At 44.3% G+C, this 144,179-nt stretch overlaps 1 long non-coding RNA gene across 1 annotated transcript; it reads right to left on the bottom strand.

Annotated features, from left to right (window-relative positions):
• Positions 1 to 50,522: 50,522 nt before the first annotated feature.
• On the bottom strand, positions 50,523 to 95,986 carry LOC128840881 (uncharacterized). Its single transcript, XR_008445723.1, has 6 exons — positions 93,920 to 95,986; positions 55,528 to 55,675; positions 53,108 to 53,261; positions 52,468 to 52,586; positions 51,628 to 51,859; positions 50,523 to 50,609 (listed from the first exon to the last, which is right to left on the bottom strand). It is a non-coding gene; the product is annotated as an uncharacterized LOC128840881 (long non-coding RNA).
• Positions 95,987 to 144,179: the final 48,193 nt, after the last annotated feature.

A 144,179-nucleotide genomic window follows, 5' to 3' on the forward strand; every position in this document is an offset into this window, starting at 1 on the left:
AGTAGTTTTCTACCTTCAGTAGCTTTCAGTGAGTGTTACTGGGTCCTGAACTCCTTTGAAAAATCTAGCCCCATTGCATTTAGGGATCTAAATGGGATGTGAAACCCAGATCTGTGAAGGTATTTAGGTGCCTAAATCTCATTGTTGGAGTTAGGCACCTAAATGCCTTTGAGGAGCTGAGCCTAAATTACTTTGAACATCTTGCCCCCAAGCTGTATTTGCCCCACAGTGCTGCTAGGTAAAGCACAAACTCTTCAATACACAAGTCTCAGAGTGCTGCTAGATATTACTGTGAATAGTCATTATGGCCCAGATCCACATAGGTATTTTGGCTTCTAACTTCCATTGATTTCACTGGAAATTAGGATCCTATACCTTTGTGGATCTGGGCCCATGTGTTTAAATCAAGGTATCATAGTGCAAAAAGTTTGTGATGTCTTCTGGCTCCCCCAGCCTCCCAGTGACAACCCCTTAGGAACTAGAAGTTATTCTTGGGTTTTCAGTATAAAAGCCCTAATGTAACCAGATCTGCTTCTTCATGGCCCCTTCATAGGTATGACCCCATGAAGCCTAGCTTGTCCCCACCCTGCTTGGTTCAAAGCCTTTCTAAAAACTTTTCACTAGGAGATATTTTAATCCCTGATGCCTTTGATGTTCATGCTATGATGCCTTGTTGGTCAGCTACCAGCCACACTAGATTTAAATCCACTGGGTACAGACCTGAGGCACTCACATCACACACTGTTCCAACTAGCTGTCCGTGTCTATATTTCTTTAGAAACTCAGACAGAGAAGCCAAGATTAAGAACAAATGGATGTCTACTCTTCCTCTCACAACAGGATCGCATGCTGACAGCTGCAGGTTTGCAACAACAGCACCAGAGATACTAACTCCACCACTGTTCAAAACACATTTGCTCCTTGTTGGGTTAGTTAAAAAATAGTTATGCCAGTTGAAGGTAAGAAACAACGAGATAGTGACGGCATACACACATTGAAAGCCTTTAATAAAACAATCTGATGTTCTGAGGTTGGTAATGGTAACTACTCATCTATAAATCAGTTAAGAAAAACCAGGACTCTAGATTATACTCATCTGGAAATGTATTATTCAGATCAAGGGTGGCCAACCGGAGCCTGAGAAGGAGCCAGAATTTACCAATTGTACATTGTCAAAGAGAGACAGTAATACGTCAGCAGCCCCTGCATCAGCTCCTCCCCAGTGCAGGCTCAGGGGAGGGGGCTGGAAGGGTTGGAGTGGGGGAAGGGCCTGTGGCAGAGCCAGGGATTGAGCAGGGGCCAAACCTACAGGCACCTATGCAAGGAGCTGCATATTAACTTCTGAAGAGCTGCATGTGGCTCTGGAGCCACAGATTGGCCACCGCTGATCCAGATGCTGGTAATGGAAACAGCTGACTCTTCCCCAACTGGTCTATTCAGAATAAATTACTATGAACCAAATTCTGCCCTTAGGTATACTTGCAAAACTCCCTGAGAAGTGTAAGGGAGTTAACTGGGTTGGAGGATAGTTTCTCTCAAGGAAAAAGAAACTTCTGTCTGAGAACTTCCCTCAAACCATCTTTTGAAAAAAATGGAACAATGAAAGGAAATGGGAGCTGTGCACAAGTCCAAGGGCAGAGTTTAGTGCTGTGTTTGTTTTATTTACAAGCTCAAGAAAGAACATTTCTAGTTAAAACTGATCCGTTTCTTCTTTCCTTCCTCTTTACTACAATTTAGCTGGACAATTAACCAAACACTTCTCATGTCCAATTTGGGCTCAATCCAACTCCCCTTGAAATCCAAAACAGCCTTTCTATGGACTTTAATCAGGCCTTTAATTTTGCTAATTGAGCTGCTTGTCTAGATTTCACTCTCTTACTTGAGTGAGGGAACAAAAATTAATTATTCATGGCAATGTTGATAATTATGTATGTTGCTCTATTTTTGATTCAGGACTAAAAACATCACTGAGTTCCTAAGAAAGACAGGATTTTCTGACCAGCTGCCCTGAAGCATCTATTCTAGCTGTAGCTTAGCACTATGTTTTGGCTTTTGATTTAGTTCTGGGTCCTATTACTCCATTGGAATCCACCAGATGCCTCCAGCAGCCACAATTTCAAAAACAGAATGAAACTTAACAAGGAATACATTTTACACCTGCATGATGCTCTAAAACTGCCTCAGGTGCTGAGTGGGAACATTAGGGGAGCCAAAACAGAATGGAATCCCCCCTGTCCATTTTACAATGAAAATACTTTAAAAGTAATCTTTATATAAGTAGGATTGGATCCTAAAGACAGGCCGATGCTCTGACAGGCCTCTTCTCCTCAATAGTGTAACTATCCCACTCTCAAAACAAACTCTAATATGGTTCAATTTTTTCCCTCTGTAGGATTAAAATGTAAAATGTAAAGTGACAATTCTGTTTTAGGGACCAACCAGGCTGCCACATCTCTTATTAAACTGACTACAGCTTTTTCCCTAAACATTGGCCAAACCTTTCTTCTGGCATCTGGACCCAGTAGATTAATGAGTCCCAGCTGTATCTACTCTCCAAACACTTAACCTGTCCGATCCAGTTACAAATCCCCACCATTATAGCTGGGAGAAGAGGTTTGGAGGCTGGGTTCTGTGGACACCCTCAGCCCATCTACTTAAGGGCCCCTCATGGCCAGATGGGTACAATATCCTCTCAAAAGGCCAGGAGAATATTCCCTCCCACCCCCCAAAAGAGTAGACTATCAGTATTGTTGGTGCACAGTAATGCTATGTGTGAACCTCAGAAGGTTAACAGCTGAAATGCTGAAACAGGGAATATGAGGGTGGGCATGCTTGGTTTAAACAATTAATTGGAATTAAAGGAGTTTTCATGACTGTTTTGCCTCTTCACTAAACAAAAAACCTCACTGTAAAATTGCAGTCAATAGTAACAGTAAGCTACCATTCTTTTCACAGAGGAAATCCCAGCATTTGCTTTTTAGAAACTGGTAACTTGAGGCTAGAATGAGCAACATTTCTTCCCTTTGCTTCCCTCCCTCCCTCCCTCCCCCCACAAAAAAAAAAAAAGATTGTTTTTTATTTGTGAGAATTTTTTCCCCCACATGTCACAACACATTTGTTTTATCCATGTTACAAAACCTTAGATTATTTTCTACAGCAGCTGTTGTAAAAGGATGACTCAAGTGTAACAAAAATAAGTCTGCTCACAGGACTGAAGGCTAGGAACTTGCTTCTTTACTGAACTCCAAAACAACAGAGTGGAGAAGAAAACTCCCACTGATTTATCAGGAAGGAAGGGATGGAATAAGGCTCCATCCCATAATACTCAGACTAACATCTTGATGTCCCCTTTACTACAGCAGTGGTTTTAAAACTGTAATCCATGGATTGCTGGGGGTCTGTGGAGAGCTGATTGGTCACATGGTACTGGGTTTCCAGTGAGAGAATCAGAACAGGCATGACAGAAGAAGAAACAAAAATATAGACAGTGGGATTGATTAACTTTTTTCCCCCGAAACACTTGTTGAATTAAAGACAGATACTGCCCCCATATTACCTCTTAATATGTAAGTAAATACTGTAATTGCTTCAGGAGTATTACACAATTGCACATGATAGGGAGATAGCATTTGCAAACTAAGAGAGATGAGATGGTCATTATTAGACTATGGTTCATATTTTGAATATAGGAGCCCCTGTTTCTAGAACAGAGAGTGGTGAGATGATGATTCTTATCTTTTTAAGTGTATTGAGATCTACTTATGAAATTTGTTTTCATTCCAAACCAAAACAAAAAGTTGAAATTTCAAAATTTCCTGTGGAATAGAAATTTAAAAAAAGTTAATTTGGAAACATCAAAATCTTTCATTTTGATAATGTTGACATATATATACACACACCACAGTATAAGAGTTGAAATAAAATGAAAATGAAATAAAATGAGTCCAAATCATTCATTTCTCCACATCTAAAATTGACACATTCCCCTGAAACATTTAGCTTTTGAATAAACTGCATTTTCCAATGAAAAACTGTTCCATCAAAAAAAAAAAAAAAAAAAAAAAAAAAATTGACCATCTCTATTGAAAGGTTGTGGGGAGGGGGGCGGTACGGAAGTGGAGTGGAAAACTCCACTTTGGAATGGAAAACCTGTCGTATGAAAGGAGACTGGAGGAGCTCGGGTTGTTTAGTCTGACAAAACGAAGGTTGAGGGGGGATATGATTGCTCTCTTTAAATATATCAGAGGGATAAATACAAGGGAGGGAGAGGAATTATTCCAGCTTAGTACTAATGTGGACACAAGAACGAATGGATATAAACTGGCCGTGGGGAAGTTTAGGCTTGAAATTAGACGAAGGTTTCTGACCGTCAGAGGGGTGAAATATTGGAATGGCCTTCCGAGGGAAACAGTGGGGGCGAGGGACCTGTCTGGTTTTAAGATTAAGTTAGACAAGTTTATGGAGGGAATGGTTTAATGGTAAAACATATTAGCTGAGGAATACCAAGCAATGGTAGGCAAACAGTATAATGGTTAACAAGGGTTAGGCTGGAGACTCTTGCCTACATGCTCGGGGTCTTGCTGATCGCCATGTTTGGGGTCGGGAAGGAATTTTCCTCCAGGGTAGATTGGCTGAGGCCCTGGAGGTTTTTCGCCTTCCTCCACAGCATGGGGCAGGGATCTCTAGCAGGAGGGTTCTCTGCCAATTGAAGTCACTAAGACACAGGATTTGGGGACTTCATCAGCAGAGTCAGGGAAAGGGTGGGGACGGTTTTGTGGCCTGCAGCATGCAGGGGGTCAGACCAGATGATCATAATGGTCCCTTCTGACCTTAAAGTCTATGAGTCTATGAGTGCAAGTATATGCAGTAATTAAGTTGTTCTCAACCTAATATGCCCTTTCCCTTTAATACAGCTGGAGTGACAGGTATTCTAAATGCTCTAAATATTGACCTAGAGTAAAGCTATCAGATAATGCAGATAAAGTCGTCCTTTGTCATTAAGGACAAGCTATTGAACATTTAAAATCAGTATTGCAGCTTCTTCTGAGAGAGGAGTATGAAATGAATAAAAAAAAGCCGCATTTCACTTGCAGGAAGGCTGCTAACATGCATTGTGATAAGATTCTGTCAATTAAAGCCATTCGGTTCCTGCATCTCATAATATCTCTCAAGTTAGGATTTTCTCCTAAGGATTCTCCCTATTTCTGTCATGTACTGTAGCCACTGTTACCTCTAAGCTGTGTGCATGTGCGCGCACACACAGATCCTAAACCCCGCGCACACGGTAAAACCCCGCGCACACAAAAATTTGCACAGAAGCACAACAATTTGCACAGAAGAATTTTTTTGCACACAGGCCTGTCAGAAATTAGAGGGAACATTGACTGTAGCTCGACGCTATGATAATACAGTTATGACATGAAAATAGAAAATAAAAGAAATTGAGCTTATGGCTTGAACGAAAAGTGTTATTACCAACTGATATTAAAATTGACAACTTCTGTTTCCATACAGCCCAATTCTGACTTCAGTGAGAGGTTTGCTCAATTAACAATTGCAGAATTTGGCCCTTAGATTGTAAATTTCTTGAGACAGAGACTATATCTTACTTTATGTTCCGTACAACATCATGCATGCCCTTGGTACTCCAAATAATAAACAATGATTTTTAAAATTTGCTAGATCCATGTATTTAAGAGCTGAAGCAAGATATGGTGGTTGTAAAACATCTGATCTGCTTGTTGTCCAGTTTTGCCTTCCTTTGGAAAACAATCTGGCTTTCAGAATTAGAACTAGAGTCATTTCCCATTTTTGCTGTTCTTCTTCCACTTACTTGCACTCTGTTGTTATGTCTTTAGGAGAGGAGTGGATTTTTTTCACACTTTTATATGTCATTCTTTTCTCCCACTTTATGATACTTTAGGTGTGGGTGAGCAGTTTACAATTGGAAACATTCACATTTTTAAAAACAAATACTAGAAACATTCTATTTTTAGAAAGCAGAAATGGTGAAGTATTTATATCAGTCCAACCATTTTCAAAGTGATGGGGTGTGATAATGGAGGTGGAAAAATAGGGTTATACCACAGTAAATCTGTTCCCTTCCCCCCACCCTTAGAATCCCCCCCGAGCAAACCAAGTTCTCTCTGTTGCTCAGATAGGCTTACATCAGCCTATTTTTCATATCATCCACCTAGGATCCGATGTCCTGAAGTTTGTAGACCCTTGGGAGCCACTTGTCTCCTCAATGCCTCCCGAATAGAATCACAGAAGTTTGAGAAAGATAAGATTTCTGATAGAATTTCCTGAGCATGTGTAATATCTTCTTTTAAACAGTGGCAAATCTCTCTTTTCTTATTTCTCCCTACAGGGAGTTTTTTGCACCCTGCTCTGAAGCATCTGTTCCTGGTCACCCTAAAGAGAAGATTGGACTAGATTGACCACTGATCTGATGCACTCTGACAACTGCTATGTTCCTATGTGTAGCATAGGCAAGAAGATTAATGTGCCAACCATGGACATGCCACATCAGTTCTTAGTCACAGGAGTGAAAAACATCCTTCAGAGTAGATACATTTTTTTGTGTAGCTAAATCAAAAGTATCCTAATGGGGTTTGATTACTCTCTTTTCCTTTTAATTTTTTAACATATTAAAAACCTCACCTGCTCTTCCCCCTCCTCCCCAGGAAAAGCAAAAAACAAGAATAAAAACCCCAAACTTGCTCACATTAGACTAAACACTGCGATATCTTCTAGGTACAGCGTGCAGAGAATTTTATGACAGACTCATATGGGGCTCTTAAAAGAGGGATTTACTGCAGACCATTTAGCTGATGAGTAATGCTACAACAGCATGCACTGTACTCACTTGGGATATGGGCCTCTCCTGGATGCAGGGCCGGCTCCAGGCACCAGCTTAACAAGCAGGTGCTTGGGGCGGCCAAGGGAGAGGGGCGGCACGTGCGGCAATTTGGGGGCGGCAGGTCCCTCACTCCCACTAGGAGCGAAGGACCTGCCGCCGAACTGCCGCCGCCGATCGCGGCTTTTTTTTTTTCCCCCAATTGCCGCCGCTGGTCGCGATTGCGGCTTTTTTCTTTTGCTTGGGGTGGCAGAAATGCTGGAGCCAGCCCTGCCTGGATGGAATTAGATCTGCTCATATATATGTATGGGAGGCTCCCTCTTCTGGGTAAGCTAGCAGAGCTGTTGCCTTTAACTCACTGATTGGAAGGAAGCCAAATCCAGCTCCTATATTCAGTGAGGATGTTTAGGACTTCTGTTCCTTTTACAATGGCCTCTTTTGGGCAGGGACTTTATCTCTTTACTGTCTGTAAAACTCCAAGCACCAAAAATACGAAATAATAAATACCATGATCACCAGCTATATTTATTATCTGTAAAAATGTGGTGCCATGACTATTAATTGTTACAACTAAAAAAAAAAAAAGAAAAGAAAGGACTCAGGTTCCTGTTCTGAACAACTTCAGCAATGGCGGGGAGGAGGGTGGGAAAAAGCCAACCAGCACAAAGTATGTGTAGGAGAGAGTAATATTGGGAAGGATACTGCTTTCCTATTTATTTGGGGCCTGATTCTACATATACTGTATATTGCACTTTAAAGCAGGATTGTTCATGCAGTGTAAAATAACTAGAATATGCTGTATGCAGTGCTTAATTTGTGCCAGGGCTTGCCAGAGTTGAGCCCTAGCACCTCTAGGCTTGGCAGTTCATAGCCCCGGCACCTCTGGGCTTACCTGCCTCAGTTATGAATGTAAAGAAAAATAAGCGATTGATTGATTTATTTGAGCCCTGGCACATCTTTCATTACAAATTAAGTACTGGCTATATGCTTCCTTACTTATTTGGGGACTAGATCTTTGCACTGGCAGAGACAGACTATCAGTTCCAGAGCTCCTTTTGTACAGAGCATGGAAAGCCATTCTTAAGAATACTTTACTTTTGAAATGTTCAACATTTTGGAATCATGCCTGAGGGCAGAATGCTTTCCAAAGCTTTATGTCCCACAGTACAGAAGCTGTGAAAGGTACTCTAAACTGAGCTCCAAAGACTTGTAAATGTAGGGTTACCATACGTCCGGATTTTCCTGGACATGTCCGGCTTTTTGGGCCTCAAATCCCCGTCTGGGGGGAAATCCCCAAAAGCTGAACATGTCCGGGAAAATAGGGACATGCGGGGCCGGGGGTGCTGGGCTGGGGGCCGGGCTGGGCCCGGCGGTGCGGGGCCGGAGGCCGGCGGTGCTGGGCCGGGGGCCGGGGCTGGGGGCCGGGCCGGCGGTGCTGGGCCGGGGCCGGGCTGGCGGTGCTGGGCCGGGGCCGGGCTGGCGGTGCTGGGCCGGGGGCTGGCCCGGGGCCTGCACCCCAGGGCCCGAGCCGAGCCAGGCTGGAGACGCCGGGGCCGGAGGGAGCCGCTTGGTTGGGGGGGCCAGACTGGGCCCCCCCATCCTCCCCCAGCTTACCTGCTGCCTGCTTCAGGCTTCCGCGTATCAAATGTTCGCGGGAAGAAGGGGAGGGGGCGGAGTTGGGGCGGGGACTTTGGGGAAGGGGTGGAGTTGGGGCAAGGGGCATGGGCGGGGCTGGGGTGGGGCTGGGGCCCCGTGGAGTGTCCTCTTTTTGGACTCTCAAAATATGGTAACCCTAGTAAATGTTGCTTAGTACGTCTAGTTCACAGAGTAACATTTAGTTATGTTTTAACAACACATTTCTCATTGAAATATTTTCCCTTCCCTGCTTTAATCCTTTCTCCTATTTGAACTGAAGCCTTTTCTAAACAGAATGGCATTTGGCAGTGGAAAATTACAATGGAGGGTTCTTAGTACAGAGGGACACAGTACTGAACAGCAGAGCATAAGGCCTTAAACAACATTTGGTGGAATGTGTTGCAACATCACTAGAAATTAAAAGATTGCTATCATTGTGACTCAACAAAATGTGATCGTCACCGGACACTGACCCTGGCCTCAGTTCCTGTACACAATTTTGTACAGTCAAAGCCTCATATTTACTATGTGACAGTAGTAAAAATGCTATCACCAGTCCATGGGCTTGATGCTCATAATTGTAAAGGCTGAGATCTTTGCAATGGTGCATTTTAAAGCTAGTTCTTAATATACTCCATGCAATATATAGGCATCTAATAATTATCAATCACACTCTCAGATGTTTACTAGCAGCCTGATGGTCTCTTTCTGACTATGCAAGCAGAAGGAACACAGACAGGTGCAAGGAAGAGCCAGACCAGTGGATCCATAACATAGTGCACCATAGAGGACCTCCAGTCCAGATCCATGAACCTGTTATTCTGCAGCAGCACTAGCAACTCAAGTGTGTATGCATCCACACTAAGATGCTAGGAATGTATTCAGGCTAGCTAGTCCCTCCCATCACTTGCATTGCCACATCTACACTTTATTTTTAGCTCGTTAACACAATCAGAGCTAGCACAGGTTTGTCTCCTCTATCTGGGAATCACACCCCTACCTCAAAGCTAGACATACCCTAAGTGGGTAGACATGGTCTGAAAAAGGTTAGTGGTGGCTTCCCCAGGCCCTCCAGATCCACATTCTTCTGCTGCTGCTTGAGCTAGACAGTGAGAGTGAGAGACTGGGAATCTGGCATAGTCTGCAAGGTTGTGGTAGATACGCAGTCGGGCCTGGGTTGGACCCCTGCTGATGAGATGAGCTTGGATGGGTCTCAGTTCCAGCTCTCTATCACAAACCCACCATCACACTTTGCACTAAGTGGCTGACTCAGCACAGAGACTAAGAAATGCCTCGGCCTGAAAAATGAACTGCCCCTGTTGTCCTAGAATAAGTTCCCCTGCCCCAAATCATGGCTTGATGGCAAGGCAGTGTGTGAGGAAAACTTGTCCTACTGCCGCTCTTTAGATAAACATAGAGCCTTCATGCACCTAGGCGTCTAGCCAATGCCTTTCACCAACTGTAAAGCTACACTTTGTTTTTAAGATGAAGTTTAGCGTTATATGCAAATATGAAGATTTATCTAATTGAATGTCACACATGGAGCGGCACAAAGATTGGCATCTATGTGTCTGAGGGTTTACACTGCTGCCCATCATTGTAGTATGAGTATCTTCCATATAAAATCAATAGCCATGTCCCTAGTGGAATGCTTGGAGTTTCTGGTACTTCTCCTTTGGGGTAAAAACTCTGTTTGGGGTAGGGTTTTTGTTTTTCATTGTTTGGGTGGGGGAGTGTTGGTCAAGACTTTTGTTAGGAGTAGGTGTCAGTTATTCTATGTGCTTTTATATATCTTGTACAGCACCAATAACTCCCATAGTGCCAGGTTTGCACATGACCGGATGGGATCTTAGGAGTCTGAAATATATTTTGGAAGTCAAATAAATTGATCAGTACTGGGAAAAAGAAAACCCTTCTGGTGGGTTCCCCCCCCCCTTAAAGGCTGCAAATGACAGATGGTAACGAGATGCCATTCAACTCAGAATTCAGACAGATTGTCGTGACATTATGCACCAGATGTATGTGCACTGACTACTGAAACGGATAGCAGCAGTAAGCAACTGGAAAAATGTGTGCTAACTCCTTCTCAGTTTGTGAGCTTTGAGACAGTCACCTGATGAGGTCTCTCTCTTCATTGTATCATTTATTACTTGATATATGAATGGGCAATAGGTGTAGGGACACATACATAAGGGGAGTTACTTTACAATTTCAAGGCTCTTCCTTGCATGACTTTATTGTTCTCCTGGAGGGTGGTACATCTTTCCTGTTAAATCCTATTTGAAATACATCTAGTCTATCAGTGGGTTGTGCCTGTTTGACTCATGTACTAACTGGTCACCAAACAGATTTAAGCCTAGAGTTATCTGCTTTGTAGATGTCAGGATGGCATCACATTTTAGGCAAGGGGTGGATGTGGAGCTATTTTTTATGATTTGAGATGTTAGTGATTATGGGTCTTGTCTCATAAATGAGCCTGTTTCTGTCAATGAAACACAAAGGACATGATGATTCTTCACAGCTTTGCACTTTATGTAGCACTGCAAAGTGTGTCTAACCCCCTACTCCTGATTGATAGTGTTATTCACTCACTTTGCACTGCTGTAACTAACTGCACAAAATGCAAGACAGTGAAGAATCAGGTCCACAGTGACTATGAAACCAAACGAGATACTATGATCAGGACAACCTTAATCTAACTAGGAGAATGTGTTGAACTTGGACTAGAGTATGTATATGTGACACTGATCTCAACTGAATGGAATACAAAATGCTCACTTGTGTGTCATGGATCCTATACTGCTAACAGCTAAGTGAAACTCTCCTTCAGCTCAAGTGGGGGGGATGAGAAGTTGTGCGTTTGGAATGGGAGGCCTGGGACTGACTCCTGCTGCTGTGAAGTCTGGTGTAGCTATGGGGTGTGGCACAGAGAGAGTTCTATTAGGCCATGCATTGCTTACAATAGATTTCAGTGAGACTTGAAATGTTGCTAGAGGATCCAAGTGCCACAGTATGGTTGCATTATGCCAGGGTACAATATGCTATGGAAAATCAGCCAGTTGAAAATGTTCTTTCCTGGAAAATTAAATATGTACAGGTATATATATATTTGTTTTCACAAAATGTCTGTAGAGTAAGACAATTTCTGTTCTCTTAAGATATTCTGCAACTGTAGTAGGGACAAAGGGATTACATTTTGATTAATTATATTGCTTTTGTGTCACTGGTTGCCACTCTGGTACTGTAACAAAGGAGAGAAGCATTGTAGCTCTAGACCTGCCCCCATATTTAAAACTGGTTTCCTTATTTGAGTTAAAATGTGCATGTCAGTGGAAGAAAATTTTGCACTTATATAATGCCTCTAATAAGGATCTCACAGTGCTTTGCAAACATTCATCAAAACCTCATTTAATGGATGGGTAAACTGAGGCTCACTGAGGTGAAATCACTTATGCAATATCATGCAGTCAGTGACAGAGCCAAATCTAGAACTCAGAAATCCTGACTCAGGTTTCTGTCCTCTAACTTCTAGAAAGCATCTTCCAAGGTGCTAGCCGACAATTCCCACCACAGAGAAGGGATAGTCTTCAATGAGTCTATGGGTAGAAATCGACCTCTCGATCCCCGAATCGGCGCTCTTACTCTACCAGCGGAGGTGGTAGTAAGCGCCGCCGACAGAAAGCCGCAGAAGTCGATTTTGCCGCCGTCCTCACAACGGGGTAAATCGGCTGCGATACGTCGAATTCAGCTACGCTATTCACGTAGCTGAATTTGCGTATCTTAAATCGACTCCCCCCTGTAGTGTAGATGTACCGTATGACTGCAGAAGGCAACAGCAATAAGTGCTAATGCCCATTAAAAGGCTTTGATTTAGAAATCTAATGCAAATCTAAATCTAATCTAAAACTGAAATTTATATTTATTTTTCTGCCAACGTGATTGACCCACCCTCTGAAAACTTGCTACAGATCAGAGGGCACACAGACTCTAAAAGAATGGGACATGTGCTCTTCTGTGCATAAACCTTACAGTAGCGTGGGTAGAAAGTGAAAAAGGGCACCAACTCAATATAGGACATGCAACTATCTGAATTCCAGGCTGCCAAATGCCTACAGGCAGAGCAAGCCTTCTAGAAAAGCAAACAAGCTGCATGTAGAAATATGAAGTTTAAAAGAATCCAATGGCCTTATGAAAGATGGAAAAAATAACAATGCTCATTCCCAAGGAATGACAGTGTTTTACACAAATGCCCCCTCTCTCTGCAGCCTGAGAGATGAGAAGCTTTGTCCAGGCCAACAAGGATGTCACAGGGCAAGTGCTCCCCATCCCCTTTTGGAGCAGGGTAAGGGTTGTTATAGCCCTACAACTAAATCTGTGAGATCACCCTTAGTCTCAGGGGAGTGTGGCCCAATGTCCAGCATCAAATATAGCTGCCCTCTCCTCAGGCTCTGTGGCCCAATGGCCAGAGTCAATGTGTCTGCCCTCCCCAGCAGAGCTGTGTGGCCTAGTGGCCAGAGTCAGGGAAATGCGCTGCCACCTAGGGGTGGGTGGTGTCTCAGATAGGGAGACCCCAGGCCCTCCCTACTCCACCAGACCCCAACCCAGGGCCTGGGCAGTGGCAAGTGAGCTCACCACTGACTCAGCAGGGATCTAACCAAAACACACAGATGCCACCTAGCACAATGATTAGTCCCCCTAGGTTACTTCCTACCCTATCTCTGATGCAGTGGCCCAGGTTTCTCCAGGATCTCTGGGCTCCTCAGCCTGTGCAGCTCCCACCTTCCTCAGGCATGCTTGGGTATCCACCTGGGGTTCGGCAACTCTGTCTTCCATGGTTTGGGGGCTTCAGCGGCTCCCAAGCTGGAGCCTAAAACATGCAGCCTCCCTCCTCAGCAATCAGCCCAGACTGAGCTGATCTGCTCCTTTTTATACCAGGTCTCCAGCTGGAGCATGCCCACCGTAGCCTCCTTGGCCCATAGGGTGGAGTTAACATCCACTGGATCAGTGTGGGGCAAGTACACCCTGTCACAAAGGGGAAAACCCTTTCTTTCCTAGGTCCTTTTGAGAATTGCAATCCCCCCACCCTTTTCTTCCACTACTTGTGACCACTCAGTCACCTTGTGGTTTTGGGAGGAGATCTTTTTGGCTGATTGGTTCGACAGAAGGGTGTAGTGTAAACAAATTGGCTCCCTCAGACCCAAAGGATCCTAAGCTCTTCCCCCGCCTGGAGGCACTATTCTCCACCAGGAAGCAAAACATCCTCTCCTTGAGTTTAGAGTATGACCAGGTTTTTTGACCTTTCAGTGGCATCATGCTAGTCACCTTTTTGGGACTCAGAAGGAATTTTCCCCTCACAGCTAGCTTGGCCTGGGTCAGATGCGGTTTTCTTCACCTTCCTCTCAGAAGCCCAGGGTATGTTAGATTGTAAAATTCATGTTAAACAGGTACTCAGTGCAGGTAATCAATCAACAATGGGGCCCAGTTCCCCGATAAATCAGAATTGGAAGTGGATTAGGAGAAGGCATCACCTAAAGAAGGTGGGAAATGGGCCTGGGGCTCTTAATGACTGGTAGAGCATGGAGACAGCTCCTGCAGTACAGCCTTCTTAACAGTCAGAAGAGGGAGGGCAAAGAAGTCCCAGTGATGGTGCTGCAACTGGATTAAGAGGGGGAGGGAGGCCGGGGGTGTGGCTCACAGTAGCTTTCCATCCAGTGGAACATATTATAGTGGGAAGGATGATCTGCCTGGGTGAGTTATTGGTGGATTGTTCCCAGATATTTCTTAGTTAGGGTGACAAGATGTCCTGATTTTATAGGGACAGTCCCAATTTTTGGGTCTTTTTCTTATATATTCTTTTTCCTATTACCCCCTCCCCCACCCCCATCCCCATCCTGATTTTCCTATTACCCCCCGCCCTCACCCCCATCCCGATTTTTCACATTTGCTGTCTGGTCACCCTATTCTCAATATAGTTGTGGCCTAGTTAAAGCACATTCAAGATGTCTTCTCTTTCTTCCTGCAGTGTTCAGAACAATGTGTGTTTACCTTGTAGGGTCCGAACTTTTTGATGTTACACATGGTGATGGCAAAACAATATACTGAAATCAAGTCTCTCATTATCTGAAGTAGCTGATGATATTTCTGATTCAGCATGTAATCTTTCGGTTCACTAAAGGATATATCTTATTCACCAGGAAAAATATCTACAGTAGCTAAATAGGGGGCTTATGGAATCTGATTTACTGGGCGATGAATTTCACAGCTTCTCTAACCTATACTGTAAACTCTTCTGGGCAGGGAGCTCAGTCTTTATTTATTCTTATATCTGTAAATCACAATGCACACCAGTGGTGCTATGTATAACAGTATATATCATAGCACAGTTAGTAAAATATCTATTGTAGTTCAGTAAGCGGTATATCTGATTCAGCAGTTTATTAATATTCTCCAGAGTCCAGTTTTTTCAGTAAGTGAATTGAAACCATTTCACTAGGCAGCACGTCAAATTCACTGTGCAGTGTAGCAGTGATTGTATATGCTGAATAAATTTGATAAGAAATCTGCATTTATGTGCTGTGTAAAATATGTAAAAAATGTATTTTGAACTATGTGACATTTCATAGAAAGAATCTGAAAAATCCAGAACACTCAGTTACATGTTTTCTCTAACATATGGCAGTATATAAACATCAGAATGCTGTCATCATGTAAATGAGAAAGAGCAAGATAATAGAATGGAAGATTTCACAACTATTTAAGATCAGAGGACATTTCTCTACGACAGCCGTTATCAAACTGAACAGATGTTAAGAGAGATGAAGCAAAAAGGCAATCTGATAGTGTGATTAATTTTTTTCAAAAGTACAAAAGCAACTATTGCATTAAAGACAGCTAAAAATGCACACTATCTTCTCAAAATTGCTTTTTCAAGTGTGTGCAATTGCTGGAGTTGCTACAGGAATGTCATGTGACTATGAGGGAAGAGATCCAGGAGACAATAATTTTATTAAAATATGGTTCACACTGATTTGAACCCTTGATCTAGGAAGAAGCAAGCTTGATATTTAAAGTGTTCAGGCTTCAGCTATTATTTTTATTACCTGTATAGTGGTAGCACCCAGGATTGGGACCTCATTGTGCAAGGCATTGTACTCTCTCTCTCACACGCGTGCACACACATACACACACACTGAAAAGTTTACAATCTAAATAGAAATGCCCCATTTATGTCATTTCACTCAATGAGAGAAAAAGGACATACTACTTCCATTTTACACATGGGAAACTGAGGCACTGCAAGATTAAATGACTTGCCCAAAATTACAGGGAATGTCTGTGACACAGCCAGCAAAGTATGCCCTGAGTCTGAGTCAGGTGCGTTATCTGCAGGACTATCTTCCCCTCACATAAGATTGAGCTATTTCTCTGAAGAATATTTTCAACAAATGTATTGTTTAGAGCACTTTTTAAAATTCATACATTAACTTGAACAATTACTTCATTTCAGTTGACTCTGCAAATAAACAACTTCTCTGGTTTGACACAGAATTTTGAGCCCTCTTGTGGTACATTACTTTAGCTTGTAAGAAAGTGAAGGAAGTGGTTATTTTTAAAAAGTGAGTATGAATGAGAAACAATAATGGGCATACATTGTCAACATAGAAGATTTTCCTATTGTCATAAATGTTCCTGCTTTCTGAAATACAGTTGAACACAGCTATACAAAGTAACATACAAATCATCAGGAAAATACACTCATTGGTAAGTTTTCTTTGAGCTATCCTGGGCAATAGCAACAAAGAGCTTATCTTCCTCTTCCTGTGCCTTGCCATCAACTGCTCTTTTTTGAGGGGAGTGCTTTAGGTATCCTGGTGATTATTTCTACCCTTGAGTGGATGACTCATGATCATTTCCCAGTGAACATAAGGAAATCAGATCAATCTATCATATTTATTTCTGGTGGGTGTTATTATTTTAACAAAAAACATTTTTGTGAAAGTGAATCTTTCTGAAAGGATGCATATGGTTCAGATAACAGAGCCAACTCACTTTATGGCCATTTAGATTTGCTGCATCATTAAATGGTATTACAGTTCTTACACACATTTCATTTGTATGAGCCACTGGGATTTCTCAGAGCTAGAAATCTGTAATGCATTGCCACAGTTGAGATGTGCGTGTCTGGTTTCATAAGCTACAGCTTGCAAAACTGCTCATCCTGTTGCACCATGATACACATTTTATGTTTCCTTATGTAGCTTAAATTGGAACTAGGCCACCAGCTGGGGTTGGCCTTCTAACAAACCTAGATAGCTTAACTATAGTTTCCAGTGAACAAGTTTCAGAGACTTTTCAGATGATGCTGACAGCTATGGAAGCACTGAGATGGCACAGTAGTAGAGATGCCCTTTTCTTTTTCAAAGTGCAAATTAAATGTTCAGTCCACAAAAACTGATGGTCCAGGATCCAATGAAAAAGTGTCACTAAAAGGCCATCACTGTAGCTCAGAATTCTAAAGGTCTGAGGCAGAACTACACAAAGTCAGGGGTGGAATTAACGTCTTACTATCTGATTATGGTCTCACAGATGGTAAGAAAATTCCTTAAGGCCTAATTCTGCTCCCCTTACTCATGTTTAATATTTTACTTCAGAAGTAGTTTGAATAAAGTTACCTTTTGCATTATTTTGGTGTACTTCATTTCTGGTCCACGGGCTGGAGTGGGAGAGTGGAGGGAAATAGGGTAATTGGGAGATGAGTGGTTTGACAGATGAAAGAGGCAGTGCTCTGGGCTGTCAAAGCTGTTACTGAAGGGTAGACAGGACCATTGTAGGATTATGTTGGGAAGACTAAGCAAACCAGTAGCTGCAACACATGCATTTTCTGTTCAGCCTGTCATTGCAAATGTGCAGTGACCTGATACAGGATGCAATGCTAGTGAGATTTGCTTAAGCAAATGTAATCAGAAAGGTGGCGTGAGTGTTGTGTGCACTGCTGACAGAAGTTGTGTGCGTGGACGCGAGAAGTGTACAGGCACATTGAATATCGCAATTGTGGTTGCATTGCCCAAATGCTCGAATATAGCTCATCCATGTGTCTTTGAAGGCTGATAATTAGTAGTTCCACTTCCTAGGTCTTTGAGATCATTCAGTTCTTCATTCAGCAATATATTAAACTCAGGAATAGCAAAGTGGCTGTTACCTTTCGAGTGCATGAAGCCAATCTTTTCATGTGGTAAGAGGACTTTTATTTTAATGAGCACTTAGCACAGGCAGACTTGTCCCAACTTAGTCAAAACCAAAGTCTGTCATTATAAATAAAAAAAGATCTTTACTAACTTCTATATTTTATGAACCTACAGACATTTGTATTTTTAGTTCTTTTTTGAACTTCTCCGTGAAAGTTCATCAGAACTGTTTTCTGTATAATCATGTAGGCCACATGAATGTAAAAATTACTTTCACTCCTTTTTAATCAACGCTATAGTGATCTGAAAATTACAACCATCTGTCATGTTGCTCCCACAGACACATGAAATCACACAACACACGAGTTTGTCCTCTACTAAAAATGATCTATGTAAGGGAAGCAGCTTTAGATTTAAAAGAGCTCATCACTCTTCCTGTTAAATGCTTTAATGTTTGATTATGTATTTCTCGATATTCCAAAAAAAAAAAAAAAAAAGACTTAGGTGACTATAGCTTTAATGGCCAAAAAAAGCTTTTTATAAGATATGGTTTCCTCAAAAAAAGGTAACATTGTTTGATTTTTTGAACATGTAAAGATGGCTGGAGGAGAGTGGTAGGTAAATGGCAGGACTGTAGGACTAGATCCTCAGTGGTTTTTTGGCAACTAACTCCTATTGATTTCAATGGAAATTTGGAACCTAAATATCTTTGAGAATCTGGTACATAGTCCCTTATGATCCCACAGAGTCTTGGGGATTATTCCATCTAATCTGAAGCATTTGTGTCTGCTTGACTCATGCCTGGATGACAAGCAGCTCCCACCACACTCTACTAAACTATTTCATAGACTGGGACACACAATATAATGGTGATGAGCCTGTTGTAATGTACATAGTACCATTCGCCACAGAACCTTGTCTCTAGTCCCAGACACACATACCTCACAGAAATATTTAGGCTTAGTATACATTTAAGCCTATAAGGTGGATAGAAAGCTGGCTAAGTAGTCAGGCTCAACGGGTAGTGATCAATGGCTCCATGTCTAGTTGGCAGCCGGTATCAAACGGAGTGTCCCAAGGGTCGGTCCTGGGGCCGGTTTTGTTCAATATCTTCATTAATGATTTGGAGGATTGCGTGGATTGCACCCTCAGCAAGTTCGCAGATGACACTAAACTGGGAGGAGTGGTAGATACGCTGGAGGGTAGGGATAGGATACAGAGGGATGTAGACAAATTAGCGGATTGGGCCAAAAGAAATCTGATGAGGTTCAACAAGGACAAGTGCCGAGTCCTGCACTTAGGACGGAAGAATCCCATGCACTGCTACAGACTAGGGACCGAATGGCTAGGAAGCAGTTCTGCAGAAAAGGACCTAGGGGTTACAGTGGATGAGAAGCTGGATATGAGTCTACAGTGTGCCCTTATTGCCAAGAAGGCTAATGGCATTTTGGGCTGTATAAGTAGGGGCACTGCCAGCAGATTGAGGAACGTGATCATTCCCCTCTATTCGACATTGGTGAGGCCTCATCTGGAGTACTGTGTCCAGTTTTGGGCCCCACACTACAAGAAGGATGTGGAAAAATTGGAAAGAGTCCAGCAGAGGGCAACAAAAATGATTAGGGGGCTGGAGCACATGACTTATGAGGAGAGGCTGAGGGAACTGGGATTGTTTAGTCTGCAGAAGAGAAGAATGAGGGGGGATTTGATAGCTGCTTTCCACTACCTGAAAGGGGGTTCCAAAGAGGATATTAGGAAAACCTTTTTCACTAGGATTTTTCACTAGGAGGGTGGTGAAGCACTGGAATGGGTTACCTAGGGAGGTGGTGGAATCTCCTTCCTTAGAGGTTTTTAAGGTCAGGCTTGACAAGGCCCTGGCTAGGATGATTTAGTTGAGGATTGGTCCTGCTTTGAGCAGGGAGTTGGACTAGATGACCTCCTGAGGTCCTTTCCAACCCTGATATTCTATGATTCTATAATTTGTTTTATAGGAAGGGGCACTGTTCTAGTTTTCAGATCTTGGCTTGTGGCACTTTTTGTTTGTTTTTCCATAATTCTTTATTCTTATTCTCCATTGATCTGAGTTTACCATACAAACATCTTCCATTTTGTTTCTCATTTCATATTCTTTTGGGTTCATTCCTGTCTCTTTAGCAACAATTTTGGCTCTACTGAACACACTCAGTTTAGTACTACCAGCAATATCGTTCTAGGCAACCTTCCTGCTATGAACACTGAGGGTATGCTAGTTTGAGACTGCATGGTAGGAAATTTAGTTAAAATCCTAAGTGAGAGTTCAACAAGCAAAAGGAGTAGATAGCTACCAAATCACACCAGTCTGCTGAACTTTAGCTAGTGACACAGCAACCAAGTCCATGTTTTGTTATTGAATGGAGCCCCTACACTGAAGACAAAAGTTTATTAGCATTTGTAGATAGAGACTTTTGTGTAAGTATAGAAACGTGATTAACTTTAGTCTTCAGTAAGATGTGCAGCTTATCATTAGATTATTAAAACTATTTAATTAACTATATCTTGTTACTATCTTGTTGAATGATTTACCTCTTACCACTCCATGGGATCTGTTTGAATAATGCACTTGATCTTTTAAATGTAGAATATTTTTATATTTTATGCAAAGCTTCTCTGCATCATTGCATTTTATTTTTGGATGAGACTGGTAACACAATGAAGCTGGCACAAAGCTTACTGCCGTACTCTTTTGTAAAGTCAAATTGCTTCTCTTTCCTTCAGTCATACATCCTTGGTAATTATTAGGTTAGTGATTTAACAGGAGGATATTTTCTGCCTCCAACATCACTAAATTTAGTCTCTTGAAGAACGGAGGCTTAAAACAGCCCTTTGCTGCTTCGATTTCAGGAGAACTTTCTCATTTCACCACATGCCCTTGAGAGTCAAGTGGAAGCAAACTGCAGGGAATTACACTTAAATGCTATGATCATACACCTGCCTTTTGTGTGACTAGCTGCCCACAAACTGCTTTGAAACATATTCCTATAAAGCTGTAAAGAAAGAGTTCCGAAAGGGCAGAAAAGAATGAGTTGGAAGCTTCACTTTTTGAACGCTTTTAGATGCTTGTCTGTCACATCAGGCAAAAATTCTATATAGTTCAGGAACTGTAATGAAGTCTGCCATCCCTTCCAAATCTGTTCAGGCCAGGCAAAGATTTGTGAGATTGCAAAGCAACACAAGTTGTATTTTGTTAGTCTGTGAGCTAGGGGACAGTACAAGTACAGTATTTGTTACTGGTTATAGGGAGCCAGGTGTGGATGGCATCTTTGCAGACATATAGACAACATAGACCCTGTCCCACGTAACTTCAGACCAACAACATACACAGAATAATGCAATAATACTTGGCACTTCTATAGTGACTTTTACCTCACAGCCTCAGAGTACTTTGCAAAGGTAAAATATGCGCTCCATTTTACTGGTGAGGAAGCTGAGGGTAAGTGACTTGCTCAAGGCCACACAGGGTATGTCTATGCAGCTCACAGCAATGATTCGCCGAGCCCAAGTCGATGGACTTCTGGGGCTCACAGTCGAGTGCTAAAAAATAGCTGGGTATCTGGTGGCTCAGGCTGTAGCTTGGGCTATGAGCCTGTGGGAGGAGGGGGGCTGCAGAGCCCAAGCTGCAGCTTAAGCCATAACTTAAGAATGCAGTCTACACAACTATTTTTAGCATGGTAGTGTGAGCCCAAGTCTGTGGGTCCAGGTTCAGAGTCCCGCTGCAGGCTGCCAAGATGTATCCACAGATGCAGCAAGGCAACTCCAGACTGACCCCCACTCCTTGGTAATTATTTACCACTCCGGTCATCAAAAAACACTGTCTGCTTGGAACAAAAACACAAGAGGAAGATGAGCATGAGAGAGCAATACCAGGTGTCTTCATGGGATATGTGAGAGCACTTGTTGGAGTGGTGTAGAAACCTGAAGGTGAGCAGGATACTTCAACTTGATGCAGTAAAACATGACAGAAGACCTATGAAAGAACTCAGCGGCAATATGGCTGGAGCATCAGTTTGGATCATCTGGAGAAGGGGAACACAGAAAATAAGGGCTGACCAAAGGAGAAGGCCTAGATTTTAGCATGTGAGCTGGAGAGGAAATCTTTTAAAAGCAATATTATTACTTCTTCCATAGGATGTAGCAAGAGTCGGGATGTGTGGTATGAGAGAGGTGACAAAGATAGCATGAAGTTTGTGAACCTGGAATAATGGAACCAGCAACAGGTGTAGGGAAGGGAGGGAGAGGAAGATTTTTAGTTTCTTTTGAATTCAGTCGCTTGTCTGACATTTCTCAGACATAGCTTTAATATTCTGACATCCCAGGAGAAAAGGGACTTTAACTCCAGAGCTGAACACTTTCCCTGCCTTTAGAATGACATGCTACATTATATAAAGCCATTTGCCTCATTTTTGTAATTTCCCTTTGCATCTTTAGGAGCTTTTATTTTGCTTTCAGACAGGAAATGAGCCTGAGGCAGAAGCCATGCTCAGATATAAGATAATGCATGCACACTTTTGGAAACAGGTTATGCAACCCATGTCTACTTCTGCAACTGCTGTTCATGTAATAACTCATCTTGATTGTTCATACGCTATTTTGCACTATGGATTTAATTGAATTTACAGTTAAAGGGTAAAATTTCAACATGAAAAGAAGCCTTTTTTCTTCTTGTCCATCAGTTTTCAAACCAATGACAGAAATGGAGGGAGTTCACCTTTTCTCCTTTCCAATAACTATCATTTCCCACTATCAAATAATGGGAAATGATAGTTATTGGGGGCGGGGGGGCAAAAGGGGGAGTTGCCCCAGGGGTGGTAATTTAAAAGGGCCCAGGGCTCCGGGCCATTGCTTCCACAGCAGCAGCCGGAATCCCAGCCCCGAGCCCCGGCTGGCGTGGGCCAGGCAGCGCGGATGGGCTGGCTGGGGGAGGCTGACCCCCATCCCCACCGCTTCTGCCCGAGGCCCCGCACCTTCTGGGGGCCTGGAGCTGGGTGCCCATACCAGTAAGTATTTAATATTACTTACTTTCACCCCTGTGTCTAGCCCCTCCCGCTAAAGCTTCTAGCAGCACAAACTTGGACCATGGTCAACAGGGAAGCCTAAGGGCAACAGCTTTCATTGGCCCTTTCAAGGAGTTGAAAGCACCAGCAGCAACATAGGTCTGGCTCTCCTTCCACTAATGAGACCCTAGACTATAAGCAGCCACAGACAGTAACAACCACTGTCCACTTTCTCCACATGGTCCAAGCTGTTATTGATCGCCACCACCAGGTCCTGGGGCTTTGACTGTAAGGGAAGGGACTAGTACGCAGGATGTTCTCAGATATCCTCTTTGCATCCTGCTCTGAAGGCTGCTGCTGTTACTACCAGCTCTGGTACCTTTTGTTATATTATCCTGGGAGCTTGTCCCTACTTATCAATGTTTTCCTCATTGCTGGCAATGACTAGCTGGAGGTTTGTAAAGTTGGGTTACCATCTTTTTGGTACTTTCTAATTTTAGACAGGATTAGGAATATCAAAATACCATGAAGGACTTTGTTCCTGTTTCCAAGTCAGTTCAGACATATACTGCAAGAGATGCCATAAGTCAATGGCAGGCCGCAGGGATCATAGAATTATAGAATCATAGAATATCAGGGTTGGAAGGGACCTCAGGAGGTCATCTAGTCCAACCCCCTGCTCAAAGCAGGACCAATTCCCAACTAAATCATCCCAGCCAGGGCCTTGTCAAGCCTGACCTTAAAAACCTCTAAAGAAGGAGATTCCACCACCTCCCTAGGTAACCCATTCCAGTGCTTCACCACCTTCCTAGTGAAAAAGTTTTTCCTAATATCCAACCTCAACCTCCCCCCACTGCAACTTGAGACCATTACTCCTTGTTCTGTCATCAGGTACCACTGAGAACAGTCTAGATCCATCCTCTTTGGAACCCCCTTTCAGGTAGTTGAAAGCAGCTATCAAATCCCCCCTCATTCTTCTCTTCTGCAGACTAAACAATCCCAGTTCCCTCAGCCTCTCCTCATAAGTCATGTGCTCCAGCCCCCTAATCATTTTTGTTGCCCTCTGCTGGACTCTTTCCAATTTTTCCACATCCTTCTTGTAGTGTGGGGCCCAAAACTGGACACAGTACTCCAGATGAGGCCTCACCAATGTTGAATAGAGAGGAATGATCACGTCCCTCGATCTGCTGGCAATGCCCCTACTTATACAGCCCAAAATGCCATTAGCCTTCTTGGCAACAAGGGCACACTGTTGACTCATATCCAGCTTCTCATCCACTGTAACCCCTAGGTCCTTTTCTGCAGAACTGCTTCCTAGCCATTCGGTCCCTAGTTTGTAACAGTACATGGGATTCTTCTGTCCTAAGTGTAGGACTCTGCACTTGTCCTTGTTGAACCTCATCAGATTTCTTTTGGCCCAATCCGCTAATTTGTCTACATCCCTCTGTATCCTATCCCTATTCTCCAGTGTATCTACCACTCCTCCCAGTTTAGTGTCATCTACAAACTTGCTGAGAGTGCAGTCCACGCCATCCTCCAGATCATTAATGTGCTGGCACCGCTTCCTGCAGCTCCCATTGGCCAGGAACGGTGAACTGCAGCCACTAGGAGCCATGCTTGCAGATGGTCAACATCAGCAAAATGTCTCATGGCCCACAATCAGATTACCCTGATGGGCCACAGGTTGCCCACCACTGCCATAAGTCTTCTGGCAAAGCCAGTAATTGTGAGATTTCCAGGCTAATTTTGCAGGTGCAAGAAGTCTGGATAGGATGGATAAATTTGTAAATGTAGGGGTGCTTACATGAACTTCTAATGCTTTTGAATGTCACACATCACTGCCTTTAATGATATAGATACAGTATCCGATAAGATTTAACTACAGTACATGTCCCAAAAAGAATGTGAAAAAACCCTATAATGTAAAACCAACCAAACAATTTTTAAAAAGGAAACCAAAAAAGCAAACAAAGATATATATATATCTTTCACTGCCTGTAACATTGCTTGGAGAACCAGGTAGCCAAGTGGTTGGGGCACCTGACTTACTTTCATGGTTGAGGTACCTCAGTCTTTTAGGTGGTGTGGTAGGGGGACCTGGGCCCTTCCTCTCCACCAGGTCCCAGCCCAGGGCCCTGTGTTAGTCAACCCCTGAACAGGGGACCCTCCCATTACGGAGTCTAAATCTACTTCCCTGGGCTACTTCCTACCACTGTCCCTTCAGTTTGGGGTATGGCCCTCATAGGCCAAGTGGCTATGGTGGCTTATCTCTAGTAGTGCCCTCTTGTGGACCTTGCAAGGTGCCCTGCCGCAGTCCCAGGCTCCTTTGGGCAGGGCACCTGTAAGTTTAGTGAGGCCGAACACGGCAATGTCTCTGGGCTTCAGTCACCCAGTTACCTCAGTTGCTAGAGGCTCCTAGGTCTCCTCCACAGTCTCCCTTGGCCAAGTAGGGAGGCAGCTAGCTCCTGTCTCTTTGCCGGTCAGTCCTCAAGTGTGTTAGGCTCTCTCCTTTTCTTCCCCCTCCAGGCCTGGCATTGGCTGCAGGTATGATGGGGTGGGGCTAGGTAGGCCCAAAGGGTCTCTTTAACCCCTGCTGTACTGGCAGGCAGTTTCTCTGTTTCATCCCACCACCATTCACTCCCACTACTTGCCCTGACATGTGCATGATCTGATCTGCTGAATAAACCCCAAAGGACTGGCATGGTGGGTGGCTCTGTGACTGGTCAGTGTATTCATAAGAAATGCCAGTCTACCCCATTAGAGTTTAATTGAAAATGAAGGGGCTAACATATTTAGCATGAAGTGTCTCTATCCCTAGCTGACAAAAGTCATATGATCAGCCAATTAGAGCCCCATTCATTTGGACTACAACAATATAAAAATCTTTCCTCAGCTGACTGAGATTTCTTAGCGGTGTGGAATTTGTGGAGAAGAGCCCACATGTTGGGGTACAGTCCAAAGACTACCTAATCCATTAGTCAAATGATTATCTAAGGCCTTGGCTACACTGGCAATTCACAGCGCTGCACTTGCTGCGCTCAGGGGTGTGAAAAAACACCCCCCCTGAGCGCAGCGAGTGCAGCGCTGTAAAGCACCAGTGTAATCAGCGCCTGCAGCGCTGCACGCTCGCTCGCAGCGCTGCAAGCTATTCCCCTCGGAGAGATGGAGTACTTGCAGTGCTGCGAGAGAGCTCTCGCAGCACTGGCGGCGTGACTACACTTGCGCTGTGAATCTGTGAGTGTAGCCAAGGCCTTAGAGTCATAAACATCCTCAATGTTACAGTCTGAAACTGCTGGAAGCAGGATAGCCTTTGGAAAGGAACCTGTGGAGCCTGGAAGATTTACTTTTGTATTTAATCTGTATTTTGACAGAAGTTCAAACACATATAGCAAACTCCCTAGGACTGTAGCATAGGGAAGAGGCAGAATTTAATGGAATTTAAATGACATACCCTGGAGCGGAGGCACTATATTAACTTAGCCTAAACTCCTGTCACAAGGCTTTGATCAACAGAGATCCTTGCACAAATCTGGCAGACCTGGCAGAGGCCCAATGCTCTATCTAGCAGACAAAAGCTCTCTTGTTCACATAGCTATCTCCAACAGCTCTAAAGGTCAATGTGTGCTTATCTAAATAGCACCATCTTTCCATTGTGTACATATTACAGAGCTCTATTCTTTTAAAGATCTTTAACCATTTACATAGTCATTAACATACTACACTGAAAATCACTTCCCTTTATTTGCAAATTAGACCCATGCACTGAAGAGGACATGATAGGTAACCATGTTAGTGTAAATCCTGTATTTTTGCACTATGTTCCCTTTCCTGGTATTTATTTCAAAGTCATATGTACTTAGGAAATATTCTACTATTTCCTTCTTATACAAAGTTGGTTGGTACTTACTAACGGCACCTTTGTTTTCTTTAACTTCAAGCTTTGAGAGCGGATATGGAGAGGGATGTTTCTGAAAACAATGTACCTGCAGAATTTAAGGAGAGTATTGTACTGTCAACTGATTTTGTGGCATACTGCTCACCATGCACACACGCAGACGCTAAATAATCAAACCTGTTTGCTCATACAGAGGTGCCTTCAAAGGACTTACAGTTTCAGGTCTTTGTCTTCAAATCAACAGGTGCGACAAGATGTCTATAAATTGAAGGAACAAACACTAGCTAATTGATTAATTATTGCCTTCACAATTCTTTGTGGCAGGATTATTCATGTCCCAGGCGGGCTCAAATGATTGTTTGTGGTTTTGTATTCAGTTGTTTGTTTAGCTCAGTCATACTTTATCACTGTCTCAAATCCTATGTAGAACACACAGCTGCCATTGACTGTATTTCAGTTCATATAAAGTCAGGCTATAGTAGCTGGTATTTGGTGTCTACTACATGATGCACCCCGTAACAGTGTATTGATTGTTAACAGGTAATGTATGTGGGACACAGTTTTACCCTCTGCTGTATGATCTATTTCTTATTAAATTGTGCTGTAGTAATAAGTGTTACAAATTCAGCCTCTGCTGTGCAGAGCAGCTAGTGGGAAGATATGAAATGTACTGTTAGTTTCTCCAAGTTAACCAAATAGTAATGATGTGTCTATTTGACTTAAAAGAAAATTGTTGAGGATTTCAAGTCCAAAATTTCTTTGTTTATTTTAATGATTTCTACTGTGGTAGTACCTAGGGACTGCTTTACAGATATGTAACAGGCTGTGTCCTGAGTGATCCCAAGTAGAAAGTAACAGAGAATCAGCTAAAGGTGTGAAGTCAATGTACATAATTTAAAGTTCATTAAACTCATTTAGAGCATCCTTCACTTTTCTGCATGTCCCCATGTAGACAAGCACAAAGAAGTGGTTCCTGCCCTGAAGAGATTACAATCTATGGCTGGCCTACACTACAAAGTTAGGTTACCATAAGCCACCTTGCTTTGACCTAGTGCATATGTCTGCACTTAAATTTGTCTCCCACTGATGTGAGTGCCAATTACACTGACATAGTAACACCAGCTCCCCGAGCAGCATTGAGATACAGGGTGATGTATGGAAGTCAATGTAGCGTAAGCTTAGACACTGCATTACCTATGTCGAGCCTAACAGCAGCCACCTCACACTGCCCAAAACTAACCGCTCTGGTCAAAATTGTTAACGTCACTGCCCAGGTGTCACACTTAGCAGAAGCCCTTCCTCCCCCGACCCCCTTCAAAATCCCTGTGAGTTTTTGAAATGCCTTTTCCTGGTTGTCCAGCTTGGTGAGTACACCTCTATCTGCTCTCTGTTGTTGTGCATGATTGCCTAGCTGATCATGCCGTCTACACTCTCCAGATACACTCCTGCCTGTAGTAGACAGGAGATATTGGACCTCCTGGGCCTGTTGGGAGAAGAAGCTGTACAAGCACAACTCTGAGCCAGCCATAGAAACATCAACATCTACAAACAGATTGCTTGGAGGATGCAAGAGGAGGGGTACAACAGATCAGCCGCAATGTTATGTGAAAGCTAAGGAACTGTGGCAGACATACCAGAAGGCCAGGGAGGCCAACAATTGACCTGCTGCCAAGCTGCAGACCTGCCACTTTTACAGAGAGCTACATGCCATACTTGGCAGACATCTCACCACCACTCTGCAGCTACCATGGATACCTCCAAGGGGCTCAAGTCACAAGCCCCTGAGGTGAACAGCAAGGAGGAGCAGGTGAATGAGGAACACTAGTAGTAGTTCTATGGGTGACAGGCACCTGGTGGGGGTGGTCCAGCTGTATTGTGAGCCAGGACCTGTTTTTGACTCCACTGCAGTCTAGCCAGTCTTAGCAGTTGAGCATGAGTGAGCCCGGTGCAGTGGAAGGAACCTAGGATAAGTGTATAAATAAAGTTTCCCATTACAGTGATGGTAGCCCCAACTTAGCAGGACACAACTATCAACTTTTCATTAGTTTACTGGTACTACAAGAGGTAGCGGTACAACAAAGAGGTAGACTTGCTATGTGCTTTTCATTCCCCTCTAGAGTTAGGCGGGGGTGGAGGTGGGGCATATGGAGTAGTTTATTGACACAGTCCCTTGAATCCTCCTGAGAGATCTTGATGAAACTTCCATGCAGGTACACTGCAATCCTCTCCTGAAGTTTTCTAGGGATGCCTGCCTTATTTCTTCCTCTTCAGTAGGACTCTTTCCCGCACCAGTCACTAAACTTGGGCAGGCACCGTTGCAGTAAACAGGCTAGCGGCATATGGGCCTGGTAGCGTGACCAGATGTCCCGATTTTATAGGGACAGTCCCAATTTTGGGGTCTTTTTCTTGTATAGGCTCCTATTACCCCCCACCCCCTGTCCCGATTTTTTACACTTGCTGTCTGGTCACTCTAGGCCTGGGCAACTTTCAGATTCCACCAACAGCCATGCTCTCTCCACCTTTGTTATCCTCAGGGAGTGAGATATCAGCTAAAACCACCACCACCCAGGGCCGGCTCTGGCTTTCTGGCCGCCCCAAGCAAAAAAAAAAAAACCTGTGGCGCGGCCGGAGCCAGGGTGCAGGGGGACTCCCTGCCCTGCAGATGTGCCCCGACTAGGAGGGGGAGGGGGAGGGTGGGAGAGAGAGAAGGGGGGCGACCAGGGCTTCAGGGAGGCGCTGCCACGCGGCCCCTCCCGCCGTGACCCCTGCCGGGAGGGCTCCGCACCTCTCCGGTCGGCTGGGAGGGAAGGATGCGGGCTGCCCTGCCGGGCTTGCTGCAGGGCGCTCCCATCCTCCACACTGCTGCTCCCTACAGGGCAGCTGGAGTGGAACAACAACAACAACCAACAACAACAACAACCACCAAACAAAAAAAAGCGGCCGTGCCACCCTAGGATTGGGTGGAATGCCGCCTCCTACAAGCTGCCGCCCCAAGCACCAGCTTGCTCGGCTGGTGCCTGGAGCCGGCCCTGCCACCACCACCACCTGTGGAAAATGGTGCCAGTATTCTATACTCAGTTTCATGCCACTGAGCAATTCCTTCCTTGTTTCCCTTATTCCTGGTGGGTCATACTCACCATGGTTTGAGCTGAGAGTGGCACAGGGCAGACGTATTAATAAGTTCTCTTAACACTTTTGGGGAGCAAGGGTCAGGGAAGGGGGGAGTTCTGAACCTTAAGTTTCACTTTCCATACCTACTGTACTAACAATAGTACCTCGGTGTTTTAATCTGTAGCTATGACTGTTATGGCCTTGAGGGGTACCCTGTCCACACCAGCAGAATGATGGACCCAGATAAGAAGGAAAAAAAAAAATAGATGTGGGAGGACAGCTTTTGCAAGATCCTACCAACCAGTGCTGCATTAGACCTTGACCAGAGGGCCTGGAGGGTGAATGTTGCAGACTGTACAGGGAAGGAAAGAGCAGATTGAAGAAAGGTGCAGGAAAAGGAAAGGGAGATGCACAAGGACATTTTAAGGGTGTCGACTCACCCCTGCGGTGCCTTCTGCTGGTTGTCCATGGGAATTAGCTCTTCCAGCATCCTGGAGCGCCCCCTGCAGGCTGGTGATCCGCCTTGCCACTGGCCCCATGTCCCTCCCAGGACCCCAGTGCCCCTTTGTCTGGATGATGCCCCTTGGCAGTACCCCCATAGTTCTGGGGCCCCCCCTCCCAGGGGAACCCCCCACCCACTATCCCCACTTCACCTCAGTCTTGGCTACTGCCCAGTCTCCATCTAGCCCCCGTTCACTGGGGCAGACTGCAGTATCAGCCACTCATCACAGGCAAAGGGGTTCGGACCTGCTGCCTCTGCCTACCCATGGGCTGCCCCCTGCAACCCAGTACCAAATAGGCCTTACCAGGCCTGCAGCCTGGGGCTTTCCTAGGCCGGAGCTCCCCGGCTCCCTTGGCCTTTCCTCAGCCCTGCTCCACTCCAGGTACTTGGTTAAGCTCCCTGCAGCCAGGCCCTTCTCTCTCTGAACATAGAGAGAGACTGTCTGTGTTTCTGGCCCACTGGCCTTTTTATACAGGCCAGCTGTGGCCTGATTGGGGCGTGGCCACAGCTGTGGCTGTTTCCCCAATCGGCCAAGGCTTGCTGCTTTCCTAGAAGCAGCCCTCTCGCTGTCTCAGCCCTCTCCCAGGGCTGATTTCAAGCCCTTCAGGGCAGGAGCGGATGACCACCCTGCTACAGACATAATGGGACTTCTCCGTCAGCAAACTCAGATGATGTGGACCCTTGTGGACCACAGGGTCAACAATCCTGACTCAACAATCCTTGACTCCCATTGCAGTTGGTGGAGAACTGCAGTATAGTGCCTTCCTATACCACCCCAACCCCCAACCGACATTCCATATGGCCTTAGGGCCTGTACACCACCCCTACCACTCCACCCAGCATGGACAACCACACAGCTTCACATATTGACTTTTGAGAACCACAGTTGATGTATGTGTGGCTACAATGGACATCAATGTTCCTTCCTCTTGTTTATCTATTAAATTCCTAAATTATTTTAAGTTAAAATGTATTTACTTTTAAATTCTTCAGATTTTTTGAGCTGTTTTTGTAAGTGAATAAGACTTGTTTTTAAAGTTATTCATTGCTATTAGTTTACCATGCATGGATGTTGATGGTGGTCATGGGAAATTGAAAATAGGTACAAAAATTATGGGATTGAGATTATGGGATGGAGAACATTGTATTAGGGGAAGTTGACTCCTTCTCCCAGTCACCCCTGCACAAGTTGCTTCTGCCCCACCCTGTGTTGCCAAAACAGGGGTTGGTTGCATACTGGGACACCTACCCATGCTGGACCACACTGCATTGACACAAGCACTCCTGGGGAGTACCTGCAACACTGATACAAAGAGCCAAGTATGCACACGCACAAGCGATATATTAACTGCAGTGGCTGTATGCTGAGGTAATTTACGTTGGCAAAGCTTTGTAGTGTAGACACGGCCTTTGTATAAGAGACAATTGGTGAATACAAACCTTGTGCTCACCTGATCTGTAACAGTGAGATAATACTGATCACCAAAAGCAGCAGCAAGTGCAGCACACCAGATGTCTCCCCCCAGTGTTGACCCACCTTCATCTTTATAATCTGAGGAGGACTGTCCTTGGGGTTCTATGTATCTGTTTGTTTTCCTATCCACCATTCTATCACTGAGAAATAGTAATAGTGATGAGAACAGCAACAATAGTCACTACATTACACTCTGTTTATTCTGCCCCTGCAAAGGCTGCCATCCAGCCCATGGAAGGAGAACCTGTCTGCTAGCTAATCCAAGACCTGTGCTGACATCACTGATCACAGGGAGAAAAGCGAGGATGTAAATCAGCTACAACAAACAAGGTCACTGTTGGCTTGTTGCTCATGAGAGAGCGGGGGTTTTGAGAGGGATTAATGTTTTGCTAAGTGGCAAAGGACATAGAATGAAATAAAAAACAGAACAAGATGGCGCCTGACAGCGTGTCTGTAACAAACAAACAATGAGGAATTTGCTTTGTGTGGGAAGTGTAATTCTCATTAACATAACAGTGTACCAGGAACAGTTCCCCCTAGTCCTGAATCAAATTAGAGGAATCAGCTAAAAGGTCTTTCAACAACAAATACAGAAGCAACACACAGAAATGAAAAATAAATTCTTTGAAATGTTGCAGTGTTGAGATGGGCAGGAAAAAGCTGTTCCATATTCCATAACATGAAGGCAGTCTCTGTATGTACTGGTAGGAACTACCATATACTTTCTGAATGAGTGACTTATTTCAGATGAAGGAGGGGGAAAAGCCCCAAGAAAGAACAGAAGTAAAGTCTCCAGGAGAGAGCCCATTGTATGTGTCTTATTAGCATAGGCTGCAGCCACTAGAGAAGAAAATGGTTACTGTTATTACACACAGGCACAGTAATTAGAAATGTAAAGGTGTGAAACACAGAAAACAAAGGGAGGCAATTTTCTAGCCATGCTCTATATGGATCACATTTAAACACACCCCTCACTCTGCTAATTCAGCTTAACCTGATGTTCTAGGCTGGGGAACTACTCAGTCTTTAGCATCTGGGTTCGGGGCTCTATCTTTCCACAGGCACTTAGAGCCAAATTTTCAAAGGTATTTAGGTGCCTAAAGATGCAGATTGGTGCCTAATGGGATTTTCAGAACATGGGGATTTAAGCTGATTTAACTACATTGCTCAAGGGTATGGATTTTTCACACCCCTGAGCGAAGTAGCTGCATCAATCTAATTTTCTAGTGTAGACTGGCCCTGACTCTAATTGACTTCTGTAAGAGGGAAGCAATGTGCTCAACACCTCCGAGCTACTGAAGAACTGCCATGTGGTGACAAAGACCTGCCAAAAGCCCTTGCATACAGAGGCAAGAGGCTGTGGAGATCTCTCCCCTAGCAGCCAGGAGAGGGAAAGGCAGGAAAGCATACTTTGTATTAGCCAATTCCTGCCTCCCGGCAGCTAGGAACCCTTTTAAAAGGAGAGAGAACAGAAACTCTGAAGTGCCATAGGAAACAAAGGATTCTGGGATGTGGGGGCTGTTGGAAGAAAAGTGCCTGCATATAAAGTAGCAGAAAGGGAATGGCTGAAATATTATCTGTGGCACAGTTGAAAATAAGATGAAAGAGCCTTCATTAGTACCTCCATTTAGTGAAAATATGGGCTCCTGAAAAATATTAGGCCCCATAAGAAAGCCTGAGTGAATTAATCACATTTCTTCAGGAAGTCTGGTAAAAGTCAGTGCTGCTGTATTAAAAAAACAAAAACTTGTCCCCCATAATCTGAATCCCAGAGTCTTGAGTTTCCTAATTTAGTGCATGAAGCCATGCCATGGTTACTCTGCGGAACTAGAGCTGTTCTGAGAAATAAGCCGTCATCTACTGTGTATGGATATGAAATGAATGGGCTGAGATCTCCTTTTCCCATCTGTATTTTTCTTCTCTTCTTTTATTTCTATTTCTGAGTAGAGACCTACATTAAAAAGGAAACCAATCACAATTCTTTAGCCCTTCAAAGTCTAACAATGACCACAATGTGCATTTACCTTCACCCTAACTATAAAAGGGCATTATTGAACCAGATATTACTGTGTACGTGAACATTCTATTTTCACAGGTAAAATAAAGCAACTAACAATTTGAACCACCACAAGATGGCACAATTCTATAACATTGCATTTTGTCACTATCAAAATAGATGTTTTAGGGGCTATTATTCTATCACATTCATATCATATGACTATTGCAGTGACAAAAAGATTTCATTGATATATAACCAAACCAACCTCGCAGCAAAGCTTTTTGATGGAACAGGGCACACCCTGGTTCTCTGTAGTAAAGCCATTAAGCAAGGAATTTTAGTCAGTCCAAACTAAAGCTAATGAGACTTGGCTAGCAACAAGAATAGGAACTCCAAGAAAAGTTTATTGTTGGGGTAACAAGGATAACATGTTGCCCAGAGGAGGGATAGCTCAGTGGTTTGAGCATTGGCTTGGTAAACCCAGGGTTGTAAGTTCAATCCTTGAGGGGGCACTTAGGGATCTGGGGCAAAATTAGTACTTGGTCCTGTTAGTGAAAACAGGGAGCTGGACTTGATGACCTTTCAAGGTCCCTTCCAGTTCTAGGAGATAGGATATCTCTATTTATTATTGTCAATGTACCCTTTTTTCCCCCCGGTTAACAACGCCTTGTACAAATGAACATGGCAAACGAGATCTTGATGTGCAGGATTTAAGCAGTCATAATGTTGATTCTTGGTATAATCCTGGGAGTTTCCAGTCTTTCAGTGACTAGTACAGGGGAAATGTTATGGGAAATGCTAGTGATGGAACTGAGAGAATTTGTTTTTGCAAGGCAAGTGGGAGGGGAAGGTCTGCTGCTGCTGACTGCTGCTTCCTCTATTATTCTTTGGGAATTTTCTATAAGTGCCACACAACTGCCATCTCTGCCCAGTCTCACACTAATTCACCAGCCCTGGACTATACCACGGCTATCTTTTTCTGTACCCTCCATTTCAAAGGCATCCGCCTAAAAGCAACATGGGCATGACCTATAATGATTAGGCCTCAAGATTAGGACTTGAGGCCTAATCACTATAGGTCCAGATCAGACAGCTTCCATGAAGGCTTCCTTTTTCATCTTATGAGACCTCCCACATTTTAGTAGACATGCCCAATGTAAATTTAGACCAATGAAGAGCCATCCCCTATCCCTCTTAGAGCTGTGGTAGCACATAAGCTTGGCTGCTGTGGCTAGGTGAATTCTCTTCTCTGGTCCTGTGGACGCTCCTGCCCAGAGCAACAGATAACTTTCTGATGAATAGGGAACTGACAAGGCAGAAAGAAGAGAACAACTGAGAGAGGGGGGGAAAAAACAAGAAATGAAAGCAAAATAAAAAAAAATACAGAGACAAGCAGCAAGACAAGAAAGAAAAAAGCAGAACAGACAAGAACAGGAGAGAGAAGGGAAATGGAAAAAGGGAGACATGGCAGCATGTGTGCTAGGGCGTGGCAGGAGGAGCTGTTGAGGAAAGAGGGAGGAGAGGTTGCCTAGTTGCTTACTTTTCACAAAAGGATGGGGCTCAAGAATGTAGGGAAACACAATGAAAACATCAAGAAATAATCAAAACACAACAGTACAGAAAACTGGCTTCCAAGAAGTGGAATAAATGCCCCCAACAAATATCCATATTTATTTACTGTTCAATGACCCCATATAGCACTGCAAGCATCATATAAAGTCTTAGAGAAAGGGGCTTGTATGAACTGCATGTGGAATTAGAAATTAAATCCAAAGAGAACTATTTCCTTATTAAAAGTTACATGAATTAGCATTCTGGCTACAGTTCACCTCGTTCAAACGCCCCTAAACAAAGTAATTGCGGTAACTCATATATGCATGAAGGGCAGCACACAAGACAATATTTCAAAACATTTCCATTTCCCGTTTCCTCATCTGTCACAATGCAGACTAGTTTGGCAGTGGCTTTCACAGCCTTCCTTATCAAGTATCAAGGTTCCTCTATGCACTCTGTTATATAAAGTGACAGCAGTACAGCTGTTTTGCTACATAAAAGAGGAAGAAGACAGGAATGTAAGAAAGGTGAGATGTGTTGATATAAAGTGCTCAGAAATCTCAGTACTATGGTAATCAATATGTAGCAGAGGGAAAAATGAGAGTGGAAATGTAGATAAGGTATTATTCACTCTTCACCTCTATATTTCTTCTTAAGGCCTTAACAATGAGTTTCACATAGTGTATGAGGACTTCTCTACATAGTGCTTTAATTCACACCAGAGCGGTGTACATTTTGTCTACACTAGCATGTCATACACTAACTGGTCTGTATGGACTCTTCTGGTGCATACTAAGAGTTCCCTAAATTACAGGGCACACCAGCATAGTCCACACAGGCCAGTTAGTACGTGATGATGCGAGTGTGGACAAAGATGTACACCTCTCTTGCGTGGACTAAAGCCCTGTGGCAATAAGCCTTCAGAGAACAGGGGGTGGAGGGTTAGATTAGCTTTTTACCACTATACAATCATGAGCAATGGGTTGGGCAGCCTCCTTCTAAACATTTGTGTATATCACGAGCCCACTTCAGTTTGGTACTATTGTTAGTCTCACTCTGAACACAGTCTAGCAGCTTATTGTTAACCAGAAACAGCTATTTAGTGCTGGATCTTCCACAGGGTGCTGGGTGACTGTCCAGAATGCTCAAGAAGACCCTGAAGGCACATTGCCTAGGATGAGAGTTGAGGGCCCTCAGCACCTCCCAGGGTTGCGCTGCTAGACAGTGCTTAAATTCAAATGCTAACTAAGACATACCATAAAATATGAAAAACCAATTATTATATACTTGAGTGAGTGTGTACCTATATACCCACAGAGTGAGCATCATTAAAATATTGATATTTACTTGTTGCTCTAGTTAACATTTCTGCTGTATTTGCAGTATTTACAGAGTACTGTATATCTTTATTTCACCATGGAATAAACCTGCATCTACTTAAGGCCTTTAGCCTCCATACCTGCACTGCACCTGCTCCTCCATCTGAACCACTGCACACCTCTCAGCAGCTTCCTAGCAGCCCAACTTTTAAATAAAAATAACCCACCACAAAAATGTTTTCTTTACCCCTCACAGGTATGCATCCTCTAAAAGCAGGGACTAAAAATTACAGTGGTCAAGGGAACCCCATGCATAGGAACCCTATGGTTCCCCACCATAGGGGTAGGGTTCCAATGGGTAGGGCACTTGGAACTAAGGTTAAGGTTCCTATGGGTAGAATACTTGGAGCTAGGGTTAGGTTTCCTATGGGTAGGGTTCCATACCATAAGATTAGGGTTCCTATGGGAAGGGAACTTGGAGCTAGGGTTAGGGTTCTTGTGGGTAGGGCACTCGGAGCTAGGGTTAGGGTTCCTGTGGGTAGGGTTCCCTGCCATAAGGTTTGGGTTCCTATGGGTAGGACTCTTGGAACTAGGGTTAGTGTTCCTACGGAAAGGGCAGTTGGAACTAGGGTAAGGGATCCTAAAGGTAGGGCTCCCTGCCCTAGGGTTTGGGTTCCTAGGGGTAGGATTTCTATCGGGAGGTCTTTCTGCCCTAGTGTCAGGATTCCTATGTTTAGGGCTCCCCGCGCTAGCATTAAGGTTCCCATGGGTAGGGCACTTGGAGCTAGCATTAGGGTCCCCATGGATAGGGGTCCCTGCCATAGATTTAGTATTCCTGTGGGTAGGGTACTTCAAGCTAGGGTTAGCGTTCCTCTGGGTAGGGCTCCCTACACTAGGGTTAGGGTTTCTATGGGCACGGCCCTTCAAGTTACAGTTAGGTTTCCTATGGGTAGGGTACTTGGAGCTAGGATTAGGGTTCCTATTGTTAGGGCTCTCTATGAGCACTCTCTATTGTTAGTGCCCTATGAGGAGAGCACTTGGAGCTAGGGTTGGGATTCCTATGGGTAGAGTTTGGGCCAACACAGAACTTTCCAGATGGAAGAATATGAAAAATAGCACCTAGGAAAATATTGAACTCTCCAGGGCATTATTAAAAATAAGAAACTCTCCCACATATAGGAAGCACTGTCTTGTGGCTAAGACCCACAAGTGAGTATCATGTTGGGGTTCATTTTCTGGCTCTGTCCCATGCTCACATCATGATTTTGGACATGCCAATTAACTTCACTGGGCTACAGATTCCCCATCTGTTAAATGGAGATAATAGCATGATTCTTCTTTTGTTAACGTTTATAAAATGATTTGAGGTCTTCACAGAAGGGGCTAGAGAGGTTCAAAGTATAATTATTTATAATAATTCCCAAAATAGCTTACCTTTAAATAGATGGCATAAACAAAATACAGGCTGGAATGTGAGAGAGACAAGGTAGGTGTCATGATCAGGACATGGGCAGTCTGACTAGTGGCCAGAGCAGGAGTCAGGCCAGGTCAGACACCAGGAGGTCAGAGTCCAAGACAGGCCAGAGGGCAAAACCAAGAGTCAGGCAAGATCAGGTTACCAGGAGATCACAGTCAGGCAGAGGGAGCAGATATTGCAGGGCAGGCAGCCCTAAATACAGAGAACCAAGTTGCATGGACAACTTCCTGTTATGTGCTTGGTTTAAATAGAAACTGGGAACCAATCACGACCCCCAATTTTCTGCCAATCAGCTCCCAAGACTGTAGTCCTCTTCCACAGTTCAGCTTCTATTCTGACACCCACTATCAGGTCACTGGGTGTGAGATTAGCACTTACTAGCACCTAAGAATCCCGTGAACCAGCGTTCAAGGCCTACAGTCCCTGAAAACAGGTGAGGTAATATCTTTTATTGTACCAACCTCTGTAGGTGGAAGGTGCAAGCTTTCAAACTTCACAGAGTTCTTCTTCAGGTTTGGGGAAAGAAACCAGTGTCTCCCACAACGTGTTAACCCCTTCTGTTTAATAATCCGTCCAAACTTGTATTTAGCTCTGACACTCTATTTTCCTTTTTTCAGACTTGAAGAAAAGCTTTGTGAAGCTCAATAGCTTGTACCTTCCACCAATACCACCTCTGCAAATGGGATGGAATGGGATGTTCATAAAGACTTTATTACCATAAGTCTGGGTTGCCCTTCAGAAATTGCCCATGCCTTAATACTCGTGAGTAATGCAGCCATCCCAGGCTGCCGTCAATAAAACCTTTATAACACCCCATGCTGTCATATATTCTCTCTGTGTTTGCATACACATAAAAGAATCATTTCCCTTTCCTCCTTCCCAATTCAATGACAGCCGCTTTTGGGGGGAGGTGGAATATAGCAGCTATTTAATAGCACACAGCAAGATACAGAATTAACATTACAAGAGGGAAATGATTCTTTTTTAATAGAATGTTTCACAAAATGTTAGGAGAAGGAATTACAGAAGTACAAGCTGCATTCAGTTTCTTAACATGAACTTCATTGTTGTGTCTCAGATTGGCCTGGTAAGCCGGGCTTTGAAATACTGTTCCCCCCCAAACGCACTCTGTTGTTCCAAAAATGACTTTGAAAGATTTTAGTCAACAAAAGTTCAAAATATGGATTTGGGCATGAAGTTCTCTGGATTTTGAAGCCTCAACACATTACCCAGCCTTCAGCTATATGCCACCTACATCTAGAATTATGGATTTGAATGTCCTCATAAGAGTTTAGCAGGGTCAGACTGCAATAAACCCAGGGTCCTGCAGGGTGTAGTGATCAGATATGTCTACACAGAAGGTGGGAGTGAGCCTCCACACCTGGCTAGACAGACCCATGCTAGCAGGGCTCAAGCTAGCTAAAAATAGCAGTGTGGATGTTGTGGCTTAAGCAGCATTTTGGGTTTTCAGGCCCACCCGACCCCCGGCTCTGAACTTGGGTGGTTAGTCCGAGTCTCCACTGGAGCCACAACACTAGCATGCTAGCTCAAGCTCTACTAGTACATGTCTGTCTACCCGGGCTGGGTGGCTTGCTCACAGCTGCAGTGTAAACATACTGTTAGTGACTCAGAGGCAGGCAGCGTAAGCTATCCAGGGCCCTGTGCTAGGGTGGTGCTGAGCCATACCAGCCCATAGGGAGCTCCAGGAGGGATTGTACCTTTTTGATGCCAAGGAGAAGTGTAAATGCTGAACCATTCCTCAGGGCAGAGTAGTATATCCCTGACCACCTCTGCTGGCTAGAGCAGTAGGGCGTTTGCACTCTCAAGGGTACTAGGAAGGGCTCTTAAGTGCAGGGACCATGACTGTCTCACACTATAGGGGAGGTGTAAAGAGAGGAAGTTCCTTGCCTCCTGCTCTTCCTTGCACACTACTACAAAGGTCAGGCACAACTCTGGTAAAACCGCTCCCTCTGAATCAGCTACTGGTGTCCAGGCATAGGCGGTTGCTTTCTTTTGGATCATACTTAAAGTCCTGATGATTTGCAGAGATTACAGAGCCTATCTGTTAACATAGGGACATTCACTCTTATGTCTTGGCTGAAGTACATTTGGGTAACTAGATAATATGGCTTATTTTTGTCTGGTACTGTTGCTAAGTGGTGATTAATGGCTGTTGCCTTCCACCCACATGGGTCTTTATTTCACTGAGGGATAAAATAATTTCTGACTAATTTAAAATGGGTTTTCACAGACTGTGGAGCTTTTCAGGATCCTTGGGTTAAAGTTGCTTTACAAATGTCACATATTGCTCTGAAATATATACAGTCCACCAGATGCTGAACCAAATCATATACACTACACCACAGTGGAGATCCTTAAACACTTGCCAATTTTAATCCAAGGTAAACAAATATAGTTAACTCATCATATCAGTACTCTTCAGTTGTACTTCCTTATACTCACAGTAGGAAATAACATGATTCCTGCACATTGAAGTGAGCAAACTGCTAGTTTTTTTTTCTCTACTGGTAAGGCAACGAGCAAGTCTCTAAGAACCATCACTGCATCAGAGCTCTGGGAAATACATCACTGATCTGTTAATGGAAAAAATGAGCTCTGATCTTCTCCTTAGACCCAAGACTTTAGAATTTCAGTGCAAGTGGATCTGTTTGTCCTGGTACAGTATGAGAAACTAGACTGCATTGTATCAGGATTGGAAGGGACCTCAGGAGGTCATCTAGTCCAACCCCCTGCTCAAATCAGGACCAATCCCCAACTAAATCCCCAAATGGCCCTCTCAAGGATTGAGCTTACAACCCTGGGTTTAGCAGGCCAATGCTCAAACCACTGAGCTATCCCCCCATGGATCAATACGTTGAATTACAACAACAAAACGTAAGAAGCAGTTAAACAGAATTATTTCCATCCACGGCATCTGGCAAAATCATAACTCAATCATGTTTTATGAGGTCACAAGAAACCCTCCAAAGGAATATTCCCATGAGTGTCTCAGCAGCCTATCATTTATTATTCCACTATGAGTGACTTGGCTGTGTACAAATGTCACATCCTCATCAAGAAGAAGAACTCGATGGTCCAATAAAAGATATTACCTCACCCACCTTATCGCTCTAAGATGCTGGGGCCAACACTGCATAAATCTTCATCAAAATCTGTCGTCTGGAATTACTCACTATTAACTTGAGTGTTTTTACCCCTTTCACTAGAAGTGAAAATAAGTTTTCAGTGGGAAAAAATAGCTTTTTGGTCTTGTAATCATAATTTGCACATTGTCACTGGGAGGGAGCTAAAAGCAAGAGCAACAATTCACTTCATGTTTTGAGCGGAATATTAACCAAGTGCTTACCAGAGGCAACTGTCCAAATGCAGACCCGTCTGAATGCAGACCATCTGACCTGATTTACCTGTCATATATCCATCACAGATAATTTATAGGCATCTAGCACCACATTGTTTTGGCAAGAGAGGGGTGTTTTGTGGGTCTCAGGAGAAGAAATAGAGGAAACCATAAACTGAAAATATAGTTCAACCCACAGCATTTGTTTTTATAAATGCTTCTGCTTGTACTCCACTAGTGAGTACAGTACATTAGCTTTTGTCCACGTGAGAGAATAGATGGCATAGATGGTATAAAAGATAGATGGGGAAAAGGAACAAGACATAGGAAGGGAGCCAATTAAGGAGGGAGGTAAATATCAATCCACCCAGGTTTCCATAGAAAGGAAAAATACAAGGATAGACATAGTTTCAGTGTCTGCTTTACCTCCCATTCTATAGGTATCTCATTCTTCAGGAAATGGGATGCAGCACAGGGCAGAGGCATTCACTTCAATGGGCTTTGGACCAGGCCCCTAATTTTTTCATTTCCTCTGCAAGCCTGGGATAGGTAAAAGAGACCTGTTACCCTTGTTATGTTAGGCCCCACCAGCAAAGCTGATTAGTCTCCCCATAGAGGGATATTTAATCTCTAGGTTTCCCCCTCCCGACTCCCATATTCTTCTGTAATCTGGTATTTAAACATGTTGCGTAATAAGCAGCCTCCCTATCCCCCAGGCGCTTTGGGTTCATCCTGATAAAGCACTGTTATATTTCCTCATTGTAAAAAAAATTCTGTTTTGGAATAACGAGTTGTTGGGAAATGCCTTTATTATATTCAAAGATTACACTAGTTTTGGTCACTTATGCCAAATGGCCACTAGAGGGCTGTGTTACATCTATCAATTCAGATTAAACTGTCAACCAAACAGGCCCTGTTCCTGAAAACACTCTGCCATCATGTGCCTTTGCACTCAGGCTAGGCAAACTTTTGTAATAACCTTGTGGTTATTATAGATCCTATGACACTTTTGGCAAAAGTTGGGGTCCTACAGAGCCATGTAGAATTTTCATGAGGGAACTTATGACTGGTAAGGTTGCCACCTATCCAGGTTTCCCCAGCATTATTCCTTTTTTTTGAGGTAGCTGCCCTGGGAAATCAATAAGAGTGCACATTGCACACTACCAGCTGTCAAGTTTTATGGGCTCAGGATCATTCCGGATATCCCATTTTTTTGTACCTCAGAGGTAGCAACCCTAATAATCTGGGGAAATGCCCCTGACTTGGTTTCTTCCCAATTTGAAATACAGGCCATATTTACCAAAGTTTGGATGGAAACCATACAAAACTCAGTCATTCTGCATAGTTTCAGATTGCTACAAGGCAAAACACAGCAGTTTGGGCTCTTTCTCTTTGGAATTTGAAGCTTGTATTAGAGCTGGTTGAAAAAAATTGAATTTTTTTGACAAAAAGCATGGACAAGTGAAAAAATCCTCCCAGTTTCTGGACCAGCTCTAGCTTGTCTGTACTTGAAACTGAAAGCAAGGAACACCACAGCGCAAGAATGGGATTTGCAGGGATCTTTTACAAACACACTGCTGAATTTCACACAGGTCCAATGGTAACAATGGTATGGTGTCCTGGCCAATTTGCTCCTTAGGTAATTGCGTTCTGCCTCCCTAATTCCCTCCCAATTTCAATTGGATATTGTATTCCTCAATCTTACCCTAATCTGCTATGCCTTTTACTCCATAAGTGGCTTCATTTTAGGAACAGGTAATGTAATCCCTTCACCGTGACTGCAAGAAGATCTGACAGACATGCTGCCATATGTTTGGAAGTGCAGTGCTCCCCATCTTCCCTGAAACAGTGGTCACATTCTCAAAGGCCCAGCCACCCTGTTTGGAGTGCAGTTTGTACCCACAATTCAGCCACAGGGGCAAATCAGAGTATTTGTGCTTTAGTTACATAGTTGTGGTGCAAATCAGGCAGTTAGAGGTGGAAGTACTTTGATTTGCACCTGCAATTCATATCTACAGGTTCAAAATCCAAGAACAAAACTTGCAAACACAAATGCCACTGCAATCAGAGAGCTAGGCCAGTTTTGGAAAATGTTAGCTCTGTGAAAAATCTAGTCTAGCATCTGCAGTTTAATTATCTCTGCTGTGGGTGTTTCTAGCTACATCCACTACGGACATTTTTCTGTTAGGTACGTGGTTTGATACACATTGACATATGCAGCTTGTTTCTGCAGTGCTTACTTTTTTGTGCCTTTTAGCCTTTTCTGTACATTGTTATTACAAGGGGTGCCATGCTCAGAATCTCACTGAAGACTTTTATAATTGTTAATGATTGAAATATATTAGTGCATCAGACACTGCAGCCAAATTAACACTGTCTCTTCATTCTCTCCTCTGGCTCTTTTTCATTCACCACTGCATGCTGCACAAACCAGCAGCATCTGGCCCTAGATCATCACCCATTACAAGGAGGATAGAGCTAGTGCAGAGGCTCTTAACATCAGCCCCACTCCCTGCTCTCAGCATAGCAGGATAAGGTCCTGTGGTCAGAGCAAAGGGAGCAATGCATGGCCTGGAGGCCTCGGCTGCAGGTTTAGCCTCTGGGGGTGGTTTTACATTTGGTATAAATATTGAACAGCCTTTAGGCTCTAACATCTGCCAGGGGACTGGCCCTGCACACCATGGGCACAGGATTAAGGGGAGTGCAACGGTGAGCTTTTCTCCTTCCTGCTTGCACCGTGCGCAGCTTGGCTGTACAGCAGGATCTGACCCTCTGTCTTTATTTCTTTGAGATCCAATCCTAGGTTATAGATGTGGCCCTTTTACCTCTCTCATGTCTCCTTCGCTCCTTTCTCCTACTCATCCTCATCTCTCCCCCTCTATTTCACATTCTCCTTCCCATCCCTCCTCTACACTCTTTTACCCATGTGTTCCCAGATCTTGGGCTGGCAGCTGGCATTCATGGCTTCATGTTTCACACTTCCTGCCATACTATGTGCCAGAAACACCACACCATCCTTGGTCCTGAATGCCTGAGTTGCTGAGGGCTGCTTCCCTCTGCAGTCCAAAGAGCAGCACAGCCCCGAAGAGCTAACTGCAAGGGCAGTCTGAGGGAGACGCAGGCTGAGGAGGCCTTAAAACAACTTCAGCATGGTAGCTCAGAAACCAGCCTCAGATTCCCCTCAGCCCTGCTCAAGCAGGGGGGAGAGTTAATTTCATGATAGGGTGAAGAAAAGTTAAAGGAGTCACATGTTCCCCTAACTCACAGTACCCCAATGGCACAGGGAGTACAGACAATGCCCTCATTCAGGGCTAGCTGTGCAGTATTACAGCAGCATGACTGTGCTCCTGTAACAACCAATGCAATACCCTTATGACTCAGGTATTCTCCTATCTGCGCTCACAGCAGTCTGTTATTCATCTAGCTTGGAAACTGACTTGCTTCAGTGACGAATTCCCTTTCACAGTTATTTTAGCTGCTTAGGATGTATGAAAATCCAGACAGAGTCATGTCATGTGGCCTCCCTCAGATGTTGTGGATGGATGCCAATCAGAAACACTCAACAGCTTTGAAAAAGCATTGATGGTAGGTGCCTTAAAGTGCAATAAGGACATTGAGTGTAGGTCGCAGATGAAGACAGATGAAGGCTGCTGGAAGCGGACAGTTGGCTATTTTCTAAGGTTTTACATGCCCAGAACTTTTTTCAAATTGCTGGGGGAGATGACAGTACCCTAGAGGGGGGAGAAGTGAGAACATAGCTGTGTTCTGATTCCAGGACAAGATGCTATTAGGAAAAAAATTTTCACTAGGAGGGTGGTGAAGCACTGGAATGGGTTACTTAGGGAGCTGGTGGAATCTCCTTCCTTAGAGGTTTTTAAGGTCAGGCTTGACAAAGCCCTGGCTGGGATGATTTAGTTGGGAATTGGTCCTGCTTTGAGCAGGGGGTTGGACTAGATGACATCCTGAGGTCCTTCAAACCCTGATATTCTATGATTCTATGATGGAATTTGGGAATACATTTAATGAAGAATGCCATTATTTAAAACCTCCAGGGCCTATTACACACCACATTAATTCAAATCAATGGGCGCTGGATTGTTTAGCGCCTCTGTAGAAAAAAAATCAGACTCTAAGAGTCCTGGGGCCCTGTTGTTTCCTCCCAAAGATAAAGTTCACAGGGAAAAAAAATGAATGTGAATGTTTCTTTGCAGCTATACAAAACGCAGGCACCAGACGCTAAAGGGGAGTGACTTGCTGGCCCTGAAGTATGCCAAGGATTTAAGGTGGCTGTCAGTCACCACAAAGAATATAGGAGTAGTGTGGAGTGCAGTCCTGCTTCAACTCCTCTGAGGGGATCTGCAGTGGCCTGTGGATCTCTGGGGAACCTATCTGTGCAAGCATATAACTGTCCTGCCAGACTATCTCCGGGCAACCAAAATCATGATGAGTAGAAAGCTCTGTGTAACTCAGTGCTTCTACACCCAGCATGAATTTCTACCTATATTGTAGTGTTTTCCTAGGGGATAATGCTGCACAGAGAGGTCATGCTCTGACTCTGCTCTTTCCTTGCCTGGGCAAGTCCCACCCATTGAATCCCAACTTCATGGAAGGAAGGAGAAGGACAAAGTGGGGTTTCATTGGTTTTTGAGTGCAGATTAATTTATACGTGATTTACAGCATGTGAAGCCCAAGAAACATACTGTATGTGCCACTCTCTAGTTCTAGTCTTACAGCACTGCAGGAACCCAGTGATGATGGAAATTGAGATTTACTGAAACTTAATGGAGTCCCATTATTTGACTGTCTAACAGGTGGCGGAGATCTAATATTGAACGGCACTAGGCTGTAGTTCATTTCTGCAATGTAGGATCTAGTAATAAAAACTCATCTAAATCATATAGCTAGACTCTGTCCTTACTTATACACCAGTAGCAGGGGCGGCTCTAGCTTTTTTGCCGCCCCAAGCACGGCAGGCAGGCTGCCTTCAACGGCATGCCTGCGGGAGGTCTGCTGGTCCCGCAGCTTCGGTGTACCCGCCGCCGAATTGCCGCCGAATCCGCGGGACCGGTGGACCTCCCGCAGGCATGCTGCCGAAGGCAGCCTGACTGCCGCCCTCGCAGGGACCAGCAGGGAGCTTGGAGCGCTGGTGCCTGGAGCCACCGCTGACCAGTAGTGTAAGCAAAACCAAGGCCAAGCACGCTCTGACTATTCCCAGCTAGCATATGGGCCCTAGGGGACCATACCCAGCTGGTACAGTTTAGAACAGTTCCCACACTGCTCTAAACTGTAACTGGCTCATTCATTGGCCCCCTCCTCTTCTGTGCTAAGCGCATTCAGGATGCAGTAGAAAATTTAGTCCATGCTCTATAAAATAAATAAAGAATTAAAACTTATGTCATGCACACAAAATCGCAATATCAGAGTGTGCTTGAAAAACTCTAATCCCCTGCTCCATAATATGCTCATTTCCACGGAGCTCCTATGCATTTTACTTGAAAAAATAAAGAGCTGTATGTTATTAATCATACATTTTAGGTTTCTTTATAATCCAAGAATGAGGCAAAGTCAATATAAACTGGACGGGGTGGGGGAGGGGGCAGATGTTTAGTATAAGTGACTATTTATTAGGAAACAGATTCACCTCAAAATATATCTTGAGCAAAGGTGCTTTTGTTTAAGCTATGTGGAAACAATTGAATAGCAACCTAGGAACTGCCAGACTGGATCAGACCTGAGGCGCATCCAGTCCAGGATCCTGTCTTTGACAGTGGCCAGCACCAGATGCTTCAGAGGCAGGTGCTAGAACTACATAGGAGGGAGCTGTGGGATGCTCTGTCTCATTATGATGGGATTATTCAATTTGTTAATAAAAAACAACAACAAATAGTAATTGAATTATCACGAGCCAGATTTTGTTTCACTCGTGTTATCTGAAAAGTACAAAGTACATTTTTAAAGAAAGACGCTTATCAACATATTATGGGCACTCACCTAACTGCCAGCTGCAACCTGTATTTGGCTGCTGAGAACAAACTCTCCAACCTCAGACCTACCCATGCATCAATACATTTATTTTATTTACAGTTAGCAAATGTTTGCAGCAGAAATAAAGGAACAGAGTTTGCAGAGATAAAGAAAGTGACTCATACTACAACAAATTTTCCTGCATATCTTCAAGGTGAACTGTAAAGGAAAAATCTACCATTTACTTCTCCTTTAGGAAATATAAAGGCATCCTCAGAATGGTTTCTTTTAATCTTCTGCTATTTTTTCTATTATTATAAATATCAGGTCTTTCTGGATTTACTTATTTTTGCTGGAGAACTCTTTGGAGGACTGAGGGAATATTGAAATCACAAGCAAACACTTATTACTTTACCAGTCCTCAGTAAAGGAGTGAGGGAAAAGTTTGATGAGTCTTAGGCCATGTCTGCATTAAGGAATTGATCCCTTCATAGTGGACTGTGTGATAAAACTGGTTTAAGTATTAAGAGGTACCTTGTGGCCCCTTTGCCATGCTGATTTGTGATCTGAATCGTTGCTGTTTTGCTCTTCATGCTACATTTTTATTGCACGGGTACCTGTCCTACCACGGCTCCCAAGAGCAGTAGATTCTGAATGGCCGCAGCTTCACCATGGGACTGCAATAGAGGAATTATTTGAATTACCTATGCTATCACCCTACCCACCTTCATCTGTACCCAAACTGAAACAGTTGAGATTGAAACAGCTTTTAAGCCAAACTATACCAATATCTGGCATGCACATTAAGTGTTGGGAGCACTTTTGGCTGTTGATACAAAGTGCTTTACGAGCATTCTAGAAGGAACAAAACCAGTAAATTTCTCTAATTCAGACAATGCTTCACACCGCTAACAGATTTTTTCCTTTGCAGTTCACTTCTAATGCAGTTTTTTTGTAGGAGAACAGCATTGTGCCTCATCTGTTGTTACCAGATACAGGAGTAGTCTGAATCCATCTGGAAATGTAGGTCTAATATTTTCAAAGTAGTCAAAGCTGCAATTTAAGGGCCCACTGAGGATTCCCCTTGGGTGCTGTAGGACTTCTATAGCAATTTCACACCACCTCCTTACATGGTCCCTGGGGAAAAGGGACCTTGGCAGGACATCCATAGGCCTGATAATCCCTGGCTGCTGAAATGACCTCACAGCTCCTCTAATTTAAACATTCAGGATATACTGAATAAAACCAGGGGCTGGACCAGCCTCCAGCTGGTTTTGGGGTAATGGGAATGCAAAGGTGACATTAATGTTCCCGGGTCCTACACTGAGCACAGTGTAGCCAGAGCAGCACGTCTGGGATGTGAATTCCTCTTAACGACAAGAATTTTAAAAAAAGAGGAGGAGAGGGGCTGCCATCACAATAAAGTAATCTTATTAAGCCAAAGAAGACCATGCAATTGATGATGATGTAGATCCTGATGAGACTAAACCTGTTTGGATAATTCTTTGAACAGTTTGTTTCTTTAGAACAGATGACATATTTGATAGTCAATGGACTGCTTGTGTTTATCTGGTATTTTATATGCCGAGATGCAACGTGAGCACTCTTTGACCTTGGCTTTGAATCCCAAGGAATCCCCCCCACCCGCCCCATTTGCCCCTATAGTGTTTTAGAAAATAAGAATGGACATACTGGGTCAGATCAATGGTCCATCTCTCAGTATCCTGTCTTCTGAGAGTGGCTGGTGCCAGATTCTTCACTGGAAATGAACAGAACAGGGCAATTATTGAGTGATCCATCCCCAGCTCTGGCAGTCAGAGATTTAGGGACACCCAGAGCATGGGGTAGCATTCCTGATCATCCTGGCTAAGAGTCATTGATGTATCTATCCTCCATGAACTTAACTAATTCTTTTTTGATCCCTATTATAGTTCTGACCTTCACAACATCCCCTGGCAAAGAGTTCCACAGGTTGACTGTGCACTGGGTGAAGTAGTACTTCCTTATGTTTGTTTTAAAACTGCTGTCTATTAATTTCATTGGGTGACCCTTGGTTTTTGTATTGTGTGATGTGTAAATAATGCTTCTCTATTGACCCCTGCTTCTTGTGTTACGTGTAGAGGTAAATAATGCTTCCTTATTCATTTCTCCACACCATTCATGGTTTTATAGACCTCTATGATATTCCATCTTAGTTGTCTCTCCTCATATGGAAGCTGTTCCATACCTGTATTCATTTTTGTTCCTTTCTCTGTACCTTTTCCAATTCTAAGATATCTTTTTTAAGATGGGGTGACCAGAACTCTATACAGTATTCAAGGTATGGGCATACCATGGATTTATATAGTGGCATCATATTATTTTCTGTCTTATTTTCTATCCGTTTCCTAATGGTTCCTAACATGCTGTTAGCTTTTTTGACTGCCGCTGCACATTGTGGATAGCTCTCTGAGAACATCTGTTCAATGAATCCAAGGTCTCTGTCTTGAGTGTTAGCAGCTAATTTAAACCCCATCGTTTTAGTGGGCTTCTTGTTGAGTTCTTTTTTTCTTGGAAGTTTCTAATGTTTCTAACTCCTGTAACACTTTCCTGCTTTACTTTACTATAGGTATATGATTGGAAATTTATAAAAATTTAACAGAAAAGTGGTGAAAGGTGCTTGCTATTTCTAAAAATACAGCATGATGTGATTTTGTTATTCCCATTATGTAATCTAGCAGGATAGACTATGCTGAAGAATAGTTCCATTTTACCGACAGCTGCTGACTTTCCCAAAGTTCCTCCATTTTCTCATGAAAGCTGAGATATAAGGTGCAAGGGCCATGAGATATTTAGGTGTCATTTACCATTGATAGGAATAGTAATCATGTGATCAAACTCCCCCCATGCAATGCTTTCAAAATGTCTCTGAAAATCTAAGAAATCTTGTAATCAATTATGACTGGTATTGTCAGTATTCTGTATTTAACTGAAATTGTCCTTGTACTAAAGGAAGACTAAACATTTGCAGCTAACAGTCCATGAGACGAGTGCAGGAAGTTTGGGTTCTGTGAATCACACTCAAGGGAACATAACCACTTGCTGAGAAACAGGCCAAATCTTCTGATCCAATATTTTCCAGTTCTTCAAAACATTTTTATTTGTTATCTTAATAGAAAAGGTAGTCAAGACAGCGGCACTTCAGCATGACTATTACTCCAATGTACACCACATCCTGTAGAGTACTCAGACGGCGTTCCTGTGCTGCTGCCTGCACAATGAAATGGGAAGACAGTCAACATGTGCATAGGTCCCTATGTGCACTGCTCCTTTGGGTGTGTTCCAACTGTTGCGAAGTGGGTAAGATGCTACTTGAGGGTGTTCCCAGGGCAATGACAGTATGTTCTTCCTGCTGACTGGCTATTGCACAAGACAGTGCTTCAGGCCTGATTCACCCCACACCAGTTCTTCATATAAAGTCTTAGCAGACAGTTTACACTTTCAGCCAATGCAATGATTCCTTCTCCTCCCCGCGCCCCCCCCCCCGCCCCCCTCCGCCTCCGTCCAACAGAGCAGTGACATTTTATTTCCCTGGAACTCTCCTTAGGTGAATCTCATCTGCCAAGAGTTTGTAATTTGGACTTTGAATTTTCTAGTGTACAACAGCCCTTACTTGGGCAAAGTTGATGGACTTCAACTGGAGTTGTGCCTTAGGAAGAACTGAATGAAGAACCGAGGTTACATGTACAGGTTTAAAAGAGTTAGTGTTATGGGAGCAGATTCTCAGCTGATGTAAATTGGCTAGCTCTATTGAAGTCAATGCAAGTCACCAGAATTCTGCAGAGCACTGAAGTCAATCGATCCAGGCTGATTTACACTAACTAAATATCTCACCAATTGTGTTTTGAAAAGGTGGATAATTTTGGTCTAGGGAAAAGGAACAAAGAACTCCAGCTCACAGAAGCTGTGAGCTGGCTGCCTGAAAGGTGATGCTTAGAGGTCAAGAGGGATAAATAGACGCGGGGGTGGGGAAACCCTCAACTCCATCTTTTCCTGCCTGTTACTTATCCTGTTATTACAACAAACAGCACAATATAGCAGGGACTGCAAATCACCTTCTTCATATTCTCTTTGTGTACTGACTGGGAAGGGATTTTTTGTGTCATAGTGGAGTTACTGCAGCAACCAAAATGGCAGCGATACCCTGTCCTCCCACGATACAACACTGTACGCAGTAGAACACCCACTCATACCACGCAGATGTGAGATTCAGATCCATTATGTCTTACTTTCTCCCTGAGCAGTGCCACTGGCTGTCCAAACAAACGGCAAGCGGAAGGGCAAGTGCTGCTGTTGCTCTGTAGAAGACTGGCGACGTAAATTTACAAGAGTTTGCCCTGGCAGCAAGGGAAGGACTGGTCGATCACATTCTCAATTAACTGCACAGCGTTCAAATAAGAGGAAGGGTGGAGTGTTCTGTTCATTTGTTTACTTGCTGTTCAACTCAGCTTGCTTCAGATGCTATTGAAAATTAAAAAAAAAAAAAAAAAAGAGAGAGAGAGAGAGAAATGAACTGATTTGTGAGGGTTACATAGCAAGTACCCGATTCCCCTGCCTGAGGTCCCATATGTTCACGTGCTTTATTTCATAGTTACAGCACAGATAAGTCAGCAAGGGGAGCTTAACTGTGTCATTCCTATTAGAGTATTGGATAACTTTGTTTTGCCATTTTAAAACTCTCTTTGAAGAAATACTTTGCAGGCAAATTAAGGGCACATTTCTGCAAGATGCTGAGTGTTCCTGGGGAATGAGGCAGCTCAGCACCTTTTAAGACTAGGCCTTACGTTTTCCCCTTCTCTAAGAGACTGAATGACATAAAAATGTAACACAATGTAATGGACTTACACATAGACACTTATATGCGTTGCAAGGCTGCCTGTAACTGCAGCCCACTTAAATCTCTCAGTAAAATAGTAAAATAAGGTTTGAACCTTTCCTTTTTCAAATCAGGACATTTGCAAACAATTGACATTTTCACTGCATAAATCTAATTCAACAATCAGATGGCTTGCTTGGCTCTGCACTGAGAACACATTGTACTATATGTGAGCTAGGGAACTTTAGCTCACCTTTAATTATCTTCAGCAATTGCGTAGCCTAACAGTTGTTCCTGTCTTGTATTCTTGGCTTTTAATCAGTAACCTCCCAGTTGGTTGTTTTTTTTACGTTGCAGCTTTTTTCTCATACCCTGAGCACAGACAGAAAGGAGAATGATGTGATGAGAACACACGTCTGGTCCTGGTTTTGAAAGTGTCCTCAACCCTGCTTACACGTTCAGACCTCCGGTTTTGGGTGTTCGTGTTTTCTGACATATCTAACCTCAGCGCTGTATGTGAAAATAGCACGTGTGTATACACACTGATCTTGTTATTCTGAATATTTTGGCACCCAAAATGTTCATGTCCAATGTCATCAACATGAAAAATTATAAGTACAGATTTAAAGGCCTTTTTGATAATCTGCCTTGATAAGGTTCTGCTTTTTCTAAAGTCGCTTATTCTGTGCAAAGTTAATGACCAGACAGACTGAATGCTTTTCTAATGCCTAAACCCAAACAGCAGGTGTGGGTGGCCTCAAGGTAATATTTACCAACATTCAGACTGCAGAAAAATAGCTTTATTTAAGCATGAGGGAGGGAGGGAGTCTTAGGCTAGGTCTACACTGGGGGGCAGGAATCGATTTAAGTTTGACGTATCCGAGCCGACTTACTCCGCTGTGAGGATGACGGCAAATCGACCACCGCTGTGAGGATGACGGCAAATCGACCACCGTGGCTCCCCCGTCGACAGCGCTTACTCCTACCTGCACTGGTGGAGTACGCGCGTCGATTCAGGGATTGATTGTCGCTGTGATGTTGTGCAGTCTATATGGTTTTATAAAAACATGATAATAAGTGAATATAATGTAACTGGGATAGTTTTATAAAGATTTGATGATAAGTGAATATAATACAACTGGGATATGCTTCGTGCAAAAGGTCTCTTGTAAGATATCATTGCAAAGCTCATAATCTACTGAGTGTGATCATCCTATTTGTAGAAATGTACCACTCTTGTATCTATAACTAGAAATATAAAACATAACTCTGAGGGCCTATTGTAATTATGTAAAGTGCGGGCCATTAATGATGGTTTGGAATCTTGATGACTCCCATTAACAAGGACCATTGTCTGCAGATGGCTTTGTTTACCTGTTAGTCTTCCTGTATATGTGTGTGCTGACAAGTGGGCAATGAAGTCTTGCAGTGACATGTGATCATGTCACCTGAACTGGAATCCATCTTTAACCTGGGTGCTTTTCCAGTGGGGGAGGGAGAAGGAAACCCAGAGGGACAAAGGGTTCCCACCTTATGCAAAAGATATATAAAGCGGTGGAAGAGAACAGAGGGGGAGAGGAGCCATCATGAAGAATCCCCTAGCTATCACCTGAGCTGCAACAAGAGCTGTACCAGGGGAAAGAATTGTGCCCAGGCTTGGAAGGTGTTCAGTCTGAGAAAAAACTTACTGAAGCATCTCTGAGTGTGAGATTATCTGTAATCAGTTTGATTAGGCATAGATTTGCGCATTTTATTTTATTTTGCTTGGTGACTTACTTTGTTCTGTCTGTTACTACTTGGAACCACTTAAATCCTACTGTCTGTATTTAATAAAATCACTTTTTATTTAGTAATTTCCTCAGAGTATGTATTAATAACCTGGGGGAGAAAACAACTGTGCATATCTCTCTATCAGTGTTATAGAGTGTAAATAATTTATGGGTTTGCCCTGCATAAGCTTTATGCAGGGTAAAACGGATTTATCTGGGTTTAGACCCCATTGGGAGTTGGGCATCTGAGTGCTAAAGATAAGCACACTTCTGTGAGCTGTTTTCAGGTAAACTTGAAGCTTTGGGACAAGTGATTCAGATCCTGGGTCTGTGTTGGAGCAGACGGGAGTGTCTGGCTCAGTAAGACAGGGTGCTGGAGTCATGAGCTGGCAGGGAAAACAGAAGCGGGAGTAGTCTTTGCACATTAGGTGGCAGCTCCCAAGGGGGTTTCTGTGATCCAACCCGTCACAGTCGCGTCCCAACGAGACGCTATAATTCGATCCCCGAGAGATCGATTTCTACCCGCCGATCCAGGTGGGTAGTGAAGACAAGCCCTTAGGGCTTGTTTACACTACAGACACTACAGTTGCGACTCTAGGTTAACCTAAATTTTAGATGCAGACCAGCCCTATTTTTAGCTTTTCATGAGGCTTCTCACCATCCAGGAATATTCAAGAACAAAAATCAGTGTTCCCTGACTCCTGAGAATTGTACAACTGGATCAGCCTAATGCTAATTAACATCATTGCATTTTCTTAAGCAACTGCCTTTCAAAACCAGTTTCACTTACCCACACTATCCCCTGGGAACCAGGTGGGATGGATTCTATCTATCTACCTATGATATTTTTAAGGTGCTAATCACAGTAGGATCTAAGCACAGACATGTCAAAACCAGGTAGCCACCATGGTTGCCGAAGCAGTAGTGTACCCTGTCAGTCAGAATCAAGTTCAAGGCTGGACACCAAGGCTATGTTTCCTCAGGCCTTTTTTCCCTTAAAAATTTCCACTATTGCAGCAGGGCTAAATGACATAGTTGGTGGTGAAAACACCTGCTTCAGTTCTATACAAGTGCTTCCATGGGTACAGGGCTACTCACTGGTATTAAAGGGTAAAAAAATTGCTAGTATGGGTGACTCCCATCTCAACTGTCAGCCAGTACAAAGCTTCAACAGTAAGGTAAAACACTGAGGACAAAAATTGTCCCAGTGCAGCTTATGATTGGTCCTGAGGGTACAACTTAAATGGTCTAGTCAGATACCTCAAGGAAGTCTTGTGCTTGCTTAGAGGTTTTGATTCCATGCATACAAACCCAGAGTTATTTGTTGAGGTTTTGAGAGTATACAAGGCAGGTTGGGTTACCCCAAACTGCCTGTGGTGTTTCTGTGACACCTCAGCCTGCCTGTATACTCACAGAAAAGCATGTGAATAAGTTTATTTGTGACTAGCCTCATTGTCATATACATAAGTGTTAGCAGGATTGTGCCTCTAGGTAGGGATGGGTGTAAATACCATAAGCCTCTGGAATTCAGATTAGTTACATACCTTATCTAAGTTGCCTCCAAACCTTTTGCATCTGCTGGAGTCACGTAAGAAAAGGCTTCCTCCTTCTCAGATGTACAGTGGTTCCAGGCAGGATGCAAACACCATGAGAACAGTTTTTCTTCTAATAATGTGCTATTTCTGATTGAAGCTAGATAGAGAGACATGTGAGAATGAAAAACAAAGGGATAAAACCAGTATTCTAGCTTCTTTAGACCTCAAAACAATGTTTGGATTTCAATTTGGGGGGCAGCTCCTGTTTGAACCCTTTAAAAAAAATCAAAAAGCCATTCAAGGGTTAAAAGAAAATACAACAAAGCCACAATACATAGTGTGCGAGTGTTTGTTATGGTGACATTTCAACAAGGAAATCCTTTTCACTCTGTAGTGCAGGAAACAGGCCTCCTGCAGAATAAGCAAATGCAATGAATACAGACAGAATATTTCACAACAGGAATATGTTTTTCTTTCTCCTTAAGGGCTCATCAGCCTGGCGCAGTGGGAGATGCCCAGGGCTGAAATGAGACACTTACCAGCACGATTTATCCTGCATGGAGTAGAATTATAAGGAGTTGTGCCTTAATGCATTAGCTGTGTAATGAGTTTTACTGAAGCATTATTAACTTGCAGGATAATCACAATTCTGACCACATCATTGTCTGCTTCACACATTTGGGCCTGAAGGAAAAGCTCAGTCCTCAGAGGTTCGGCTACAGATGTTGCCAATAAGAATATGGATTGTTCTCTCTGGCATTTTTTTTTTTTTCTGTTACTGTGTGATGTGTTTGCATAACTGGAGATATGGCACCTGTCTTTGTTACTGAAATTATTAGCTATTTTCCTCAGGAGGATTCATAGGAGCCCTCTATGAATTCTGAGGTATGGCTAATCAGCTTGGCAGCAATAATGTTGCTGCTCTGCACAATTGCCTTTATCATTCTGCTATATGCAGTGTAGTTGTAGCCATGTCAGTCCCAGTATGTTAGAGAGACAATGTAGGCGAGGTAATATATGTTACTGGACCAGCTGCTGACTTTCCCATCTTCACCCCCACCTTGTAAACACATACTCGATATTATGTTTCCCCTGTGCTATAAAATGTTGCCCCACACAGCTGATTCCAAAGGCAAAGGCCTTTTTTTCCAGGCAGTTTTTGCATTCATTTAGTAAATACTAACACAAACAAGCCAATGATTTACAAAAGAAGCTGCAAGGCTCCTTCACAGTGTAAGAATTTAGGGGTTCACATATGGAACAGAAAACTGGTTCATCTAGGCCCAGATTTAGATCTGACTTACAGTTGTGTAAACCAGGCGCTATTCCATTGATAGACTTGATGGACTTACGTCAGTGTTAAACCAGTGTAAGCAAGATTGGAATTTGGCCCCTTGTTTGATGCCCTGTCTTTGTCAATGGCCAGTGCCAGATGTCTTAAAAGAAGGTGTGAGAAGAAATTTCTTTCTGACCACTCTGGGGAATCAGCATGTGCCCTGAAGCATGAGGGTTGGTAGCAATGATCATTATTATTTTAGCTAATATAACTGAAGATGCCATTCTTTTCCAATAAATGTTTAATCCTTTTTTTGTGAAGTATTAAGTCAAGTGTAAGCCATTCAAACAACCACAAACCTCCATTTGTATTGCTATAATACTAGTCTGTTAGTATGCTTTAGAGAGGACAGTGGAAGGAGCTAATATTAAATTCCCAGGAAACAATCATCTACTCACAGTTACTTTAGAAATTCTGCATTATGAATAGAGCTGAGCAGACTCGACATTGCAAATAAACCACAATACAAATGTATTCCTTTTTCTGTTTGTGAACCATTGCCAGATCAATTCTGTAGTTACTATCATAAATATGTGCCAAATAAGGTGATGAACAATTTTCACACAACAGGTTGTTCATGAACTGTTCATTTATGTCACTTGCTGTTCATTGTCAATGGTGCATGAGCAGTCATCTAAGTGCTGAAAATATGGTAATGTTTCTGGACTAGCGGATAAGACAATGGGAGGAGGAGATTGAGTTCTATTCCTCACTCCTCCACTGATCTGCTTGGACAAACCACTTCACTTTTTGTGCCTCAGTTTCCCAATACTTACTATCTGTTGTAAAGCCCTTTGAGATCTACAGGTGAAAAATGCTAAGTAAGAGCTAAGTATTCTTCTTTTCTGTGCTGTGCAAATGTAACTTTGAACCTCCAGCTAACTCATGACGAATAATGAATCGAGATAGCAGGAAAATGGAATTTTCATCCTGGGGGAAATTCCATCATTTTGACATTTGTTTTTCTCTCAGATCATGATGAAAAGAAGAAATACTGAAAAGTTCCCAAACATTTCAATTAAGAAATATCAAAACAAACAAATCTGACATTTTGAAACAGAATAAAATACAAAATGTTGATTTGGAACAAAACACTACATTTCAAAATGTTGCTTCCTGGAATATAAAAATTTAGTAAGCGCTATATTTTCCAGTGAAAACACTTTACAATGGAAAATTTGCAACCAGTTTTAATAATGAATAAAGTACAGCAAAAAGATAATCTTGCTTATTCACAAATATCCTGTCTGCATATGAAGAAAGGCCATTTCTTACACAATTTTGTAAACAAAAACCCATTCAGAAGAAATTAATTATAAAGACTTATGAAGGTTATCAAACCAAAAACTATTTGGAATTCAAATGCATGTTCAGAAACACTGTTTGTGCCATATCTGATCAGATCTTATTGTGAACTTAATCTGAATGGATCATGAAGACCTGAAACTTGTGGTTCATAATAACCCCAGGATCCTAAACATGGATGCGCTTGTTTACAAAAGACTGCATTTCAGTTACCAGACTTGCAGACTTTCAAGTTCTGTCTCATCTTCCCAGAAAAAAGGAGGTGCTAAAAGGTTTTAATGAGCTCCAGTTATTAAAGACTCTTCTGTCTTGCAGCTCTTGCTGAGGGAAGGGGGAAAATAATGGAGTGGAGGGTGGGACTGAGAGAAATCAGAGTGTGCAATGTGCATTGTGTAAAAGGTAGTTGGAGGAGAGGATTATATATTCAAAATAAGAGACATATGCAGCAACAGGTCCAGATTAATGCACTTTACCCCCCAGTGATTAAGAAAGTCCCCACAATGGAGGACCTCCTGAACCAAAACCCTTCAGTCAAACATCCCAAATTTAGTAGATATCCCATATGTAGTGGGTTTAGACTTATGATGTAGGTGCCTTTACATTTTGGAAACTTTTACTCAACTTCATGTGTTTTGCTTGTGAATGTATCTGGGCTCCAGCAGCTGTTACTTCACACTGGAAGTGTATGGTGCTGTTTGCCCAATATATTTAAAGTATTTGGTGCTTTGTAAGTAGTACAAAGGTTTTAACAAAACATTTAATAGGTTGGTTATAGATAGGTGTCTGCTTTTGGATTTTAACTGATAAACAAACACTCCTTAATCAATAAATAAATAAAAATGAAATTGGTGTTTATCCAATAGACACTGGAAAAATAGTGAGAATAGTTACTCAATTTGTGCTGCCTTCACCCCTTTCCCAATCCAGTTGGTTTATATGAGCAATGTCTCTGCTCCCCAACTTGAATCTAGGGGCTTGTTGACATGGAGCAGTAATGAGCACTACAGGGGTGTAATTTTTAAAGCACACTAACATGCTGGCTGCCTCTTTAGCATGACCACAATCCATGGTACTTGGGGGTTACCCTTGAACCGACACTGAGCAATTGCCAACACTATGACAATACCAAAAAGAAGATAAAGACAAGGGTTATCACCCAGAAGATTGCTGACACATCCTGGGGACATGATGCATGCATGCTTTGAACGTCTGTCCAAGCCCCGGTCTTGTCAAGAGTGAAGCATTGCACACCAGTTTGGTGCAGCAGCTCCCACACCAATCTCGTTGACACTGTAATCAATGCCACCCTCGGGATTGTTAGCAGTTCTCTCCGGTCTATGCCAATACCCTCCTCAGGAAGGGGGGCGCCGGCAAACGTCTGTGGCGCACCCCTCAGGCAGGGGAGTGCCAGCAAAAGGCTGTGGCGCTGTCTGGGTTTTGGTCCTGAGGCGGGTCGGCTGGGTCATCAGCTACTGGCAGCTCCAGCTCTCCCTCTGGCTCAGGCTCCTCCGGTTCCTCGGGGTACTCGGCTGCTGGCAGTCCTGGTAGCTCCAGTCTTTCTGCAGGTCCGGATTCCCCTGGTCCAGGGCCTCCCCTGGCATGGCAGCAGGGTCTGAAGGGAGCAACCCGCAGTCTGCGTCTGCCTCCCTCCCTGGTGCTGCCCTGACTAAGCTAAGGACCCCGCCCTTTGTACCTCCTGTCCCACCCCTTCCCTTCCGGGGGTTGGAGTGATCTTGGCCTGGCCCCGCCCACTCAGGCTGAGAGAGCGGCCCTTTACCCTCAGGTTCCAAAGGAAGCCTCCCTGGCTCCCTACAGGGACCAATCTTATTTAATCTTTTTATTACTGACTTTGGCACAAAAAATGGGAATGTGCTAATAAAGTTTGTGGATGACACAAAGCTGGGAGGTATTGCTAATACAGAGAAGGTCCGGGATATCATACAGGAAGATCTGGATAACCTTGTAAATTGGAGTAATAGTGATAGGATGAAATTTAATAGTGAAAAGTGCAAGGTCATGCATTTAGGGATTAATAAGAAGAGGCTGGGGAGGCATCAGTTGGAAGTAACAGAGGAGGAGAAGGACCTCGGAGTAATGGTTGATCACAGGAGGACTATGAGCCACCAATGTGATATGGCCATTAAAAATGCTAATGTGGTCTTGGGATGCATCAGGTGAGGTATTTCCAGTAAAGATAAGGAGGTGTTAGTACCGTTATACAAGGCACTGGTGAGACCTCATCTGGAATACTGTGTGCAGTTCTGATCTCCCATGTTTAAGAAGGATGAATTCAAACTGGAACAGGTTCAGAGAAGGGCTACTAGGATGATCCGAGGAATGGAAAACCTGTCATATGAAAGGAAACTCAAAGAGCTTGGCTTGTTTAGCCTAACCAAAAGAAGGCTGAGGGGAGATATGATTGCTGTCTATAAAATATATCAGAGGAATAAATACCAGGGAGGGAGAGGAATTATTTAAGCTCAGTACCAATGTGGACACAAGAACAAATGGATATAAACTGGCCATCAGGAAGCTTAACCTTGAAATTAGATGAAGGTTTCTAACCATCAGAGGAGTGAAGTTCTGGAACAGCCTTCCAAGGGGAGTAGTGGGGGCAAAAGACATATCTGGCTTCAAGACTAAGCTTGATAAGTTTATGGATGGTATAATGGGATAGCCTAATTTTGGCAATTAATTTGTCTTTGACTACTAGCGGTAAATATGCCCAATGGTCTGTGATGGGATGTTAGATGGGGTGGGATCTGAGTTACTACAGAGAATTCTTTCCTGGGTGTCTGGCTGGCAGGAGCGCTGCCAGCTTTTTTTGCCGCTCTAGGCGGCGGAAGATCCAGCCCCCAAAATGCTGACAACGATTGGGGCGGCCGAAGATCCGGCCACCGCGGTTTCCGCCCCCCAAATGTTAGTGCCCTAGGCGACCACCTAGCTCACCTAATGGGTTGTGCCGGCCCTGCTGGCTGGTGAGTCTTGCCCACATGCTCAGGGTTTAGCTGATCACCATATTTGGGGTCGTGAAGGAATTTTCCTCGAGGGCAGATTGGCAGAAGCCCTTGGGTTTTTCGCCTTCCTCTGCAGCGTGGGGCACGGGTCACTTGCTGGAAGATTTTCTGCACCTTGAAGTCTTTAAACCATGATTTGAGGATGTCGATGGCTCAGATACAGGTTTGATACAGGAGTGGGTGGGTGAGATTCTGTGGCCTGCATTGTGCAGGAGGTCAGACTAGATTATCATAATGGTCCCTTCTGAGCTTAAAGTCTATGATTCTATGATTCTAAAATGCCATACAAAAGACAACAACTAACATGTTGCACATTGGTTGGTCCATGTAGACCCTGCTGGTATGCACTAAAGGTTGCCTAGTGTACTTTAACGTAGTGCAGTTTGAAACAGTATTATGTGTACATACAAAGAGAAAGCCCTGAAACACCCTGGTGTTTACATACAACTCAAAAATTCCTAAAAATATCCCCCACCCCAATTAAATTATTGTCCCCCCAAAACACAAGCCCTAGCTGTAGAGTTTTTATAGCAGTAATATAGAAGCATTGACTGCCAGGTGCAAACATCCCCAACGGCTGGTGATAGAATACTAGACGAGGATGGCTCTGAGTTACTACAGAGAATTATTTCCCTGGTGTACAGCCGTTTGGTCTTGCCAATGTGCTCAGGGTCTAACTGACTGCCATATGTGGGATTGAGAAGGAATTTTCCTCAGGTCAGATTGGCGGAGACCTGGGGGGTTTCGCTTTCCTCCGCAGCATGGGGCATGAGTCACTTCCAGATTTCAACTAGAGTAAATGGTGGATTCTCTGTAACTTGAAGTTTTTCAATAACTCAGCCAAAAGTTATAAGTCTTTTACAGGAGTGGGTGGGTGAGGTTCTGTGGCCTGAAATGTGCAGGTCGTCAGATTAGATGATCATGATGGTCCCTTCTGGCCTTAAATTCTATGAGTTTATGAGGTGAATGTATAGATAAACTAGCAGCGATGCCCATTCTGGAATGCTCAGTCTCACAGTGGATAGGCAGATGGGTTCCCTGTCTTTAAGGGCCCTGGTTCCAAGTACAGTAGTTGCACACTCACTCTCTTTTTGTAGTTTCACTGTTTATTTTATTTTTCTGTGTGTTTTTTCCTTTTTAATGTTTTTATTCTTTTTTGCTCCCCCTATCCTAGTATTCCCTATACTTTACCCATCCCCAGCTACTGCTGGATCTCTACCCCTCCAGGCACCCAAGTATGGCAGCTTCTAATACTAACATGTAAAGCAGGGCAAAGAAAGGAGAAACAGTGCAACCAGATTCAAAGAGATTGTATAAGTGACTTGGGGCCCACCCTACTGCTCTTATGCATGTGAGAGCTCCATTGAATAAGGGACTGCTCATGTGAATCAGTGATGCAGAATCAGGTCCTGAATTAGCAGATGGAACAGGAAGATCAGTAGTCTGGGAGTTAGGTTATTGTGGAAAACTCATCTAGCCAGACCGTGGCAGCATAAAGAGATAAGACACTTAGGGCATGGCTACACTTGCAGATGTAGAGCGCTGTGAGTTAAACCCGCCTTCGTAGAGCGCAGTAGGGAAAGCGCTGCAGTCTGTCCACACTGACAGCTTCAAGAGCACTGGCGTGGCCACATTTGCGTAGGGTTACCATATTTTAGTTTTAAAAAAGAAGGACACTCCACGGGGCCCCGGTCCCGCCCCAACTCCGCCCCTTCCCCGCCCCAACTCCGTCCCAACTCTGCCCCCTCCCCTGAACACTCCGCCCCCTGCTCCTCCCCCTCCCCTGCTTCCCGCGAATCAAATGTTCGCGGGAAGCCTGAAACAGGGAGGCAGCAGGTAAGCTGGGGATTGGGGCTAGGGTTGAGGTGGAGTGCAGCGCGGCCCAGTCTGGCCCCCCTGGCTGAGCGGCTCCCTCTGGCGGCCGGCCGGCCCATGCCAAGAGGCTCTGGCCCCGGCATCTCCCGCCCAGCTCGGCGCGGGCCCTGGGGTGCCATCCCCCGGCCAAGCACCCCCGGCCTGGCCCCCGGCCGAGCACCACTGGCCCCGGCCCCGGCCCCCGGCCGAGCACCGCCAGCCCCGGCCCCACACCGCTGGCCCCGGCCCCGCACAGCCGGGCCCTCCCTCCCTATTTTCCCGGACATGTCCGGCTTTTTGGGATTTCCTCCCGGACAGGGATTTGAGGCCCAAAAAGCCGGACATGTCCAGGAAAATCGAGACGTATGGTAACCCTACATTTGCGGCACTTGCAGCAGCATTGGGAGTGATGCATTATGGGCAGCTATCCCAGCATGCAAGTGACTGCAATGTGCTTTTCAAATGGGGGTGGGGGGTGGGTGGAGTGTGACAGGGAGTGTGTTGTGTGTCTGTGGAGGGAGATAGAGTGGGTTTTTGGGGTGCTGAGAGTGTGTCAGCATGCTGTCTTGTAAGTTCAGACCCCCCTCTTTTCCCCCCCGCCTCTCTCTCACTCACTCAAAGCAAACAGTAAATGTTTGCTTTTTCCTCGGAGCTGATAAGCAGCCGGCTTCTCCGAAACGGAGCTTTGAAAGTGCATTTCCGCATCCCTGCAGCCAATTTCACAACAATGACAAGAGTGGCCACTTGACTTAAGGGGATTATAGGACATTTCGGGAAGCTGATCACAGCGCAGTAACGCAACACCTCGTTCACACTGGCGCCGCGGCACTCCAGTGGGGGTGCAGCAAATGTTATTCCACTCGCTGAGGTGGAGTACCAGCAGCTCTGTAGCTGCGGAGTCAGAGCGCTCTACGTGCCTTGCCAGTGCGGACGGAGAGTGAGCTAGGGCGCCCGGGGCTGCTTTACTGCGCTGTAACTTGCAAGTGTAGCCAAGGCCTAAGTTGCATTAACAGTGGGGCGGGACATCAGTGCATAGACAGGCTATTGCATGGAAGTCAGTCCTGAATAGGAAAGCAAAAGAGAAGCCAGGTTTGAAAAAGAAGTCATAAGGGAAACTGGGCATATTCTTATTGATAGAAAGGAGGCTTTGAGGTTGAAGTTTTCAAAATTTGAATCTGTTATATTCATTTAGCTGTTTTGGTTAAGGAACGAAAGTGCTTTAAAACAAATAACGAAACTGTACTCTCTCCTGGAGATGTGAAGCATATAATCACTGTACCAGTGTTATAGATGGACAGATACACAGAAGTTAAGAAACTTGCTCAAGGTCACCCAGAGCCAGAGTCTGGTGAACCCTGATCTTAATATGTTGTATCACCATCATCAATGCCAACTCTGCCCACACTTCTGGCTTGGCAGACAAGTAGCAGGAGGGATCTGGCTGTATGGAGGAGTGATTGGTTTACTCCTTTGCCCCTCTTAGGCCAGCCATTCAGCTCAGGGAGCTCATGCCAGGCATGCAGGTTGAGGGAGAAAACCAGGAAAAATAGATTGTCATAGATTCTGACTCCCCATCCTAGATGAGAGAGGGGAAGTGGCCATTCAGGTTTCAGCCTTGTGTTGCCCTCCAACAATTGTGCTGATACCCTTCAACAAAGCAAGGGAAGTGAAGATATAACATCCCTGCTATTTCAAATATGAAAGCAAGCAGAACAACGCTGCAGTCTTAATGCACCCTAATGCCCTGGCGAGGTGCAAAGGTAAACATGTTGAGTGTTCATCACAGTTGATCTTTAACAACAGGCAAAAGGTTTTCAAACAAAACAAAAAGGCTCATCTGGGCTGTAACAAAAATCAACCCCTCACATAGCTTAGCCTGGCTGCCATCCCTGCGGCCACCTAGCTCCCTACCATGCCTTTCCCATCTGCCTACGAGTGGCCTGCTTTTAAAGAGCTTTTTCCTTATGTGATTTTCTTGATGCTGAGCACCTAGGGCTCACACTGGAGTCAATGGGAGTTACAGATGTCCAGAGCCCTTGTAAATCAAGTCATTAAGTTCTTTGGTGCCCTGCTCCACTCCCCCAGGGGTGTTTTCTGGTTCCAGGGTAAGCCCTCTGCACCTTGTCACAGCTTGGTTTTTCCCAGCACTTATCAGCTTGGCTCTGAGCTACTCAAACCGCAATGCTGAAGTTATCAGCTGAAAACTGTACACTGTCATTATGCTTATGGGTCCTTAGCAGGCAATCTAGCTTTGGGCAAGCAGAGGCCTGATTTATCCCCACCCAGCTAGTTTTTAACCAGCATGGCAAGTTCTTTAAAGTTTTCTTCTAAATGAGCTCATCTGGTCTCCTGGGTAAATAATATGGTATGTCTGATTTTGCTTTTCTTCTTAAATTGCCTCATCCCCCACTACCAGGGAAACAAGAAAGTTAGAGCAAAAAATCCCTAAACAAACCACCAACAAAAACTCTGGTTACACTTGCATTGAGGATCAGAACAAATCTCAACTTACTGACTTCATCTGAACGAGGGTTTTCAGTTATACATTTGACAGAGCTGGTTTTGTAATCACATTGTTGGCTTTAAATCAGCAGTTTTGTTCTTTCTGAAGCAGAACAACAGTCTTTCCAATCACCAAGTTCCCATTCAGCCTTTGTACAGCTCTGGAGGAAGGTGGTGCGAAGCCACCCTGGCTTCATTCCAATCTTTGGACTGCCAGATGCCAGGCCAGTCTGCAATGGGATGTAGACCAGCCTGAAGACTGCTCCATCTTGCGTTAGCAGCTCACAGCCCTAGTTGGTCATTCCAGCAACTGGGGATCACTGGGACATAGGAATAGCCCAACCAGTGTCCCTTTCGTGCTAGTGATGCCCCTGTACAGAGTAGAAAGGGGGATGGTGTAAGAGCAACTATCCCAGGTCTACACCACCTGCGCAAGAAGAATTCTCAAGGGACCATTTCAAGTGGGCTATTAGATGCTTTCCACCATCAGAGTGGAATCTGTTGCTCAATTTTTAAATGTGGTAATGTCAGCATGGTAGAGGGGTGTCTGTTGTTCCTTGGTCATTCCAAGGAAAGAACAAAAGGCGCCATGAGCATGGGCTTCCATCCACAGATCATTAGGCTGCAAGTAGTCAGGTAAGACCTTAAAGACTGAAATGCTACGCAGGAAGGAGATAACCCGAGTGCACCAATTTCAGGCTATTCCTAGGCACATGAGGAGCAAAGGGGGCAGACACCATTCATTTTCAGTTTGCAAAACTGAAAGTTCTCCACAAAACTTTACTCTACAACTTGTGAATCCGCAAAAGAGCACCATTTCTACCAGTAAGCACAATTTTTTTGCATTAAATAATGAACTCCCACCCCCAAAGCATTCTATTATCTTTACCATCTGTACCAGAGGTGAGAAGTCACCATTTTCACAGAAAAGATCATTTGTAGAAGTGAAACACATTTTTGTTGTTTTGGGTGGGGCGGGGGAATGAAAAAAAATCAAGAAATGTAAGGTGGATCTGAACAACACTAAGAGCCATTTGCTTGGAAACTTTCTAAACAATAAATACTTGTTTGTACTAAAAACACTGTTTAAAAAGAAAAGCCATACACATTCTTCAACACTGGACACATTTGCTCTGCATGTTTAGTTCAACTGATATGCATATAGAGCTTGCTGCAGCATTTTGAGCCTATGTGCTTATCAGAAAGTCCTAGAATCGGAGCACTCCAGTAATGTACTATGGTGGTCTCATATTCTCAAAAATGGAATATATCAATCTGTTATCCATAAATCAATGTGTGAGCATTATGATGGTGTCCGTATAATAATCCTAAACTGCAAAAGGAAGATTCAACTCTAAACTACTATGTTTTTCTTGAACTTGAGCACAGGGCTGACATTTTCACCTTCTGCGGTTTCAGAATCACCTCTGAAGTGACTAGATTATTTCAGATACTGTCATTATGGGCACCCTAAAAATACCAGTGGTAGAGAGATAGCTCAGAGAATTGTCAAAAGTTTGGCTCAAGGAGCACCCCACCTTTGTGTTCTTCTTCAAATCATAGCTGAATCTTTCGGGTCCTCAGAGCTGGGCTGAAAGTTTCCCAGGAACAGCTTTCCTTGTCACATTTTGGCCCACTCCCTTCCAATCTTGGCTGTCACCAGGTCATTGAGGCATGTTTGGAAATGAAAATAACTGCAGGAAAAGTTAACTGAACTATCTTAAACCTCAATAAAGTTTCTGTTTTGTGCCAAGCTTTGAGTCAGCGAGTGTTTTAGCCGAACAGGCTTGTTCTTCCCTTATTGTTTCACCCAAAGGAGATTATTTCAGTCACCGGATTTGTACACAGAAGGAGTTCAGATTACGATGTACACATAGACTTTACAAGATAAAGAGTAGCCAAGCAGTGCAGGAAAATTGAGGAGATTCTTTCAGAGGATAACTGATACATCTTTAATTGAATAGAATACCCAGATTCCTCAGAGATGGGGTCTCCACAATTAATATAAAAGAATAAAAACAACAGTAAAATAATAGCAATGCTAAAAATATCAGGATTTGAAACTGAATTCAATGGGAATCTTAAATATAAGGAAATTAAAAAAATAACAAATAGGAAATGCTGGCCACAACCTTTAAAACAAAAAAATTAGATCAGCTGCTTTTTCTTGCATATGAAATCTTTATTATATCTTGCTTTCTTGGGTGCATCAAACAGCTCTGAGCAATCTAATCGCCATCAGACAAGTTGACATTATTGAGTTTCCTGAAGAAAGGTGTGGAGGATGAGATATAAATCTAGGCATCAACTTCATCTAATAATCCACAAACATGGAAGCAAAGGATAGAAGTCTGAAAAACCACATCAATAATGAAAAGTTTGAGGCCAACACAGAGCTTGCTAGGCAACTTGGTAACTCAGGAACAAAACTGAAAAAGTAATTAGCATACATGATGCATTTGTATGTAAGGACATTTAAATGGAGGATACACAGCAAAGCATTTTCTGTCTCAGATCACTTAGATATTTTCCTTGTAGATCTCCAGCTTGACAAGTCTTGCCACAACCCTGAATTGTAAAATTTCCTTGAATTCAAGGTAGAATCTAGCAAAGCACTCCATTATACTGCAGAATGCAGAATCCAGCGAAGTGTCCCAATATACTGCCTTCAGCATCAGCTTATATTCTTGTCAAAAAGGGGACGCTCAAAAGGTCAATGAGTATATGGGACTTGTGTAGTGCCCTATCTAAATGTTCACTTTTGGGTACCTATTACTATGTAACTGAAAGGAGATGATGTCTCCTTGATAGCAGCCTTCAACTACCTGAAGGGGGGTTCCAAAGAGGATGGAGCTCGGCTGTTCTCAGTGGTGGCAGATGACAGAACAAGGAGCAATGGTCTCAAGCTGCAGTGGGGGAGGTCCTGGTTGGATATCAGGAAAAACTATTTCACTAGGAGGGTGGTGAAACACTGGAATGCGTTACCTAGGGAGGTGGTGGAGTCTCCTTCCTTGGAGGTTTTTAAGGCCCGGCTTGACAAAGCCCTGGCTGGGATGATTTAGCTGGGAATTGGTCCTGCTTTGAGCAGGGGGTTGGACTAGATGACCTCTTGAGGTCCCTTCCAACTCTGATATTCTATGATTCTATGATTCTAGACTGTAAATTCTTTAGACTAGAAAACATTTTAACACTCTCTGTGTGTACATTGGCCAGCACAATGGAGCGAAAACTTTGAAAGTGCGAGACTGTAATATTGATGCAGGCCTCTATGACCTATCTAGAGATACAGTAGTACAAAGTTATAACAAGAACCAATGACTAGAAGTTGATGCTAAATAATTCAGACTGGATATAAGGCATACATTTTTAACAGTGAGGTAACTAATCATTGTAACAATTTACCAAAGGTTTTAGTGGATTCTCCATCACTGCTAATTTTTAAATCAAGATTGGGTCTTCTCCGTGAGTGCTCTAATTCAAACAGGAATTATTTTGGGGAAGTTCCGTGGCCTGTGTTATACAGGAGGTCAGACTAGATGATAACAGTACTACTTTCGGGCCTTAGAATGTATGACTATGACAAGAATATACAGACTTTTTATGTGCAACTCAACTTACATATAAATATGTCTGAAACCTGATTTTATTATCTGTCACAAGGTAAACCTAATGTAGTCAAAAAGCAATCAAATGTTTGTTCTACAGAAAACATTGTTCTATGGCGGGTGTCCTGGCTGTATCATAATTAGCTGTTTTCTGGGTTGGGAAACACTATCTTTGGAGCCAAATGCAATGTCTCTGTGTGACTCCTCAGCAGGAAATGCTACTCATTTACTTAATGGTGTCATTGACCTTTGTTTTGCTGCAATGCTTCTGTGATAGGTTTCAGTGCCACCACCCAACATGGCCAAAGTATGTTCCACAAAGGAGCCTATATTTTAGGAATACTATACATCAATCTAGTGTCTGCTACAAGGACTAGAATCTGAAACTGAACGGTAGAATGGGTCTAGATTACTGTGCCCTGGTACTTCATTGTTAGGGTTACCATATTTAGTGCCTCCGAAAGGAGGACACTCCACGGGGCCCCAGCCCCGCCCCCAACCCCGCCCACGCCCCCCCCGCCCCAACTCCGCCCCCTCCCCAAAGTCTCCGCCCCCTCCCCTGCTTCCCGCGAACATTTGAGTCGCGGGAAGCCTGAAGCAGGTAAGGGAGGGTGTGGGGGGAGGAGGCGTGGCCCACCCCCGGCACCGCACCGCCGGTCCCCAGCCCGGCCCCCGAGCCCCCGGCCCGGCCCAGCACCGCTGGCCCGGCCCCCGAGCCCCAGGCACCGCTCCGCTGGCCTGGCCCCGGAGCCCCCGGCCCGGCCCCGCTCCGCCGGCCCGGCCCCCGAGCCCCCGGCCCGGCACCGCATGTCCCGATTTTCCTGGACATGTCCGGCTTTTTGGGATTTCCCCCCGGACGGGGATTTGGAGCCCAAAAAGCCGGACATGTCCGGGAAAATCCGGACGTATGGTAACCCTATTCATTGTAGAGGTCTGGCATTTTTTATCTTCTGTTAGCAACAGGTACAGCATTTTATGTGCTTCATTGTGCAACTAAGAAGCCTACAATAATTGTCTATAATCACGTCAATATCACTGGGTGCTGATCTGGGATTTGGCATATAAAGGGCTAGGAAGGAGGGTCTGGAGGATAAGAACAACAATGTGTCTGAAAAGAAAAAGGAAAAATGTTTTACTGATTATTTACCAGTCTCACATCCTGTGTGCTAAGGACACTTTGTGAAACATTGGCAGAGATAGCACATACTATACAATAGTAGCTACTACATATATAAAGCTGGCTGTAGCTTTACAAAGACACATAATCAGAGAGTTTCTGGTTCAATGCCAAGGGTCATGGTCATTTTGTAGTTTTAAAAATAAATTACAAAAAGACCTGATGCAAGAATTTGTGCCTAATACATCTGCAGCAGGCAGGGTCCCAAAGAAAGAAAGCAACTTAGACCCTCACATGGAAATGGTTCCCAGGGATTAGGTAACCCTAAAAGTAAAGGAATCCTCTAGCTACTCAGTTATCATATAATAGTTTTAACAAAATGTATGCTTTCCATCAGGGAGAACCCATGCCTGCTCCGGGATCCCCATTTTAAGTTGCTATTATTATGCCATACAAATGACAAAAAGCAAATATTAATTATTGAATTATGCTTTAGGAGAGACATTATGGGATGCTATTACTGCTTTTCCTTTCAGGAAGAGAAATGATTGCTTCATGTAATAGCTAGTCCCTTGTGGTTCCTTTGTGCATTTCCATTTACTGCCGTTGCTGGAAAATCACTGGCTTCACAGGAGAACCATTTGCTTTGACATTGTTGTATGGCTGCCTGCAACGGTAAATCAATACACTGGGAATTCTTATTTCAGTAGGTTGTAATGTAGTCCTGAGCTGTTGAGCATAATGCATTAATTTGGTTTCAGTGGGCCTGAAAATACCATTCTCACCCTGCTTGCCTTTGGAAACCCTGGCTAAACCAATTCTCCTAGTTAGTTAAAATCCATAAGGCCAGTATCCTCTCCTCAAGGCTGACTTAAGGGGCAGATGAGCATAGTTCATGCAACAGCACTTTATCTGTTTGTAAGGGTGTAATAAAAAATAATGGTTGCTATATAGCTACATAGATGCAAAGACTTGACTGTAGCCCTCTCTGCCTCATCCTTCAGATGTCATTTGTCTTCTTAGGTTGTAAGATCCTCAGGGAAGAGACACTATGTATTTTCATAGCACAATTGGTTCCCAATCCTGACTGGGGCTTCTGGACGCTACTGGAATAAAAATATGAAAGAATTCTAATTATACAGCACTGCAGGGCATGGTAGCTTTCTGGAAAAAACACCGCCTGGAGTGCAGCAAGTTTCAGCGCTGTAAAGCGCCAGTGTAAACAGTGCACCAGCGCTGGTAGCTACGCCCCTTGTGGAGGTGGTTTTTTTAGAGCGCTAGGAAAGCTCTCTCCCAGCACTGCGCACAACCACACAAGGCATGTTAAAGCACTGCCGCGGCAGCGCTTTAGCGTTGCCAGTGTAGACTAGCCCTTAATTAGAGGAAACATGGAGGCAGTGGCCAAGAGATCCAGATCTGAAATGAATCAGAGCTTGCAAAAAGAGTTTGTGCCACTACCACTTGAAGAGATGGCTGCCTGCAGGAAATGGGCTTGAGAGAGGGATCTGTGAGCAGAATTAGAGACTCCAGATATTTAAAAAAGCCAAAAGATAAAAACCTTCCTTAATGGTGGAGGTTTAAGCTTACAGGGATCGATATCAGGTCTAGACATGTTCATCTCAGGAGACTGATTATCTTTTTGTTAGTGCCCAAAGACACCAACCAGGATCACAGCCATGTTGTGCAACACACCATACAAATAGTGTGCGAGACAGTATCTGCCCAAAAAGCTAACAGTCTAAGAGATGTATTGTTTCTGGATGCATTGAGTTACACAGGATGACTGACAAAACTTGTGTTAAACATAGTATTGCCAACCCAAGTGTTCAAAAATCATGAGACAGGGCCCCAAAATCACGAGACTGGCCCAAATAAAAAAATAATGAGATTAAAAAATACACTGAGGTTTTTTAATGCCTTCTGGTTTTTAAGCCTTTGGGATGCACAGATCACTTACTTTTTTTTAAATGAAAGCTTGAGATCCCTAAATAGTCACATGACTTCAGAAGCTAAGGCTTTAAGTGAACCACAAAATATTGTGAGACTTGCAATAAAACTGCAAGAGTTGGGAACATTGTAAACACTGCATGAGCAATTGCTGCTTTTGAAATGTGGAGGAGAAGAGAATGCATAAAATAAGCAAAGGCACAGGAGTTCAGAGGGTTCCTAGGGAAAATTCAGGTTGGTGTAATTGAAGGCTTAGGCTAAGGTAAAGTGAGTAAAGCCCTATGGTGGTGTAATAAACAGAGAAACAAACAAAACAGCAGTTGATTCAAAACTCCTGCACAGAGCAAACTGCAACACTACTGTTTTCAGAGATCTGCCATCTGGAATCACAAGATACTACATCATTTTTAATAAGACATAGTTAGAACTAACCCTGTATTAACCCACACAAGGAAGCTCTGAATTAGAAGAGACCATGTTATTCCTGATTCTCTAAAATAGAATCCCTTCATGCATGTTTTTGTTTCTAGTGAGAATTAAAATAAGTAGACGTTGTCACATGTGGAGCAAGATATCCTTTGCCCTTCTGGTCACACCGTTCTGTTCTTTACCTGGATCAGAAATAAATTGGGGTACATTCCTCCCTATCAAGGAAACAAATCCAGAGTACTTGCCTCTTCTTTTTCAGGCAGGTTTCTTCAAGGAGACCCCGCTGATGGAAAAATTCACAGAGGAGAATGCAGAGGACAAACACCCCTCATTCCTCTTTGCTTTAGTATCTAGTGGTAGCAACTTGAGTTGCTTATGAGAAGCAGTTATAATTAGCATGTTAATGTGTGGCTTCACTCATTTTTCCACTGAGCATCCTTTTTCTAAGAGTGAGGGGCAGAGTGCCTAGAGTTGTGTACACACACACACACACACACACACACACACACACACACACACAGATATCTAAAAATTCTCAGTTCCAATTTGCAGCTGGAAGACCAGGGAAGAGAGAGATAATTCATGTACTCCCCATGCCCTCCTACTTCCTCACTTGGGGTGATTTTTTGAGGAAAACGCCTTCCTTCCCCAAAGAGGCAACATGGCAGAGGTGTTTGGGATGGGAATCTGGGCTGAGCCACTTTCCCCATAGATACTGGGAGTAGTCGAGGGGTGTGCATGGATAGGGGCAAATCCTCATCTCCCCCTTCAAGCATAGACGAGAGATGGGAAGGAGCCCTTAAGACTAGAGCTGGTGACAATTTGCGGGAGGGGGCAGAGAAAATTTTTTACTTTTCAGATAAAAATCAAAAATTTGGATTTCGAAATGCTGCTGCAGTGCCTCACAGGAGTTGTAGCTCGGGTGCCTCTGTGCTTCCTTATTCTCCTTTATGAGCCAAGCTAGACTACATCTCCCATGATGCAGTACAGTCTCCTCTGGCTGAATTGCTGCTGTTCATCATGAAAGTCCCATTTCCGTTGTGCATCTTGGGAGATGTAGTCCAGCTGTGGCACCTAGCCTATAGAGAGAAATGGGGGCATGAGGCACTTGAATTAGAAATCATGTGATATACTGCAGTGGCATGGCTGAACTGAAATTTTTGGATTTCAACCAAAAGTTTTTCAGATGATGATTTTTTTTGACAAAATATCAAACATTTCCATAGAAACCAAACACTTTTTGAGAAAAATTTAATTTTGTTGAAAACCATATTTTCCACCAAAAAAACATTTTCATAGAAAATTTTTGACCAGCCCTACTTGTGACCTTTCCTAGTCTCAGGGTGGGGTGGGGAGGGAGGGAGGAAGGAGGAGCTGCTAAGAGAGCACAAGGATGAAACATCCACTTCCCTCATCCCACCAATACAAAATGAATAATAGCAGAGTGGAAGACATCACTGCTGGGAACTCAGTGGCAGAGTTCCCAGTCTTGAATGCTGAGCTTCTGCTCCCTGCTGCAGAGCTGGGGGGCGGGAAGGAGCCCTCCCCAAGTTTCCTGGCCAGCAACCCTTTGATCTGCTGCTCAGGAGGGAAGAGGAGGTGAGGCGTGAGACTCTCCTCCCATAGAAGGTCCTGGGATTAGGGGGTTGTCTCCACAACCTACTTTACTTTCTCAACCAAGAGCACACAGCCATATTGAACATCCTTATTTGTAGAAACTTGTAGAAATTTGTAGAAACATCAGCCCTTAAACTACTCCCAGCCGTGACACCCACATAACAATTCGCTCAATACCAAAACATTGCTCCTCAAAGTTCTTCCTGGTAGAGGCAGTATTTCAAAGGTGGTGACAAGAAATGACAGGCCTCCCAGAGTTTTAGGCAAATATAGGCAGGCCAAATCCTAAGACATTTTACCTACCCTAGAAAGTCCAAAAGAAGCTTGAAAACTGAGAACTGCTGCGTGGCGGTGAAGTGTGAGAGAAAGCAGTGAAAAACCTGTGCATGAGAATTCCACAACCTTGTCTTATGCTACAGAGGTCTCTGACAGATCTCTACAGTTTATCATGGGAGGAGGGGGGCAACTTTAACCATGATTCCAATGGCTAGTTAAGCATCTGAAAACTCTAGGTTTTTTTGGCAGATAATTTAGAAATTAGCTGATAGAACACTGTATCTAATTCCTACATAAAAAAGAGGATTTAATAAATATTAGACCCACTCAGCTCTAATACTAACATGTTGTCACTTAAGTGTCACGTCACTTAAGTAACACTAGTTAGGTTTACAATTTTAATGTATATTCTTTGTTACTAACTCTTGAATACAACAATTGAAATAATTGTAGAAAAATCTAGATTACTTCCTATCACTTTTTTGCAGTTCACCAAGCTTAGAATAGATCACTTAACTTTGGGAACATCCTGCTCCGGCAAGACCCCATGAGTTTACACTGCACCTGCCTGGGGCTCTAGAGGTGTTACCACCCTACAAATAATAGATTAGAAACTAACCTTAAACAGGGGTGAAACTAACACTTTCCAGTCACTTTCACAGTATTGCCAATCCCAAATGTTCAAAAATCATGAATCAGGTTCACCAAAAATCATGAGATTGGCTTTAAAATCATGAGATTATGTAAAAATAACAGATTTGGGGTTCTTTTTATTTGCCTTCCACTTTTTGAGGCTTTGGGGTGCACCGGGGTCACATTTTGATGCTTTCTCCACTGCCATGAGGACTAGAAACTTCATTTTTCTTTTAAGAATGAAGGCTGAAATCATCACATATCCACGTGACTCCAGGAGCTGGGGCTTTGGAAAAACAATAATTATCATGAGACTCATGACAAAATCATGAGAGTTGGTAACACTACTTTCACTTCTGTTTAAAAGCTAGTTACTTTCCAGAAGACTCTTAAACACAACACTACAGCAATTGTCTAGTCCTTAATCAACTAAAACTTCTATTGCCATCAGTGCCTCCACTCATAGATATAAACATCACAGTGAACATGTGATAACATGTGTGGTCAATAACTATACACTTCACACTTAAATATCTGAGCCATCTTATCCAGAGTTACACACCTTATATGCATTGGCTCAGGGACTGGATTTTCTGACATATTCTGAACAGTGCTGAGCACTCAGATGGTGTCCAGTGAATAATGAAAATCATGACAATAATCATCGACTTTATGGACTCTGTGGATGTAGTTTCTGTTTTTTAGTCTGGAATTGACCTGAATACAGCTGAAACTCTGAAAATTTGAGGCATAAATACATCTGATACTTTATCATTCCTTCCTTTTCTCAAACTCAGAACAAAAAATGACTGAACAAAATGGTATTCAGTTAAAATGTAAAATTGCACAGCAGCCGTTGCTGTACAACCCAGCCTGGGGCAGAACCTGCCACCCCTTGGGAGTTAAGTGATCTCCTCACATCTGACTCTCATTCTCCATCCTTCGTAACCTCTGTGCTGCTTTTCAGGCTGTCAACCATGACATCCATCCTGGGACTGTCTGCTGGAGTCTCAGAGAATTGGCAGCCTTGGTTTTGCTCCAATCTATCAGAGTCCTCTTTTTTTGAAGCATGCAGCAGAGAGAGAGAGAGAGGCTGGTCTGCTGCATAGGGAACTAGCCCTGAAAGACCTGGGTTCTTCTCCCTCCCATGGACTTCCTCTCTGACCCCAGGCCAATGCTTTAAGTAGGGTTACCATACGTCCAGTTTTTCCCGGACATGTCCGGCTTTTCGGCAATCAAACCCCCGTCCGGGGGGAATTGCCAAAAAGCCGAACATGTCCGGGAAAATGCCGGCCGGGCACTTCCCCTCCCGCGGCTGCTCTGCTCCTCCCCTGACTCTTCGGCTCTGTTTAAGAGCCGAGCTGCCCGAGCGCTACGGGCTTTGGGCAGCCCCCATGCCTCCGGACCGGCTGCTCTGCTCCTCCCCGACTCTTCGGCTCTGTTTAAGAGCCGGGCATGGGGGCTGCCCGAAGCCGGTAGCTGTAAGAGCCGGGCTGCCCGAGCGCTACCGGCTTCGGGCAGCCCCCATGCCTCCGGACCCTGCACCGCCGGAGCCCGGGAGGGGAAGTGCCCAGCTGGGGGCGCAGGGTCCGGAGGCAAGGGGGCTGCCCGGCAAATTGTGAAGCCGGTAGCGCTCGGGCAGCCCTTTTCGCGTGGCTGGGAGTGGGAGGGAGGAGGGGGCGGAGTTAGGGCGGGGTTGGGGCAGGGCTGGGTGGGAAATGGGCTGGGCCAGGGCCCGTGGAGGGTCCTCTTTTTTTATTTGTTAAATATGGTAACCCTACTTTAAGGACAGAATTTCAAAGGTTTTGAGGCACCCAAAGATGCAGCTAGATATGTATTGGGGTTTACAAAGCACCAAACCTTCTAAGTTCATTTGAAAATCTCACTAGGTGGCTAAATATCTTTGAAAATCTGGCCTTTAGTCTGTGTGTGCCTCAGTGCCCCATCTGTACAATGGAGATAACAGCATTGCTCTACCTCACCGAGGGGCTGGGAGTAGAAATAGGTTAGACATTGTGAGGCCCAGCCTTAGATACCGGGTGATGGGACCACATAAGTACCACAGGTAGAATGGGAACTTCTCTATACACTGCTATCCCTTCCCTGGGTTTGACCCCTTCTTTTCACCTATGCCTCCTATCTCCCCCTTTTCTGAATGTAACCTAGGCTCAGTGCTTTGCTGTATTTTTTCTGAGTCCCATGTCTAAAACAACCCCTCCTCCCTCTCCACAGAGGGACTCCTCTTTTACAGGCTAAACTTCCATATCCTTAATTTAATCACCAGCCCTTTCTTATTTTAATCACCTGACCTCTGTTTGTAAACAAAATACTGACTCCCTGCCCCAGGGGCACCTCTCCTCTGCAGAACTTACATTTCACACTAATGCTGTGCTGTAGTTAAGAGCTCCACCTGGGAGCTTGCATACCTCCTGTATGAAACTCAGGGGGGGCTTCTGCCCTCCTCTTGGGAGGGGAGACTATATGGGCATGGTGTGTGAATCTCATGGGCATGGCTAATTAGTCCACAACTGGTATCGGTCCTGGTACTGCCAACACCAAATGTTCAAAAATCATTGTTGTTTTATTTTATGCTTCTAGACAGTTCTGCAGCGTTCATTCTGTCATAACAGGTTTAAGAGCTTGCAATCTAGACACGTGGTATGGGGAAAGAGCTATAGCTACAACATACAAGTAGAGTAAACAATGTGATTATTTTCACTGATAGATTGTAATTAGTCTAATGTTTCTTTCTAGTGTGAAGACATTTTAAGTATACTGTATATTCATGTCAAGATTTCAGAATGAATTTTAAAAAGTTATTTTTTTTAAAAAAGGAATAGTTTAACCCTCCCCCCAAAAAAGCCTCATTAATATCCACCTGATTGCTTATTTCTCTGCCCTGACTGTACATTCAGCTTCTGCATCATAGCTATCAGATGGTATTATTTGGTTGATTGCTGCGTGGTTGGTTGGTTAATATGTCTAGCCATTTGTGTTTTTTTTTTACAGTATATTTTATTTTAATTAAAAATAACATTTCACAAAATTTCTGTACTGAAAAATATAAATTGGATTTCTTATTTAAGACTGTTAATGAATGCTTCTACATGGTTACCCTTGTCAATAGTCCTTTAATTTTTTAATGAATATTTGAGTGGTTGCCAGGCAGCAGTGAAGCTTAAACTATAAGGACTGATATTTCATTATGATTTTGTTCTAAATGAAAAAGTGGGTTTTTTTTCCCAATGTGCTGTGTGGCAACGTAACTAAACTAAAATGAGACTAGCTGATGATTCACAATGTGCTGCTTCTACATTTTATAGTGGATAATGCATCATGCAAAATTCTTCTGCATCAACATTCATTCAGCAGGGTACCTTGAAGGTCCAAAAACAGTGGCTATGACAGGATGTAATTTCCTCGGTGTTCACAATTAGACAGTCTTCTTCCTTATCTCAGTAATCCTTCATTTGCTGTCTTCTGCATCAAACAAAACTGTATGCAGCCAGAAGGACAGGGCTGGATTTCCAGTTAGGCACAGTAGGCATGTGCCTTGGGGTGCCATACTGCTCTAAAACTTTTTGCAACACAAAGGTTAGCTGTAGGCAGGGGTAGGGGTGGGGGAGAGGCTGAAGATGCTCTGCCAAAGGGTGCGTAAGGTGTAAATCCGGCCCTGCAGGAGGGTGGATAAAATATGCAGAAAAGTGTAATGGTCTCTGTTTACAACCACTGGCCACTAGTGGATGGACTATATCAGGTCTCCACAGGTATTCTTTCTATAGCTAGTGGAGATCTTCTTTTAGTAGAAATCACGGTCTTTTAGACACTGATTCTTCTGGAGCCATTGTGAGTTCTATTCCAGATGCGGGCAGTATGTGGCTAGTGGAAACTGTTTTTTGTATGAAATGATACCGATACTTAGCATGTATGTAGTGCTTTTAATCTCAAAGTACTTTGTAATTATTAACCAATTATTAATCATCAAAATCCACTGGAGAAGTAAATAAGTATTATTTCCATGGATCAACCAGAAGAAATGGCCAAGAAGAGGGGCAGTTCACTCTCTTTCCCAGCCCAAAGGAGCTCCTGAGCCCTGGGGTGATCCTGCTGCCATACCAATGGGCCAGATAGATAGTTGCTGAGAAATGTCTGAGTCCCTTAGCAGCACCTGGTGCTATTTGCACTTTTTCATCAGATATTGCTTCAGTCTTAAGAACCACAGTAGGCCTAGAAGGCTTTCATTATATCTATGAAACCACAAAACTAACAGATAATTAAACTTGGCATTAAACCTCAAAAACAAGACATCAAAGAACATTCAGAGTTCAGACTGAAACTCAATCTTAAACCAAGCAAAAATCTTTGGTAACTTAAGGTTAAGGTTTCTGATATGCATGAACCACACATTAGACTAACAGTCACCCGCACACTAACTTCAGCTCCCATTCCTTTCCATCCAAACATCATGATACCAAAATAGACTCTGAGAATTTGATACCACCACACAAAGCACACATCCATTTTCTCACACCCACATTCAAATGAAAAATCTTAACTCCAGCGTCAGTCAGATGGTGATATTTTACTGAGAGATACACCTGGTGTAAGTCTATAATTTGTTATTTCTCCATGAGGAAGTCTAACATCAGAATAAGGATTGGCATACTAAAATGGAAAGGGTATGCAGTTTGGAGTGGTTTGTTTGGTTGCTTGGCAATAGTGTGTGGGGGGGAGGGGGATAAGGCAGACACATGGGGCTCAGTTTAAAAACAGAATGATTTTAAAGTTCTCTAGCAAAGGTTAGCAAATATTTTATCTAGAAAACATCCTAGAAAATTCAGTTGCCTCTGAAAAGAAATTGTAGTAAATATGAAAAATAAATTCAGTGTGAGAGAGAGGGATTTTGGTTCTGTTTCAAGTAAAAAGCTCCCCCACAATCTTAATTATAGCATCATTACTGAGACTTGCAAAGTTCAGCCCCTTGTGCCTAGATAATGTAGCACATTTGGAGGATATATTCAGTGGACCAATAGATACTGAAAATCAGCAATTAACACTGGAACCATTCATCAAAATAAGAGAAATAAGTTTTAAGAGTATGGTTTGACAAATAAAATATACTAAGGAGGAGGACTAAATTGTGGCTTTTGTATAAGACCCATGGATAGGGCCATATGTAGTTGCTTTATGCCCCCTAATTCCTCTGCACATAATTAGATGGGTCAAGACCTGGCCATAAAGCAGCAATAGTGCAAAGGCTTGTGGAAGGCCACTGTATTGTTTTAGGAAAAAGGACGAGAGTTAATGGTTGTTTTAATGTTAACTGTTTAAACAATGTATTTTGAAAGAACTCTGGGAGTCCTTTATGTTTCATTCAGTTGTTACAATGTAAGCTAGGGTTAGAAAGACTTTGGTAGATGTTCACTTATAGCACACGACATGGAGAATCTTGGAGTTTTGAGCTAAACCTCCCAATAGTTTACCAACTATTGGTCTGTTTACCAACTATTGACTTTTACTATTCCCTCATCCAAACAAATCAAACACAGTGCAAAGGATTCTGGCTAGACGGGGCCCCTTCAGTCCCCCTTTCCAGGATCCAGATTTCTGAGGGCTGTGGGAACTCCACAAACATACAAGGTGTTAAGAGGCAGAGCAGTGGTGAGAAGCTGCAGGTAGCTGGGGGCTGCTTCTCAAGAGCTACTCAGGAAAAAAATGGCAGAGAAAAAAAACAACAACCTCCTCTACAAGTGCTGGATGGAGGCCACGGGGGCAGGAAGCGGCCGATGGCCAAGCTCGGCGGCTGCGGCTCTGGCGCCCGGGCCCGAACCCCCCGAGCCCGGGCCTGCTGTGGCGACCTAGCGCGCACGCTGTGCCCAGCCCCTGGCCAGTCCCATCTGGGCTGCTGCCCAGCTGGTGCAATCCCGGGGTGGCCCCGGAGTGGGGGCAGCAGGCCCCAGCCCCCCGGTCCTGCTCGGGTCCCGCAGGGGAACAAACGGGGCTGGGCTTCTGATGCCTCCGCCCCGGGCCGCCGCGGAATTGCACCAGCTGGGCAGCAGCCCAGACGCGACTGGCCAGGCGCTGGGCGCAGTGTGCGCGCTGCTGGGTCCCCGCTGGCTCGGGGGGTTCGGACCCGGGCGCCAGAACCACAGCAGCCGAGCTTGGCCATTGGCCGCTTCCTCCCCCCGGGGCAATGGGAGCTGCAGCAGCGGCTGCTCCCGAGTCCCACTGCCCGAGGGGGAGAACAGCTGCCCCCCTACTCTCCCTACCGCCCGACTGAGTCCTGCCTGCACTGGGGCCAGGCCGGACTCTCACTCACCCTGGCACCGCGCTTCCCCTGCATCTCCGGGGCCTCCCTCCAGCGCTTGTGGAGGGAGGAGGAATGGTGAGCCTGGGGAAGAGGCGGGGATTCGGGGAGAGAGCCAATGGGGGAAGGAGGGGGCGGAATTGGGGCGGGGGGGGGCGCAAGCACTTCCAGACTCCGCAGCATTTGCTTGTTTGTCCAGTGTCCCGACCTAACATCGGTCGGGACGCGGGACAAACAAGCAAATATCAGGACAGTCCCAATAAAATCGGGACATCTGGTTACCCTAAGTGCTCAGGACAGAATAGCGAATTTGAACACAGAGTGGAATATCATACGACGAATGAATGAAGATTTGACTTCAACTTCTTTTTTATCATCACTAGTGGCTCGACCCGATCTTTATGCTGTGTTTCTTGGGCTGAAGGAAGTAGGAATTTGTGACAGTACCTCCCATAAGACTACCTATTTTTAATTCTCTCCTTCCCTATAACATGATACTATATAGCCCAAGATTTCCGTTAACACATCTTAAACCAGATGTTCATGAAAAACATATGCTTTTAAAGGACATAAAAACTGTTTACAAATCTGTTAACTTAAGGGCATGTCAGTTATGTCACAAATAAACTTTTCTGGTTAGAAAAAGAGTTAAGCTTGAAAGTGTACACCAGTGCAGTGCAGCCCAGCCCAAATTACTTTTTGTTGTTGTTGCTGTTTAAAAAACAACAACAAAACAAACAAAACCCTCCCCCCCTCCAAAATCCGCAAACATTAGGAAGTCTGGTCTCTCTCCTGGTATTTTCCCTAAACTAGAGCCTCACAGGCATTACACAAGGTCAGCAGAAGGGAGCCTGTAGAGAATAAACCGAGAGCTCTGGTGGAGCCTTCTGTGCCCTGGAACTCCTTTTCTGCTGTGAGGACTTTGGCCTACTCCACACTAACCCCCCCACTTCGAACTAAGATACACAACTTCAGCTACGTGAATAACGTAGCTGAAGTCGAAGAAATGAACAGAGGCACTGCCTCCCTGCCTCAGAAGCATTTCAATTCCTGCCACCATCCAGTAGGATAGAAACTACTGAGTGGATTTGGATAACTTTCTGCCAAAGGTCATTGCACATTCCACTACTCCCCATTTATGCAGAGACTCGATATTTCTTAAGAGATCTCTACCTTATCACTGATTTGGGCACCTTCTCTCCTATCCTATCTCTGGACTCCCTAACCAATGGTAATGGATGCCAGTGACAGCAGCCCTGACAATATTTGCTCAGTTAGGACTGAGAGGTTTTTTGTGTAATTGAATATGGATTGAATAGTCCTAACTGATGCATTTAGTGTGCGTTGGGGGCTAGTCTTTGTATGAGAGGATCCATTCAAAGAGGGGTTTTGAGGGGAAGGGTTATAGAGCTTTATAGTAGTCTAGTCGCTACAGAGTGGTTTAACCAGCCATTTTTGCCATGTTCTATTTTCAGTTTATTACCATTTCTTAGCTTATATAAAGCTATTCTGGGTAGACTTTTTGCATTTTTACTCTCCACTAGTGTAAATTTTATTGGCTCCTTAGATTCTAAGCCTGCTTCCATTAGTGTATGTGTTTGGACTACTCTGGGTTTCTCTGTAACATTTCCAGGGGCGGGAGCAGGGGAAGACAGAATGTATTGTATTTCCCAGGTGGATGCATTGTGTGTTCTTTAGTCTGGAATTGGATTTATTCTTGTTGAGAGCCCCAGCAAGGGTCCAATAAACCCATGTGTCCTGCTTGCAGCCTGAGGCCTCATCTGGACTCAGAAATAGCCCTTGATTCCACAATTGGTGTAGATTCACCAGTACTGCCACTTAAGTATATGCAAGGGAAAGCCAGAATTTCCACCAATTAAACCAATTGTGTTCACCCGTTGCTGAAACGCGGCCATTCCCATGTGTGGACAAGGCCTTTGAAGCTGGCCCAAAAGATAAGTGAGTTAGGGTTGCCAGATGTCCGGTTTTCGACCAGAACACCTGGTCGAAAAGGGACCCTGGCGGCTCCAGTCAGCACCACCAATGGGGCCGTTAAAAGTCCAGTTGGCGGTGCTGTGGGGCTAAGGCAGGCTAGTCCCTACCTGTCCTGGCTTCATGCTGCGCCCCAGAAGAGGCCAGCAGGTCTGGCTCCTAGAGGTGGTGGCGGGGGGCAAGAGGCTCAGCACTCTACCCAAGCCCTGAGCACCAGGTTCGCACTCCCATTGGCGGGGAACCTGCTGGTTGCTTCCGAGGCGCAGCGCGGAGCCAGAACAGGCAGGAAGCCTGCCTTAGCCCCACTGCACCACTGACCGGGAGCTGCACGAGGTAAGCCCACACCCCAGGCCCTGCGCCATCCCGGAGACCCCTCCTGCACCCCAAACCCGTCATCCCTGGCCCCAACCCAGCCAGAGCTCTCACTCCCTGCACCCCAACCCGCTGCCCCAGCCCTGAACCCCCATCCACAGCCCCACCCCAGATCCTACAACTCCAGCCAGAGCCCTCACCACCTCCCACACCCCAACCCCTGTTGTACTTAAAGTACTGCACAGGATCTTTTCAGGGGGAATAAGGCAGAACACCACATTTATTAGTAATACATGTATTCATTAACACTGTATTATATGCATATAATATATTACACTTACACTCACACACACAAACACACTCCGTCTTGTTGTTACCAATTAGTTGCTCCCCTTAACTTCACTGGCCAGGTGAGTTAGATGGGGGAGGGGGTGGAGCCGGGCTTCTGCCGATCCGGATCGATGCTCCCATGTTGACAAGACGAGACCCGGGGTCCTCTGCAAGACACCTCACTTTTATAGCAGCTTTCCTCTTATGCAAATCTATACCAGCTTCAAACTCTATTTGTGTCCATTGGTCCTTTGTGCTGCTTTCTTTTGAGTGTTGTCCCAATGCTGCAAAGAGGGTGTTTCCAAAAGAAGGTGCTTGCTTCTAACCCCCGAGGCCGTCAGTATGTTTGCTTGTCTTTAATGAGCCCACTTGACACGTTTTATTGTCCTTGGGTCTGGCTCCTAGCCCCTCTCCAACAGTTGAGGCTGTCTGGAGGTGCTGCCTTCCATGCCTTGTTCATTCACACCTCATTCATTCAACAGGGCAATTGATTAAGAGTGGGGGGGGAGAGCTCTTGTTCTACTGCTAGCAAAAAGAAATTTTTCTTCTATCTTATTCTATCCTTAGGGGCTATAATATTATACCAAGGGCAATGCAAAGTTTCTAAATGAGGCTTTGATACAAAGTTCCATGAAAACAGAGGTCACACGTGGGTAGACCCACCACAAGGTTATATGAAGAGGCACAATGTAAAGTCATATGAAAATTATCAGAGATTTATCTACACCCCTGCCTCAACCTGCAGCCCCCTCCCACACTCCAAATCCCTTGGCTCGACCCCCTAGCATGGCATCCCCTCCTGCACCCCAAACCCCTCATCCCCGGCCCCACCCCAGAGCCCACATCCCCAGCTGGAGTCCTCACCCCCTCCCATACCCCAACCCCCTGCCCCAGCCTGGAGCCCCAACCCGTACTCTGAACCTCTCATTTCTGGCCCCACCCCAGAGCCCCCACCTCCTCCCACACTCCCAGCCCAGTGAAAGTGAGTGGGGGTGGGGGAGAGCAAGCCATTGAGGGAGGGGGAAATGTAGTGAGTGGGGGGCAGGGCCTCGGGGAATTGTAACTTTCTGTCACCTGTAATTTGTTTCACATGTAAAATCCAAGGCCAGGGTGTTCAGTTTTGTGCGATTAGAAAGCTGGCAACCCTAAAGTGAGTCAGTATATCAGTATCATCCCTGCTCACACAAATGGATAAAGCAGAGGGACAGCATGTGTGCTCATGAACCAAAAAAAGAGCTAATAATTCTAATTTTAGACTCAGTATTCTAAATACAGGCGAGTCTCATCTTACGCGCATTTAACATGCGCAAATTCAGCTTTGCGCGGTCAGCAAAAACAAAAATAAAACAAAAAACAAGAAAAATAATTTAAATACTGTATCTTTAGTGCGGGCGATTGCGCCCGCCATTACAATCAATGTAATTTTGACTATACGCGATTTTCACTTTACGCGCTGACAGCGGAACGTAACCCCAGCGTAAGATGAGACTCGCCTATAGTTCCCTTTCACACTAATACCGTTAATTTAGCCAACTTCCTATTAAAAGGCTCATAGAAGTCTTGACTCTGACTTTGGCAGTGCACTTTATTTCTCCAGTGAAAGTCTCACCATTTACTCTCAATGCCATTTTGAAAAACTCCTAATAGCCCCAGCCTGGTCAAGGTCCATCCAGAAACTTTTCAGCTATTTAATCTTGCAATTTAATAATATTTGCTAGTGACAGCCCTGATAACAGCACCCAGAGGGAAGTTAGACAAAGCTAGACTACATTCAGCATTTCCTTCAGAGCAGATAAGGCTAGAAACAGAAAACTTTTAAGAATGTACGGCTCTCTGTTTACTTTCTTACAGGTCTGCTCAATTGTGTGTGATAATACAAAATGTCTACAACTGCCAGGGCTAAATTACCAGTGACATTGAGTTACCCTTTCATTCAAATACATGCAATAGTAAACAGTAACAACATAACCAAAGCTGTAAAACAGCTGAGTTTTAGCAATAATAAAAAACAATATATATATTCAATCCCATGAACCAACAGCCTCCAGACTGCCATCAGATTGGTACCCAACTACTACAGATCCTGATCCTGTCTGGCCTTCTGCAGCTTATCAGATTCACTTCAAATTTGTTATCTAATAGGGTCTATGCCATATAGTTTTTTATTTTAGGAGGAATTGGTGCTTAGACTTACGCTAAAAAAAAAAAAAAAAAGTAACAGATTATTTGATACACACTCCTTTTCTGATAATGCAGTTGTGGGTAAAGCCACGCCATCCCAACCAAAATGGAACAGTAGATCATTCAGACATTATGCAGAACTTTACTTTAAAAAAAAAAAAAAAAGATGTAGTTATGGACAATATTTCACAGTTTGACATCTACAACTCAGCTGGACCTTGGATTTTACATGTGAAACAAATTACAGGTGACAGAAAGTTACAATTCTGCCTTGTGTGTCATTCAGACCAACTGGCGGCTCGTTGCTACAGATACTAGACCACCAGTGCCAGCTTGAATGGGTTATTTTCTACCACAATTTATAACTTGCATGGAAAAAATGTAGCAGCGTGGAATTATTCAGTTAACACATGTCATCTTGGATTTAACAATCTGTTAAATTAGGCCAAGCAACATTTCTTAATTGTTTTATTACATTTTTTAAAAGGGTTTCATTTTCTAAAATGTCATAGACTCATAGACTTTCAGGACAGAAGGGAACATCATGATCATCTAGTCTGACCGCATATTAAATCCATAAATAATTTTCCAAAATATCGATAACTATTAAAGTCCCTTATTTGCATAGAGTTTGTATAAAATACGCAGCCCCATCAACCATTAGATTTTTGCTATCAGTGGGAGTTGAGAACTCAGCACTTTACACATTTTAAGTGACATACACAGATCTCTGTGTTTTATTCTGCACTCACCTTTCTCCTATTACTGGGATTTTTAAAAATATATTACCAAATCATTCTGGAGACAGTGAAGTACCTGGGCGTTTTGATCTCTTTCAGCAATGAGTTCCAGAATCATGAGCCAGCTACAAGAGATCTGTCTCCCATACTCACTAGCCTCACTCTTGTGTTTGGTAGTTTAATTACTGCAGAAGAATATGGCTATCACAGCAGGTCATGACTGCCCAAGCCTGCTCTTTACTAAGACTCAGTCCCAGATTTTTAAAAGGTATTTAGTCATTGTTCTGCTAAGCTTTGCAAGGCCTAAGTGATTTAGGGGCCTAAGTCTCATTTCCAAAAGTGACATAGGCACGAAGGATCCTCAGTCTCATTGAAAGTCTAAATACTTCAAAAAATTAGGCCTTAATTCCTAAATGTTTCCATCATTGTTACCATGTAAAGGCCAATCTTTTTGGAAATAGCTGGAGAATGTTTAAAGTAATGTTTTCAGGAAGAGGTATTTTCTTGTTTCTTAAAGAAAGCAGTCAACCCTTCTCAAGTTTGCGCCCTTTGTTTCCAGTGGGGATTGATAAGCACCAAGGGAGGGAAATGGAGTTCCCACTAGAAATACAAGGTCTGTCTGAAAGGATCCAAGGGCAGAGGTCCTTGGTTTCAGCTGGCTTTGAACCCAGGACTGTGGGGTCCCTAGGTCACCAAAACTCCATCACCCCCACAAACGGAGACAAGTGAAGCAGCAACTCACTAATCTTGGAAGGTCAAGCCCCACAGAAAGCCCTATGAGGTCATCCAAGGCCTGGGGCATCTGATTTGCTCACATCCACTACTGAAGCCAGGAAGTGACCCAGATGAGTTGTCTGAGCAACTGTGCAGGCTTCCTGTTGCTGCTGGATCAGGCGCCACTCTTTGCCTGTCTCCTATGCTGTGTGTCAAACCCCGTTCCTGAATCCTCCTCCACTCCTGGCCCCGCTTCTAGTTCCTCCTTTACTCCTGCTGCATGCCTGATTGTTGCCTCGTCTCTGGTTCTTGCCCCTGAGCATTTCTCCTGCCCCTTGGCTTCTACTACAGCTTTGACCCTTGCCTTGACTCCTTACTCGGATTCCATCTCTGATCAATGGTGACTGGTGGTGAGCCTACTTACAAGGGAAGCATTGGACTGGGCTTCATCCCTCTTAGAAGAGGGCAGCACAGTTTTCACCAACTGGAACACTTTCATACAAGCATTCTCTGCTACATTCATGACCCTCACTGAGCTCATACTACTGAAGTAGCACTGCAGAAGTTCTGGCAAGAGCAGGGACCTGCCACCACATAAACCACTCACTTTCAGTGACTTATGGCAGATGTGGAAAGAGATAAGGCGGCCCAATTACACCAGATCTGGTGTGGCTTCAGTGAAGACATGAAGGATTAACTGACCCATGTCAAGAGCCCCTCCTGAATGAATGCTTTCGTTGACATAGCTCTCTGCATTGATGCTCAAATATGAGAAAGAAAGAGAAGAGTGGAGTCCACCCCCACCACTGTAAGTTGAACCAAAGCCATGTGTACCAACCCCTGAGGCAACAGTGACTGACCTAAGCTGCCACTTGACCCTGGAAGGAAGGCACTGATGACATTAGGGGAGCTTGTACATCTATTGCATGAACTTCTGTATCTATTGGGGGGGCATATATGTACATGCTCACCTCCTGCTTGATCAGAAAGCTGCCAAGAAACTTAACAGGCCCTGGCAAGGTAAGGGGAGCTGGCTTGGATCCTGTTAGTTTTCACAATACCATCCTGGTACTGCTTCTTGACTGGCCACCCAGATGTGAACTGAGACCAGAGGGGCTTCTCCTCATCTCTAAGCTCTGATACAGATATGCCTCCTGGATCTAGCCACACCCTTCCCCCTCCAATGCGCTTTGATTGGCTCCTGGGTGGCAGCAAATTTCAGCGATGCCGATGTTTGCTGGATATCTAGGTAGATTAGGTGTGAATCTAAATACAGTCTGGTCCTGAAGCCTTTCCCCCCAGCTCATCACTAGCCCCCTCCAGCCCAAGGGTGCACTGTATCCTGTCAAAACTATCTATGGGTCCCCTCGTCTTCAGGGTTGGTGACCCACAAAACTGTGCCCTTAGATATCGATTTTTAGGGACACTGAGAGGTTATGCAACTAAATGCAATCCATTCACTGCACTGTCCCTGATTCTTGGCATTGCTTGGTGGTGCAGCACGACCACATTATTTCCTGATGGAAAAGATGACTTTTTCTTTCATTTACTATCAGAGGGTCTGGCTGCAACCCACTGAGTCCCATTCTCTATCCCCATGTTCAGAGCTAAACCAAGGACTGTGATACTTGGGAAAAAAACCCAGGCCTTGGGGTCTAGCCCATAGGACACCATCCCCCAGCTCCCTAGCAAGTATCAAGACCACCTGGAAGTCTCTGAAGAGAAAAATGCAGACATTCTATCTCCACAATGTTAATTATGATTGACCCATAGATCCACAACCATGTTCCCTATGGGTGGATATACCTTATGTCAGAACCATAACTGAAGGCTCTTTGGGCCTACACATCCAAGAAAACCTAGTGAAGGGCCTTATCTGGTTAGCCACTTCCCCGGTAGGGGCCCTGGTCCTTTTTGTAATAAAGAAGGATGGAATGCTATGTCTCTGCATAAATTATCGGGCTTTGAACCAGATAACAATCCAAAACTCACAGCCCCTGCCCTTATTCTCAGAACTACTAGACTGAATGTGATCCATCAAAATCTTTATTAAATTAGACCTCTTCTGGGTTTACAATCTGGTGAGGGTTTAAGTGGAGGACAAAAGGAAGATAGCATTCTGGACCCATTAGAGGCACTTTGAGTAGGTGATCATGCCATTTGGATTAACCAGTGCTCCCACCCCCTTCCAACACTTGGTATGACATGTTCAGGGAAATCTTAGTCATCTACCTGGATGATATTGATATTTTCTGAGGATCCCTAACACCACAATAAACACATCTGGGTCATCCTGGAAATATTACAGAAATGTGGACTATGTGTGAAACTCAAAAAATGCATGTGTGACCAGTCATCCACTGAGTTCTTGGGGTAAATAATCTCCCTGCAGGATATCATATAGACCCTCAGAAGGCTGAAGCAATCCACAACTGGGAGGCATCCCATCCCATCTGGGAGCTGCAGATCTTTCTGGGATTCACAATTTTTTAATTGGGGATTCATTCTGAATTTCTTGGGGCAAAAGGCCTCTCTGACTTCCTTTTTCTGCAAGTCTGCCGAGTTCATTTAGTCGCCTGAGGCACAGTGAGCCTTTGATTAGCTCAAGATTGCCTTCACAACAGCCCCCATTGTGACACATCCAGGTGCCACTCAGCCATGCATGGCGGAAGCAGATGCTTCAAGCATGGCTCTTGGTGCCATCTTGTCCCAAAGGCTTGGGCCCCAGTTGGTACTGAACCTTTACACATACTATTCTCACAAGCTCACATCTGCTGAAATTAACTATGAAATACTATACAGAGAACTGCTTGCCATGAAATCCTCTTTTGACAAGTGACAATTCTATCTGGAGGCAGCTTGATGCCCAGTACAGGTCTTCACCAATAACAAAAATTTTGAATATCTCTGGATGGCTTGGGCACTATTCTTCTCCCAATTTAACTTCACCCAGAAATGGGAAAGCAGATGCCCGATCACATAAAGGGGAATATTACCAGGGAAATGAAGAGTCCAACTGGAACCACCCCATATCTCCTGAAGACCTGTAAATTCATTAACACCAGGACCTCTCTGGGCATGCCTGCAGACAGCCACCTCTGCTGAGAAGACTCCCAGAGAAGGGAATGGCCAAAGTACAACAATCCATGTGGAACAGGGTGACATACGTCACAGTTACACATTCAATTACATTTATGCCACGACACCTTGCTCACAGGCCACTTTAGTCACCTCAAGACTTTTTGCACTCTTGCTCATTTCTTCTGGTGTCCTGGTACGTGTACTGATGTCTGAGACTGTGTAGACTCCTTTACTACGTGTGTTTGTAGTAAGATGCCTCATGTGAAACCCCTTGATATCCTAAAACCTCTGGCCAGACTCTGGATCTCAATCACTTTGGACTTTGTTTTGGAACTCCCAGGCTCCCAGGGCCACACTGTAGTCCCAATGCTCATAGACCAACTAAGACAGACAAAGGAGTATCTCACTAATCTTGGAAGGTCAGGCTGCATAGGAAGTCCTGTTGGAACACCCAAAGCCCGGAGTACCTCATTGGCTCGCACCCACGTAAGCCATCTGACCAACCACACAGACTCCCAGTTGCTGCCGCATTGGACCCTGTTCTTTGCTTGTCTCCTGTGATCTGTATCCAACGCTGTTCCTGCCTCACTCCTGCCCCCCACTCCCCATTCCTGCTTTTCTCCTGCTCCATGCCTGATCCTTGTCTGGTCTTTGGTTCCTGCCCCTATGCCTTGCTCCTGACCATCAGCTCCAATGATCCTTGGCTAAACTCCTGATTATGATTTCTGTTCTGACCGTTAGGAACCAGAATGTAGGCAGTCTGGCCTAACACTGTCATGCTATTAAATTAGCATATTTTGGGTGCTATTGCAATATAAATTATTATAAGCACTATACATATATAGGAAAACTGTGTCCCTACCACAAAGAACTCAGTAATTAAACTAATTATTTAACAAAGTCTTTGTGTAATACTTGTACTAATATTCAGGCTTGGAAAAACAAAACAGAATGCATATTGGCAGAATGAACGTTTTGTTTTGCTGCGGTCTTATGATTTATTATTTGTTGAGTGCTAACAGTATTCTTAGTGACATATGAATAGATAAACAAGGGATTGTTCCCCCTGCTTTCAATGGAATTTAGCAGAATAGCAGTTGGCATGAAGGACCAGCCGTGAAGTAGTTAAAGTACTTGCAGTGCTGAAATATGAATATGCTCAGCAAATGCATTTCCATCTTCAAAAATGAAAAGCCAACATAAATACACAAATAATGTTTACATAATGGGGAATGGATGGGAATAACTCTATTATCAACTGGTAATTCTTCCAAACAAAGAAAGCTTTTCTGTGACGCAATAATCCTCTTGTGCACCAACCATAATTGATACTTCTCAATTATACACCTGCAGAAGCAGCATATGATTATCCCTTGTTTAGCCAGTTTTGAATCCAGCATGCCATCTTTCCATATTTTCCATGACTCCACACCTTATATATTGCTAATGCCTTTGATAGGGAACTACATATACTCTAATTATGGCATACAGTGCCTGCCTGCTCTACCCCCCGTGCACTTTGTCTAGCTAAGCAGAATGGTATCAGCTAAAATTCCATTACATTATTCAGGTATGACCTTCCTTTTCTGAAATCAGATTTACCCTCCCTTAATCTGTAATTTTCCATTTCCTCCCCTATGGGTCTTGTTCAGAGACTCTGATCTCTCTTTCTTTGAGCTACCACATTTACACCAGATTGAGCCCTTTCAGTTTTACAAAGGCAAAGGAGATAACTACCTTATAAACAACAAAATTGGCAGCATAATTTAACCCTTTGTTTCACTCTAGACAATCAACATACCAACATCAAAAAGTGACTTGAGCATGGTAGTGTGCTTTGCATCTGCAAGCTGCTTGGAATTTCTGAGCAGCTCTGTGGGTGCCACATGAAAATGTCTGCCTCCCCCTGAAGTGTAGTACACTGCTCAGTGGGAAACATGTATGGATACACAATCTTGAGTAATAAATAATAACTATACAACAATAGCAAGCATTTAGATAGCATTTTGTACATAAATGGCTTCCAAGGAACCTCCAATGGCATAAAACATCTTCACTTTCTACTGACCTCTAGGTCCCTTGCCTGAATGGGCGTGTGTGTGTGGTATTTCCTTCGTCTGTGAATACCTGCAGACTGATGATAGCCTGTGGTTAATTAAACTAGAATAATGTTTATCTGACCCATGTGCCAGGGACTTTGCTACAGTTGTGCAACAACCCTCCATAGTCAAATCCTCCCATCCAATACACACACACTGAAGTCAATGGGAGTTGTGATCATACATGTGAGGGCATCTGTTTTGCACAAGGGTGTTGTCAGTAATTGTATTGTGGTCAACACTTCTATTATATATTGGTGCAGAACCAGCCAAATGAGACTTGCATCCCCACTGACAGGTGGTGTTTCCACTGAAGAACAGCTGTGCTGCCTCTCCATACTGACTGCTCAACAGAACAAGTCCTACTGCATTGCCTTCACTTATTTGTGAAGTGCCAGACCATTGGAACATTGCAGATGGTAGGGATCATTTGTAAACTAAGGCTGGTTACTAGCTGACATCAGTGGTGCAGCTTATGTTTCCACCCAGAGCAGTAAAACACATGATATTATGTAATTGATGTTACTGGATGATTGCACTGAAGTCCATGACAAAACTCCTGTTATCTTCAAAAGGCCAAAATTTCACCCACTGTTTATATTTTTCCTTTTGGGGCACTGACAACTGTAAACCACTCACACTGTTACCTCCACACTTAAGTATGTGTTCTCTTCTGAGAGGAATTGGGGGAGGGGGAAGAGAGCTAAAATGCACAATAGATCTTGTACTTTTTCTCCCACACACCTTTCTTTCTGTCACACTTCTATATGTCAAAGGGAAAAACCAGAACCTAAAAGTAATGTCATGTCCTGTAGTGGTGCTAGGCATAAATACCACTGTTCTCTATGAGGCCATTACAAACACTAACATAAAGTGTGTGGAGGGGGGGAGAGGGCTGCATTCTAAGTGAGCCAACTACTTCCCATCCTCCCCCTACAATGCTTTAGACATTTCACGAGCCTCTCTTCTGTTGTCAAGATCTGCACCTTCCGTGCAAATGAACTCACCAGGGATCAGGTCCCAGAACAGGGTTCCCAAGTCTGTTCTCCAAAAGGATTTGAGGTCCTTATAGGTGGGATTGCAGAGCAAAGCTTCTCTCTGCTGCTGATAGAGAAAAGGAAATGAGAAACTGAAAAAAATGGATGAAAGAGTCAGGGCCTATCACTGTTTTCTTTCTCCTACTAGTTCAGACAAGGTATTCCATGGAGCTAAGACAGTCATCGGAAAAAAGTGATGATTTGGTGACTCTGATAACTCAAGAAGCCAAGACACTACTTATCTCTCTTCTGCACAGTCTTGAGTCAGTGAGACAGAATCAATTCCTTGGTAAAGCAGTTTCTTCTGAGTAAATCTTCACTCCATATTTGGCAATGGATTTTAACAAATAAACAAAAAGCACTCAGCTAAGCAAGCTGCTAAAATGTGCTTCACTGTAAGGGGTTTACTCATTTCCTTTGAGCTCTCTGCCATATATTGTTTACAGAACAGATACCTCTCAAGCATTAGGGAAAGGCTAAAAAAAATGTGAGCTTTGATTTTTAAAATTCTTTCTTCTACACACATGGCTGGTTAATAAATAAAGCAGTGGAATCCAGAACCAGACAATCCTGAAAAAATGTTAACTTTACCATGTGCTGAGAGTGACTTGGAAATAAACTTTTTAAAAATTTGGAAAAAAAAAGTCTTAGAACATCTTACACTCACTCTCTCACACAAAAATCCTTAACAGATGCCAACATCTTCTATGGTACAGTGTTTAAATTATGTTCTGCTTTCATCAGGAGATTTATAAACAGTGCTTCTATCATCAACAGAAATGAAGGGGCTTGTTCCTTTTAAAGAAACTAAGCTGTACTGTGTGCAACAGATTCATGAGACTTGAAGAGAAAAGGATCTATTTTTAGAACAATTTACGGTTCTCTCTTTAATCTCTCCTTGTTTGATCTCTCTATGCATTCATTTTTAACGCTAGCAGTAGGAAAAAAATTAATCAGGTTTTTAAAAATAACCCTAGTCTACTGGCCACAATGAGTTGGACAGAATGAGAAGATATGGGGAGAGGGGAAAATACATTTGTAGCAGAGATAAAACAAGCTAAAGAGTTTGCTAAATGGAAGGATATGGAAAAAGTTTACAATAGTACATACAGATGGAGAAATTTTGCCCTTGCCACAGCATTTAAAGGCTTATTAATGAATGTTGGCTTAGTGCCAGAGCTGCAACATGGGTATCAGACAGGAATAAGTCTGAGTCTCTTTCTCCCAGTAGCTAGTGGAGCACAGCTGTGTTACAGGGGCTGGGGGCTGTGATGGTACAAGGTGCCTGAGGGATATCTGTTACAAGTCCTTCCTGCAGGAGGATTCCCGCTGTCTGCCTCAAAGGAGAGCGCTCACCTGCTTTGTGAAAGGCAAGCTACAGAGAGCACGAGAATAAAATAGTTTCCTAGATCACGGCAGGGATACTCAAGGAAAGACACAGGCCAAAGCAAACACAGACACTGGAACTGGAATTTTCAGAAGGGCTCAGCACCCTCAACTGGGGTCAGTTTTTCAAAAGAACTCTTCTCCCACAGACACCTAAATAAAGCCTCATTTGTAAAACCTGTACCAATAACTAATGTGCTGAGCTCTTTTAAAAATCTGGCCCTGAGAGTGGGTCCTGAGTGCTTGAAAATCCATCCCTGGGACAGTATTTACATGACCTGTGCTTCCCAGACCTTATTCACTCACTGTCGGACTTAGGATCATTATCCAGAAGAATTATGTTGATACTTACCACGTTTAGAAAAAGGTCACCACTAGTTAACCTTATACCTCTGCCATATTATTGAATAAAGATTCTCAGAATGTAAAAATACAAAGGCTATGAATGTGCTGCTCATTAACTTTAAACACTTGTATTAGGCTGAACTATTCCATCTGAGTTTCCTTGGGTATGTCTACACTACGAAATTAGTTCGAATTTATAGAAGCAGGTTTTATTGAAATCGGTTGTATACAGCCGATTGTGTATGTCCACACAATAAAATGCTCTAGGTGCTCTAGTCGGCAGACCGCGTCCACAGTACGAGGCTAGCGTCGACTTCCGGAGCATTGCACTATGGGTAGCTATCCCACAGCTATCCCACAGTTCCCGCAGTCTCCGCCGCCCCTTGGAATTCTGGGTTGAGATCCCAATGCCCGGATGATGCAAAACAGTGTCGCGGGCGGTTCTGGGTACATGTCGTCAGGCCCCTCCCTCCCCCGTCACAGCAACGGCAGACAATAGATTCGCGCCTTTTTATCTGGGTTACCTGGGTTACCTGTGCAGACAACATGGAGCCCGCTCAGCACAGCTGAGCTCACCGTCACCATATGTCCTCTTGGTGCCGGCAGACGTGGGACTGCATTGCTACACAGCAGCAGCTGCTAACTGCCTTTTGGCGGTAGACGGTGCAGTAGACTGGTAGCCTTCATCGGCGATCTGGGTGCTGGCAGCCGTGGGGCTTGCCTTTTGGCAGTAAATGGTGTATTATGACTGTTAGCCGGCCTATTACAAGTCGGGTCATCGCACATTAGCAGATTCTTCCCTGAGCAGCAGCTCGTGCAATAGGCCTGAAGACCATCGTCATACACCGCCCCGTATTTGCTGCCAAGCACCCAGAAAGATGCCGAGGGCTATCAGTCACGCTGCACCGTCGTCTTAAGATGTAAAAAAATAGATTTTCTCTGTATTCATTTGCTTCCCCCTCCCTCGGTCAAATCAACGGCCTGCTAAACCCAGGGTTTTCAGTTTAATCTTTGGGGGGGACCAGTCTGTGACAGTTGTTTGTGTCTCTCCCTGATGCACAGCCACCGTTCTTTATTTTAATTCCCTGTGCCTGTACGCCATGTCGTCACTCGGCCCCCCTCCCTCCTTCCCCTAGGCCGTCAGATACTACGTTTGCGCCACAGCTCGAGCCGAGAAGCGGTTCGCGCCTTTTCTTTGAATTCTGGGTTGAGATCCCAATGCCCGGATGATGCAAAACAGTGTCGCGGGCGGTTCTGGGTACATGTCGTCAGGCCCCTCCCCCCTCGTCACAGCAACGGCAGACAATAGATTCGCGCCTTTTTACCTGGGTTACCTGTGCAGACAACATACCACGGCAAGCATGGAGCCCGCTCAGCTCAGCTGAGCTCACCGTCACCATATGTCCTCTGGGTGCCGGCAGACGTGGGACTGCATTGCTACACAGCAGCAGCTGCTAACTGCCTTTTGGCGGTAGACGGTGTAGCATGAGTGATAGTCGTGGGGCTGGCAGCCGTAGGGCTGCATTGCACCAGCCCCTTGCAGGCGATGGTATATTATGACTGGTACCCGTCGTCGTCATACTGGTATGGCTGTCAATCATGGCCACCTGGGCAGACATGCTACTGTTTTGATGATGACGGTTACCAGTCATAATATACTATTTTCTGCCAATTGCCCAATATTGTCTGCTAAGCACCCAGAAGAGGCCGAGGGCGATGCTGGGTGCTGGCGGACGTGGGGCTGGCAGACGTGGGGCTGCATTGCTACACAGCAGCAGCCCCTTGCCTTTTGGCAGATGATGGTATATTATGATTGGTACCCATCATCATCATACTGGTATGGCTGTCACTCATGCTGCAGCGTTGGCTGCCACCTTAAGATGTAAAAAATAGATTTGTTCTGTGTTCATTTGCTTCCCCTTCCTCCGTGAAATCAACGGCCTGCTAAGCCCAGGGTTTCCAGTTTAATCTTTGGGGGGGCCATTCTGTGTGACAGTTGTTTGTGTTTCTCCCTGTTCCTGTACGCCATGTCGTCACTCGGCCCTCCCTCCCTCCCTCCCGCCCTCCTTCTCCTGGTCCATCAGATACTACTTTCGCGCCTTTTTTCTGACCAGGCGCCATAGCTAGCACTGGGATCATGGAGCCCGCTCAGATCACCGCGGCAATTATGAGCACTATGAACACCACGCGCATTGTCCTGGAGTATATGCAGAGCCAGAACATGCCAAGGCGAAACCCGGACCAGGCGAGGAGGCGATTGCAGCACGGCGACGAGAGTGATGAGGAAATTGACATGGCCATAGACCTCTCACAAGGCACAGGCCCCAGCAATGTGGAAATCATGGTGTCACTGGGGCAGGTTGATACCGTGGAACGCCGATTCTGGGCCCGGGAAACAAGCACAGACTGGTGGGACCGCATCGTGCTGCAGGTATGGGACGATTCCCAGTGGCTGCGAAACTTTCGCATGCGTAAGGGCACTTTCATGGAACTTTGTGACTTGCTTTCCCCTGCCCTGAAACGCCAGGATACCAAGATGAGAGCAGCCCTCACAGTTGAGAAGCGAGTGGCGATAGCCCTGTGGAAGCTTGCAACGCCAGACAGCTACCGGTCAGTCGGGAATCAATTTGGAGTGGGCAAATCTACTGTGGGGGCTGCTGTGATCCAATTTGCCAGGGCAATGAAAGACCTGGTGATAGCAAGGGTAGTGACTCTGGGCAACGTGCAGTCAATAGTGGATGGTTTTGCTGAAATGGGATTCCCAAACTGTGGCGGGGCGATAGACGGAACCCATATCCCTATCTTGTCACCAGAGCACCAAGCCACCGACTACGTAAACCGCAAGGGGTACTTTTCAATGCTGCTGCAAGCCCTGGTGGATCACAAGGGACGTTTCACCAACATCAACGTGGGATGGCCGGGAAAGGTACATGATGCTCGCGTCTTCAGGAACTCTGCTCTGTTTCGAAAGCTGGAGGAAGGGACTTTCTTCCCGGACCAGAAAGTGACCATTGGGGATGTTGAAATGCCTATCGTGATCCTTGGGGACCCAGCCTACCCCTTAATGCCATGGCTCATGAAGCCGTACACAGGCAGCCTGGACAGGAGTCAGGACCTGTTCAACTACAGGCTGAGCAAGTGCCGAATGGTGGTGGAATGTGCATTTGGACGTTTAAAAGCGCGCTGGCGCAGCTTACTGACTCGCTCAGACCTCAGCGAAAAGAATATCCCCATTGTTATTGCTGCTTGCTGTGCGCTCCACAATATCTGTGAGAGTAAGGGGGAGACCTTTATGGCGGGGTGGGAGGTTGAGGCAACTCGCCTGGCCGCTGATTATGCGCAGCCAGACACCAGGGCGGTTAGAGGAGCACAGCAGGGCGCGGTGCGCATCAGAGAAGCTTTGAAAACGAGTTTTGTGACTGGCCAGGCTACTGTGTGAAACTTCTGTTTGTTTCTCCTTGATGAACCCTCCAACCCCCCCCCCCGACCCGGTTCACTCTACTTCCCTGTAAACCAACCAACCACCCCACCCCACCCTCCCCTCCCCCTTGCAGAGGCAATAAAGTCATTGTTTTTTCACATTCATGCATTCTTTATTAGTTCCTTACAGAGGTAGGGGGATAATTGCCAAGGTAGCTGGGATGGGTGGGGGAGGAGGGATGGAAAAGGACACACTGCATTTTAAAACTTTAACTCTTATTGAAGCCCAGCCTTCTGATGCTTGGGCGATCATCTGGGGTGGAGTGACTGGGTGGACGGAGGCCCCCCCACCGTGTTCTTGGGCGTCTGGGTGAGGAGGCTATGGAACTTGGGGAGGAGGGCTGTTGGTTACACAGGGGCTGTAGCGGCGGTCTCTGCTCCTGCTGCCTTTCCTGCAACTCAACCATACGCTCGAGCATATCAGTTTGATGCTCCAGCAGACGGAGCATTGCCTCTTGCCGTCTGTCTGCAAGCTGACGCCACCTATCGTCTTCAGCCCGCCACCTCTCCTCTCGTTCATGTTGGGCTTTTCTCATCTCCGACATTGACTGCCTCCACGCATTCTGCTGTGCTCTATCAGCCTGGGCGGACATCTGCAGCTCCGTGAACATCTCGTCCCTCGTCTTACGTTTTCTCTTTCTAATGTTCACAAGCCTCTGCGAAGGAGAAACATTTGCAGCTGGTGGAGGAGAAGGGAGAGGTGGTTAAAAAAGACACATTTTAGGGAACAATGGGTACAGTCTTTCATTACAAGGTCGCATATTTCGGCTTGCAGGCAGCCATCGTAGGCCACAGTGTTTTGGCTTTTTTAACCTTCTTAACATGCGGGAAAGATTGCAAACAGCAGCGCATTTCCCATATCAAGGATGAATTGGGTTGTCCATTTAAAATGGGGTTTCAATGTAAAAGGAGGGGGCTGCGGTTTCCCGGTTAACATGCGGCACAAACACAAGTAAACCACCCCCCCCCACACGATTCTCTGGGATGATCACTTCACCCCTCCCCCCCACCGCGTGGTTAACAGCGGGGAACATTTCTGGTCAGAATAGCAGGAACGGGCGCCTCTGAATGTCCCCCTTAATAAAATCACCCCATTTCAACCAGGAGAGCTTTCTGGAGATGTCCCTGGAGGATTTCCGCTCCATCCCCATACACGTTAACAGACTTTTCCAGTAGATGTACTGGCCGCGATTGCCAGGGCAAATTAATCATTAAACACGCTTGCTTTTTTTTTGTAATGTTTACAAATAGTTACAAAGTTACACTCACCAGATGTCTCCTGTGTGCCCTGAGGGTCTTGGGTGAGTTCGGGGGTTACTGGTTCCAGGTCCAGGGTCACAAACATATCCTGGCTGTTGGGGAAACCGGTTTCTCCGCTTCCTTGCTGCTGTGAGCTACCTACAGTACCTCCATCGTCATCTTCCTCGTTCCCCGAACCGTCTTCCCTGTGTGTTTCTCCAGTGAGAGAGTCATAGCACACGGTTGGGGTAGTGGTGGCTGCACCCCCTAGGATCGCATGCAGCTCCGCGTAGTAGCGGCAAGTTTGCGGCTCTGCCCCGGACCTTCCGTTTGCTTCTCTGGCTTTGTGGTAGGCTTGCCGTAGCTCCTTAATTTTCACGCGGCACTGCTGTGTGTCCCTGTTATGGCCTCGGTCCTTCATGGCCTTGGAGATCTTTTCTAATACTTTTCCATTTCTTTTACTGCTACGGAGTTCAGCTATCACTGCTTCATCTCCCCATATGGCGAGCAGATCTCGTACCTCCCGTTCGGTCCATGCTGGAGCTCTTTTGCGATCCTGGGAGGACTCCATGACGGTTACCTGTGCTGATGAGCTCTGCGTGGTCACCTGTGCTCTCCACGCTGGGCAAACAGGAAATGAAATTCAAACCTTCGCGGGTCTTTTCCTGTCTACCTGGTCAGTGCATCTGAGTTGAGAGCGCTGTCCAGAGCGGTCACAATGAAGCACTGTGGGATAGCTCCGGAGGCCAATAACATCGAATTCCGTCCACACTACCCCAATTCCGACCCGCAAAGGCCGGTTTTATCGCTAATCCCCTCGTCGGAGGTGGTGTAAAGAAACCGGTTTAAAGGGCCCTTTAAGTCGAAAGAAAGGGCCTCGTTGTGTGGACGTGTCCAGGCTTAATTCGGTTTAACGCTGCTAAAGTCGACCTAAACCCGTAGTGTAGACCAGGCCCTTGAGGAGGAAAAACACTTTGTATCTGATCAAATTGAGGGATGAACTCCAAATATGTCTAACATGTGGATTTCCTTTGTGTTCAGAGTTTTTTTTGCTAGGCAGCTTGGTCTGCAATTATTTCATCTGGTTTTGTTCATGCTTGGGGCCAGGTGCTGACTGTGCAAAAGAGCCATAAAGCCAACATATTCAGGAATCTGAAGATTCCCCCTGCGGGAGGGAATCCCTGCTTTGTATACAGCCAGCATAGTGGATCCACATTAACTTCTCTCAGCCCTCTCCCCCACAGCATAGACGGGGAAGGTGTCATGCCAGAGTACTGTTGTGCGCTAGCAATCCAGCAGCCACCGTAAAAACTCCCTGGGAACTGTTGCAAGCCAACAATAGTTAACACAGCCTCATGGATGCTTGTGCCAGGGACCTAACTGGCTTCAGAAGCCTTAGGGAAATGGGAGATTGTAAAGGTGGGCTGGACTCAAGTATTAGGCCTTGGTGTCCGTGTTCAGGTTTAAACCTGAATATTGAAATTGAATACATTTCACAGTCCCCAAACAAAAACTTCCTGGCTATATAGGAGCATAGGATTTTCTATAGCTAGTTACCCCATTGGTTCATAATATCTGCTTTCCTCCCCATAGAGGACAAGAACTGATGTGAAGCCCTCATGTACAATCAACGTAATTCTAGATTCTGATCTCTATTGCACCAATCTGACTTCAGCAGTGTTACTCTGGTTTACACCAACATAAATTAAAGCAGAACTTGGCCCTTACTGAATTGGCAAAAATATGTGTTCCTTCCTGACCCCTACAATCAACTTATTCTCCGACGCCTTGAGATTTAATTACTGTCGCTGTTTATAGCTAAGAATATTTATAACTGACTATAAAATTACCTATCCCTTCAAAAAAAAAAAAAAAATCCATCCATAGTATTTAAATTGAGGATCTCCTGTGGATCCACAGGTTGAGTAGAGGCTGCGAGAAGATTTCCTTTTATTTGTTCTAAATTTACTGAGCATAAATTTTATATGCTGATTTTTATATGATAATTTGGGAAGTGAAAGAAGGTGATATGGAATATGTTTCCAGAAAAAAAAAAGTATTACAGTATCCATTCTTTGTCTGCACATTGGCATTTTCCTAACCAGTAGAAATTTGTGTGAATCTATAGAAGCCAAAGGGTTAAACTGTAAACCCTATATAGCTGACAGTGTTTCCTGTTTCTTCTTCACTGTAGATTTTCTAATTAGATTTTTTCCTGAGACATCAAAGAGAAGAACCTACTATTCAGCAAAAAGAAAAAGGAAATTGGTATATCTACATCTTTTTCACTAAATAACTAAAGGAAAATATTTTTGTATGCTTTTTATAGCAATGAAAAACAGCCAAAAAGAGCAATTTCCCTAAAACCTATTTTTTTATTGTAAGCAAATTTTTTGAGATCTTCCACAGTCTGTAGCCATTCTGTTCATTTGGGGCCATATTGATAAAACTGGCAAAAGGACAAAATTGATAGGAGCATCTTTTGGCTGTTTAAAATATTTTATTTTATTGATGGAGAGAGAAGGAGAGAAGTCAGAAGGAAACACCTACAAATAAACAAACATGTACTAGAAAAAATACTAGTGATGGTCCCAAAGCCAAACCCTTGGTCCAGTCCCCCATCCCTAGAGCTAATCTTACATTTCTCAATGGGCCTGTGAAAATATTTTTGCTCACTCCAAGTTGAAAAATAACTAAATCTAGACACCATGATCTCACCACTACATACAAGGCTGGCCTGTGGTGGGAGATGTTTAGCAAGTTTATTCGATAGTTAACACCTCAAATTAACTGATTTTTTTTAAAAAAGTCTGTGTATGGAAGGATCTAAATCTATTTTGAAACCTTTTGTTACTGAAACCTTAATTTTCAGAAAGAAAAGATGAGTTTGGGTAAGTTAAAAAAGTTACTATTTGAAAAACAATTGTGAATTGGTTAAATGTGTTAGAATATTGTGGAAAATGGACACTTTTGATGAAGTCTACTTCTTTTATATAGAGTTTTTGGGGAAAGGGCATTTTTTAATGAAATAACTTTGTTCCAGAAATTTTGACCAGCTCTAATTAGAGACCACATTCTACTTCCTCTCAATCCTGGGCTTAGCCCAGCAGCCCGTGGTGCATCTCACACTGCAGAGATGCCTTACTCGAGGTCAGGCTACTCTGTAGAGGAACAAGCACAGATGCAGGCAGCAGGCAGGGAGGGAATTTGTAGCAGCAGGCCCCTCTCTAATACATACTATGTTCAGTAACACTGTGAACAAGATAAAACAAACTTTTGATATTCTGAAGGGAAAAAACAACAACATATGCGCTTTACTTTCTCCAAACCCATCAAACCACATGGTTTCAAATTCCTCTTTTTTGTCTTTCAGATAATAAGAAATCCTTTATCAATTGGCCGGTCTACTCCTCCTTGCATACGAGGCTTCAATATTCAAGCCTTCAGCTGACTTCAATTTTTTCCTGGATATTTATTTTAGCAATTACCAGTACTCTTAAACTGCATTACATGAGGAGCAATTGCTCACAATTTCTGAGCCAGGGTATGGCACAGTCGAAAAGCCTCTGGGATAAATTCTTGCCTTGGATATATGCACATAACACCCATTGATTTGAAATGGGATTGTACATGCCTATCTGTGAAGGCGTTCACTCACTGCAGAGCGTTCCTTCTGGCCAGGTGGGCACAGTAGCCATTGGTTGGTCATCGCCTGCCAGTGGTCACTCTGTTGCTGTGGTGGTCCCTCTTCCCATAACTTGGCCCTCCATCCAGGGTCACAATTTAGTTCTCTCCTACCGGGGTAACAGAAAGCCCAACATAAAGCAATCCAGTGTCCTCACAAGAGGTCCTTTGGCCCCTGCTCCGAGCCTCTGGTCTTCATTCACTTGCCTCAAGGGTTTCTAGTGTCCTTGTTCCCTTCTCCAGATTCAGGCCACATTACCAGTGGCTGGTAAGGGAACCCAATCCTTCTCACTACACCAGGTTCTAGCCCATGGACCCTATAAATAGCAGCCCAGGCCAGAAGCAGCAGAAGCTCCCTAAAAGTGGGGAGCCACTAGGGTTACCATTCGTCTGGATTCTGCTGGACATGTCCAGCTTTTTTGAGTTAAAGATAGCATCCATGGGGAATTTGTAAATGTCTGGATTTCCCTCCCCCCCCATGCAGAGCGCACGCGGCTGGCAGGGCAGCCGGCTGGATCGTGCCACTTGCACGGGGCTCTGACAGCCAGAGCCCCTCCTCCACTTCCCCCTCCTCTCCCTTGCAACTTGAGACCACTCCCCTCCTCTCTCTCCCTCCCTCTCCCTCCCTGCATTCGCAGATCGCCGGCCGGCCGTTTGCCTCGGGCCTCCGGCAGTCTGGAGCTCCTCCCCCTGCTCCCCCTCCCCTGCTGCCGAGCGCGCTGCTCTGCAGCACTCTGTTCTGAGCGGCACGGTAAGGGGGCCAGGGGGTCGGAGAAGGGGCAGGGAGGTTCTGGAGGGGGCAGTCAAGAGACAGGAAGCAGGGTTGGATGGGTCGGGAGTTCGGGGGGGGGCGTCTGGGGGTTGGGGGTGTAAGGTTTTGGGCAGTCAGGGTACAGGTAGAGTCCTAGGGGAGCAGTTAGGGTGGGGGGTTCTCAGGAGGGGGCAGTTAGGGGACAAGGCACAGGGAGGCTTAGGTAGGGGGTGGGGTTCTGAAGGGCAGTTAGGAGCAGGGGTCCCAGGAGGGGGCAGTCAGGGGACAGGGAGCAGAGGGGTTTAGATGGGTCAGGAGTTTTGGGGGGGGCTGTCATGGGGTGGGGAGTGGTTGAATGGGGCATGGGAGTCCCCGGTGTCTGTCTGGGGATGGGGGTGTGGATAAGAGTTGGGGCAGTCAGCGGACAGGTAGGGGATAGAGTCCTAGGGGGCCAGTTAGGATGGGGGGGAAGGTCTCAGGAGGGGGCAGTCAGGGGACGAGGAGCAGGGAGGCTTAGGTAGGGGGTGGAGTCCTGGGGGGCAGTTAGGGGCAGGGGTCCCAGGAGGGGGCAGTCAGGGGACAAGGAGTGGGGGGGAGGGTTGAGGATTCTGAGGGGAGCAGGAAGTGGGAGGGTGTGGAAGGGGCAGAGGCGGGGCTTGGGCAGGACGGGGCTCCTCCCATCCTCTTTTTTGATTGTTGAAATATGGTACCCCTAGGGCCCACAGGCACCCAAACAATGGGCCAGGCCCCCCACAGTGCCCCTTCCCTGAGTCCCGCTCCTGCACCGCCTCTTCCCATTGAGGCCCCGCTCACTCTTCTCCACTTGCTCCCCTTCTCTCCCATCGCTCACTCTTATAGCCAGTAAAAAGCTATGCCCTCCCACTTTTAAAAGTGATAGCGCCATGGCCCCCAGATCCCCCCTGTTCTGGAGCCCATGGCCCAGGCCTGTGCAAATCCACTCCTTGCTGCTGTTTCCCTGGGCACCTTCCTATCCAGCATTGCCCTTTAAGCCTCTTAAGTTCTCCTTACTCTGTTCCTCCACAGAACACCTCCCAGGGCTTGCCCTCTCCCTGGCAGTCCAAATCCTGCTCTTGTTTCAGGGCACACCACCAGGACCTGCCACCCAGTGGCTGCTTTATGCCTCCCAGCAGGCTGCTTGCCATCCTTCTCTAGTCAGGCTAGGATCCCAGGCCTTATTGTCCCCCTGAACTTCCTCCTTACCAGGGCCAGCTCCAGGCACCAGCGCAGGAAGCAGATGCTTGGGGCGGCCAATGGAATGGGGCGGCACGTCCAGGTCTTCAGTGGCGGGTCCCTCAGTCCCTCTCGGGGAAGGACTGGCTGCCGAATTGCCACCAAAGAATGAAGCGGCGCAGTAGAGCTGCCGAAGTGCCGCCGATCACGGCTTTATCTTTTTTTTTCTTCTTCACCGCTTGGGGTGGCAAAAAAGCTGGAGATGGCCCTGCTCCTTACCACTTCTCTAATCCCAGAATGTGACCACAGTCCACAGACTCTCTCTCTGCAGCCCTCTTCTGCTACAAACTTCCTCTCCTTACACTCACCAGCTTAGTCCTGCCAGCTGTGCTTTATGATCAGTTAAACCTGGCTCTCTCTCGGAGTGCAGCCAGATAACATAACTGGCTTCTCAGGCTCGCATTAAACCATTCAGGATCTATGTGGGGCACACAACCCCACCAAACAGTCTCAGGGCTAAAACTGGTTCTTTAATCAGTGAACTTCATTGGGCTGAGGTTTCCTTAGTTTATATTCTACCTCCTTGTTATTGATTATTAATATCTTTGCTCCAGCCTTAAGGAATGTCAGGTCCTTTTCTCCTCAGGCAATTTCCACATAACTCCAACAAGCAGATGGTATAAGCAGTTTGGCTTGATTATTATCTGAGTATGACAGCACTTGGCAACTGAGTTTAAAAATGGCCAATTGATTCCCCCCCTTTGCCTTATCACTTGTTTTTGTCCTCCACCCTTTGCTATCTTAGCTTCTAGCCCACTTCCTCACCACCAACCTCTCCCTCCTTCCTCCCCACCTCTTAAATTCTCTCAGACTTTAACCTGCCTCTATTACTACTGTGTGACTAAGTACTATTCAATACGAATAACAGCGGCAGAAAAACAGGCCCTTAGGCCCAGATTTTATTTTATTTTATTTTTTTACAGATTTTTATGCATTACCTTACTCATCTATGCAATATCTAACTGATTTAGGAGCCTAAATGGGATTTAGGATCCTAAATGGCTAAATGCCTTTTGTAAATGAAACTTAGGTTCCTAAATCAGTTAGTTATTGCAACACTGAGTGCAGCAACACCTAAATACCTTTACAAATCTGGGCCTTAGGGCCTGATCCACAGGCCATTGAAGTCAATGAAAAGAATCCCATAGGCTTCAATAGGCTCTAAAGTAGAGTGCACACACATTGTGAGACACTTCTGCTCTGGAGTGCATTACAGGGAAAGATATTAAGGAGAATATCTTCGGGTGGTAGGTCTGATACAAGGTGGTGCTCCATAAATCAAGTATTTCACTTCATCCACTCCATAGCAACTACTGATAGCACCACTATTTCTGATCAGAGGTGGATAACATTTAAATTGGCATCAGAAAATAAAAAGGAGCAAGAAATGATTAGAACCATTCTGGTGGCTAGGAATGGCAGCTTGATAATCTATTCACCAGCCTTAATATAGGCCTGGAGAAATAATCAAGAACTATGAAACAGAATCTGCAAATAAACTGCAGTAATTAGTCAGCAGTTAACTGAAGCTCCCTTATGAACTGCTTTTTCTCCGTGTTGCAACAGGAAATAAGGGCTATGTTTTTTAAGCCAGCCTTATAAAGGTGAATAAGCCATTTGAAATGCATATAGTAAAGACAAGAATATGAGTATACCAAAGAGGAAATGGACCAATGTCAAGAGCAGATTTAAGTGATTTAATTGGTGGTTTTACTGATATTAGAGTCAGCTAAGCCCAGAGAACAAGCAGTTTCATAAAACACTACTGAGGATCTCAGGAGGTAGAGCCTAAGAGATTGTTAATAATACATGAAATATTACAGTTCATTACACCAGTGGTCTCCAAAGTGGGGTGCGCATACCCCAAAGAGTGCGCAAGATGATCCATTGGGGGGCACGGCAGGAGGAGCGCTGCCGGAGGGGGGAAATAAAAAAAAGGTGGCTGGAGGAGGGAGGGAACGAGCGAGGGGGGAAGCTGCCCTCCCCAGGCAGGGCCACCCGGAACGGAGGGGCTTTAGGGGCTGCAGAGCCCTGGGATAAGGGGGCCCCGGGGCCCTGGCCTGCAGCTCTACGCCCCTTTCGGAATGCGGCCCTGAGTCCTCCGGCTCGTGGAGGAGCAGGGGCAGCCACACAGCCAGCAGCCGGAAAGAAGCGGCGCTTTCCCCTTCAAAGCCGACTGGAGAGAAGTGCCGCTTTGAAGGGGAAAGCGCCGCTTCTCTCCGGCCACTGGCTGTGCGGCTGCTCCTGCTCCTCCTGAGTCCTCCTGCGTTCCGAAAGGGGCTTTAGAGCTGCAGGCCAGGGCCCCGGGGCCCCCTTAGTCCAGGGCCCTGCAGCCCCTAAAGCCCCTGCATTCCGGGTGGCCCTGTCCGGGTGGGGGCAGCTCCCAGAATCGTGGCCATGGGGGGCAGTGCCGCGCTGCGCAGAGCCACCTGCACACCCTCTGCACCAAACAGGAGCTGCCCCAGGTAAGTGTTCTGCACCTCCTGCCTGCCCCAGCCCTGAGCCTCCTTCCACACCCCCACCCTGAGCGCCCTCCTGCACCCTAACTCCCTCTCAGACCCTCCACCCCCACCCTGAGCGCCCTCCCGCACCCTAACTCCCTCCCAGACCCTCCACCCCCACCCTGAGTGCCCTCCCACACCCTAACTCCCTCCCAGACCCTCCACCCCCACCCTGAGCGCTCTCCCGCACCCTAACTCCCTCCCAGACCCCGCCCCCGCCCTGAGCCCCCTGCTGCAACCCTAACCCTAATCCAGACCTTCGAATCGCTGTATCACAAAGTGTTAAACCAAGATTTTCAGAAATAATGAAGCATATTCAATCATGTTGCTCTCACTAAAAAAAATTAATAATTTTTTTTGAGAGAGCAAAAAGGTTTTTTGTACCGTTAATGAATAAAATACAATAAAAAATTAAAAAATATTGTTTATTTCATCTTTATCTCATCCTTTTTTAATTTCTATTTTCTGTATGTTTTCTAATGTACATAATATCTTAGTATAGTAGTACATGTATATAATTTATACATAAATAAATATACATATATTGGGGGTGCGTGCTCAAAAAATTTTTACTGATAGGGGTGCGCGATCAAAAAAGTTTGGAGACCACTGCATTACACCATATTTTAAAAGGACAGATGTTCTTGGCAATTAACAAGTTAACATGATCCCCACAAATGAGTCTAGACAGGAGTTATGAGAGTTAAGTCAAAAACAACTTCCGAGTTTGGGAATTAAATGATATTCAGATTTGACATTAGGGTTGCCAACTTTGTAATATTTAAAAACTGGATACTCCAGCAGGAGTGCTGGAGCCTCCCATGCCCTGCCCTGCCCCTTCGCCACGAGACCCTGCCCCTGTGGCCTCACCTTTTACCCCCCAAGGCCCAAAGCCCTGTTTGCTCCTCTTTCCCCCACTGCCCAGTTGCTTGCTGCTTTTCACTCTTCCCCCAGCCTGAGTCAGGATGGACTCACCTGTGGAGCTGGGGCTGGGCGCTCCAGCTCCCCAGTGTAGGTAGGAGGTGGCCCCAGCTGAGTAGGGGCTGGTACGGGTGATGACCCAACACCTCCCCGCCACCCCTGCCTGCAATAACTGGACTTTGGGTGTCTGGTCAGTAGTGCTGACTGGATACAGTCGGATTCCCTTTTTGACCAGCCTGGTAAAAAACCAGACACCTGGCAACTCTATTTGATATGGCGGTAGATGTGAGCAAACAGTGGAAAGTGTAACCCACACACCTCCTGGGTGTGGTGTTCTGTCCCATCTAGTGGCACTGAAACAACTTAGAGAGAGAGTTAAATGAGTCTGTTCTACAACCTTAGCTAAGAGCCAGTTTGCTTTTAGCTCATGTGGTAGAGGCTCATTCACTCAGCCCCAGAGATCCCCAGTTCAATCCCGCCCACCAACAAACAATAACCGGGGTCTGTCAGAGTTACACAAGCACTTGTGTAGCAAATCCACCAGTCATTCAGGGTAAGTGCAGTAGTGAGAGTAAACAGTTTCTCCTTTTTACACTGTGAACTAAGCAATACAAGGACTCAGTGCTGGAACAGATATTTAGAGGATTTCAGAACCTTTTCATGAATGTCCCAAGTCCTTTTGAAAAACTCATACTTATTTTAATCGTTATTGCTATGTATCAGCAAGAAATTTTCAACAAATGAATTACCAGCAATTTCTATACTGTGGCCTATTACTCTAAAAGGTAATAAGAATGCACAACCCTAATGGAAAAGCCATAGAGAATTTAATAGAGAATGACAACCTTTCTAAAGAAGTTTTAAAATCACCTAGAGCAGAGCTATAACTCTCTATTAAATCCCATAGGATGCTTGAAACATTTTATGGAAAAAATATCACTCTCTTAAATTGTATATGTTTTCAGATTGATTTCTATATAATATCACTTAATTTCTACAAAACCCTATTATAGGAGTAGGTGGGCAAGGTTCTGTGGACTGCAATATGCAGGAGGTCAGACTAGATGATCATGATAGTCCCTTCTGGCCTTAAAAAGTCTATAAATTAAATTCCGTGGGACTTTCCCATAAATCTTCACAATAATAAAAAATGATGCTTGTCCAAAACCTTAACTACAGCAGGAAGAAACTGCATCACCATATCATGACTTATGAAAGAAAGCTGTAATATTGAGAAGTCACTAAAGAAATATGACAGTTGGGGAAAAAACCACAAAGCAGCTTGAATGAGACAGGCACGAGATAGATCTAAGACCTAAAGGCTTGTGTTAATACTCTGTTCACAAAACAAAGACAAATAGCAATGGCTCCAATTAAAGCCACATTGTAGTGCACGCAGATTAGAAAAACTTCTATATACTGGGTGAAAGAAGTCTTTACTCCCAATCATTGGTTCTAACTTCAGGCCATGGTCCGGCAGCTGATAAGATGACCCATTTTTTCACGTACAGATTTATATCTGAACATATTACCCAGCAGCCATTGTTTTGGAGTTTATTCCTAGGAAGAAGAAAAATCTCTGGTCATTTTAAAGCTTTAAAAAAAAAGTTATTTTCACTTGCCAAGAACATACCTGTATTATCAGGAGCGTTGTATGCAAAACACATACTTTACTCAGCACTGGTGAAGCCCCAGCTGGAGTACTATGTCCAGTTCTGGGCACAACAATTTAGGTAGGATGTGGACAAATTGAAAGAGTCCACTGGAGAGCAACAAAAATGATAAAAGGTTTAGAAAACCTGACCTATGAGGAAAGGTTGTTAAAACAGCAAAACAACAACAAAAACTGGGCATGTTTAGTCTTGAGAAAAGAAGACTGAGGAGTGACCTGATAACAGTCTTTAAATATATTAAGGGCTGTTATAAAGAGGATGGTGATCAATTCTTCTCCTTGTGCACTGAAGGTAGACAAGAAGTAATGCGTTTAATCTGCAGCAATGGAGATGCAGGTTAGATATTTAGGAAGAATTTAACTGTAAGGGCAGTTAAGATAATAATAATTAATGGAGATATCCCATCTCCTAGAACTGGAAGGGACCTTGAAAGGTCATTGAGTTCAGCCCCCTGCCTTCACTAGCAGGACCAAGTACTGATTTTTTTTTTTTTTTTTTTTTGCTCTAGATCCCCAAGTGGCCCCCTCAAGGATTGAACTCACAATCCTGGGTTTAGCAGGCCAATGCTCAAACCACTGAGCTATCCCTCCCCCACATCTGGAAGAGGCTTCCAATGGAGGTCATAGTCTACCCATCATCAGAAGCTTTTAAAAACAAGTTGGACAAACACCTGTCAGGAATAGTCTAGGTTTACTTGGTCCTGCCACAGTTCATGGGGCTGGACTTTATGACTTCCTGAGGTCCCTTCCAACCCTACATTTCTATGATTGTCTATCTGAAAATAGCCAATGGCAATGAGAACTGTGAACTTTATTCCAGTAGAATCTCTGTCTTCTAGAACTTAGTGTATTCAAAGATAGAATCAAGACTGGAATACACTAGCTGACCGTGATTTCAGCAAGAAGTTTGTGAAGAACTTTATGAGAAGTTGGACCTTTTGAGGTAGGGGGAAATGAACTGCACTGCTGATCAATTTAGCGTAAGATTTTTTTGGCAACATACGCAGAGGGATATTGATATTCTGACATACAGCAGCATTCCTCATACCTTCAAAGCAGAGCACCCTGCAGGCAAACTTGACTACTCTGTACAACAACAGGAGTACTGAAAATGCTGTGTGGCATTTTAGCTGCACAAGATTCTGAGAGGGATTTGCACAACTAGAGCAGAAAAAGAAAGCTAGCCCCTAAAGGATCTGGGTCCTGTTTACCTAGAGATCATCTCTCTGCTTAATGTGTGCCGAGATCATTTGAGATTAGAGCAGTGTTATCTTAAATTAGTTTAATCCAAAGGGGTCTGCACTTTGTAGACATGAGATGAAATCCTGGTCCCACTAAAGTCAATCTGTGGACTTTCAGGTCAGTCTCTTCCTAAGAAGCACAGGCAAATCAAACCTCAGCCTGCTGCATAACAGAACAGAGCACTATCAGGCCATTCCCCTAATGTAGGTTTTAATCTTCCATCCACTTTCTACTCTTTGAGACCAGCTGAACACACAAACTGAAACAGTGTAAGTTTCCTGGGTAGAAGGACTCAGAGCATTTCATTGTCTGAAGCCAACAGTACTTTTAATTTAGAAAATTTCATAATATTCAGCATAATCTACAGCAATTATATTGCTATGTAATGTGCTTTTAAAATGTCATTTAGTTCTAAGAAATCAACTATATGGGTGACAGTATAATTGTAGTTGTGTTTATTTTAGTTTGACAGTTTAGGGCAGGGCTGAGTTGGACTCTAGCCATACTGAAAGTTTACTGAATTTCTCAAGCCTACTTTTTATTTACAAAAATCTCTACATGAAATAAGAGTCAGTCTCTCCCTGCTTGCCTGTGATAAAAAGCAGGAAGCATGAATAAAGTGTTATGCAGGCATTTGGAGTTTTTATATATTAAGATGGATAAGTAGATTCTACAGGAAAAAAATAATTGAGGAAGTTACACCTCAATTTTTACAGTCTGTAAAATAAGAGTGCCTTTAAAACAAAGCAAGCAACTATTGGTTGTAACCATTAAAGGGGACCTGCAAATTCTGTTTAAATAAGTGAGTTTGTGCTTTTTGTTTTGTTTTGTTTCTTTTTGAAGTACATGGAAAGCAAGAATGCTTTTTTATTTAAAAAAAAAAGGGGGGGGAATCTTGCCCTACATATTTTTACTTTAGGAATATCAAGAATGTCAAGTCTGATCATCCTTGTTTTTTCTCAAGTAGGATTTCTTGGAAGCTTCAGACCAGTTTATTGTGAGCTTTCACACACTTTAATTGAATAGGTGAAATACTGAAACATTAACAAAGACATCCTTTTAATCTAGTGTTCATTAGACTTGGGAGTTAAATAGGTGTTATCATAAAACACACACAAAACCAACTTTGGGAGGTTTGTGTGTTTGTAACAACAACTAAGAATCTCTGGCTCTGGACAGCTTTCAGTCTCAGCTCTCATAGTATCAATCTCAACAGTAATACAGTCACTTGTGGCAGTTTTACACTGGCATTTTTCTTTACATCTCCCACTGTTGAACTGGCGTTGGTGCATCCCCACTTGAGGTAGCAATAGTGGGACTGTTAGTGTAGACCAGCTGCTGGTATTTTTCACCATCATCTAGTTTAGCTCAGTTCTGCCCTTTAGCTCCAGAGGGACTGAGTGTAGAATATCTGCCACAAGTGGATTAAAGCAGAAATTTGAAGGTAACAAAATTCACAGCCTTTCTGAATGGAAAGTGACACTGGGAGGATGTTTGGAGGGGAGGAGAGAGGGTCAGAGGAAATAGCGTGAGTAATTGGCAAAAATGAGAAACAACTGGATGAATCCAAGAGATGTATGGAAGCCATTAACTCCCATCTTGTCTTTCGCCGGCAATTTTGCTGGTTTTCCCTGATCTGTTATAACCATTTAGCTGTTAGAAATTAGCTGTGAGAAGACCCGCTATTTACACTTTTTGAAAAGTTTGAATGAGACAAGGCTCTGATCTGTAGTTCCTGCAGACTCTCAAAGCGATATTCTGCAAGGCTATTAACTCACCCACAGTTTGTGGGTGACAAAAACCTCCTCCCAAGTACTTTAAAATGCTTTGGAGGATGAGTGGGAATTTTTAGCTGGCCTGAAGCCACTTGTGTGAACAAGGATAGGAACTGGGGATAGCTAACCTAGATGACCCCGGATTCCTGCAAAACCCTCAACGAGCATCTCTCCCAATTTTCTGCCAGCTGGTCCCAGTACTATTGTCTCCCTCACATGGCATCAGTCCTGTCCACAAGAGAATAGGAAACAATGTATTGAACCAACACATAGCACTTCCCTTCCCATTGATAACACTGTGTACACATTGTTCTCCACAATTTCCCTTCCTACTGCTGTGACTGGCAAGAGCAGAAATTGATCTGAGGGGTTAGGTCAGCAGAAGAAGGGAGAAATGGAGGGGCAACCTCCCCGCCCAAACCTTCACCATTGGGAAACCGTATTTCACCCTCCCCTTCCTTCTGAAGATATGCACATGGACTTCAGTTGGGTTCCTTGGAGACTGGGATATACAGGGCCACATTTTGCCTCAGATCAAAGGGGTAATCAAATCAAGTATACCAGGTACATGGCAGTTTTATGACTGATATGGCATGTCATCAATTTCTGTGCCATAGAAACCTTCTCTCAACAATTGTTTTTACCGTGGCCACAGTCTCACAGCACTGTATTATGAATTGAATTAGAAGAGTGGTTTGAAGGGGCTGTGGGGAAGGAATGGATTTCTGTCTTATAGCTGCATCCAAACTATAGTCATTAATGTCATCCTTAGCTGGAATGTGTGTGTGTCTGAAGTGTAAATGAGCCATACAAGAATGAATTGACTCTGCAGAAAGAGGAATTTCCTATGGAAATATAAAGCAGGCTTCTTTAATAATCTCATGGCAACAGCTGTTTTACACTGTGACATGAAACCTCTATTCTAGTACTAGAAAGGACAGAGCCAAGAACTCCCTTTATCTATTTTAATTACTTCACATCAAAACAGAGGTGGATTAGCACTGACAGTGCTTATTAAAATTTACAGGCTGCACTGCCCGTTGGCGCCTCCACGTCTCAACTTTAATTCCTCCCATCCAACAAACCAAATAAAGTTGTGGTTTTCCAGACTCTTCAGGGTTAACAGTTTTCCTAGCCAGCAATCAGAAAGAGGCAGGGTAGGTCATTTCTCAGTTGACTTCTTCTGCCTGTTTCACACTGATCCATCCTCCTCCTTGACTTATAACTTTTGCTGCCTGCCTTTTTCAAGTACCCTGCCCCCCCACACCCCGTGCTAGCCCCATCTATGTTTCTCAGCTCCTCTGTTATGCCTCAGATTGTCTAATAATTTTGTTCAGCTCCTGTCACTCATCTACCTACACCCTGACCTACCTGCTACATCAGCCATAATATCACAACTCCTCAGGACAGACCCAGGCTTGTGTTCTTTATTCCCCCGTGTCTGTCTCAGAAGCTGAAGCCAGAGTCTCTCAGCTACTGTGCTATTTACCTTAGGCCTTCTGTTTGTCAGACCCAGAAGCCTCCCACCAATGTGTTTCTCAGCATCTTCATGACCCTGGGCCTGTATTTCTCAGTTCTCCTGTTGTGTCTCAGGACTTCCTCAGCATCTTCTTTCTGACTCCTCCAACCACAATTTTCAGAGTCTTTAATCCTCCATTCTGGAGATTTTAATAGTCATCATCATCACCTAGACCCTTAATACACAGTCCCTTGATGATTTTCTTACAAGAAACTAATGCATGTATTACAGCTGAGGTTTTAGACATAGCTGCCAACTTTCATGTGGTAAACAAGCATCCCAACTTTCACAATAAGCCAAAAATCAAGCTAATCCCATTTCAAAACAACGCCAAAACAAGCCAGTCCCTAAGAACCCAACACTCTATGTGACTAGCCCTCTGGTGTGCAGTCTGCGACTGTGGTGGGCCTGCTGTGCACCCCCAACTCTCTCCCCACCTTGCCCCTCCTTGTCCCCCCTTATCCCTGCTTGCCCCCCCTTTGCCCCGATCAAAAAAAGAAGATACAAGCCAAACAAGAAACAAGCTACAAGCCAAAAACTAGCCAACAAGCCACTCACAAGCCAATTAAACCAAAAACAACCCCAATTTCTGCCTTTTTGCGTTTGTGGGTTTGGCATGTCTGGTCTGAGAAGTGTTCACTATGCTAATCAGGATTAGGGATAAGAAAGAGGGATCTTTATTAGGTAGGCTACCCATTCTCTTTAAACACTGAAAATAAAGTCAGCAATGATAATGCAGGCATGAGGAGTTCTTCAGGTAAAGGGAAATATTTAACTAAGACTGGTTGTATATGGTCTTATCAGAGTTAACATGTGGGCCTTCATCTTGCATATTCTTGCCTAGTACATAGCAGGGAGCATAGAGTTGTACCCACTAGGCATGGTAGAGCACAAGGAGTGCAGTACTCCACCCTGGGTGGAAGTATACCAACTTCCTTACTCTCAAGAGGGCAGGGTGAAAAAGGGTGGAGAAAGGACACACTATGGGTGTGTTTGAAGCAACATAGGTATGAGCAGGATTTTCCACATGTAAATAAGGGAAACAGGTACACACTGCCTTATTTGGCTCAAGTAGCTTGGTGGCCACAGAGCAGGGTCTTTTATTGCTGGATCAGATTCCCGTTTTGACTCATCACTTTTCACACTGTGCCAATTGTCATCAGTCCACCTGCTCGTGCAGGACCAAGCCTGTACTGTAGGGACCTGATTCTCCATTGCCTCACACTTTCTGCCATTATTTGCACCCCTGCACAGTGAATGCAAAGAAGAATGATAGCATTTTACACCCACTGTGTACATACGTGCAAACATCCACTTCAGACAGTGGAGAATCAGGCTCTATAACAATGTGAATAAAAATAATGGTCTAATCTTTCAATCCTGATGTAAGGGTCACAGAGTAGGGTATATTCACTATATGTATGAACATACATACAAAATACCTGGTGGTCAGAGACCGCAGCAATGAGGGACACAAGATTTTATGCACATAATTTTACAGGTGCATTCATTTATCTGTCGCCCTATCTAGGTCCTTATCTGTTTAGACATGGTCACAATATAAAATGCTTTTCAGTAAGACTGTTGCAACATACTCCTATATATTATTCCTATAGCCTCCAGACACCTCACAGGAGATTGAAAGTTCTCGGCCACATATCCCATCCTCTCCATTGTTCCCTTGGTTCTTACAGCCTACTTTGCTCTTCCCCAAGTCTGAATTGTATCTGCTGCTTGCTCGGCCTTTGCAGCTCTCTTCACTATTTCTCTGTGTGCCAAACACTATTTATTATCTGAATGGAGTGTTGTGGGCATCATCACTCCCCAACACTGACTTCCTTCACCTCGTGCCCCACATAGCCTATTGTAGTGGCATCAAGCCTATGCACTGGCTTTCCTGGTATTATGAGGTCATGCAGGGTTAGGCATAAAAGGCTTTAATTTGTTATGTACCATTCAAAAGCTTTTACAACTGAACAGGGAACAGATTGAGTTATAGAAGAAAAAAAAAAAAGAGCAGACAGCAATTTTTTTCTTCTGTAACAAATAAGTTACCTCACTGAAAGAGGAATATTCAGAAGTTTCTTTGTGCAGAAAGTATAATTTCCAATTCAGCTACTTTCAAAGTAAAATATAAGGGAAATACACAGCACAAGAGCAGAACAGAATATGGAGGGAAATTATATTTTTCCCCAGGTGGGCGGGCATAAGACTTGTTGCAGATTGAATTGAGCGTAATGACTCCTCGGCAGTAAATACCTCAGAGGTGAGCACATTAGAAATAAACATTTTCTCATCTGAATACAGCACCTCAAGAAACACAAAATCCTTTGAATTTTGCCATTCAACATGGAAACCAGAGCCTAGGCATCACAGATATTCTACTTATCTACAGATCCCTAGAGGTCAAAGATTTCCTAGAGGAGCTGACTGAGCCACTGGTAGGTAGGAGCCCCGACTCATTATCCTGGAAGACTTCAAGATCCCCATTAACAAGACCTCAGAGGCAAAAGTCCTGGAATTAACGTCTTCTCTCCATGCTAGGATGCTCTGACGTTATTTCAAGTCCAAACCAAACTGTCAGCTACACCTTAGACCTGGTCCTTTGGTGAGATGGTGACACAGAGAATATTACAGTCCAGCTGAATTGGGCTGACTATCGCAAATGGGCTCTCCCTGCCTCTAGACATCATGAGGACCATGAAAAGCTGGTCAGCACCAAAGGATCATGGACACTATTAAACTCAAGATTGTAGCTACCAGCAAGGACAAGGAACTGATACATCATTTTGACAATGCACAGAAGCCAACACCATTGACACACTGGCTCCAAAATGGTCCCTTTCTCTCCTCCCGCACCTCCCACCCCACCCCACCACCACTGCTGACAAAAAACATCATAGTTCTCAAAATGCTCTGCATCTGACAAAAAGAGATGGATGGAAACTTGAGCACTGGTTTCAGAAAACTCAGGATGAAGCAGATTGAAACACGAAGAATTTCTACAGGTATCACCTGAGTCTGTATTACAGACCAAGAGATCCTTCTTCATCATCTCAATAGCAGCCACCAAAACACACCCAAATAATAAACTGCTTCCTTAGCCTTGAGTGTTGAAAGCCTACAGCAGACTCCACCATTTGCTGCTTTCATCATTCTGAAATGTGAATATCACCTACATACAGGAAGGCTTCTTGTAGTACAGAGAACTTGATATTAAGCCCAAGCCCATCTTACACTTCCTTCCCCATTCAGCCCATTCACTCTACAGGAAGGTACTGGACAGACTGTACTGCAAGAACTTAAAACAACAAACCTCACCAATTCTGGTCCACATGTAAAACTTACTTCTTCAACAGTGCTCCTCTGCTAAGCAGCACTTATCATATTGTGTCCCAGATCCCTTATTCAAACCTTTAGAAGAATTCAAGGTTGATTCAAGACTCAGGTTTAGATCAGTTTTTCAGTATACAGAGAATGTTTCCTTGTAGCAAGGCGGTATGGTTCCCCGCCGCCCTGGGGAGGGATGAGCCTCTCCAGACACCAAAGTGGGCAGAGCCAGTGAACCCTGCGCCCGCCCCACAGAGGTCAAGGCACAGGCCAGGAAGTATAAAAGCCCAACCCCAGAGCTCATTAGAGACATGGCTGCTGGAGATGCCAGATGCCTGTGGCCGAGCTCCCAGTTGGGAGACCCCGGCAATCAGCGGCTGACCCAAGGACTGGCCAGACCAGCCGATGCCTGAGGCCGACCAGAGCTCGGAGAAGCAGTCAAGCCTGCCCCTCGCAAGTTACCCAGAGGAGGTGTCTCGCCTACAGCTCGCCAGTTACCCTGAGGAACCCATGGTGCTTGACCCCTTGGAGGACACCGCCCTAAACCAGGTACCTTACGAGGGGGAGTCAGGAAGTAGCCCGAGGGCAGCTGATCCTAGTCTGGCTGCAGCACTGCCAGAGCCTATGTCAGTGTGTTGCGGCCAGGATCCCCACTGACTCAGCAGCGGGTCTTCTGCCGCTGCTAGGGCCCCGGACTGGGACTCAGTGGAGTGGGTGGGACTGCATCCCCCCTGCCATCCAACAAGTGGGTGGCAGTCTCCCCCTCTCCCAGGCCCTTAGGAGCCAGGGTCTGGGCCTGTTGCTTAACTGTTTGCTCAGCCCCTGCCTGAGGGCCTGAGCCACTGACTCTTTGCCACCCACTCTGACCCAGGGCCTGGGCCTGTTATTTCACTGTTTGCTGAGCCCCTGCCTGAGGGCCTGAGCGCAGGACTCTCTACTGCCCGCCAACCAGGTGTGAGTAACCATTTGTTGTGCCTCTATCGCTGCTGTGGCATGGGACCCGGCGGCCAGACTAGTTCCCCAACCCAACTGAACGAACGTAGCGAGGCGGTGTGGTTTCCCGCTACCCCGGGGAGGAATGAGTCCCAGCCGAACCCTTCTACATTCCCCAAACCTTATCTGCTTCATCAGTCATAAGAATGGCCCTACTGGGTCAGACCAAAGGTCCATCCAGCCCAGCATCCTGTCTACCAACAGTGGCCAATGTCTGGTGCCCCAGAGGGAGTGAACCTAACAGGTAATGATCAAGTGATCTCTCTCCTGCATTCTATCACCACCCTCTGACAAAAAGAGGCTAGGGACACCATTCTTTACCCATCCTGGCTAATAGCCATTAATGGACTTAACCTCCAGGAATTTATCTAATTCTCTTTTAAACCCTGTTACAGTCGTAGCCTTCACAACCTCCTCAAGCAAGGAGTTCCACAAGTTGACTGTGCGCTGTGTGAAGAAGTCGTCGTCCTTAGCATATTGTTCGGATAAGATTCAGAACCATCACGCCTTGGCAAGTAGAATTTACCCTTTGACTGGCAGCTCCCCTTCTTCTGTTTTCTTGGATGTATATCAAATACATTGAGAGCTTTCTTTTAACTGCTTAGACTTGCCAATGATTTCATCTCCGAGCCAAAGGACTCTACCTTCTTTGGCAGTGAGAAATAATCCAGATTTTGAGTCTAGCCTAAACTAGGAAGCTTTTCCTAATACTTTTCCTAATACTTTCTGCCAATGAAACCAGCATTGCAGCTCCACAAGCAGTGGCAATAATGGAAGTGCTAGCGTAGAGATGCTATCAGTGGCTACCAGCATTTTAAGGCATGTTGTATACACCTGCCCTGAGCAATGTTAGACAACACACTCTGCTGCCCAGAGCAGTCTACACTAATAGCCCCAACCATTGCTATTGCTGGTGGAATCCAAAGCAGCGGGTAATTTTAGGAGGGTGGGGTGGAGAATGAGTGTAGAGAAAACCCAAGTTTGCAGAGTTTTCTTTTTTGTCAGATCACCTAAACTAGGGTTACCATATGTCCGGATTTTCCTGGACATGTCCGGCTTTTGGGGGCTCAAATCCCCGTCCGGGGGGAAATCCCCAAAAGCCGGGCATGTCCAGGAAAATCGGGAGGGCTCGGTGGTGCTCGGCCGGGGCCTATTTGGCTGGTGTCGGGGCCGGGGGCATGGTGCCGGGTCGGGAGCCGGGCCGGGCGCGCAGTGTCGGGCTGGGGTCCAGGAGCCTGGCGCGCGGTGCCGGGCCGGGGTCCAGGGGCGCAGGGCCGGGCCGGGCGGGGAGCCGGAGGGCCGGGAGCCGGGGTCGCGGGGCCAGGGTCGCTGGGCTGGGGGTCGCGGGGCCGGGAGCCGGTCGGGGGTCGCGGGGCCGGGAGCCGGTCGGGGGTCGCGGGGCCGGGGAGCCAGGGTTGCCGGTCCGGGCCCGCGGGGCCGGGAGCCGGTCCAGGGTTGCCGGGCCGCCGGGGGGTGTGCCGGGCCGCCAGGGACCGGCAGTGCTGGGCGGGCCGGGGGTGCTCAGCCGGGGCCGGCACCCCAGGGCCCGAGCCGACCAAGGCTGGAGCTGCCGGGGGCCAGCCTGGGCCGCGCCTCTTCCCCCCACACTCCCCCTTACCTGCTTCAGGCTTCCCGCGAATCAAATGTTCGCGGGAAGCAGGGGAGGGGGCGGAGACTTTGGGGAGGGGGCGGAGTTGGGGCGGGGGGCGTGGGCGGGGCTGGGGGCAGGGCCGGGGCCCCGTGGAGTGTCCTCCATTTGGAGGCACAAAATATGGTAACCCTACCTAAACTATACGTGGATGTTTGACAGAGCTTAGTTTAATTTCAGTTTTGTGGGGGGTCTCCAAGAGGAAAAGCCAAGTCCCAGCTCACAGGATTCTGCTTTCTGAAAATCTGTCTTTCCATGCAAATAGAACTGCATAGTTGGGAAATATACAAACATCCATTTGGAAAAATTGAGTTATAGGTAATTTTTCTTCTAATTTTTAAAATCAAGCTAAAATACACTTAATTTTTAAACATGGCTCCATGGCTTCACATATTCCCTGGACACTTGGGATAATATGCTGCCACATTAAATATTCCCCAAGAGAATGCACTGGGTTAATGCATGAAGGCTTTATACTTTAGTGAATCCCTCCACTCTCAATCCTACTAATCTATCCAAGTTACCTAGATGACATGCCTATCACCAATGCATCTAGAAACCACTGGGAACCATAACAGTGGTGAGAGTTTCAGCATTCAGAAATACAGGCCATGACAGCCATCATTGGTGAGGGAAGTGGGTTAGCTCAGAGAAAGTTGTAATAGGCATAATTGTGGTGCCAATGAACCAGGATGATACTGATTCTAGTTTTCCTCTTGCTAGATTACCATTTTTAATCACTAAGAGTGGCTCCCTTGGGCCCAATCCAATGCCCATCTAAATCAATGGAAAGACTCCCACCGACTTCAATGAGTGTTGGATCAGGCCATTGGTGAAGCCAATATTTGTTGGTCACTATCCAATGTAGTGGTTTTAGTTCCATTCTTCCTGGCAGATACCAAACCAGCTCAAAATTGCAATGAAGTCTAGCATCAGTCTGTACTACTTGGGGTGGAACGGAATTGCAGTACAGAGGATTATTATTAGAGCTAGACCAGAACCAGAATTTCTGTACTGTGGGATATTCCAGCATTTTGGAAAGAAAAGTCTTTCTGACTCAGAACAAAAAGCTGAAATTTACCATGAAAAATGGGGGGAGAGGAGAGAATTGATTCGGAATCACATTATTTTGATAAGGTAAAACTGGTTCATTTTGACTTTATTGTTTTGATTAATTCCATACTGACATAATGTATGTGTAATATTTAAATAAAATATTTGCTATTTTATCAAATTAAAATTGTTTTAATTAGAATATAGAAGTCAGAATGAAATCAAAATAGAGTCAAAAGGTTCATTGTCAAAATGAAACAAGAAAGTTGAAACAATTCATTTAGACTTTTTATTGTAGACATTTTTGTTGAACTGATTCATTCCTGCAAAAACTTACTCTATTTATTATCATACTTAAAAAACCACCTCAGTACCAAGACCTCAAAATCTATTAGAACATATTAACAAGCTTTTAATTTTATTACACAAGGGTTAAATGGAAGTGTTTATTTAATTGCCTTAAAACCAGGAGTCACTTTAATACGTGAGCTCACATGGCTGACTGAAACTGTAAAAACTCCTGTCAGAGATGGTGCTTAAAAAGAACAAGATACATCTCAAAAATTACCCTGCATAAGTATGTTTGTTTTGGATTGTTTAAATATTCAACTAACTGCTCTATTATAGTAGGCTAACTGAATGTGAAAAAAAAAAACAAGAGTTAAGTCCTCCATTTAATTAAGTCAGAGTTACCTTTCTCTGACAGACATTTAGTCATAGGCACTGGAAGGACAATCTAAATTATACTTTTTTTCCAGGAATATATTTTGATAAACAGTTTTTAGTAGGATTATGCCAGGCTATGACACAAGACGATTTTCCATTACACAGCATTGAAACATCCCACCAATCACAGAAGGGACATATAGCACGTTGAACAATTTCTTCCTCAAAAAAACAAGAGTGAAACCAGCTCACTTGGAGTCTTCCACAAGGAAAAACAGCTACTACCCTGTTCTGTAACTGTGGTTCTTCAAGGTGTACTGCACACGTTCATTCCACTTCAGGTTTGCGAGCACTTAGCATTGGAGATTTTTCCCTTAGAGGCACCCGTTGGGGTGGTGCATGCACCCTCTGTTTCCTCATGCTGCTGCACAATGGTGTAAAGGGGGCAGAGTCACCCCTACTCCCTCAGTTCTGTCTTACCAGACAGACTCCAATATAGAGGCAAAGAAGGGTGGGGTATGCAATGGATATGTGCAACACCTCTCAAAGAACAACAGTTAAAGAACAGGTTAGTAACTTTTTTCTTTATCAAGAGATTGCACATTTCCATTCCACTTCTGGTGACGCACAAGCAGTTTGATCTAGAGGTGGGATCAGTGTGAACCTGAATAATGACTGATGGACCACACACCCAAATCTGGCATTATCTGTAAACTAATGAGAGATGGCATAATAAGAAGTAAACTGAAGCTAGAAAGGCTGCATAGGCTGCATGTGAACTTGTTGAATGTGCTAGCATCCTGTTTGGTGCAGTTATGTTGGTCATGTTGTAGCACAAAGGTATACAGAAGGAAATCCATTACAAGATTTTTTGGGATGAGACAGGAAGGCCTTCATCCTGTCCACAACTGCCACAAACAGTTGTTAGGATGACCCAAATGGTTTAGTCCAATCCAAATAAAATATTAATGCTCTGCCAACATCCAATGCTTGTAGAGTCTCCTCATCCTTAGTAGCTTAAGGCTTGGGGAAGAGAGTTGCTAAGTATTTTGCCTGATTGATGTGGAAGCGAGAAACTATCTTGGTGAGAAATTTTGGATGAGGTTATAGGTATACCTTGTCCTTATAGAAAAATGTATACAGTAGGTCAGGTACCATGGCTCTAAATCTTCTACTCTCCTTTGAAGAGAGCTAATTGCCACCAAAAAGGCTATTTTAATTGAAAAATGAAGTAATAGACAGGTAGGCATTGGTTCAAAGCACAGATCCATTAGCTTTGCCAACACCAAGTCTAAGTCCCAAGGGAGAATAGGATCCTCTATTTGGAAATATAACTGGCCCAGACCCCTTAAAACCTGAGTGACATGGGATTGGAGAAAAGAGAGCAAATATCAATTGGAGAGTGGAAAGTAGAAAGCAGCTAGGTGCACCCTGATGGAACTATTAGCAAGACCTTGCTGTTTCAGGTATAACAAATAGTCCAGCTCATCTTCTATTGGAGCGCTGAGTGGAGAAACTCTTTTTTGCTGAGACCAGAAGGAGACTCTTTTCCACTTCAGGAGGTAAGCATACCTAGTAGATATTTCTGCTATTCAAGAGGACATTTTGCACATTCCTTGAGCATATCTCCACCTGAGGTGTTAACCATGGAGCATCCAGGCTGTAAGATGAAGGCCATCTGGGTAAGGATGCAGGAGGCGACTGTGGTCTTGTGAGATCAGGTCTGGGTCTGGCGACAGTGTCAATGGAGCCCTGGTTGACAGGAACAGCAGAATGGAAAATGAATGAGGCCATGCCAGTGCTATGAGTATCATGCAAGCATGGTCTGGTTTGATTTTTAACAGCACCCTGTATAGGAGTGGAACTGAAGGATATACATACATGAGATTCCCATTTCCCTGGAAAGACAAAGCATCTGTCAGAGACTCTGGACTGTGACTTGCCTAAGAACAAAATTAATGACACTTCCTGTTGTGTTGAGTCACAAACAGGTCTATTTGGGGAATGCCCCAAACTTGGAAAATGTATCTGATTATAGCTGGGTGGAGATACCACTCGTGGTGACTAGTGAAAGATCTGATCAATCAGTCTTCCAGTCTGTTCTGGACACCCAGAAGGTGGGAGGCTTTGAGGTGGATTGAGTTGGTGATGCAAAACTCCCAAAGCAGTATTGCCTCTTGGCATAGAAGTGTTGATCAGGCCCCTCCTTGTCTATTACACTGCCACTGTGTTGTCTGAGAGACCTAGCAAATTCTTTCCCTTGATGGAGGAGAAAGGGGGGAAAGCTTGACAAGCTCGATGAATGTCTCTCGACTCTTACATTTATATGGAGAGCTAACTCCTGCCGAGACCAGAGATCTTCAACCCAGGGCAGAAGCGTCTTAACTAGAATCAAAGTAGATTATGGGGGAACAAAAGGAACTCCCACACGTTGGTTGAGTCCATCCATCAGTCCTCAGAGACTAAGACGTCTGTGGGCACTCAAACTAACATGTCCAGTGGATGACAAATTGGGGAGTACACTGAGCTCAGCCAGCTCTGCAGCCTGGCATGCCAAACCAGGTAAGCACGAGGCCATGTGCCACAGAAGGCTGAGGCAATTCCATGCTGTTGTGGTAGGATGGGCCTTCAGGTCTAATGAAATAGCCAGCATTGTCTGGAATTTGGTTTGTGGGAGGAATGCTTTGGCTTCCCTAGAATGCAAGGCCACTCCTAAACTCTGTTTTCCAAACTGGTGAGAGAAATTGATTTCTCCACATTGGTCAGCAATCCCCGTGGGCCAAAGGTGAACTGGATCTTGGCCACCCTTGATAGCATCTGGCTCTTCGATTGTCCTCTCACCAGACAGTTGTCCAGGTAGGGAAACACTCGAACTCCTGATTTCCTCAGGAACGCAGTGAGAACAAATTGGATGCTCCCTTAGAGATTGATCTCAATGGCACTGGGACTAGTATTGGAGTCGATGACCCCACCTCAGGGGAGTGCCTTGGCACTGAGCACACTCTGCCCTCCTTCCCAGGTTGTTTGCTGGACATCAGTACTGGCAACCTTGATCTCCTGGATGGCAGGTCCCTCAGTGCAATCTTCCGTACCGGAGAAGGAGATCAGCATTGAGACTATGCCATGTCAGGAGGAGTGTCTCCATGTCATAGAGGCGCTTGATGCCCACCCTGAACAGGAAGGCTCCAAGAATGGATGCAGGGCTGCCTCCATAAGAAGGTGCTTTAGTCCAGTGGTTCTCAACCTTTCTAGACTACTGTACCCCTTTCAGGAGTCTGATTTGTCTTGCATATCTCAAGTTTCATCTCACTTAAAAACTACTTGCTTACAAAATCAGATATAAAAATACAAAAGTGTCACAGCACATTATTACTGAAAAAAATTGCTCACTTTCACCATATAAGTTATAAATCAATTGGAATACAAATATTGTACTTACATTTCAGTGTAGTATATAGTATACACAAGTCATTGTCTGTCTGAAATTTTAATTTGTACTGACTTCAATAGCGCTTTTAATGTAGCCTGTTGCAAAACCTTAGGGTAATATCTAGATGAGTTGAGGTACCCCCTGAAGACCTCTGAGTACCCCCAGGGGTACACATACCCCTCGTTGAGAACCACCACTTTAGTCTGACCTCCCTGTCCTTTTTGTTCTTGGTTTAAAGTCCCTATAGATTTGGCACCAGTTTTTGATGTTAGTTTCTCCAAGGCACTTCAGGCATCTGGAGTGTGGGTTGCTGACTGGCATCAGCTTCTTGCATCCATCAGAAGGTTTGAAGTCCAGGGACTAAGGCACGCCCCAGCACAAGGCATTGGTACCCAGAACAGGCAGGAACCAAAGTGTACACTAAGTACACTAGTAAACAAGGAAACCTATTAGTAAAACCTACACTAAGACTATTAACTAGTAATGTGTACCAATTATATACACAATAGAAAAGACTAAGAAAAAGGGAAACACTTGCAGTAGCAAATTAGTATGCTCCAACCACCATCATGGGTGGGAAGAGAGAATGGAAGAAGGGTGAAGATAGCTCTGCCCTTTATACCATTACGCAGCAGCATGAGGCAGCAGAGGGCGCGTGTGCTGCCCTGACAGGTACCGCTAAGGGAAGTCTCTGTCACTAATGCACTGGGCACACACACATCTGAAGTGGATTGAATGAGGGTAACACATCTAGAAGAATTACTAATTCCAAAAGCTACCTGTAGGAAAACCCTTGGACAGAATAGCTTTAGCCACACCCATACGTTGGAAAGTCTGAATGACTGATTTGATTATCCTTTAGTCTATTTGTTGCTGTGGATAAGGGGAATCCACACCCAAGTCTTTGTACAGCATATATGCTGCTAAGCATTAATGACAACAAACCAACCTTAATGCAAGTTTCCTCCTGAGCCAGCTGTTTCTAGGGCTTTTCCCTGCAAGACTTTCTGTCTCACCTCTTGCCTCTCAGACTATCCATCTTCTCTGAATTGGGGCTAATGAAACACACCTGCTAGGATGAGTCACCAAACAGGCCTCCATTACCATGCAGGTCTTAGAACCTTGTAACCTGTCACAGATGCTCAGAGGCATATTCACTGTAGATACTTGGACTTTTCTAAATTAACTTTAAAAGAAAGAGTGAAGTTTTCAAAAGCAGACAAGTTGCTTAGAAACCTCCGTCCCATTGACTTGCAATGAGATTTAGGCTCCAAAGGCCTAGAGCCTCAAAGGTACTTAGGTGACTACCTCCCACAATGGGAGTTAGGCCCCTAACTACTTTTAAGAAGCTGGGTGTAAGTCACAAATAAAAATGAAATTAAATCTCCTATGTCATATAGGTGCTTTCGAAAGTTTTACCCAAAACATGTACAAATGTTCCTGGAAATTCTTCACTCAAACACGAAGTTACTAATTCCTAACATTTTTGCACTGTTGAACAACAGAGGAGTGGCCATCAAAGATCAAACCAGCGGTCTGTCATCTAGCCCAGTGTCTTGCTTCTCTGATACTTCAGAGAAAGGCATAAACCCTGTCCTCTCATAATGTCTCTAGCTAATTGTGAAGTGTTGTCTATCCCAAAGTATGGTATTTGATTACCCATATATAACTGGCTGGAACTTGCATAACGACAGATGTTATTAATGGACATAAAATGATCCAGCCAAAGATTTTCTTTTAATTCTAGCCAAAGTATTTGTATCAATCTTCTGCATAAATAAATCCCAGAGAGTGACAATATGCTGTGAAAATAATATTTCTTTTTATTGGTTCTAAATACACTGCCCTTTAATTTCTACTTTGCCTGCTGAGAAGTCCAGTGTTATTAATTATTATTGGATTAGAGGAAAAACTTGAATTTTAACCATTAAAATAAACTGAGAAAGTAAAGAAAACCAAGAACATGGATAATTTTATTTAACTCTTTAAAACCCACATTTTAAAAACTGTTTGAAACACATTATGACCACAGTTACCAACTTTCATGTGGTAAATAATACTCCAGCTTTCACATAAGCCAAAAATCAAGCTAATCCCATTTCAAAACACTTGAATGTAATGTGTAACTGAACCAGCAACAAAGGAGACTGGTTGCAGCATAAGATAAAACTAATAGTTTTGTCTATTTGCAAATTTTAAAAAACCCACACACCGCTTTCTCTTCTCCAATTCCCATGTTTCACCTGGCAATTTTAAAGCCAAGTAATATTTTTCTGAGTAACTGCAGTGTTCTAAGAGAAAAATATATCCATGTTGCATATTTAGAAGAGATATGGGTAGATAATGTCAAATCCACCAGCCTTCTCTGTCTTTCATATACAACACCAGTCCCAGTTTTTAGTACTACCATGGAAGAAGAGTTTTTTCCTTTACATTTTCTGTTCAGGCAAAGCCAACATGCTGAAAGTGTTTAGAGGATGTGTGTTAGTAATGCGATTTTCTGCATGTTTATCAACATTTAAGGGATATGATGTTGCAGCTGATTCAAAACACTCAAACTTTTTGCAGAGGGACTGGATGGGCTCTATGTCTGTGCAAATTAAATCAAGTGGAGATCAAATATATGAGGATTGTTTCTGGCCCCTGTTACATCACATGGCACCATACTGTCTGACATTGCAGTATGCAGGGAGTGCTGGACAAATGGAAGGCTGGTTGCTCCTGACCCATGCACATGAGGGAGGCATAAGAAGACTTTTCCCCCATAGCCCATTGCTCATCCATGTGCTCAACATGGATGCATGGACTGCTTCCTTGATGTGCCCTCAGGAGCAGAGCACTATGACCCTAAAGAGGGGCACAAGGGAAAGAAGGAGGAAGGCCATGTATGGTGCAGGCTGCATATTGCTCTCACTTAGGCACAATTCCTTCCAATACTGCCACTGGAGTGGCATGATTCTGAACCACTCCCTACCTTGAGCTTTTCCTAAAACGACTACTATATCCATGCTTCCATATCAAACTGACCATCTTTGATGCCTTCCCTTAGGTAATAATTGTCATGTTCATGGCATACAAACGGATAGTGTTATGGTGCAACCTTCTAAAAAGATTATAAAAAACATAAAAACACTATTTTCATTCTTAGAATTCAAAGTGATAACAGTCACCAAAAATAGAGAGAGATAAAGCAGGCTGCTCCCAAATAAAGAGAGGCACAATCCACCCCACCTTGTTCTAGGCTGGCTTTTTCCAGACTGATTGCTGCTCTCCAGATTGCACACTTCAGTACAGAGCCCCACAGCCTGCAAGCAGGACCAGGAAATCGCCCCCACACTCACATATTCTTCAAGTGATAGGTGAAATTCCAATACATTCCTCAATATACAATAATGATACTTTGTATTTCTATTGCGCCTTCCACTGGAGTATCTCAAAGCACTTTACACATATGAGATTGCCAGTGCTTTAGGACAGGTACCACATCTTTGTTCTATGTTTGTATACTGCCTTAGTATCATTGTGTCTTGGTCGATGATGGGCTCCTATTGCTACCACAACAATGAAATGAATCAAGCCCCACAACAATCCTACAAAGTAAGTATTATTTTGCTGGTGGGGAAATGGAGGCAGGGAGGGCTTAAGTGACTTGCCTAAGCTCACACAAAGCGTATTGCAGAGCCAAGAATAAAACCCACTTCCCTTACTCTGAACCCAGAGCCTTAACCACATATTCTGCACATAGATTAAGGACAATAGTACCATTTAATTTTCTAAAATGTTAAATTTTACTGTTTCTGGACCACTCTGTCACAATGGTTCAAGATAGGTGTGGTAGGAAGGAAAGCCAATGGACAAGCATCTCGCAACCTGAGACGTTATTAAACACAGGTTATATTTGTTTAAGTTCAAACCACTGGGGCAGCGAAGAAAAGTTTCCCCACTTCCCTGTTGCCAACATCCAATTCCTCTTTGCTTATTAGGAGAGTCTCTATGACTCCCTTTGCAGGTGGGAATGGAGTCTCTAGGAAGGCTCCTAAAGGACACCAAGCCCCATACATTTCAGAATGCTGTCCTGAGGGAATTATTAGGGCTCTATGACAGGGGTACATGGCTTTTTCTCTCTAATCAGAGTGCCTGGATTGTTCCTCACCCAACAGACAGAACATCTTCCTGAGTTTAGCAGTTAAAAGTATTTGCCACCTTCATCACAGCACTATCACTAGCAGCCAAAGATTTGACTGATATAGCCAACTGGTGTTAGATAATATGATTTCAAGACCTTGGATGTAACAGCCTCCTTATTCAGCATTAGGGAGATAGAGGGATATTTCCATTGAAGTTAGTGGAAGCTTTACCATTGGCTTCAACAGCAGCAGGATAGCAAGATCTGGACCTTAAACATGAGCTCTAGACTGAGTAAATAACTAAAGTGAATGTTGAAAAGCAAGACATTTAACAAAATAAATGCTAAATTCTGGATCCAGATGGGAGAGATTGTTCTGCCTTCATAATGAAAGTCCCCCAATCTATGCACCAGTAAAAGGATTGTCTTGTATTACTGTGGAAACTCACACTTCATGTTTCAGTAATAAATGGAATATTCCTCCTACTGCAAACTGTACACTTGGATGGTTTTGATGCTAGAGCTATTCCCAATTTTGGAAATGTTTGCCAGACTTGACCTTTATATTTGTGGTTATGCTTATACAGACATCACTCCTGGTCTGGAGAGATAATCTTACTGGTGACCTATGGAACAGTCATAAATGGTTTCAGAATAAACACTTTTAACTGCCTTTTCCTCCCACACTCACTGGGTGAATCAGTAACATTGAATATATTCTTAATTTTAGGTCCTGCTTATCTTTACAATAGCTTCATTTGCATGCATATCCAACTTCCTGCTGCAGTGAGAAAACCCTCAGAGGTTCAGCTGTTGCTGTAAATCTCACTCATCAATGACACATTTTCTGTTATGTTGGAGCCTATTTTAAGCTCACCTGTTTCAGCTGCTATCCATAGCAGGCTCACAGTTAACACTTTTTAGTATCTTCTCTAAAGTAAAAATGGCAACAAGCTCCCAGAGTAGTGTCTGCTTATGCTGCACAGCTCCTAATACTATTCAGCACTTGTAATACTGAAATGTTTGCCATGTTTCCTTTGCCATGTCTGACGGCTGAAAGGCATCAGGGAATTGTCTGAAAGAGAGACACTGTGAGCCTGAGTGTGACAACCTTACACACTTTAACGAGCCGAGCTGATTCACACAAGGAGTCCCTTGAGAAATGGCTCATCAGCACAAGTCAGATTCCACACACAGGTCCTTCTGATCAACATTTGTTGGCTGAAATATGGAATTATCACCCCCTGCAAGGAGATGTTGAGGGTAGCTCAGTCCATGGAGGTTGCTATTTGGCCTCTCTTGGTTCCTTTCAATGAAGCTATCCCCTAGTAGCATCCCATTTTATTTCCTACTGCAGCCCAATGTGATGTCCCAGGTCTTAAACCCAGGCCTAGGAGTTTGCAAACAGCCACCACATCCTCGCCTCTGCCCAATGTCTGCTGAAACCTAATGGGCCAAGCAACTAATAGGACTAGAGCCTCAGCCAAAGCACCATCCACTGGAGCCCTGATTGGAGGATCACCTAGGCTCTATTGTTTGGTCCAACCACACTGTTTAAGCCAGAAGGAGGCACAGAAAGTTGTCTGAGCAACCAAGTGATTTCCTGTCATGGCTGCATTGGACCTTGCTTGTGCTGCTTCCTGCACCCAACCCAGTTCTTTATTCTGCTCTGCTCCTGGCTCCCACCTCACCTCTGCCTTTGCTCCTGTTCCATGCTTGATCCCTGCTTCTCCTCCAGTTCCTGCCCTTACCTTGCTTCCACCACCAGTTACCAGTCCTGGCTCTGACCCTGGCCTCTGACTTGGCCTCTGGCTTGACCTTTGGTTCTGGCATTTGACATTGGACCCTCAGTTTTGATTCCTTACTCTGTCTCTGGTCTGACCCTGGGCTCCAGTAATTGGCAGTTGACTCTGGTGCGGACCCTTGGCTTTATTCCCTAACCCAGGATGGCTGCTCTGCCCACTAAACATGACTCCTGCTCTGACTACTAGGCCAGACTGCCTACATCCTGGTCCATAATACTCAGGCACAGAAGGCAGACATGGTAATTAGAGAGCCTTATGAAATGTAAATACTACATCAAGCTGGCAAAATTCCCAACATGCAACTTGAAATCCTCACAGTGAACAACAACAGTAAGGGAGGGATTGTTTGCCAGTGGTTAGAAATCAGGACAGGGAGCTGCTGCCTCGATACTCCAGTGATGGGAGTTTGATTTGATCCTTGCCCTATTCATTGTGCAGTGTAGCTGTATGCTGTTCAACAGCTACTGCGTTCCACCTTCAAGATGGCACCATTTCAGTGACAGAAGTGTCTTTAACCCAATCTCACCAGCTGGTCTGTGTAGGTGCAAGGATCTGCCCATTCAGAACAGTTTGCAGGATCTGAATCAAAGTTTATTCATCATTTTTTTTCCAGGTCTGGTAACTTTTTGCTAAAATGTAAGTTCTCAGAGTAAGGCTCAATTAATCATTTATTATTATAAATTAGGTTTATACCAAAGTACTTTACAAAGATTACTTAAGACTCACAAAACATCAGTGAGGTAGGTAAGTGATATTATTCCCATTTTGCAGATGGGGAAGTTGAGGCACAAAGAAATTAAATGATTGTGTAAGGCCATATAGGCCGTCAGTGTCACAACTAGCAATATAACCTGATCTCTTTGTGACATTTAGAGAGTTTCCCATCACTGGAGTATCGAGGCAGTAGCTCCCTGTCCTGATCTCTAACCACTGGCAAACAATCCCTCCCTTACGGTTATTGTTCACGGTGAGAATTTCAAGTTGCATTTTGGGAATTTTGCCAGCTTGATGTAGTATTTACATTTCATAAGTACATTTAAAAAGCCCCAGGAAAAAAAAAAACAAAAAAAACAGCTTCCAACTGTCAAGTGTTTGGCTCAGGCATTTTAGTTGGGATATTTAAATGGATATAAAGTTCCTATGCAACTTTAAGTTAAGCTTTGATGTTTTCCCCAATTTTCTCAGCAGCCATCACTTTTAATGGATTCCTGAAAAATAACCTCAAAAATGAATTTAAAGGAATTATAAAGAAACCAAGGTGGCTCTGTTCTCCTAGACCTACCCTCTTTAGAGCCAGCTCCCCACTTCTCTCTAACACAGCTGGGTCAGAGCCTCAGCTGGTCTAAAAATCTGTATAGCTCTATTGACCGCACTGACTTATATGAGCTGATGGTCTGGACCTTTGTTTGGCAGGTCTCACTCCAATCCAGAATCCTGATCTAAATCAGTTTGATTTCCTTTCACCCACGCCATTTTGTTTTGCCAGAGTTTGGATTTGGCTGAGGTTTTTTTGGGGGTGGGGGGGGTAGTTGGAAGTAGGGAGTGAAGCGGGGAACAACAAGTGAACAGAAACAACTTCACTGTGTAGGTATTCTCAGCTGTTTTATTCCTCAAACAAACAAAACAAACATACAGACGCCTTCAAAGCCCAGATTCTTTCAAACCCTTTTGCCTCCCTCTCTCCTCTCAGCTTGAACAAGAACTAAATTGTTCATGTAAAAATCACAGCCCTGATTTACCACATGGGGCCCTTCCTCTGGATTCCCCCACCATGTTATACTTCTCCAGAAACAACACGATGTAAAATGCACATGGAACTGTAGGTACAAAACCTGGCAAGGAAGAACAGAATAATGGAGAAGATAGCTCATCAGCCTAAGGAAAGCACAGATAAAACTTCATAGACACATAGTCACAGAGAAGCCAATATCCCCTCAATATGGCAGGTAATTATTAACAAAGAAGGAGGCTATTTGCAGTGGTGCCATTTATCATTACCAGTTCAACCATGCAAGGAAACTGAAGGGCACAATCCTGACCCATACCCTCACATAGCAATACAACCTTCCATAATAAAAATAACTGATGTCTGAGAAAGGAAGAAACAATACTCACCCACAGCTTCATGGAGATCCGCAATCAGGGTCCTCCCTGTGGTCTAAGCACAGATGTGGCAGCCAGGAACTTCTTAGTTATGATCCCTGGTACCATCTCCATCCACAGACTTGGGTAAGTCATTTAACTGTTCTGTCTCCATTTTCACACCTGTCAAATGCAGACAGTGATAGCTACTGCACCTACTCTTCAAGGGTGTAGCAAGGCTTAATGAGCATAAAGCACTGCAGATGAAAAGCACTCTAAATGGTACGTATTATTATTTAACTAGCTAAGGCAACTGGTTTTTAATAGGAAGATGTAGAGCACTTCCCTGAAATCACTATTCACTTCTCCAAGACACTTTTTTTGAGAGGCAAAACCACAATTTCCCCTACCTAGTAGGGACTCAATCACATCCTGCAACAGAGAAGAGACAGTAAACACGCTAGTGGCAAAGCATCACCAAAAATGTCAGACAATGTATTTGGTGAGACACAGCACCCAGGAAAGCTGTAAGCTGGTTGCCCTCCCTCGGGTCTCATTATCACATGATGATTTGGGAAACAGAAGTGGAGGAAAGGTCTGTGTACAGACAGACAGATAAATTGCTAATGAAGATATGGCAAGCAGAGGAAATTAAAATAAAATAACCCTGCCCTGCAATAGCTATTATCAATTTTGGGGAATACAAAGTGTTCACTGTCACCCTCTCTCTCCAGGCGGGAAGGGCATAAAATAGATAGGAATATAAAGGAGAGGGGAAGAGTCAGAAAATTTGTGTAAATACAGCAGTGCTTGGGAGCCCATGTGTCCTGGGGGCCTTGCAGGAGCTACTGTTGGTGTAGGAGTGAGGCAAAAAACCAACTCTTTTTGGCCCTGATTCAGCAAAGCACTTCGGTGCGTGCTTAAGTCTGATCAACTTCAGTGGGACTTATGCATGTGCTTAAAATTAAACAAAAGCCTTGCCCATCTCCCTGCTGGCTGATGTTGGAAGCAGTGCATACAGAAGGGCAGCCACCCTCCCAAGGCAATAAATGGTTGGCAGGAGGATACTACTATCAGTAAAAGTGAGCAGTGCCACCAGAGATGATAGTAAGGATGTCACCATGCCTCCGTAGGTCACAACTGAGAATAACAAATTCAGGACAAGCTGCTGAGAAAAAAGGCAGACAAACCCCAAAAACTGGTGGGTATTCTTCTAAGAGATATACCAAACTAGCAACGAAATTAAACTTCTGTCTCAACACACTGGCTAACGAAGTCAGAAATGCAGCCTTCTGAGGTATTCCAGTCCTGGATTCAGCACCCAGACACTAGACATAATGATGAGTGGTCATTTAAAACCAATTTCATCAAACAAAAGGTTCTTCTGATCCCAAAGGGTCAGCCACACACTCAGGTCAATATATAACTCAGATCTTACCCAATAATCACGCTGTTGCCAATCCTTTAGTATCGAAAATCTAAAGGTTTATTTATTAAAAGAAGAAAAAAGGTGAGAGTTAAAATTGGTTAAGGAATCAAATACATACAACAATTGCAAAGTTCTTGGATCAGGCTTGTAGCAGTGACAGAATAAAGTCAAGTCTCTGGTTACTTCCAAATCATTAGAAGTCCTCAGTCCTTTGGTTAGATGCTCCCATTAGTATAAATCCATAGTCCAGAAGTTTGAGCAGGAAAGAGGCAAAATAGAGCTGTTCCCAGGGCCTTTTATAGGCTCTGCCAAGTGAAGGGAAACTTATTGTTCTCACTGTGGAAAGTTACAGGGAACAAGATGGTGTTTGGAGTCACATGGGCAAGTCACATGTCCATGCATGCTTTGCTTAGTCATGGTAGAAGCCATCACCCATATTCTAGTTAGAAGGTTCACAGGCAAGTCCATCAGGTGTGGATGGGCGTCTTCCATGATCCATTGTGAGTTAAGTGTTCCTTGATGAGCCATTAACCTTGAATAGTCCCTCAAGATGTGCAGGCTAAATACCTTGTGGGTATTCCCACATGAGCAAACATTTGAAATACAGGAACATAATTAGTATTCATAACTTCAGATACAAAAATGATACATGTATACAAATAGCATAATCATATTCAGCAACTCATAGCGTTTATATTGACACCTTACTTGACATACTTTGTATGAGATTTATTGCAATTATGCAATAGTGGCAGCAACAATGATCTACATGTTCATATTTTAATCAGATTATGTCACAAAGGAGAGGAGAAGAGAGGGTCATCAAGGATTTAGGGGCTGGAGGAGGTGGAGAGGATAGAGAGACATGGAGGACAAGCATGGAGGATAAGGTGAGGATAGTGTGGGTTGAGAAGGACATTCTGAGCATGTGACAAAAGGGGCAAGAGGACACGGAGAAGGGGAGGCTCGAATGAATTTGTTCTTTGAGGCACATCTGAACACAATTACACTCCTTGTAAGAAAGCTGAGCATGGAGCAATACTGCATGAGACAGAGAGAGAGTTGTAATGGCACCATCTCGCTTACTCACATTAGTTTCTTTTCTTGTTAGAGGAGCCCTTTAAACTGATGGGGGGGGGAGGAGCTCATTAATACAACATAACTGACATATATGGTGCAGAAATGGCTTGGAAATGAAGAGGGATTACATCGAAAAGGGCATTCAGTGCAACTGCTAATGCATTACCATTGCTGAAGTCCTGAACCAAGGCATACTATAGCTATCCAAATATACTTGTATCATCGGCCTATCATCAGATAACTCTTTCAGCTTTGTCAGAAAGGGACAATGGGGAAGCCTTTAATCTCTAAATGCACATGGCCCTTGTTTTCAAAAGTAATGCAGATCTCCAGCATAATTTTGCAGATCACTCTACACCATATTTTTCCCCATTTAATCATTTGTAGAATGTTATTCAGCTTTCTTTGGGTACGTTAGAGGATGGAGATGTCTCATTGTATTTAACGTAATGGTTGGAGTAAACATAATAATTACTAGAACTGGTAGGAAAGTGGGCTTTTCCCTCTAAATTTAAAAAAAAGAAAGTTTAAGTTTTCTACAGAAAAGTTGGATTATTTGGCAAAAATTTGAATGCTGAAATATTTTAGCCAAAACCCAAAATATTCTGATTCAAAAGTGTTACCTTGTGCCTCATGGAAGCTGTAGTTTGGGTGCCTTGTGCTTCCATTCTCTTGCATAGGCTGGGATTCCTGGTTGGACTACATCTCCCAAATGGCACTTGGTCTCACCTCTTGGAGACGGGAGGTAGTTCATTATTAAATTAGGCCAGCGGAGGAACCTGGCCCATAGAAGAAAATGGGTCTATGAGACAACTGAACTACAACTCCCATGAGGCACTCCTGAAGCATATCCAATACAAATATTTTGATATTGGGGCACTCTTTTTTTTTTTTTTTTTTTTTTAAGTGCATTTCTTTGAAAATCCAGAAAATTTAAAAATTTAAAAACAGAAAATTTTTCAGCCAGCCCTAATAATGACTTATTTAGGCCTCAACCCTGCAAAGACCCATGCACATGCTTAACTTTATGCATGCGAAAAGACCCAATTCAATGGGATTACTCATAGTCATAGTTAAGGCTACGTTTTAGTCACAGGTATTTTTAGTGAAAGTCATGGACAGGTCACAGGCAGTAAACAAAAAAATCACAGACCCGTGACCTGTCCATGACTTCTACTATATACCCCTGACTAAAACTGGGGCTGGGGGGGCCACAGGTGCTGGGTGGGTGGCCCGGAATCCCTGCTGGTGCTGGGAGGGGGGGCTGGCAGGCTCTCTACTTGGCTCTGACCGTCATGTCCCTGCAGTTCCTAGGGGGAGGGAAGGCCAGGGGAGCTCTCTGCGCTGTTCCTGCCAAAAGCACTGGCTCTGAAGCTCCCATTGGCCAGGAACCACAGCCAACGGGAGCTGCGGGGGCACTGCCTGCAAGCAGGGACAGCGCACAGAGTCCCCTGGCCCCTCCGCCTAGGAGCCACAGGGACATGCCAGACGCTTCTGGGGAGGCCTCCCCAGGTAAGCGCTGCTCTGTACCTCAACCCCCTGACCCAGCCCAGAGCCCCCTCCCACACACCGAAATTGCTGCTGCTGCTGGCCCAGGGGCTGCCCAAGTTTTCAGGCAGCCCCTGAGCCAGCCACTCTGGCTGCTGCAAAAGTCATGGAAAGGGACAGAATCCGTGACAGACATGTAGCCTTACTCTCAGTGCATAAAATTAAACATGTGCACAAGTCCTGGAGGACCTCAGAACACTTTAGAAAGAGGTTAGGCATCATTGTTCTCATTTTACAGGTGAAGAAAATAAGCCCCAGGGTGCTCAAGCGATATGTTCAAGTTAGTGGGGAAAAAACAGGAAGAGAACCCAGCTCTTCTGACATTCAGCCCAGTGCCTTATTCACAGGACCACACTACCTCTACAGTGGGTATTAAATGCATTTGTAATGTCACACAAAGCTGGTTTCATTCAATAAAAAGGGGTAGCTGTTTTTGGAAAAAGGGTTATGTCTAACAAATAGGGTGACCAGATGTCCTGATTTTATAGGGACAGTCCAGATATTTGGGGCTCTCTCTTATATAGGCTCCTATTAGCCCCCACCCCCATCCCGATTTTTCACACTTGCTGTCTGGTCACCCTACTAACAAATAAATGGCCTTCCTTGTCCTAGTTTCTCTTTTCTAATTATATGAAACTGTTCTAGTGATAATTACAACATCTTCTTTATAAAAAGAAAGGAAAATAAATTTGCATCATCCATAATGAACACTGCTATTGTCTACACAGATCTTCTATAAATGCAATCATTATCATCAGAACAATACATTAACACTGAAAAGTAAGCGAGTGTCTCCAAAACCCTTGTGCAGGTCCCTTGTGCATTGCTAATTTTCTTTCAGCTTTTCTGTGCCACTCTGATCATTTGAAAACTTCCTCCTATCCTCTGCTTCTCAGCTCTGAGATTTGCCCTATTTTTACTGATGATGGGAAGACCTCTAAAGGTTTATCTTGCTACAGATAAGCACCCCCAGGGTTGGAGGGAAGACCGAGGTGGAAATCTCTTAAGACCCAGCTGTCTCATTAGATTTCTGGAATCTTTGACTTCCAGTCAAGATGGAAGTATAACAAGAACCAACTTGTGATAAGCTGGAAACAGGAAGTGTGTAAAATAGTCCGCCCAACATCGCCAAACCACAGTGGCAGATTCATTCAAGTTCAGTTCAGATTTAAGATTAAGGTTTTGCTACCAGAAGAACTTATCTAAACTATTCTCCACCGTTCAACTTTCACCAAGCATGCTCCTGGGCCTTGTCTTTACTAGGGATGTGTTTAAAAAGTTATCCACTATTGTTAACAAACCAGTTCTTCAGCTGAACCAGCCCTATAACATTGGAGCATAGCACAGCTGGCCCTTATCAACACCATGTCAGTTAGTTTGCTGAAAGCAGGTTTAATCAACACAATACTGTCTATAATAGAGTTCCAACTTTGCTAACACTGGTTCAGCTAAACTGGTGTTAACAATGGTGGGAAAGATTTCAAAAACTCCCCTTGTGTAGACAAGACCTTAAGCTTGATCCTGAGAGTTGTTGAGAACCCACATCTCCCACTGAAGTTGAGGGAAGGTACACATGTTCAGCAGGATTGTGTCCTTAAATGTATCAAGGAGGGCTGCAAGCCAATAATATCTGATCTTGACTTCCTTGTGCACCTAGACTCCCGCTGTAAGTAATGGGAGCTGAGAGTGTATGGAATGCAAGATCAGGCCCAGCCTGCAAAGTATAAAAAGTACCTGCCCTTGTAAAAGCAATCCGGAGACTCTGGCAGGGAGAGGGAACCCTGCTGCTGTGCATATTTCTTCATTTTCATCAGGATTTGACACTGAGGATAAAATTATTTTTGGATTGGCCACCTCACTGTTCTGGGCACAGAGTGCACAGAAATGTGGTCCCTGACTCATGCATAATATTACTATACATCATACCCTTATTTTAGATTGTGTTGACCCAGGCATATACACTGATGCCTTATACTGACAGATTGTTGAGGCTGAACTAAAAGTAGCTGTAGAATACTGCCTGAAAACATTTTTTTAATTAAACTAATACCACCAAGATATGTGCCAAGAAAATGTATCTGCAGAGCCCTGTGTCTCTGCTCCACAATCAATACGGCACAATGAGCATAGTCAGCATTTGCTCTGGTTATGGACAGTTTTTCCATCCAGGAAAGGAATATAGAGTCTATAATAGATAATATTGTGTATTCTAAAGTATCAAACACCTTATTGGTGCTTACTAAATAATAATACTGTGCTAGGTGATATTAACAAGATAATTTCAGCTGCAAGTGGAAGGGTCAACTCAAAGTAAAGTGAATCTGTGAAAATGGTGGCACGAGGTCCCATGTTTGTCTCCCAAAGAGCTCCTGCTCACTCAGCTTACAAGTAAATCTTCTTCCAATTGCCAGTCCTGCAAACTCAGCCTGTGAACTGAAAGTCAAACTGGGTTGTTTTCTTCTCACACATTGTGCAGGTCACTTTTGGCCTCTGTTAAACCTGGCTTAGGGTGAGTAGACTTCCTGGTACCACAATAAGTTTGAGTGAAACCAGGTGTTTTCATGAATATGCTTGGATGTGTGGCCATCTCCTCCCTCTCAGCCAAGGGGCAAGCAGGGAGCAGTGCAGCCCAGGAGTGGAAGGGGAAGAGATTTTAACAAATCAGATTTGTGTCCTCTGATGATCTATAAAGACATTAAAATAATTATTACTAAAAAGCTTTTTTCCGCTTGATTTTTATTACAGAAACATCATGAATTTTCTCTGGTCACCCCTGGTTAACCTAAAGAGCCTGCAGGAAGTCGCAGTTATAGACTGGCAGCTATTTTACCCCTTAGCTGCAGGGGTAGGACTATTGCATCTTTAACAAAGGCTTCCTTTCTCCCAAGTGTTTTAAAGCATTGGAGCTTAATAGGTGTTAACAAAAACCAAAATGTTTAAAACAGTCCAACTAAAAATCTCATCTGTTCTCAATTGCTCAGATTTCATCTCGTCATGTTATAATTTCTACACAGAATTACTGGGCAGACAAAACCCTATCACCTAATGGGAAAAAAAGCAGATTTTTTTTTTATAAAGAGAAAACAGCCTTTGAGCTATCTTCATGCATCATGAAGCAGCAAAAGTGAGCATACACCCATTTTAATTCCTCTGCAGGTCACCTATAGCAGTCAGTTTAGTTCTAAAAGCCCAAACAGTACTCTTCTCCATCCCAGTTAGAGGATGGGTTTCCATATTCCTAGTTGTCAACATATCCCATCCTCCTTTTCAGTGCAACAAAAAATCAAGCCATAGATACATGTAACTTTATGTGAGGGCCCCTAGGTAAAACTAAAAAGAAAAATAAATAAGAGCAGATCTTGGTTGCCAAATCAAAAGTCCACTTTATTTTAAAAATAATAAACCCGGAAAAAACAGAAACCTCGCCTAGAAGGAAGTGTTATTTGGTTAATGGAGGGTAGATGGCGGCAGGGAGTCAGGAAGCCTACGAGGCACACATCCAAGATCACCAATCAAACTAATATAGAAATCATGGGCTTCATTTTGGCTATTTAGGGGGAGGCTAAAACTGTGGAAACTGTGGCTTTGGTGAAGAAGAAAAAAATACTGTTTGCTGAAAAGGGAAGTAAGTCTACTCACTGGAGTTCCTCAGCAAATCTTTGGGTTGTCAGTTCACTGAGATTTCCTGAGTTTATTCTTAAGAACGCCCATACTGGGTCAGACCAATGTTCCATCTAGCCCAGTATCCTGTCTTCCGACAGTAGCCAATGATAATGCTTCAGAGGGAATTAACAGAACAGGTAATCATCAAGTGATCCATCCAGTCACCCATTCCCACCTTCTGGCAAATGGAGACTAGGGACACCATCCCTTAGACTTGTGAAATGTGCTCATCACCTGCTATGTGTGCAGGTACGGTGAATAAGGTAGACATAGTTAGACTACACATAAATTAGCCTTACTTTCTGGCAGACCGCTCTTTAGAAATCCTCCATCATCTTCATCTCAGGCAGAGACCAGTCCTTATAATGGACTCTGAAGGTCAACAAATTCAGGTTCCATTGAACCAATGGGGAAGTGAGTGCCCACATGGAAGGCCCTGCATTGGGAACATACAGGCTCAGATGTATTAGACTCCACAGCCACGTCTAAACTAGCAAAACAGGTCAAGTTAGCTAACACATTTTAAAGCAGGACTTTGCACCCCATATAGATGCATCATCGATGGAGTTTACACAGGGCAAAAGTGGTTTTTGAAACAATGTGTTAGCTGATTGGTGGTGGAGAGCCTAGAGTTAACCATGACCAGTTAACATTTTTTTAAGCACAACTTGCCCTGTCTAGGGGCAAAGTCCTATTTAGCATTTTGTTTGTTAAATTGTGTTAGCTAACTTGTTTTAATATACAACCTATTTGCTGAGTCCGGACATGGCCTAAATCGGGGAGTGCCCTAGGCAGTCTCAGATTCTGGTAATCACATTCACAGTGTTCATTATTATTGCTTGGTTTGCAGAAACTGGGGCGTATTTCAATTCATATTTGGCTCATTGGCAAGCATCAGGCTCCCACATTTACACAAGGATCGCCTATTCATCAAGGCCTTGGCTACACTTACCAGCTAGTTCGACGGCTGGAAATCGAAGTTCTGGGTTCGACTTATCGCGTCTAGTCTGGACGCGATAAGTCGAACCCGGAAGTGCTTGCCGTCGACTGCGGTACTCCAGCTCGGCGAGAGGAGTACCGCGGAGTCGACGGGGGAGCCTGCCTGCCGCGTGTGGACCAAGGTAAGTTCGAACTAAGGTACTTCGACTTCAGCTACGTTATTCACGTAGCTGAAGTTGCGTACCTTAGTTCGAATTAGGGGGGTAGTGTAGACCAAGCCCAAGTGTCAACCCAGGATGACTCACTGTGATAAAAGATTTATGACACAATAGCTACTACTGATATCTGGCCATAAACATTTAGGCTGGGATTTTCAAAGGAGCCTGAGGCCCCAATCCTATGAACAGTTACGCCTCTTCTTAACTTTACTATCATGAATGATCCCATTGATTTCAGTGGGGACTACTCAGAGTAGCAAAGTTAAACACTTGCATAACAGTTTGCTGGATCAGGGCATGAGAGAGTCAGGTGCCCAATTCCCAGGGAATTTCAATGAGATATGAGCACCAATTTCTTTAGGCGCCTTTGAAAATCCCAGATTTAATATATAACAGATATAAATAAAATAACTGTCCATTACAAGAAAGCTGTGGAAAGGTTTGGGTGGCTCAA

Source organism: Malaclemys terrapin, chromosome 7 (assembly GCF_027887155.1).
Source record: "Malaclemys terrapin pileata isolate rMalTer1 chromosome 7, rMalTer1.hap1, whole genome shotgun sequence".
NCBI lineage: Eukaryota > Metazoa > Chordata > Testudines > Emydidae > Malaclemys > Malaclemys terrapin.